This window comes from Ailuropoda melanoleuca, chromosome 5 (assembly GCF_002007445.2).
Source record: "Ailuropoda melanoleuca isolate Jingjing chromosome 5, ASM200744v2, whole genome shotgun sequence".
NCBI classification, from domain to species: Eukaryota; Metazoa; Chordata; class Mammalia; order Carnivora; family Ursidae; genus Ailuropoda; species Ailuropoda melanoleuca.
The window spans coordinates 18,783,356-18,908,132 of record NC_048222.1 but is presented as its reverse complement, the minus strand read 5'-3'; the positions used below and the strand labels follow the sequence as shown (position 1 = coordinate 18,908,132).

Sequence of the window (124,777 nt, the reverse complement as noted above, 5' to 3'; positions counted from 1 at the left end):
TAGGGAACATAAAAACATACGACCATGTGACTGTCCAACTGGTATAAAAAATAAAAACTAGTTACCTGTGGATCCAGGAAGTAAAATACTCACCCTGATCTGGGTGCTTACAAACCTTGTATTATGATCTAGTCTCCCTCTAATAAGCAGCTTTCTCTTGGCGCCCACCCAAAGCTCTCCCCCTTAGTTGGTTCCAATCTTTCATTCATTGAATTAAGAATCTGTCCACTAATATAAGGGGCACCTGGCTGGCTCAGTCGGTAGAGCAAGCGACTCTTGATCTCGGGGTTGTGAGTTTGAGCCCCATGTTGGGTGTAGAGATTACTTAAAATCTTAAAAATATCTACTAATTTATTTAGATCTTTCCAAATATTTCCCCATGCTCTCCCTCTCTCTTACCTCTGCACCTCTCTCTCTAAAGATGCTCGTTTTCCGGGAATATACCACATCCTGGTTATTCTCATTCACAGGGCTCAGGCAGATCGCCGTTGATTTTCACTTTTGTCATTTTATTCCCTTGGAATTGGTAGAAGCAGAGCCATCTCTTCCTCTGATTACTTAAGAGTTCCCCTCAGCGTCGTTGGCAAACGGGATCTTTATGCACCGGTTTTTGTTCTATTCTATTTCTCCAGATTACCACATAGCTGAGGAACTTCCTCATGCTGCTTAAGCTTTTGCTCAACTGTTAACCCAGGTAGCAGGACTTACTTTCACTACCTCATTTAAAATCACAACTCTCCAGTCTTCCCTCCCCAACACTCTAATTCCTGTCTCTCTACTCTCCTTCATTCATAGCACTTGTTACCTTCTCACACAATATATAGTTGGATTATGTGTCCTGTCTGTGAACATCTTGAGGCCGGCGATCTTTGTGCCTTTGAGTCAGTGTTCCAGAAGTGTACTCTCTGTGGTAACTCAAAGTATTTGTTGACTTTGTTGTATTGTTACAAGTGACGTCTTTTCTCCATAAATTTGCAACCTCAGTTCAATTGTAGGCTTAATAGGAAATGAAAAAAAAATCAAGCAAGAAAAAAAAAGTTGTGTTTATTGCATGCAAGCAAAGACTTAAGTGTTCTTTTCACCTAGCAAGTGCTGAAGAAAAGAATTGGGTTTTTTTATGCTATCTTTTACCTCTGAAAGAAAATCCTCATGAAAAGGGGGCACCACAGGAAAAAGAAACAGAAAATTAGGAAGACTTTCAAAGGAGTCCTGGCTCTCCAGCCCGAATTCTCACTTAGAAGGAGGGCTTATGTTCCCTCCCAGCCTCCCAGGCTCTCTTTCCATCTGGTTCTCTTTATGCACAATTCACAAACCTCCCCAGCTCAGATTTCCTTGAAAAGAACTGATGAACAAAAGCATAATCATCTGATCACTGTCCACAAAACCTGCCACTTACCTCCATCTGTTCACTGAGGTTCTGCCCTCCTTTCTGTTACAATAACAAATATTTATAGGCCCACAAAGGGCATCCACCATTTGTAGTCTGCATCCTATCTCCTGCTCAGAAACGCGTGATTCTGAGAATAGCTCTGTCTTCTCTACCTCATAAAAATTTTCTACTTCTCCAATTCATTGTTCCCATCAACGTACAAACTGTAATATTGCCCATCTTAAAAAAATAAAACTGCCTGTGGCCCCTGTTCCCCTTCAGCAACAGCCTCATTTCTCTGCTCTCTGACACAGTAAAACTTCACTATCTCAACTTTCAATTTTCTACTTACCTATTCCAACTAGGCTTTTATTTTCACTGCTAAAACATCTCCATCTTGCTAAATCCCGAAGTCCTGATCTGAGCCCTGCCCTGCCCCTTCTTTCACATTTGTCTTTCTAGGCTCGGTGACAACCTTAATCTGCTAGTTTTCTTCCCACTTCACCAGCCCCTCCTTCTCTGTCTGGCCTCTAAATGTAGGCTTGTTGGAATGGATATACTATGTAAGGCTGGAAAACTCACCAGCTCCCATTCTGTGAGAGGGCCTGGAAAACACTCCATCTACCAAAGCAAGGAGGAATGCACAGGGGAGAAGGGCTCTAGGCTCGCTGAGACCAGTGGCCAGCTATCCTCTGGAGCCCATGCTGAGGGTTAGAGATGCTGTTACAGAACGGGGCTGATTGCAACAAGGACGAGAGGATGAGAATGAACGGAGGCCAGGTGGCACCCCTTAACCATCAGAAATAAGGTGGGCTCAGTTATCACTATGAGCTGCAAAGTCTGAACAGGGGAGTGGAGTGGAAAACGGGCAGGAGGAGTAACCTGGAGAGAGGCAATGGTTACTAAGATTAATAATACTACCCAACTTAATGTTAATTTATACCATTCAAGAAATTAAGAAAGATTAGGAGGAGGCTGAGGGCAGTTGCCCAGTGAGGTCACGATCCCCTCTTCAGCAGGGCCTGAGAGGTTTCTCAATTCCAGAACCCAGTAACTGAAGAGAAGCCAGGGTGCTATGATGAGGAGCCCCGAACCATCATTATTCAGTAGTGATTCCGCATCCTTCTTCAAGGGGACCTGTGGACATTTGCTCACAGTAATCATGTGTTGAGGAAAGGGGAACACCCAGACCTTTGGAGGATTGTTGGACACAAGGTCTGAACTGATGTCATATCCAGGACCTAACCTGCCAGCATGGCCCCCTTTTAGGGTAGGAGTATAAGGGAGCCAGAAAATAAATGGAGTCCCACCCTGGGTCCAGCCAACAGTGGGTCCTTTAGGTTATCAGACCCACCCGTATTTGGTGCCTAAAAGTACAGATGGAATGGACATACTTGGTGGTTGAAAGAACCCTTACATTGGTTCCTAGGGGAGCCATCAAGAGTATTATGGTAGGCACTTGGGTGGCTCAGTCAGTTAAGCATCTGACTCTTGGTTTCAGATCAAATCATGATCTCAGGGTCGTGAGATCAAGCCCAAAGTCAGGCTCTGTGCTCAGCGTGAAGTCTGCTTAAGATTCTCTCTCCCTTTACCTCTCCCTCTGCCCCTCCCCCATTCATGCATGCTGTCTCTCTCTTAAATAAATAAAATCTTAGAAAAAAGAGTATTATGAGTAGGAAAGGCTGAATGGAAGCTTTTCTAACTGCCACTACCACTCCCCTTCCCAACAGAGAGAGTAAATTGAAAGCACACTCACATCCCAGGGAAAGGGGAAGGTGTGTGCCACTCTCATAGGGGTGGTGGTCTCTGTCAAATTCCAATTTAATTTGCCAGCGGGCCCCTCCAAAAACTAGATGGATCATGGCAGATAACAGTGAAGTACCAAAAAGTAACCGAGTAGCAGCCTCAATGCCCCACGCTCCAGCACAGCAGCTGATCAGTTTGTCCTACTAACCCTTCTCTTGTATATTCCCCAAGAACAAGACTGACCAGACTCCTGGGGGGGGGGGGGGGAAAGGTGATTGCCTACANTTGACTACAAACAGGTTGGAGGAGATTTGGGGTGTGTGATGGAAATTTCTAAAACTAGATTGTGGTGATTACTGCATGACTTTAAATTTACTTTATAAATCACTGCGTTCTACACTTCACAGAGGACTTTTAAAAAAAAGGTTTTATTTATTTGAGAGAGAGAGTGAGTGAGTTGGGGAAAGGACAGAGGGAGAGGGAGAAATAAGCTCCCCACTGAGCAGGGAGCCTGAGGTGGGGCTTGATCCCAGCACCCTGGGATCATGACCTGAGCCGAAGGCAGACGCTTAACCAACTGAGCCACCCAGGTGCCCAACAACAGAGGATGTAAATCAACCTTCAATAAAAGGAAGAATATATTTAAAGATTTTATTTATTTATTTGTCGGAGAGAGAGAACACAAGTAGGGGGAGCAACAGGCAGAGGGAGAGGCAGGCTCCCCAATAAGCAAGGAGCCCGATGTGGGACTCGATCCCAGGACTCTGGGATCATGACCTGAGCCAAAGGCAGACACTTAACCAACTGAGCCACCCAGGTGCCCCAGGAAGAGTATATTTAAAAAATATATATGTATTAGTTGTAGTAATTCCTTGTGTATTTATGCACTGTAGTTTTTATACCTTTTTGTGACATAATAGAAAATATATATACTGGTCTCTGCCCTGGTTCCTAGCATAGAGCGCCTGAACCTTTTGTATATTCCTAAGCACCAAAAGCACTAGGAGCATCTTTTGTTCTAATGAGGCAACTCTGGGTCAGCTCCTGGATGGCTCCTGGATGGGGACTGGTCACTAGAAAGGCCAAACCATGATTAGAAGGTTGGAATTTGCAGCCCTACTCTCTATTCTCCAGAGGGGAAAGGGGTTGGAAATGGAAATGATTAGTCATGGCTACATGAGGACACCTCCATAAAAATCCCAGAAGGATAGGATTCAGTGAGTACCAGGAGGGTAGCACGCCCCAACTCCGTGGGGATATAATCTCCTGCACTCAGGACCCTCCCAGACCCTATCCTGTGCAACTATTCATCTGGTTGTTCATCTGTATCCTTGAATAAAGTGTTAAAGGTACATGTTTCCCTGGGTTCTGTGAGGTGCTCTAGCAAATTAATCAAACCAGAGGAGGGGTTTGTGGCAACCTCTGATTTGTAGATCAAGCACAGGGAACAACTTGGACTTGCGCTGGGCATCTGAAGTGGGTGGGGGCAGTCTGGAGGGACTAAGCCCTTAACCTGTGGAAGCTGATGCTACCTCTAGGTAGGTAGTGTGAACGGAGTTAAATCATAGGACCCCAAGCTGATGTCACAGAGAATTGCTTGGTGTGTGGAAAAACACCAGGCACCTGGTGTCGGACTGTTTTGAGTGTGGTAGTAGCACGAGAGTAAAGAAGAAACATGGGAGGGAAGGAACTGTGCTCTTCCTAGACACGATTCTCCCAGCACCAAAGGTCTCTGATAGGGAGATTCAAATCCTCTAGTCCACATGGAAGTGGAATGTATCAGTGCAGTGGCTGTGCTATGAAATCATGGAAATTCTCTTCTTGGAACATCTTCATTGACCTTGGCCCCATTTATTATAAGGATCCCCAAGAGTACACCAGTGTCATTGAATTTTTCACCATATCGTGCTCACTGGAATTTCTTTAAAAATATATTCTAATTAAGGGGCACCTAGGTGGGTTAGTCAGTTAAGCATCTGACTCTTGATTTCAGCTCAGGTCATGATCTCAGGGTTGTGAGATCGAGCCCTGCATTGGGCTCTGTGCTCAGAGCAGGCTCTGCTTGGGATTATCTCTCTCCCTCTCCCTCTGCCACTCCAATAAATAAATAAATAAATAAATAAATAAATAAATAAATAAATCTTTAAATATATATATATATATTCTAATTGTTCTTCATGTAAGCTTGGCCTTGCTAAATACAAGAGGATCTGTGTTAAGTTCCACAACTTACCCCTGAGGTACAATCATGAATTCATACTGACTCCCAGAGTCCTTTGTAAATATTTCTGGGTGGACCTGCCAGGTTTGAATTACATATGTCACTTGCTCATAACCCAGAGTTGTGTTTCTATAGGCAAATGTCACTATCTTTTAAAGATAAATATAATGTACAAAATATTTACATTTTTACAATAATAACACAGTCCTATAATTATTTTTTTTAAAAGATTTTATTTATTTATTTGACAGAGATACAGGCAGCCAGTGAGAGAAGGAACACAAGCAGAGGGAGTGGGAGAGGAAGAAGCAGGCTCCCAGTGGAGCAGGGAGCCTGATGTGGGGCTTGATCCCGGGGCTCAAACTCACAACCCCAAGATCAAGAGTCACAGGCTCCACCGACCAAGCCACCCAGGCACCCCAGTCCTATAATTGTTCTTAACATAATGTGACTATAAACTCTGTTCTCACAACAGCTATATGGAGGAGCTGGGTCTTGAATCTAAATCTTAATGATTCCATGGTGAGTGTTCTTTTTCCTGTAGCCTGCTGTGTTCCATGTGCTGTGGTTTAGAGAAGAGCGTGCTGAATACCATTAGAAAGTCTCAGGTAGGGGCACCTGGGTGGCTTAGTCGGTTAGGAGTCTGCCTTCGGCTCAGGTCATAATCCTGGGGTCCTGGGGTCCTGGGATCGAGCCCTGTGTTGGGCTCCCTGCTCAGCTGGAAGCCTGCTTCTCCCTGTCCCTCTGCCTCTGCTGCTCCCCCTGCTTGTGCTCTCTTGTGCTCTATCAAATAAATAAATAAATAAAAATCTTAAAAAAAAAAAAGTCTCAGATAAAATAGAGGAGGGTTGCCTGGCTGGCTCAGTTGGTGGAGCCTGTGACTCTTGATCTCTGGGTTGTGAGTTTGAGCCCCACGTTGGGTGTAGAGATTAAAAATAAAATCTTTAAATAAACAACCAAACAAGTAAATAAATACACTTTATTGCTTTCAGATAGGATGAGGGTGACATTTAAATTAGGCCTTGAAGGATATAAATGTGTTAAATATGAGGAACTGGTTGGTGGAGGTGGAGAAGGGAGGAAGTTTAATTAGGGCAGGGAAGGGCATTCCCGGGAAAGGTAACAAGATGGGCAAAGGCATACAAGTAGTGTGGGGCCAGAGCATGTAAAGCAATAGATGTGGGACTACAAAGTAAGAATTTAAACTGTGTCCTTAAAATATAATTCAGGGGGCGCCTGGGTGGCACAGCGGTTAAGCGTCTGCCTTCGGCTCAGGGCGTGATCCCGGCGTTATGGGTTCGAGCCCCACATCAGGCTCCTCTGCTATGAGCCTGCTTCTTTCCTCTCCCACTCCCCCTGCTTGTGTACCCTCTCTCGCTGGCTGTCTCTATCTCTGTCGAATAAATAAATAAAATCTTTAAAAAATAAAATAAAATAAAATTCAATAAATTATGACACACACACACATACATATATATATAAACTCCATGAAATATTATACAGCCTTTAAAAATGAGTGGCATATTGAGACTGGCAGTATGGAAAAATATTCATCAGAAACACTAAGAGTCGAGATGCCTGGTTGGTTAAGATCATACGTGAAACTGCTTTGTAAACTGTCAGTCCTTTCTCAGAAGGTATAATGGGGCGTGAAAAGAGCAAACACGATAGCGTTAGAGGAGAAGAGGACTGCAGGCAGGATTTTTTTGGGTGAGAGCAAGAATTCCGTGACAAGTTATAAACTAAAGGTGGGAGAGAATCAAAACAATTGATGGGGTAAGTCCTCAAGAAGATGCAATGGGTCAGAATCATGGGAACGAGGAACTAGAAGGAAGGAGAACAAAGTGGAGATAAAAACAGAAATCGTGAGGCAGAGAGGAAATTGTGCCTCCTTGTCATATCCTGTGGTGAGAGCCAAAGCTCTGCTCTGTGAAGGCAGAGGCTGTGCCTGTTTCAAACCTTCGCCTCTCCCCTTGAGCCTCGCACTGCAGGAAGAGAGTGAAGCTTTCAGCCATGAGCTTGCACTTACCACCGCACAGCCCCTGGCTGCCCTAAGCATGCCTGTCCTGATTTCCTTTCTTCCAAGCACAGCGGAAGACGTGCCCCTGTTCCTTTGAGGTGCTGGGGAATCGAGTCTCTCTTTCTTCCCCTGAGACCTTGATTCACCAATTAACCCTGCTCTCCCCCTGGCCACTGGATCCTTCTCAGCGTATATATAATATCTCCTGGATGTTTCACGGCACCTCACACTCATGCTGTCTTTCCCTGCACACCAGCTGTCCCTCTTGTGTTCTCTACTTCAGTAGGGACAACACACCCAGAACCCTGGTAGGCTTCCCAGCCTCCTCTGTCTTCACCCCCGCAGCTAACCAATTACCAAATCCTTTTCACTTTACCTCTGACATCACGGGGCATCCCTATCTTCCTCTTTATTCTCACTGCCCCGATTTGAGTTTCTGGTGTCAGTTTTCCTTGCCTGGAGCACTGTGGCCAGATCTCAACAGGTGCTCATGATTCTGACATTACCCATCATCAGCCCCTACCCTTAACACTACTTTTAGGGTGAGCTTTCAGAATGCATCGCTGACCACGTCATGCCTCTACTTTAAATCTTTCAGAGCTTCTCATGAGGATAAGGTTCACATTTTTTGGCAAGGCATACAATGCTATTCACGATCATCTTCATCTCCTGCCATATGAAGAACGTGGGTTTTAGACACGACTTGTAGTTCAGGGCATGTAACCCAGTGCCCGTCAGGCCTCCACGTGTTGAGTGTGCTGTTGCTTTCCCCTTCCATCTGTCCAGGGAATATCCATTCAGCAATAGATCTGGCTCAAGCGTCAGTCACCCTCCCTGGCTGAAATCTTCCCTGAGCTTCCCACACATAATCCTGGGCCATTCATCCATGCTTCCAGAGCACCGTGGACAGGTATGCTGGCATCCCACTCTAGACCAGAGTCTATCCCCTTCATGATCTTTGCCTGATTTTACAGTGTGTCCTTGGCATCTAACACTGAGGCTGTCACATAGTTTACTGAAAGTCACTAAATGTTTATTGAAAGAAGCCCAGGCTTAGACTCTGTGTCCTTGAGTCAAGTACCTAAGGAGGCACATTCATTTTGAGACAACCTGCGGGTAAAAGATCATAAATGTCTAATAATATACATGCCGAATGTAGCGCTTATGCACACACTCCTGTTTGCAGACGACCTGTCTTAATCCTTCCTTTCCAGCTGCTTCATCACCTTCGTGTGCGGATTCCGGAACTGCACTAGCCATCTTTACCTTAATATTTGCCCTTCTCCTGCGATATTTTAATTATCCTTAGAGGATCCCCTAAAACTATTAATAATAATGTGTCTTTTTAAAATTTGAATCACTTCCAAAACTTTCAATTAATTTTCTGAAACACAGCACTGTCACAGCTGCGACGGGCTGTGCATTTCTCATTTGTCTTAAATGGTATTGCAACTTGCTGAATTTGCGAAGTTAAATTTTCTGTCTCAAAATTCACGTAAGATTTGTCTTACAGAATTCCTCGGCAAAAATAACAGTAATAATAATAGTTTTTATTTATTCAGCACTTCCTTCGAGGCCAGATATATATATTCTCTGCATATTTTCCTCTTGTACCTACCTGAGTAATTTAAGTGCAAAACTAATTTCAGTGAGCTAAAATCATTTCTTCCCTCCCAGTAGTTGATTCAAAAGCTACCTCTCTATCCTGGCCCTGGGATTTATCAAAAAGAGTATATGCATGTATGTACATTTGTTTTTCTGATACATCTCACAAAATCAGTTGTCGCTGGTTCCTTTGTTTAAATTCAGAACTAATTCCTCAAAACTGTGTTAAAGTAGAAATTATGAGGGTTACATCTCAGCCCAGTCGTCTCCGTTCATCTGGGTTTTAATTCCAAAGGATTTCAGAATTAGTGTCTTAAAATTTGGTTGGTAGTAGGAAGAGCCTGTCTGTTTAGAGAGAAAAAGGATTTCCTGCAGGGGGAAACAAAAAGTTGAAATGGGATACATTACTATTTTTATGTGTCATTAAAGCCTTGATAATATGGAAGTGGTATTCTCTGTGAATGAAAACAGACATTTGGAAAAGAAGCCACTGTATTCCTCTGTTTATGCTAAATTAGAATATGTTTCATTGTTCATGGGAATAAATTAGAAGAAAAAGAATCACATTTTTGGAATGTAAGTTTCATCATTTATATAGATTTTAATGTATCATTTGTATGAATGACCTGGGTACGATACTTAGTAATGACTCTGCTCCTGGATTGGTTGACAAAAATGAAGAATGTTTAATCTTGAGTCCTGTTTAATCTAAATAATTTCTATTTCCTTCTAAAACATCAGGCATCTAAAAATGAAAGGAAAAAAATGTATCTTTAATTTTTAGGAAACATAGGCATTCAGTGACAGAGCAATTGATTCTTGATTCCCTATGGAATTCTTGATTACATATACAATTCTTATCCCATAAACAGCTAATTCTTAAATACACATGGAAAAGGGGTACAACCTATAGATAGAGGAACTTCACAGATAATACCAATACTATAGTTTAATAAATATTTTGTTTGTTTCAACCTTTTTTCCCATTAAGGAACATAACAAGGAAAAAGGGTGTTTGAGTTTCATCTTTCTTGGTTTGGTTGCCGTCTGGCAGAATGAAGAAAAAGGAACAGAAGCAAGAATCTAAGTAATTCATGAAGTGACTTATCATCACAGCATAGTATTAAGGTATTCTCATAACTCAACTATAAGAACAGCTGGGGTTCAGGGGGGCATATAGAGACATGCCTCTTCCACTAAGCTATGCCACATATAAGCCATGGGTTTTCATGAATACATACCCTTGGCCCAGACTGGGATAAGGGCAATAGTGGCTGTATGTTCTATTGAGAATTATTCCAGCACGGGTAGCATTGGTCCTGGGTCCCAAGTCTGCCTAACACTGCCTCCTATTTCATACCTATTATGGGATAGGTGCTTGGGAATACCAAAATGAATATGAGACAGTCCCTGTGTTAAAAGGGTTCTAGTCAAGCTGGGACTTGAGCTGGTAGGTATATTTGTGAGGTGGGAACTAAAGTAAGGGAACACAAGGAATCGAGAGAGAGCATTCCTGGCAGGGGAAGCTGTATGGACAATAACAGGAAGGCATAAAAATAACATAGCATGTTTGGAAAGTGGCAAGTGGTTAGATATGGTTGGGTGTATGATGGCAAGAAGGAAGCAGTGAATGAGAAGACTGGGTAGGAAGGTGAGAGCCAGGTCACAGAGGAGCTTACATGTTGTGTTAGGGAGCTCCATCTGATCCAGAACGCAGCGGGGAACCACTGAAGGGTTTTATGTAGAGAAGGGGCATCATCCTATTTGCTTCTGAAAGATCATGGTGTACTCGGTGGAGAATGGAAGCAAGGGGCACCAAGCTAGAGGCAGAAACACCAAGTAGAAGACCAGCACAGGCCAGGTAAGAAATGACGAAGACCTGACATGAAGCAGTGGCTGTAGAGATGAAGTGAAGATACCGATAAAAGGAAAATTTCAGAGGGAGGGCTTCCCAGTTACAGGATGTATGATGATCAGAGGCCGAGGAAGCCTCATCTGAGGACAGAAAGGAAAGCTAAGCTGAACATTCCTGAAATTTAATCTTGTGCTACTGTTGAAATACATGAAGATATAACATTCTTTGTAACGATCATCAATATGACCTACCGTGGTCAAGGACTTTGGATGATTTTCTAATCTGGGCCTGCAGGAGAGAGAAAGAGAATGAAGTAAAAAACCAGGGTGGTGGCAGTGGTGGCGAGGAGGGCTAAAACAGTGAACCTAGTGAACAAGGACACCATTATTTAATAAATTCTTGCCCTCGCTTTCAAGGGGAAATTGTCGCTTAGGATAGAACCATCAGACCCTAAAAGTTTAAGCTTTTCAGCGTGTGTAATATATGGATCAGTCTCACTGCAACTGAATAAACATATTGAGCCACTGTCTTGCTATGTTTTAACATTCTCATGGATTTCTTTAGGATAAGATTCTGGCTCCTTGAAAGTGATAAAGAACTAGAGGCAAAAAAAAAAAAAAATCTGAAACTACTAATGTGCTGTGCTCGCTTTTGTCTCCTTATTTCCCGGTCTTCCACTCCTGAAGACAACCGGCACCAGGAGCACTGTAATTCTGAGACGGTGCAGAGGTAGTCTAAAGCACGTTCCCATTGCTGAATTTACTAAGGCCCATGGGAAGCTTCAAGGTTGGTGAAGGATCCTGTAAGTCATGGGTTTTCTAAGAAACAGCCTTGATGAGTTGGAAAGGGTCTTGTGAGCTCTTCTGCTCCAGCTTACCCCCTGGCTTCAAGGCCAGTCTTAATCTATACAAATGGGCCTCAAATCCACTGTGTAATTGGCTCAGTATAAGTACACAACTATCTGAACTAGTGAAATGTGTGAATTTATATGGTAATTTTCTTATTTTAAAATGATTCTGGGAAAAAAATATTCCACAGTTTCTCTCAGTAACTCAGAGAAGATTCATACTCAGTTTAAACCAGCAGTTACTGAACATCTATAATATGCCAGGCATCAGATCATATTCTTTCATATTAGGAGAAAACTCCTCATAGTTAACCTATTGTTTTGCAAATACTAGTATAAATCTGCTAAGGGGTTTTAATTTTTAAAACATAGTTGTATTGCAAATGGTATGCTGAACATTCATGACTCACGACATAGTCAAAATGCAACTTTAATGTCTGCTGCCCATTTCTGCTCCAGGGAGCTTTTCCTCTGCCATTGGCTGAATATGCAGCAGGCCCAGTGAGGGTTTTTGCTTACTCTAAAATAAGGTCAGTCCTCACCGTGAGGCATGCACATAAACTCAATTCGGTAAGCAGAATGTCCAGTCTTAAATATTAATCCTTTACTTGTCATTCAAAAGTAGGATTTGTCATCCCCCTCTCTAAGCTAAGCCTTGTAGTTGGTAGATAGCACCTGCCACTGGAAGTCAATTTCTGCTCTCTCTTCATTCTCCACCTTCTCCATTTGCAGAAGGAGGGAGAAGAAGGACGGTGATAGGACATTTTTATTTGGCTTGGTGGCTTCGGAGTCTCTGGGTGTGGAATGTAGCTAAGCTGATTCTTTCTCTGCAGAGCTTGCCACAGCGAGGGACCTCTGTCCTACAGTTGCCCTTGACCGAGGCTGATGCATCTCTCTTCGGGTACTCACTTGATGCTCCTTCATCAGCCCCTAAGAATCTGGCATTCCCTTCCAGCCTCTTGCTGCTGGTGTCCATCCAGGCACCTTTGGGCAGAGCCCAAGATAACTCAACCTCCTCCTGGTTGGTTCTTAACAAACTATCACACACATCTTTTGTCCTGGTGACAAGCTCAGAGAGAACAGGCCACCCCAACGCAGCCCGTCTGTGGGGCTGCCACAGCTTGCTTTAGTGTTCTCAGGGATGGTGCATCACTGATCCTCTGTTTCCCAACTTTTAGGCAATGCAGATCAAAGGTCTCCAGGCAATCTTCTGGAAACCCCCTCACCAGGCTTTAGATAAAAGAGGTGAATTATTTGGGGGCGATGGGAGTCCACAACATGATGGATTCAAAGAAATTTCTTCTTCAGTCTTCCCTACTCTCCACACTTTTTATATATTGGATCTGGCCAAGAGATACGAGTCATCAAACAGGTTCTTTGACATTTCCTTCAGAAACTCTGCATGGGAGGAAATCTCGCTCTCACTTTAAGAACTGGCGACGGTTTTATTAACACCTCAGGGACCAGGCCTGGAAGAATCCCATTTTAACATCCTACTATGGTCTTAATCAACCCCATAGAGTTTGTGCATATAACTTGTAGCATCAAATCTACAGAAATAACGGATTATGCGTTTAACATTGGTGTCAGAAAATCTGGTCATAAAGTACATATGTAAGCTGTTTTGCTATAGACACAGTCGTAGGTCATAATCTTTATAGTATCTTCCTTAGGGGTGATGGTAAGTTCCACGAGGGCAGGTATTCTGGTTTTCCAACTCAACTTCTACAAAAAACATTTATCAAGCAACTATTTATGCTAGGCAAAATACCGAACACTTACATATAGTTTATCTTAAATTAAGAGAAGGAAAAAAGGGTTTTTTGATGTATTATTTATATACTTATGTTTTAAAGCTAAAGGCATTATTATTTGGAAAAAAAAAAAGAGAAAAACTCACCTTGGTTTTCTCACTCTCTCTCTGGGCCTCCTAATTAAATCTTCCAAATGTTTATTTCTCTCTTCTAAACTGAAGGGAGAAACAATTGAGTTTTATGATTAAAATTGACTTTTCTAAACTATACTTTGTTGGACTCACTGGAGGATTTGAAAAGATGAATATAAATGGCAAATCTAGCTTTTTGGCAAAGTCTCTCATCCATCTACCTCACTGTACGACAATCTGGGATTCTTTCCTTGCAACTCCAATAATTTAATCAGTTTCTCCCTTTAGGGGTTCCAGTAGTGAGGAGGGAAAGTAGGCAGTAGTAAAACTATAAAGTGACAGTTCGATGTTCTATTCATTGACACAGATAGTACGTAGAGAACTGATCCCTGGTTCCCTGATTCCCCACGAGGCAACCCAATATAATCCTAGGGGCTAACATGTTAAAAACACAGCCCCTGAACCGTGAACTGCTTTAACATGGGGAAATGTGTAACGGTGTCATAAGAAGGATCACAGCACTCAGGTGCCTGTTAGAGATTTACTTATGTTTTCTTCTATGGCTCCTCACGAAAGAGATACCGGCAGGTTCCCTTCTTGCCTCTAGGAGGGCAAATTCAATTAAAATGGTCTCTTCCCAAACTCGCTTTCCCATCCAGGGACAGTTTATTACTTTCCTGAGGCTGCTGTAACAAATTACTACCACCTTGGTGACTTGGAACAACACACATTTATTTGGGAGGTTAGAAGTCTGAAATCAGATGCACTGGGCTAAAATCGAGGTGTCAGCAAAGATGTACTCCTTCCAGAGGCTCAGAAGAAGTATTCTTTGCCTTGCCTTTCCCATTCTGTCTGGCTGCAGTCCTAATTCCTTGCTTCCTGGCTCGTCAGCACATTGCCTTTTCTGCCTGCTTCTTGTTTGATCACATTGCCTTCTTCTGTCATCAAATTTCTCTCTGCCTCCCTCTTATAACAACAATTGTGACTGCATTTAGGGCTCCCCTGAATAAACCAGGCTAATCTTGCCATCTCAAGATCCTTAATTTAATCACATCTGCAAAGTCTCTTTTGCCAGATAAGGGCACATTCACAAGTCCCAGAGAATCAGATTCGGCTATCTTTAGGAAACCATTACTCAGCCTACCATGGAGATAGGAAATTCTCTTGCAGGAGTCATAACCTCAAATGCAAATCTCTATGGAAGAGTCAGGCAAGTATGTGAAATGAGTGAAGCCAGCTAAGGAGGGATTGGGGGCAAACCAGAGAGCATATACCCCTGTTGTAGAGGCCTCCTTTAGACAACAGGCTTGAGCAATGGAAACTTGATCAAGGCAAAAGGGCCGAGGCAACCCCGACCCCCGAACGGAAGAGAGGCCCATCAGGCAACCCACCTCGAAATATCCATAAGCCCTAGTTGACCAATGGGTTACTTACAACCAGGCAAATTTACCCAAAAAGGGAAAATTCCAAATGTCCCACACCTCACCTTTCCCCTTTAAGTACAGCCCCCACCCACTGCCTCATGGCAGACAGGCTCTGCTTTGCTGTCCTGCCCACTGCTCCTCTGCAGTGTATTCAGTTGAATGTATTGAATAAATGTCTGTCTCCTTTGTTCTGCCTCCAGTGAATTCTTTCCCTGCCTGAGAGCCCCAGCTTCCGCCAGATCGGGTCACCCCATGTTTGGGGGCTCCCGTCTGATGGGGAGAGACGCCACACCTATTCCCTGCCTAAAGGACAAAGTTGCTACCTGGCTCTTGCCTAATGTTGCCATGTGGGAATATTGCAGCTATGATGTCAGATCTTACTTTTAAAGAGGAGACGGAAATCTAAATTTTTACAGGAAATCTTCCTTTTTAAATATTGGCAGTATTTCAAAAATAAGCATCACATGGATGAAACAAAACACATCTGCCTCAGGATAAGACTTGTTGGGTGTCATTTTGAAACCTCTGCATTATTGATCAGAGATATCAGGCTTTTGTTTTCAAAGGTTAAAGAGGAGACGTTGTCCAATCCAGGAGGAGATAACAATATTAAATAGGCCCTCTGTTTCCAAACAGCTTGAATCAATCATTTTGTCCTTCTCAGTTCTTTTGACCATTCTGCAGTCCTTTGAATTTCCATATGAATTTCAGAATCAGCCTGTCAATTTCTATTTTGAAAGCCTGCTGAAATTTTCAGAGATTACATTGAATCTGTAGATCAGCTTGAGGAAAAATGACATCTTAACAATATCGAGTCTGAAAAGCCATCTCTCCGTTTATCTCAGTCTTCTTTATTCTCTCTCTACAGTGTTTTATACTTTTCAGTGTACAGTCTTTCACGTTTTTGGTCAAATTTATCCCAATGTAACTCATATTTTCAGTGCTTTTAGAAATGTTTTTCTAAATCAGAAATACAATTGATTTTTATATATTGATCTTGTGTCCTACAACTTTGTTTATCTCTTATTAGTCCTACTAACTTTTTGTAGATTTCGATCAGATTTTGTACACAGATGATCACGTCATTTAAAAAAGAAATTCATTTTTGCTTGTTCATCTTCAACATTAATCTTTTATTTTTTCTGATTGCACTGGGCAGAACTTCTAGCACAATGTGAATAGAAGTCAGATTTCTGATCTTGAAAATGTATTCAGTCTCTCATTATTAAGTATGAGTTTAACAGTATTTTTTCTATGGATGCTCTTCATCATGTTGAATGAGTTCCCTTCTAGTTTGTTTGGAGTTTGTATCAGGAATGGCTTTTGTGAAACGTATTTTTCTGTCTGATGATTACATGCTTTTTCCTTTTTAATTTTTAATATGTTGTCTTATGTTAATAGGATTACTTTACATAAAGCTGAGTCTCCCCTTTTTCTGCCCATATAAGGGAGCATTCACAGGTTTCAGGGATTAGGAAGTGGATATTTTGTAGGGAGACATTTTTTCTATCTGCCATAATTATTGTTCTGCCATTTACTTTTACCTCTTTTTTTCTCACGCCAACCTTTTTTCATTAAAAAAGAAAAAAAAGAAGGGGCGTCTGGGTGGCACAGCGGTTAAGCGTCTGCCTTTGGCTCAGGGCGTGATCCCGGCGTTATGGGATCGAGCCCCACGTCAGTCCTCTGCTATGAGCCTGCTTCTTCCTCTCCCACTCCCCCTGCTTGTTGTTCCCTCTCTCGCTGGCTGTCTCTATCTCTGTCGAATAAATAAATAAAATCTTTAAAAAAAAAAAGAAAAGAAAAAAGAAAAAAAAGAAGCCAAAGAAATACAATGGAATTGTTACTATAAATAGAGCAGTATCAATGCTTTTTAAATACGTTATATATTTAAATGTGGCTATTTTGTTAGGGTTACAAGTTTTAAAGGTAGACAATTGTTCACTTTTTTCTCTGTGATCAAGGTATTATAAACCATGGATTTTTAAAAAAGATTTTATTTATTTATTTATTGGGGCAGAGGGGCGTTAGGGGAGGGAGAGAGAAAATCTCAAGCAGATGCTATGCTGAGCGCTGAGCCTTATGCAGGGCTTGATATCATGACCCTGAGATCATGACCTGAGCTGAAACCAAGAGTTGGACATTTAACTGACTGAGCTACCCAGGTGCCCCAAGCCATGGATTTTTTTTTTAAGATTTTATTTATTTGAGAGAGAGAGAGAGAGAGAATGAGTGAGAGAGAGAACACACAAGTAGGGGCAGAGGGAGAGGGAGAAGCAGACTTCCCGCTGAGCAGGGAGCCGGATGTGGGGCTCCATCCCAGGACCCTGGGATCATGACCTGAGCCGAAGGCAGATGCTTAACCTACTGAACCACCCAGGTGCCCCCAAGCCATGGATTTTTAATAGCATGTTCAAGCCACCCTGTACTCAGACTATAATGGAATTAGGAAGAAAGGTTATGGATTTACACTCTGGAATTTTCTGTGACTTCTGATTTGGTTTTACGTGGAAAGACATTTATACGGACTTCACGTGGGTAGAAACCACAGTTGCTGTGAAAGGGCAGGAACTGTTATCTATGAATGCAGTGTTGTCTGTAGGAGACATGGCCTTGGGGGTATTCTTCCAGGACTCAGTGGGTACCCTGTGGATGGTAATAGTGAATATATTAAGGTAAAGGACACTGAGAAATGTCCTCAAAGCCTTCAGACTACAGTCCATGATGGATAGGCAATGAAATGGAAGATCACCCAGAACAACAAGGTAGCATGGCTGGAGCATATGGGAGGCCAGGGTAGGAAATGAACTGAGACTTTTTTTTTTTATTACAACTTTCTACCCATTACTCCATGAATATTTTATCGTCCCCCGCTTACTTATTTTTTAATCTTCCAGTAAGGACAAACATATCTTCCCAAAGTTCATGCACATTTTTCGTTGGGAACTTTTGTTTGCTATTATATAGAGAGTTTTAAAAATTGTACTTATTTATAGTGCATTGCTCATGTACAGAAATTCAATTGACTTTGGAAGTTTTTCTTGCAATTGTCAATGTTACTAAAGTCATTTAAAATATCAATAATTTATCTGTAGATTGTTTTGGGTTTTCTGTGTAGGCAATTATATTATTGGAAAATAATGACAATTTTGTTACTTTCAGACCAATCTTTACATATTTTCTTTCTTTTTTAAAAAAGATTCATGTATTTATTTGAGAAAGAGAGAGAGAGAGCATGTGCAGGAGCGGCCAGAGGGAGAGAGAATCTCGGTCACACTCAGTGCTGAGCACGGAGCCCAATGCAGGGTTCAGTTTCACGACCCTGAGATCGTGACTGGAGCTGAAACCAAGAGTCAGATGCTTAACCGACTGAGCCACCCAGGCACCCCTACAATTTTCATTTCTTTTCTCTTTTTATGGCACTGGTGAGGACTGCTAGGATATTGCTAAATGGAATTGGCAACAACCATGGGTTTATATATCTTGTTACTGATTTTTAGATGACATACTTGGAGTGTTTCAGTTGATTACTCTGTTGGCTTTGATTTTTTTTGGCAGAGGAAGGTGATGGGAACATAACCCTTAATCAAAAAGTGGAATATTCCCTTACTTGTATTTTTGTCATGAGCTCTACAAAATAAACTTTTAATGTACACTGTGGTAGAATTCCTGAACCTACTGAAATGATATTTTCTCCTTTAATCAGTTGATGTGGTGGACTTTCTAACGTTGAACCTTTCGTTGCTGTGATAAATTTAATTTCTGCAGGATGCACTATTGTTTTTTTCATTGCTGGGTTCAGTTTGTTTATAACTTTTGTTTATAATTTTTGTGTCTATATTTATGATGTAATTAACTTATCATTTACTTTTCAGGCTGTCCTTGTCTGACTTTAATGTTAAGGTTATATTATTTTTCTATCTTTTGAAAGAATTTGCTTAAGATTGGGTTTATCTGTTTATTAAATGCTCAGGAATACGCATCCATAAAATCACTGGGCTTACTATTTGTGGGGAAAAATTTCATACAACTGCTTTAATATGTTTAATAATTCAGATTTTCTTTCTTCCCTGAATCAACTTGAAAATATTTTTAAATTTTTTTAAAAATTTAAAAAAGGTGACTCAGTTCAGGTCAGGGTCATGAGATGGAGCCCAGCATCAGGCTCTGCATTCAGCTGGGGAGTCTGCTTAGGATTTTCTCTCCCTCTGCCCCTCCCCCTGCTCGCTCTCTCTAAATAAATAAATAAACAAACAAATAAAATCTTAAAAAAAAAAACCTTTAGGGGTGCCTGGGTGGCTCAGCTGGTTAAGCAACTGCCTTCGGCTTGGATCATGATCCCAGGGTCCTGGGATGGAGCCCCGCATCGGAACTCTGCAGGGAGCCTGCTTCTCCCTCTCCCTCTGCCTGCAGCTCCCCCTGCTTGTGTGCTCTCTCTCTCTAAAAAATAAATAAAATCTTTAAAAAAATGTTTAATTAATTAATTTAAAGATCTTTAATAAAAAATATTTTTTCTACAAACTTTCCCTTTCACCTAATTTTTTTATATCTCAATCTCTGCTGCACCTGTTTGTCATTTCTCCATTTTCATTTCATTTTGAAGTTTCCAAAAGTAAAGTCTTATTGTCAGTAAATGATCTATGTTTTTGTCTGAAATTTCTGTAACTCATCTGCATTTCTTCAAGAATTCAAGTGGATCAAACATTCTCGGTTGGCACTAATTCTTACCAGCACTTTGCAGACAATATTCCATTCTCTTCTGGCTTTTATTGTTGCCATCAACAGGAGAGCAGTCAGTCAAACTGGCTTTCATTTGCAGAGACCGTCATTTCTCTAAGTCTGGTTTTAAGATCCCCTCTTACCTAGTTTTCTTTAATTTCACAACAACCCTGTTAGGTCTTGGTTTCCTTCAGTTTATCCTGTTCAGATTTGTAGGGCTTCCTAAACCTGAGTATTGAGTTGTGTTTATTCTGAAAAATCCTTCATAGTTTATTCTCCACTATTCTATTCTCTTTTTCTAAAATTCCAGATATTTTGGATCTTTCTACTCTGAGCAAACAGTGTTACTGTTTCACTTGACCTTTATTTCCTGAGTCTGTGTGATACAGGGTATGGATTTTTTTTTTCTCTAACTCCCTAATTCTTTCTTATTCTATGACCAGTCTGCTGTCTATCCTATTCATTGAATATGTATTACATACATAGGTATGTATTTCTGTGACACCGAGGAATCAAAGAAGGGTCACGTTAAATAGTGTGGTCATGGAAGGGCTTCTCTGAGAAGGCGACATTTGAACAGAGACTAAAGGTTGAGAAGGACAAAATGCCAGCTCAGGGGAAAACATTCCAGGCAGAAGAAAGAGCAAGAGTGAATGCCCCGAGACAGGGAAGTCTTGCCAAGTTCTAGGAACTAAAAGGAATAATGAGGTTAAGGAGAGCCCAAGCTGAAGTGGGAAGAACAGTACAAGGTAAGATTATGAAGGGTTTTAGAAGCTGTAGTGAAGAGTGTGCATTTATATTAAGTGTGGAGGGGAGGCTATTCAAGGGTTTAAAGCATTTTAAAATAGTGCAATCTAATTTGTAGTTTTTAAAATTATTTTTAGAGAGGTATAATTGATATAACATTTCATATTAGTTTCAGATGTACAACATAATGTTTCAATATTTGTATATTTTGTGAAATGATCACCACAATAAGTCTAGTTACCATCTGTTACCATATAGTTATAAAATTTTTTTTCTTGTGATGAGAAATTTTAATATTTACTCTCTTAGCAACTTTCAAATATACAACACAGTATTATTAACTATAGTCACTATGATTACATTACATCCCCATGACTTATTTTATAACTGGAAGTGTGTACCTTGTGATCCCTTTTACCCATTTCACTGACCCCCCCCACCAGCTCCCCCACCAACCACTAATCTGTTCTCTGCATCTACGAACTTGTTTTGTTTTGTTTTTTAGATTCCACATATAAGTAAGATCAGATGGTATCTGTCTTTCTCTCTCTGACTCATTTCTTTTAGCATGATACACTCAAGGTCCATTGATGGTGTCACAAATGGCAGCATTCCTTTGTTTTATGGCTGAATAATATTCCATTGCATCATATACCATGTTTTCTTTATTCGTCCACTGATGGATACGTAAGTTGGTTCCATATCTTGACTATTGTAAATAATGCAGCAGTGAACATGGGGGTGCATATATCTTTTCAAGATAGTTTTCATTTTCTTCAAATAAATACCCAGAAGTAGAACTGCTGAATCATATGGTTGTTGTATCTTTACTTTTTTGAGGAACTTCCATACTGTTTTCCACAGTGGCTACACCAATTTACATTCCCCCAACAGTGTACATCTCCACATCTTAGCCAACACTTGTTACTTCTAGTCTTGTTAATAATAGCCATTCTAACAGGTGTGGGGTGATTTCTCATTGTGGTTTTGATTTGCATTTCCATGATGATTAGGGTCATGAGCACCTTTTCATGTACCTGTTGGCTATCTGTACGTTGAACTGGGATATTCTTGTGAGAGGATCTACCTCTCACTATGATGTTGTCATAGATGTCATGGGAACAAGTCTAAAATTTCACGGAAAAGTGTTCCTGAACCAGGAGTGTATGGAGCAGGGACTTTGACATCTGAAACTGATCTAGCTATAGGTGTTACAGAGGAAGCAGTGTTTGAGAGAGAGATGCATGAGTACTTGAATCTCTGCAGCATTGTGGAAAAGCTGCCTTACTCAGACTGGGAAGAAAGTGAATGTACCTCTAAGGAAAGGGCGTTTGAGTGGGGATTTGAAGGACAGTAGGAAATAACTGGGGTGAGGGTAGCCTGAGCATTCCAGGTGGAACAGCCTATGCTAACGCCATGAGGCAAAAGGGAATGTGATGCATTTGAGAAGATATAATATCTCCACTGTAGCTAAAAGCAAGGCAGGGGGAATGGCAAGATGTTATTGGAAAGGCAGGCAGAAACCATATCTTGAAGAAACTTCCAGGCCATGCTAAGAATTTTTGCCTTTATCTAAAAGTGATGGTTTGTCTCCCCTCCTTCCCCCCCTCCCATTGGTTCACCTGTTTTGTTTCTTCACTTCTGCATATGAGTGAAATCATATGGAAACAAACTATAAGAGACTTAACAATAGAGAACAAACAGGGTTGATGGAGGGAGGTGGGTGAGTGATGGGGTAACTGGGTGATAGGCATTAAAGAGGGCCCTTGTTGTGATGAGCCCTGGGTGTTATATGTAAGTGATGAACCACGAAATTCTACTCCTGAAACTGCTATTGCACTGTATGTTAATTAACTAGAATTTATTTTTTATTTTTTTTAATTACAGTACATCATTAGCTTTTGATGTAGCGTTCCATGATTCATTGTTTGCGTATAACACCCAGTGTCCCAAGCAATACATGCCCTCCTTAATACCCATCACCGGGCTAGCCTATCCCCCCACCCCCCTCCCCTGTAAAACCCTCAGTTTGTTTCCTGGAATCTATAGTCTCTCAGGGTTCGTCTCCCCTCTGTTTTCCCCCCTTCATTTTTCCCTTCCTTCTCCTAATGATCTTGCTGCTATTCCTTATGTTCCACAGATAAGTGAAACCATATGATAATTGTCTTTCTCTGCTTGACTTATTTCACTTAGCATAATCTCCTCCAGTTCCATCCATGTTGATGCAAATGTTAGGTAATCATCCTTTCTTACGGCTGAGTAATATTCCATTGTATATATGGATCACATATTCTTTATCCATTCTAACTAACTAGAATTTAAATAAAAATTTGAATGAAAAAAAAGTGATGGAAGAAATCACTGGAAGTGTTTTAAGGGGCATGATCAGATTTATATTTCAGAAAGATCACTCTGGCTGCATGCACAAAATGGACCCCACCAAGTTCCTTCTTTTATTTAGTCTTTTAGAAGAGTCAAATATCATTAATGGTTTTTATAAGTAAGCAGCTGTTTCTAAAATCCAAGACACGTAAATTGAAAACTTACAGACTATCCAGTGAAAATATTTGAAGAAAGATACTTCAAACACCACTAAATTTTAACAGAATAGACTAGCACCAATTAAAAAAACATTGCTCTAATGATGTATTCAATAATTTTTGAAGCAGCATACACCTTTTAATAAGATAAAAGCTAATTCACTATGATTTTTTTTAAAAACTGTCTTTGTGAGTATAATAGACTATATTTGATCAAAAAGATGACAATTCTGATCACTAAATCAACTCACAGGATATCTGGCAATGGCTCTTGAACTGTCCAGACATTATAATCTCCTGGATAGGTCTTGAAATACACTGATGCCCATAACCCACGTGGTATTTTAGCTTATTGGATTGGGGAGTAGGGTCTGGGCATTGGATATTTTTTATTTTTAATTTTTTTTTAAGATTTTATTTATTTATTTGACAGAGATAGAGACAGCCAGCGAGAGAGGGAACACAAGCAGGGGGAGTGGGAGAGGAAGAAGCAGGCTCATAGCAGAGGAGCCCGATGTGGGGCTCGATCCCATAACGCCGGGATCATGCCCTGAGCCGAAGGCAGACGCTCAACCGCTGTGCCACCCAGGCGCCCCTGGATGTTTTTTAAAAAACATTCAAGGGAATTCTAATAAGCAGCCACCGTTGACAACCATTTTAGTACAATTTATAGAACTTAGATGTCAAATCTCTTCTTGAACACAAACTGGATATATTTTCTGAAATATAAGTTTAATTTAAAATTTTAAAAATAACTGGGGCAAAGCAATGTGGCCTGAGTGATGGTTTGATATTGTTTTGGAAATATTAGGTTATTCATTATTTTTATATTTTATGAGCCCATGATGACTGAGCATTGGCTGAGTTTTCTTGGTTATAAGTTAAAGAGGGTCTTCTTTTACTTCTCTTGAGTGTCTAACAACATTCCCTTCCTCCTTCAAATTTAAATCTTGTCAGTGTCAGTCTGAAAAATCAGAAAATTCTTTTAACATTCTTTCTGCTTAGAAACAACATTGAAAAGCAAAAACAAACTTCGCAAGGCTTTCAATTACCTTGTGGTGATTTAGCCCTATAGAAAGTTCTTATTTGGGGTATCTTTCTATGTAAGATTAGACCTTTTGCTTAAGCTCTAGTGATAGCCAGCACAGTATAAATGAAATTGTGGGAAGGATGAGGAAACAGTATATGAGAAATGAGGATAATAAATGAGTGAAAAAAATTTTGCAGAATTTAAAAACACTAACTTTGGAGCGTTTTCAAGCTGAATCTCATTCTAATGAGAGTTTAGTTGGTTCTTGATAAACATACATGTATGTTTCATTTGGTGTGCATTCAAAAACTTTCTTGTGAATAAAGTCTAAGCATTGCAAGGTTATTTTACTACCATGGAATATCTTGTGAAATTTTTGGATCTCTCACTAATTCCATCACCTCTCCCCTCCCTGAAATCAAAGGGAGCACTGAGAAAGGAAGATGAAAATCCAGTTATTCTGACTCTTCAAGTAGTCAGACATTAAGCAGACTATTTTATTGAAGAAATGGTCTTAATGTATAAAAACTGCACATTTTTCCTCTTTCTAGGAGTCTAAGAACAGGAACTTGGCAAGCCAGAGAACAAAATAAAATATTAGAGTTAATGTTTACAAAATTAAAAACTAAGCTTTTTCAACTTACTGTGCAATCTGGGAGTGGGATATCGCGAGCCTTTGGTCAGCACATTCTATGATTTCTTCATATGATGTAACCTTGAAAAAAGAAGCTAAAAATTATTCTCTGATAAATTGTAGAATTTATTTTTTGCTTTAAAAAAAAATCTCTACACACTGACATTCAATTATGTGACTCCCACCAGTAGTTTTACAGTAGGCAAAACATCTTCCTTACAGTTTGAAATCAGGAATATGAACAGAAATAGAATTATAAAGTGCCTAGTCATCATGAAGGAGTGAAGTGTCAGAAAGTGGACAGCTGTCGTGGGTCAACTGTAATCCACTGTCTTCCACACATGGGGTTGGGTGTAGCCACTAAGGGTTACTGCCTGTTTGGTTAAAGTGAATGCAGCTTTTAGGAGGTAAACTAGAATGTCAAGTTGGCAAGATTTATAATTACCCTCAAAATGAAGTCACAATACTAAGACCTGAAACTGCTGATGGCAGAGGTAAAGATACACAGAATGTTCTTTGCTAAGTGTCAGCTAAAAAAGCTAATGGGAGCATTTTATAATGTCATTAAGAAGTAAAAGGAATCAATATAACTATGTTCCATCATTCCTCAGATCCTTTGCAGCACCAAAATTCTATTAAAGTATTTGGCATAGTTTTTATTTTATTATTTTTTAAAGATTTCATTCATTCATGAGAGACAGAGAGAGAGAGAGGCAGAGGCAGAGGGAGAAGCAGGCTCCCTACAGAGCCCCGATGTGGGACTCGATCCCAGGACCCTGGGATCCTGACCTGAGCTGAAGGCAGGGGCTTAACCGACTGAGCCACCCAGGAGCTCTGGCATAGTTTTTAAAGACAAAGATTTCTATAAGAAAATGTGTACCTTATTTATTAAGTTGCCTAAGTGTCGTTGATATTTGTCATTTTCTTCAATGAGTCTGTTGCAGTGGTCTTCTTTTGACTCTAGAAGACTTCCCAATTTTGCAATCTATGGAGAAACATGGTAAAAATACTAACCTGGAAACTGTCGTGAAAACCATATACTGAGAACAAATGAGAACAGTGACCTAATCTTTATTCCAAGATTCTCATAAACCAAGTTGTACCATAAGTGAATAGTTGCTAATTCTAGTTAGATTGCACTTAGAACAGATAAGCAGAAATTATTTTATTTGTTATAATTCTCTTGAATTTAATATTATGAAACAGGTTTGCAAATCATTTAACACTTGGTAGTGAATATAAATATCAGCCCAAATCTTCACTATCCTCTTTCTTTTTTTAATTTTTTACCCTCTTTCCATTTGTAACCAATGCATAAACATATTTGATTCTATCTGAAGTAAAGCACCAATATACTTGATGAAGCATTTTCAGGTTTGATAAATATTCTCAACTTGAATTGATGATGGTAAGTTTTAAAAAAAGGCTCAGCTCATATGTCATGTTCTGACCTAAGATCCAGTGTTTATTTGCACTAAATAAATAAACAAATAATAAAAATTTTATTTCTAAAAGTGTCATCTTGGATTAATTATCAGGAAAGGGTATTCACAAGTTCCCTTAGAAGTTACCTTAATTTTTAAATCAGTTATAGAAGAAAAATGACAGAAACGTCCCCATTAAACACCAATGTTAAGGGGTGCCTGGGTGGCTCAGTTGGTTAAGTGTCTGCCTTTGGCTCAGATCATGATCCTGGGGTCCTGGGATCGAGGCCCACATTGGGCTCTCCGCTTAGTACGGAGCCTGCTTCTCCATCTGCCTCTCCCCCGACTCGTGCTCTCTCTCTCATAAATAAATAAAATCCTTAAAAAAATAAAAAAATACCAATGTTAAGGATGGCCATCAATCTTGTAATGTTTTAGATATACTTATGTGTCTCGAGTGAAATCCCCTAGGAGAAGCAATGGCAAAACAAATTTGCTGTAGTGATAGCAACTTTCTTATTCTTACTTCTTTTTTTAAGATTTTCTTTCTTTCTTTCTTTCTTTCTTTCTTTCTTTCTTTCTTTCTTTCTTTCTTTCTTTCTTTATTTGACAGAGAGAGCGCGAGAGAGTGCTTGAGCATGGGGAGAAGCAGAGGAAGAGGGACGAGCAGACTCTGTGCTGAAGAGAAGAGCCCGATGGGAGGCTTGATCTCACGACCCTGAGATCAGGATCTGAGCTGAAATCAAGAGTCGGATGCTCAATTGACTGAGCCACCAGGCTCCCTTTATTCCTACTCTCTTGTTAAATTAATGGGGACGGTACCAAGTTAGTGGTGCTACTCCTCTGACTACATACATTATTTAAGGTGGGAGCACAGATATTATGACCTCAGTTTAACAGAGGAAATCAAGGTGAAGGCAATCTAAAAGTTTTGGAAAGGGTATGTCTAGAAGTGCAAAGACTAAGACCCATATTTATTACCCATTAATACAGGGCTTTTCTCATTCTAGTCCTTTGCTTCTCCTCACCTGGACTCCTCACCTGCAGCCTCACCTATCTCATGGCCTCTTACTGAAGCAATATGAAATTGCTTCTCACTTCTGTTTCTCATTATTGACTTCATGGCAGGTTTTGGATTTCTTTAATGGCTTTCAAGATCAAAGTAAGAACCCTTTTAATAAAGTCCTTGGGTTGAGTTTTTTAATTTCCTAATCTCAAATTAAAGGAATTAAGGGATATTTGTTTTAGAGAAAAAGGACTAGCTCTTGTAAAGCAGTTTTTTGAATTATAGTGAAAAAGAATCAACATTTTAAGTTCTGCTGAAGCATGTAAAGTTTAACTGCTTCAAGAGTGTAAGTGACATATGATAAATTGCACGTATTTAAAGAGGATGGTGTGGTAAATTTTCACATATGTATACAACTATGAAACCATCACCACAGTCAAGATAAACATATCCATCACTGCCCCTCCTCTTGCCTCTTGGTAGCTCCTCCCTCCTGCCTGCCTGTCTTCCCTGACTCCCACACTCTATGCCAGCCCTAGGCAAATACCAACCTGCTTTCTGTCACTAGTGATTAATCTGTATTTCCTAGAGTTTGAGAATAGAAGCAAACAGTATTTACTCTTGTCTGGCTCTCATTCCACACAGTTTTGAAATTCCTCTATGCTGCATGTGTATCAGTAGTTCTCCCCTTTTTCATTGCCGAGTACTAGTCCATCACAGGGACGTGCCACAGTTAGTTTATGCATTCCTCTGTTAATCAGCATTCGAGTTGCTTTCAGGTTTTGGTTATTATAGATAAAACTGCTAGGAACCTTCATGTGTAAGTCTTTGTATGAACATATGCTTTCTTCTTAAAAAATATTTTATTTATTTGAGAGAGAGAGAGAGCGCATATACGGTGGGGAGGGGCAGAGGGAGAAGCAGACTCCATGCTGAGCCTGGAGCCTGACAGGGAGCTCGATCTCACAACCTGACGTCATTACCAGAGCCAAAATCAAGAGTCGGACGTTTGACCCACTGAGCCACCCAGGTGCCCCTTTTGCCTACTTTTTAAATTGGGTTATTTTCTTATTACAAAGTTTTGAGGGTGCTTGGCATATTCTTAGATACAAGTTCTCTATAAAATCTGTGATTTTCAAATGTTTTCTCCCAGTTTCTGGCTTGTCTTTTCATCAAGAGCTCAAATTTTAAAGTTTAAAAAAAAAAATCCAAAATAGAAAAGTTTTAGAAGACAGTGTATTAGAGTCAAATCACTGAAAAAGTCTAAAACATTTTCATGAAAGCGTACCAAAAAGTACTTTTTAATATGTAAAGTAATATTTAAGTAATAATTTGAAGGATGGGGTGGTGGCAGCATTTCTCTTTGTTAAAAGAAGATATTACAAGATAACCTTGAATGTGGCTATTTGATTAATATTAATGAAAGCTGTCCTTTAATGTGGTGTCTTTTCCTTGATGTCTCAGAGATCCTGTATGTTTCAGAGCTAAATGCCAGGAAATCTGAACCCCCTCCAAGTCTCCACCAAAAGAAAGCAGATTTGAATGAAGGAAGAGAAACTGAACATTAGTAAAGTGACTTTCTATGCACTTGGCTTAAAATGGCAGGAGAAAGGGGCACCTGGGTGGCTCCATCGGTTAAGTGTCTGCCTTAGGCTCAGGTCATGAGCCCCACGTCAGGCTCCCTGCTCAGCAGGGAGTCTGCTTGTCTCCCTCTCCCTCTGCTGCTCCCCCTGCTTGTGCACGCCCTCTCTCTCTGTCAAATAAATAAATAAAAGCTTTAAAGAAAAATGGCAGGAGATATAGACTGTTGTGAGTCAAAGAGATGACAGAACTCCCATTCACCAGAGGGTTCACAGAGAAGAGCCTTCACTGAGCTCTATTCTACCTGGCCCTAGATTTCTGGATCCATAGATACTATGCCTGGGGCCACGACCCCCCCCCCCCCCCCCCCCCGCCTTCGGGCAGTGATTCTCGTGGCTTCCCTTCTAGGCCTTTCACATGACATTCTGCATGGGTTTTGGCCCTGTTTAGTTTCAGTCCTTGATTTTGTTATTATCTGTTGCCCCCAGTGAGGCTCTCCACTCTCACTGGGAAACTCCTCCCCTGCTCCCACTCCTCCAGCCTCCTCAGTCAGTCACCATAACTAAGTGAAGGTAGGAGAGAAGTCAGATTTGGGGACAAGCTAAATTGAAGAAAAATCAAAACATCTTTAGGTGGGTATCAGGCCCAGGAATATGTACTGTAACAGATTTAAAACACTTTGGCTTGGAAAGCAGTTTGGAATCTGCACATAGTGGCTATTATTTATTCTATCACAATTCTTATTCCTTGAAAACATAATGCATGTGTTAAAACCTGTGTTAAATGACAACTGTTAGGGGCGCCTGGGTGGCTCGGTGGTTAAGCGTCTGCCTTCAGCTCAGGGCGTGATCCTGGCGTTCTGGGATCAAGCCCTGCATCAGGCTCCTCCACTGGGAGCCTGCTTCTTCCTCTCCCACTCCCCCCGCTTGTGTTCCCTCTCTCGCTGACTGTCTCTATCTCTGTCAAATAAATAAATAAAATCTTTTTTAAAAAATGACAATTGTTAAACTCCACATACATTAAAATCTACAGGTGAGACTGTCCCACAAATGTAACAGTAAAAGCAATATACTGAAAAATGTTCCATCTTACTATAAGTATAAAGTGAAAGGCCAATTGTTTGGAAAAATTTCAAGTGATAATATTTAATACTGGAAGGTTTTGGTGAAATAGTACCACAAACACACTGATGTCTGCAAGGTAAAGTTTAAGTCTTTTGAAAATTCATTTGATAGTGTACATAAATACCCACATGCTTATTTATAGCTTTAAAAGCAGAAATCCCACTTCGATAATTTATTCTAAGGAAATAACTCACAAAGGAAAAACCTCTACAGATAAAAGTAAAAAGAACCCAAATATCCAACAAGAGGAATGGCTAAAAAATCATTGTCATTTCACTCTATGGAATATAATGCAGTCATTGAAAATTATATACAATCTATAAGGATAGCATAGTAACGTAAAAAATATGTGATATATTTATTGAAACAAAATTCAAGTTTACATACAGTGAACTCTGTAAAAGTGTGTGGACAAAGCCTGGATGTATCTGAAATGTTCTAGTGTTAGCTAGGGTTTAGTCATATGTTAAAAAACTACACAGGAGTGAAAAAGGGTAAGTTACAGCAACACCTATCACAAAAAGAATCTTGCAGTTATAAGATTGAGAGGGGAAAACTTAGAAAATGGTATATAAGATACAATAAAAAAAACAGGCAAAACAATACTGTCTGTTGTTTAAAGATAAATATGTAAGCAGGAAACACAGACACGCTTGGTGAAGTTAAACACTAAATTCAGGATAACGTTACCACGGGCTGGAGGGGAGGAAAATGCAACTGGAGAGGGCCACAGGGGCTTCAACTATATTCATGTTTCATTTCTTTACCTGGGCGGTAGATACATGGCTGTTTATTATATTAGTTTTTAAATAGTTTGGTGTGAAATATTTAAAATAAATACTTTTTAAGATAGCATCAAAGCCCTTACATAAGGTCCAACAAGACCTCCTCACCCCAGGGTGCTTGAGGGCTGACAACAGGTGCAGTGGCAGGCTCTCCCACCTCCGTAGCACCTCCTTTCCTGTGGCATCTGCGCACGTGTGCTGGAGTGCATAGCACAAATGCAGACCCACAGCTGGGGTGATGGGCCTTGACAATCATCTTGAAGCAGGCTCCAAAGGTAGGGCTGAGTAAGGCAGAGGAAGAGTATCCATGTCTGGCCCTGTCCATAGCAACATACACTTAGCCAGAGTGGAGGAGGAAGTCTTCTTGGAAAGCTGCTTTCCACACTGTGTGGACATAGCACTGAGGGGTGGATGGAGAGGTGGAGAAGCCGGCTGGCTGCTGGGGCTGGATGAGGGACCCTCCGTCCAGGTGTCACTGCTCGGTCATGAAGTCCGCCAGTAGAAGATTTCCTAGGTTGGGTCCCCGCTATGGCCCCCGTGTTCTAGATTTGTGGACATAGTTCCAAGTTAATAATGTAGTAATTGGGGTGCCTGGGTGGTACAGCGGTTAAGCATCTGCCTTTGGCTCAGAGCATGATCCCGGCGTTATGGGATCGAGCCCTACATCAGGCTCCTCTGCTATGAGCCTGCTTCTTCCTCTCCCACTCCCCCTGCTTGTTCCCTCTCTCGCTGGCTGTCTCTATCTCTGTCAAATAAATAAATAAAATCTTTAAAAAAAAATAATGTAGTAATTGCCCTAAGATATTATGAGTCACTAAAATCCAGATCGCTAAAAAAAAATAAGGTCAACACATCTTGTATTAATTTTTTTAATTGCTGCTATAAGATATAACCACAAACTTAGTGGCTTACAACAATAAAAATTTTTTATCTTACAGTTCTATAAGTTAGAAGTGTGACAGGGGTCTCCTCATTGGCTAAAGTTAAGCATCAGCAGGGCTGTGTTCCTTTCTGAAGGATTAGTTCCCACCTTCTGAAGGCTGCCCACATTCCTTGGCTTGTGGTCCCCTGCCCTCATCCTCAAAGCCAGCAATGTTACATCTCTAACATTCTTCAAAGTCGTATCTCTCTCTGACATGGCTGGATGCATGAGATTAGATTGGGCCCATCCTGATAATTCAGGATAATCATCTCCACATCCCAAGGTCCTTGATTTAATCACACCTGCAAAGTCCCTTTTGCCATAAGTGCCTAGATTTCTTATTTTATCAAGGGATGCAAAGTCCCCGTTGCCATGTCCCAGGACTAGGGTGTGGAGATCTTTGGGCGGCCATTACTCTGCCTACCACCAGGATCACTGAGGCCTTCTATCATGAGGGTACAAGTGTCCTTGTAATACTGTCAAGCTATTGAGCTCTACCTAGTTCATAATTCCAGGTTTCCTAAGGAAAAAAAATTTCTTTTTGCTTCCATTAATACTTTTTCCTCATATGGGGTTGTCTTATACTCTGCTACTGTCAACTTACAGAAGAAGTGTGTCAAGGTAGACATAACATTTCACCAGGACAGTAGATGTATCCTTCATCGTTATGAACAGCCTAGGAGATTGGGACATCTGAAGGCTGGCTGATTGATTGATTGATTGATTGACTTCCCAATTCTTTCCACACAGGTTTTGAGATTGAATACATAGAGTAAGATATACATTAAGTACAATTCAAGGAGAATGTACAGAACAAGTGAAGGACAATATGCATCTACGAAGACAGTAAACACCTGACTATACTCTGCCATGTGTTTGGTACCAAACTTCCCTGCAGCTAAAGCAAAACTGAAATCTGGCCAGTTACATGATTTTCATTATTCGTGTGATGAAAACACACCTGTTTCTAAAGACAGGTTTTTCCTAGTAGATCTAAGGTCTCAAAGGAAGTTCTCATCCCTGTGGCATAAAGTGAAACAACAATCTCTCTGTAACAAATGGAGAAAGAGGTTGCCTAGGATTGCTGTGGGCATAACACCAAGCACTTCGTAAAAGCAATTCTGTGAAGGCCAAGCCAGCATGTCCCACGCAGCAACTTTCTGAGAATCATCGGGACCCAGGTTGTGACTATTAAGCAGTGAAATGGATTTATGACCAACACAAAAACATGGAATAGAACAGAAGAATAAAAAACCAGTGTTTCTTCTGTGTGTGGGGACATGTGTATCTGACCATGAAGCGAACTGTGTTTTCCACCGTGCTTACTCTGAGAGCCATGAGACAGCTGCACAGATCATCCTTCAGGGATGAAGAGTCCTTAGCAAGCTCCGAGTTGGTCAGTGAATAGGCTGATGTTAGATCCCGCAGCAAGGCTCCGTCGTGCAAGCGTTGCTTCTTACACCCAGTTCAGAATACGGTTTAGGAAAATCGAAGCCAGGAAGGTGAGGAATAGAGTCACAGTATCCCCCGAGGGCCCAGAGTGCTTGAGAGAGCAAGGAAACTGATGGTAAGGTTGACGTCTTCCTGTGGAAACTGAGGAGCAAGCATTGTGTCTGATGGGACAGCCATCGCATCTGTGACCCGAGTTCTAGTGAGCCCTCAATGTTCCTCAGGAGGCTGTTCAGTGGCAGAAAGGCCCACTAACTATAAAGTTTGCTCAAGGGAATACTGTGTCCAAATCCAGGAACTGGTGGGTATGTTTAATAGTTCAGAGGAACCATGAGACGCTGGGTCGTGATTGTTTTCTTTTGGCTCACTTAGAACATTTCTCCTAGAGTAGTAGTTTTCTGCCTTGCATCATATGTTTCCTTATTTTACGATTAAAGGGGATGAATATGAAAATAATCTGCTACCTTCTGAGTATTTCCTTGACTAGAAATAAACATCCTACTTTAAAGACTACCAAAATAATAAATTAAATAAATGTTTCATGTAATACAGAGAGTACTGTAGCAAAGTGTGTGTGTGCATACACACTATATACACAGTAAAGTATGCACATATATAGTAAAGTTTAGTGACATATGTGGTATGTTTTAGGATAGTATTTCAGTTTTTAATCTTCAACTATTATAATAACAGTTAAAGGGTATCTTCTGTATTACTGGTTTAAAAACATTTTATTTGTTTTTTAAGGATTTTATTTATTTCTTTGAGAGAGCAAGAGTATAAGCAGGGGGAGGGGCGCCTGGGTGGCACAGTGGTTAAGCGTCTGCCTTCGGCTCAGGGCGTGATCCCGGCATTGTGGGATCGAGCCCCACATCAGGCTCCTCTGCTATGAGCCTGCTTCTTCCTCTCCCACTCCCCCTGCTTGTGTTCCCTCTCTCGCTGTCTCTATCTCTGTCAAATAAATAAATAAAATCTTTAAAAAAAAAAAAAAGAGTATAAGCAGGGGGAGCTACAGAGGGAGAGGGAGAAGCAGGCTCCCTGCTCAGCAGGGGAGCCCGACGTAGGGCTTAATCCCAGGACCCTGAGATCATGGCCTGAGCTGAAGGCAGATGCCTTCAACCGGTGCCCCTAAAAATATTTTATTTTTATAAAAATATTCCTATTTTACTGAAGATGGGCTCTAAGAGGACCTTGAGAAATCATTACTATTAGCCTAGCCTGAACCCTAAACCCCAGCACTGCTAACTAGATTCTTGTCTGTTCCTTCTGACCAAATCCCTGACTTCGGTGTACCTTATCAAACGCTTCTAGGATCAGGAGACATTGTGCACTTGACAGTTAAATACCCACAGCACTAGAGCCTGGCAGTAGGCAAAGCTGGGGTGAAGACCCTGTCTCAAGCTAGAGGAGGTCAGGAAGTGAAAGAAGCAACAGGAAGTTCAGAATTGTGAAGAAGAACCAAAAGCAAGGGGTCAGAAGGGCTCCAAGAGAAGCACATGACAAAGCAGGAGAGGACGTATGAGCCATCAGACTTAGCTCTAGCAGACCACGTCTTGCTGGCCTAGAGTCCCTTAGAGAATGAGAAGTGAGCCTTCTGGAGCATGCTTCTGCGTTTCAAAAACAAAGAACACAACCAAAACTCTTCATTTCAGGAAATTCCAAACACATAAAAAGGAAAGCGAGGAGTATAATGAGCCTGTGTGCCCATCACTTAACTTCAACAATTATCAATATTTTTCCATCAGTTTTTCATCTATCTCCAACCTCCTGCTGCCCCAGCCCTGCCATCTTTTCATTTCCCTGGAGTATTTAAAAGCAAACCTACCCACTCTATGGGAGAAGATATTTGCAAATGTCTTATCAGATAAAGGGCTGGTATCCAAAATCTATAAGGAACTAATCAAACTCAACACCTAAAGAACAAATAACCCAATCAAGAAATGGGCAGAAGACATGAACAGACATTTCTCCAAAGAAGACATCCCAGTGGCCAACAGACACATGAAAAAATGCTCCACATCACAGGCATAGGGAAATACAAATCAAAACCACAATGAGATACCACCTCACATCAGTCAGAATGACTAAAATTAACAAGCCAGGAAATGACAGACGTAGGTGAGGATGCAGAGAAAGGGGAACCTTCCTACACTGTTGGTAGGAATGTAAGCTGGTGTAGCCACTCTGGAAAACAGTATGGAGGTTCCTCAAAAAGTTGAAAATAGAGCTACCCTACGACCCAGCAATTGGCACTACTGGGTATTTACCCCAAAGACATGAATGTAGTGATTCGAAGGGGCTCCTGCACCCCAATGTTTATAGCAGCAATGTCCACAATAGCCAAACTATGGGAAGAGCCCGGATGTCCACTGACAGATGAATAGATAAAGAAGATGTGGTATATACATACAATGGAATACTCAGCCACCATCAGAAAAATGAAATCTTGCCATTTGCAACAATGTGGATGGAACTAGGGGGTATTATGCTAAGCAAAATAAGTCAATCAGAGAAAGACAATTATCATATGGCTTCACTTATATGTGGAATGTAAGAAACAGTGCAGAGGATCATAGGGGAAGAGAGGGAAAAATAAAACAAGACGAAATCAGAGAGGGAGACAAACCATATGAGACTTTTAATCATGGGTGATGGATTTTAAGGAGGGCATGTGATGTAATGAGCACTGGGTATTATATGAGAATGATGAATCACTGAACGCTACCTCTGAAACTAATAATATATTATATGTTAATTAATTGAATTTAAATTTAGAGGAAAAAAATGAAGCAAACCTACCCATTCTATTAATTCACTCATAAATACTTTTCAATATGTAACAGATAAGGGCTTTTAAAAACACAATGATATTCGGGCACCTGGCTGGCTCAGTCAGAGGAGTATACAGCTCTTGATCTCAGGGGCTGTGAGTTTGAGCCCCACATTGGGTGTAGAGATTACTTAAATAAAACTTTAAAAAATAAAAAATAAATAAAAACATAATGATATCAAAGATATTAAAATTAACAATAACTTAAAATTATCTAATACCCAGACTGTGTTCCTTTCTCTGCTACTATATCACAAATACCTTTTTAGAGTAGGTTTGTTCAAATCAGGACCTACAGGTGTCACAAACTGCATTTGGTTGATTTGTTCCTTGTCTCCACCGTCCTTTAGTCTATACCAGCTATCCCTTTCCTCTCCCTCCCTTTTCTCGTGCCAAGTGTTTACTGATGAGAATCTTCCACACTCTGGATTTGTTATCATGGTGTCATCTAATACGTCTCTTTATCTACAGTCAAGGTAGTCTAGAAGCCTCCTTGCGGATCCAATTGTTTCGGTGAGAAGACTTCACAGATCTGCTGTGTCTTGTCCTCCTGCATCACAGGGGGCACAGGTGTGCGTGTCTCACCTTTAGCGGCTTGAGATTGATTAGCAGGCTCAGGTGTTTGCCAGTTTGACCCATTCATTAAAAGGTCCCCCTCAGGGGCGCCTGGGTGGCTCAGTGGGTTAAGCATCCGATTCTTGATTTCAGCCCAGGTCATGATCTCAGGGTGGTGAGACTGAGCTCCATGTGCTGGGTGTGGAGCCTGCTTGGAATTCTCTCTCTCCCTCTCCTTTTGTTCCCCCTCCCCACACCAATTCTCTCTCTCAAAAAAAACCAAAAAACAAAAACAAAAACAAAAAAACAAACCTCCCCAGTCTTGAATGAAAGGTTTTAGCAGCCATTATAATTGCCCCCAAAAGATCCCTTTTCTCTTCTGTTCTTAGTAGCTCAACTTTTCAGTGAAAGGCTCCTTCCCTCATGGATTATTTGGTTTCTCTGAGATACAGTTTGTACAAATAGACTGTAGTGCATTTTAGAAATGACATAGTGTGTCTGACATGCTTCTAGTTGTGTCCTCTTTCTCATGACAGCTTCCCACTGCTGGGAAGATGAAGGTCCACTCGAATTATCTTTTATGCCCGAAGCACAGAAACGACTAATGAATGACAGAATTGACTGAGGGCTCTCCTCTCATCTCCCTATGCTCAGATTTTACTAGTTTTCAAAGTTCAGCTGCCATTCCATTCACGAGGTGTCCCAGGACTCCCCTGTTTGGACAGTATCTGTTCCTCCTCTGAGCTTATCATTTGACAAACATCACCTCTGTTAGACCACTGGCCACTGTATCACTTTTTAAGGAACTTCCCCTTTACCCTTTGTGAACAGTTATTTACATATTTTATCTTCTTTTCTAGGTTTCTTAGAAGCAGAGATCATGTTTGATTTGGCTTTCTGCCTCCATAATGACTAGCATTTTTAGCCTTTTGTGAGACGTCAATAATTACTTATTAAAATTTTAAAAAATAATGAATTATGAGAAACTTTTGAGCCCTCACCACATTGGACTTTTTCTTCTCTCTCAAAGATGGTTATGCTATGGATTTTTGGAGAATGCCAATTTTTAATAATTCAGAAATATGATAGACTTCTCTAATTAACTGCTATTAAAAATAAATTACATTAATTAATCACCTTTTTGTTTTAGTGGGATCAACTCTGTAACTACCTAGATACCAAGATCACATTTTCACTTTCTTATCACGTATTTTTCCTGTTTTATCTGCCTTTATTTTTTTTCCAGCTTTATTGAGCTATAACTGACATATACACTGTGTAAGTTTAAGGTGTCCAGCATGCTGATTTGATACACTTCTATACTGCAAAATGATCACCACCACGGCATTAGCTAACATCTCTATTAAGTCACATAATTACCATCTCTTTTTGTGGTGATGCCTTCATCTTTAGATGGCATCTAAAGTGAGCAATTTCCCAAAGTATTCCTTAATCATAGTTGTAAACAGCTACTGATACATTGATATTTAGAACGGTGAAAGCAGGGGGCCTGGCTGGCTCAGTCGGAAGAGCATGCAATTCTTGATCTCAGGACTGTGAGTTCTTGCCCCACATTGGATGTAGAGATTACTAAAAAAATAAATAAAACTTAAAAAAAAAAGAATGGTGGTAGTATATGCAAAAATATAAATGTGTTTCAGTCACTGTGAAAAATAGCATCCATTTTTTGATTTCTGCATTTTGAAAGAAATAAATCTGATTAGTCTAAACAATAATCAGGTAGGACAATATGTAAAATTTCAAAACCTGAAAATGCAAACTTCAATTGTATACTTTTATGGTCGAATAACGCTGCTACAGTGCCAGTGTGTGACCATTTTAATGAACAAATTTTTTGAAGGTTGATAGTTTTTTTTTTTAAAGATTTTATTTATTCATTTGACAGAGAGACAGCCAGCGAGAGAGGGAACACAAGCAGGGGGAGTGGGAGAGGAAGAAGCAGGCTCCCAGTGGAGGAGCCTGACGTGGGGCTTGATCCCAGAAGGCCAGGATCACGCCCTGAGCCGAAGGCAGGCACTTAACGACTGAGCCACCCAGTCGCCCCTGAAGGTTGATAGTTTCTTAAACTTGTTAATAAAATAATGCTATGGATAAGAATGCTAGCAAAGCAACAAAAAGTCTTCCTTACCAAGAAATCAAGCTCTTCATTCAGATTGTGGTACTTATTCAGTTTGGTTCCCAATAAGATAGGCACATCTCTAACATTCTTGGCTTCATATGAATCAAAACCTGTAACCTGAGATTTAATACATTTTGCTCACTTCCAATACTTTCACATTCCTTGGGAAATTTGACAATAAATACTTTATAAGTTTAACAATCAAAGAGCTCTTCAGTGGCTAGAATAATAGAAGTGTAGAACTTGGAGCTCGAAGGATTTCAGCAAATATACCAAAAGAACATAAACATTTGAAATTGTATTTTAGCATGCTAAAGACAGTGCATGGTAAAAGTTAAACTCACCTCAGTAACCTGATCGTGAAATGCTTTTTCTTTTGCAAGTAATTCTCTAAAAGCTGTAATTTTATCTTTATGTTCCAGTAGCTAAGGAAAAAATGTTTCATATTTCAGAAAAGAAGAAATAAAACTGCATTCGATAACATTTATAATAAAATCATAAAGCCATGCACTGTCTAGTCCCTGGTTTCCAAAGAGCTCCTGTTTTTACAGCTCTTGTATAGAAGAGAGTTCACACAGCAGATCTGAGACTGTTCCCCTCAGGAAGGCCTGCTCTTCATGCCGCTGCCTGACTGGCATCTGGGAATGTGGATTACAGGAGAAGTTCCATCATTCTGTAATCTGAATGGCTCGTTGTGCCTAACCCATATGTACAGAGAGTGTCGTTTATACTGAATGCCTTTTTCCTTCTGGAGGGTCCAGAGTTTTACAATGTGCTAGGGTGACATGCCTATCTGAGCAGCCCCCAATAAAAACCCTGGGTGCTGGGTCTCTAATGAGACCCTGTTAAAATTTCACACATATTGTCACAGCTCATTGCTGGAAAAATGAAGTGCACCTTGTGTGACTCCACTGTGAGGGGGCTCTTGGCAGCTTGAATCTGGTTTCCTCTGGACTCTGCCCCAAGCCCCTTTTCCCTGTGCTGACTTTGCTCTGTAGCCTCTCACAGGGAAACATAGCTGTGACTATGACCATATGCACAGTCCCACGGGTCCTAGCAGATCACGAACCTGAGGGTGGGCTTGGGATCTCTGGGAGCTTATCCCAATATTCAGTTGATTTTTTTTTTGGTTTTTTTTTGTTTTTTTATTTGACAGAGAGAGACAGCCAGCAAGAGAGGGAACACAAGCAGGGGGACTGGGAGAAGAAGAAGCAGGCTCCCAGCGGAGGAGCCCGATGCTGGGCTTGATCCCAGAACGGGATCACACCCTGAGCCGAAGGCAGACGCTTAACAACTGAGCCACCCAGGCACTCCACAATATTCAGTTGTTTTTATAGTTAGGCTATCAGAATTCTTCTTTAAAGGAAAAAAAAACTACCAACTTTTCCTAGATGTAATTTATTACATTTCTTATTTGTTCATTTGCTCCTTCATGAAAATAACAATACATTTAAATATTCAATATTCAAATTTCTCCAAAAATCAGTGAGGTAAAGTGTGAGGCACAGAATTATTTTTATTATGAACTATTTTCAATATTTATTTTTTAATTTTTTAAAAGATTTATTTATTTATTTGAGAGAGAGACAGAGGGAGAAGCAAACTCCCTGCTGAGTGTGGAGCCCTACACAGGGCTTGGGATTCAATCTCACCCCTGAGATCATGACTGAACTGAAATCAAGAGTTGGACGTTTAACCGACTGAGCCAACCAGGCACCCTAAGAATTTCCAATATTTAAAAAAATAGAGAAAAAAACTGAATGAACCTCGATGTAATTATCACCCAGCTTCAACTATTGATGGCTAGTGGCCAATTTTGTATCATTTATACCCCCAACCATGTCTTCTTCCCTCCAATCCCCCCTCACAGAGTCAAATTACAGAAACCACATCATTTCAGTAAATTTACTAAAACAACACAAATATCTGAAATTGTATTTCTGTAACATCCTGCTCCAACCCTCAGTGGGGCTTATTTTTGAAGGCTGGTTTAAGAAATAGAGAACAGGAGTTTCTCTGTGTATCTGTTATTCCTTGATCATGTTAGCCGGGAGACAAAGAGACTCCCCAGAATACCTGCAACAAATTTTCTATCCATCTCAGTTCAAAGAAGTAATTTCCCTATAACACAGGACTAAATTTGTTTCTATGATCCAAGATCCCATATTTGAGTACGTTTTTATTCCATTAGCTGTAAACTTGGCACTTCTGTTTTCCTCTCACATTAGAACTAGCGTAAGTTAACCTTCTGGTATCACCTTTTATTTTAGAGAGAGAGAAAATGAGTGGGAGGGGCAGAGGGAGAGGGAAAGAGAATCTCAAGCAGACTCTGAGCTGAGTGAGAAGCCTGATGCGGGTCTCAATCTCATGACCCTGAGATCATGACCTGAGTGGAAACCAAGAATCAGATGCTTAACCAACTGCACCACCTAAGTGCCCTGCCAAAAACAAGTCTTTTAAAAAAGTCCAAATTTGGAGAATTTCTTTATAATTTTATGTTATCTTTTTGACTATTTTTCCACCAAAAATGATACGATTTTTAGAATAAAGAATAAATACAGTACCTCTTTATCTAAATTTTTCTTTTTAAGATGGAAGTGCTTCAATTTTTGTAGCATTGTATCATTAACTTTCTTGCTGTCTTTGAAATGTTCAATATCGGGAGTGGTGATATCCTAAGAGTAACAGTTTGAGAAGCTATATTAAAAAGGTTTCAGTAAAGCTAAAGGGAGGACAGAAAACACACACACAAAATTTCCAGAATAAGTGACCAAACCAAAAGAGATAAAATATTGAACTCAATTCTTCAATTACTCATAAGATATCCAATAAAGAGTTAGTATGGAAAGCATTCTTATAGATTCACATTTGCATATAAGTAATTGTTATTGGGACAGATTAGTATAATCGCTGGGAAGTTAATCCTCATCTATAATAACAATACATGCTTACACATTCACACATACATCACACCTTAGCCTAGCCTGGTCAGTTTACAAATCCAAACTTTAGCCAAATTGCTATATCTGACACCAGAGTAATCAGACATCCTCAACAACACTGAAACTCTAGATATTTCAAGGGTGCCCAGAAAAAGGTATTTGTATGTATGACCTCAGGGTCAAAAATATATGCATGAGTTGGACTGCCCAAGTTTGTATCTGAGTTCTGCCCTTCCATCCTATGTGAGAATTTGGACAAGAAACCCAACTGTTCGAAGCCTCCGTTTGTTTTTCCACGTTTTTATTTTGTTGTTTTATTTAGTTTATTTTTTATTTTTATTCTTTTTCCATTTAAAAAAAAGCCTGATAATACAATGAATGGCATAAGGACTGGATGAGATAACTCATGAAAAGCAGGGAGAGTAAACTCAGAAGACTTCAAGGACAGGTTGGGAAGTCAAGAAACATTTGTTGAGTGCCGATTAAGGGCTTAACCTGTATTAGGTACAGGGCATACAATGTACCAAGTCTCTGATGTCGAAGGCTTCCGTTCTAGTGGGGGTGGGAGACACAGAACAAGCAAACATAATATTTGTTTGGTGTGGGATGACATCTACCGACAAGAGGGCTAGGACACATTCCTCCTTGGGAGGTGTGGTAGAGAAGCGGCAGCCTGCAATTAAGGCAGAAAGAATAGCAGCTTCTGGTGACATAGATGGGGTGTGGGGAGGCAAGCCTTATGGTGAGTAAGGAAATGTTTGAAGGAACAAAGTGGGATGGGAAAGTTTGTAGCTAAGAAAAGTCTGTGCCATATGCAGACTCACGTGTAAAAACAAAACTTCAGGTGGATATAGTCTGTGGGACACCGTTTTGTGATTTCTGCATAAAATGCTCAGCTCAGTTTCTAGCACTAAATAAACGCTAGTGTTCAACAAACTTTAGCTGAAGCGCAACGGAAATAAGCGTTGTGTTGGATCAGGAATATCACGGACCATGGCCCTCAATTTTGGCTCAGATGACCACACTTAGGATCAAAGAAATGGGGTGCCTGGGTGGCTCAGTTGGTTAAACATCTGCCTTGGGCTCAGGTCATGATCTTAGGGTCCTGGGATCGAGTCCCATATCGGGCTCCCTGCTTATCAGGGCATCTGCTTCTCCCTCTCCCTATGCCCCTCCCCCTTGCTCATGCTCTCTCTCTTGCTCACTCTCTCTCAAATAAATTTTTAAAAAAAGATCAGAGAAATGGACATTAATAGAAGAGGAAGAAAGACAACTAGCTCATTTGAGAAGCTAGCAAATGCCATGGCCTGTAACCTGGTCTCTCGTTAAATGCAGTGCTTGTCACCTCCCAGGGCAGTGGCAAGTATCATTTCCCCTACTTAGGAAGAGAACGCTAAGGCTGATAAAGGTAAAAGTCACTTGGGTAAGTCACACAGCCAGGAGGTGTTGAAGTCAGGATTTGAACTCACCTGACACCAACTTCATTCTTCAGTCCACCAATGTACACAACTCCCTACTGCCCCCCTGCTGCCTCAAAGCTAAATTTTAGATGGGGTGAACAGCTCACTGATGGGAACACTTACCAATCACTAGGAGCAACTGAGCCAGACAACAAGACTACTGCTCTAATAGAGCTTCCAGGACATGTAAAAAGTACTAAACGAAGGGTCTTCCATTTCTTTCTCCCATAACTTAACTCTGTGGCTTTAGATTGCCCCTGTGGTTTAGTCCGACCTCGATATTTCTCCCTCCCCCAATAAAAAAATTTTTTTTAATTACCTGGGATGTGAGAAGTCCTACCATCAGAGCCAGAACACCGTAAATTTTGGAGACCACATGAGAAGTTCTTTTCACATCTGGGGGACTCAGGCTCTCCTCTTCACCAGGTGAGCAATTCAGGAACAAATGAGAATGCACAATCTTTGCATCCTATGTGTATACAATTCACATGTGTCAGGATAAAGACAAAGAGTCTGGATTGCTCTTTATTTTTTTAAAATTTTTTATTATGTTATGTTAGTCATCATACAGTACATCCTTAGTTTTTGATGTCACGTTCCATGATTCATTGTTTGTGTATAACACCCAGTGCTCCATGCAATACGTGCCCTCCTTACTACCCATCACCAGCCTATCCCAATCCCCCACCCCCCTCCCCTCTGAAGCCCTCAGTTTGTTTCCCAGAGTCCATAGTCTCTCGTGGTTCATTCCCCCTTCTGTTTATCCCCCCTTCATTCTTCCCTTCCTTCTTTAATCAAAGTGCTGAATTAAACACCACTCTCAAAAACTCTGAGCAAGGGTGCTAAATGAGAAAAATATGCAGCCAAAAATACTTTATCCAGCTAGGATGTCGTTCAAAATAGAAGGAGAGATAAGAAGTTTCCAGGACAAACAGAAACTGAAACAATTTGTGATCATCAAACCAGCCCTACACAAAATATTAAAAGGGGTCCTCCAAGCAAAGACAGAGCCCCAAAGTAACATAGACCAGAAAGGAACAGAGACAATATACACAAACAGTCACTTTACAGGGAATACAATGGCACTAAATTCATATCTTTCAAGAGTTACTCTGAATGTAGTGGGTTGAATGCCCCAATCAAAAGACACAGGGTAACAGATTGGATAAAAAAGCAAGACCCATCAATATGCTGTCTGCAAGAGACTCATTTTAGACCCAAGGACAACTCCAGATTGAAAGTGAGGGGGTGGAAAACCATTTATCATGTTAATGGACATCAAAAGAAAGCTGGGCTGGCGATCCTTATATTAGACAAATCAGATTTTAAACCAAAGACTATAGTAAGAGATGAGGAAGGACACCATATCATAATTAAAGCATCTTTCCAGCAAGAACATCTAACATCTAACAATTGTAATTTATGTAATTTATGCCCCTAACATAGGAGCAGCCAATTATATAAACCAATTAATAACAAAATCAAAGAAACAAATCGATAATAATATAATAATAGTAGGGGACTTTAACACGCCTCTCACTGCAATGGACGATCATCTAAGCAGAAGACAAACAAGGAAATAAGGGCTTTGATGACACACTGGACCAGCTGGACTTCACAGATACATTCAGAACATCCCATCCCAAAGCAAAAGAACGCACATTTTTCTTGAGTGCACATGGAACATTCTCCAGAGTAGATCACATCCTTGGTCACAAATCAGGTCTTAACTGGTACCAAAAGATTGGGATCACTCCCTGCATATTTTCAGACCACAATGCTTTGAAACTGGAACTCAATCACAAGAGGAAAGTTGGAAAGACTCAAATACATGGAGGCTAAAGAGCATCCTACTAAAGAATGAATGGGTCAACCAGGAAATTAAAGAAGAATTTAAAAAATTTATGGAAACAAATGAAAATGAAAACACAACTGTTCGAAATCTTTGGGATGCAGCAAAGGTGGTCCTAAGAGGGAAGTATATAGCACTACAAGCCTTTCTCAAGAAACAAGAAAGGTCTCAAATACACAACCTAACCTGACATCTAAAGGAGCTGGAGAAAGAAGATCAAATAAAGCCTAAACCCACCAGAAGAAGAGAAATAATAAAGATTAGAGCAGAAATCAATGAAATAGAAACTAAAAAAAACCCCAAAAAAACAAAAACCAGTAGAACAGATCAATGAAACTAGGAGCTGCTTCTGATTGATAAACCCCTGGCCAGACTTAGCAAAAAGAAAAAAGAAAGGACCCAAATAAAATCATGAATAAAAGAGGAGCGATCACAATCAACACTGAAGAAATACAATTATAAGAACATATTATGAGGAACTATATACCAACAAATTAAGCAATCTGGAAGAAATGGATGCATTCCTAGAGATGTATAAACTACAAAAACTGAACCAGGAAGAAACAGAAAACCTGAACAGACCCATAACCAGCAAGGAAATTGAAACAGTAATCAAAAATCTTCCAACAAACAAGAGCCCAGGGCCAGATGGCTTCCCAGGGGAATTCTACCAAACATTTAAAGAAGAATTAATACCTATTTTTCTGAAGCTGTTTCAAAAAATTGAAATGGAAGGAAAACTTCCAAACTCTTTTTATGAAGCCAGCACTACCTTGATCCCAAAACCAAGGACCCTACCAAAAAGGAGAATTCCAGACCAACATCCCTGATGAACATAGATGCAAAAATTCTTACCCAAATACCAGCCAATAGGATCCAATAGTACATTAAAAGGATTATTCACCACAACCAAGTGGGATTTATTCCTGGGCTGCAAAGTTGGTTCAACATCCACAAATCAATCAATGTAAAACACTACATAAATAAAGGACAAGAACCATACGATCTTCTCCATAGATGCAGAAAAAGCATTTGACAAAGTATAGCATCCTTTCTTGATTAAAACTCTTCACCATGTAAGGATAGAGGGTACATACCTCAATATCATAAAAGCCATCTATGAAAAACACACAGCGAATATCATTCTCAATGGGGAAAAACTGAGCACTTTTCCCCTAAGGTCAGGAACACAGCAGGGGTGTCCACCAAAACCACTGCTGTTCAGTGTAGTACTAGAAGTCTTAGCCTCAGCAATCAGATAACAAAAAGAAATAAAAGGCATCTGAATTGACAAAGAAGTCAAACTCTCCTCCCAAAATTGCTAGAATTCATACATGAATTCAGTAAAGTTGGAGGATATAAAATCAATGCACAGAAATCAAATGCATTTCTATACACCAACAATGAGACAGAAGAAGGAGAAATTAAGGAATCGATCCCATTTCTAATTGCACCCAAAACCATAAGATACCTAGGAATAAGCCTAACCAAAGAGGCAAAGGATCTGTACTCAGAAACTACAGAATACTCATGAAAGAAACTGAGGAAGACACAAAGAAATGTAAAAACATTCTATGCTCATGGATTGGAAGAACAAATATTGTTAAAATGTCTATGCTACCTAGAGCAATCTACACATTCAATGCAATCCCTATCAAAATACCATCAACTTTTTTCACCAAGTTGGAACAAATAATCCTAAAATTTGTATGCAACCAGAAAAGACCCCAAATAGCCAACTTCTGGAATGTTGAAAAAGAAAACCAAAGCTGGTGGCATCACAATTCCGGACTTCAAGCTCTATTACAAAGCTGTAATCATCAAGACAGTATGGTATTGGCACAAAAACAGATACATTGATCAATGGGACAGATTAGAGAACTCAGAAATGGACCCTCAACTCTATGGTCAACTAATCTTTGACAAAGCGGGAAAGAATATCCAATGGAAAAAAGGCAGTCTCTTCAACAAATGGTGTTGGGAAATTGGACAGCCACATGCAGGAGAATGCAACTGGACCATTTCCTTATATCACACACAAAAATAGACACAAAATAGGTAGAAGACCTAAATGTGACACAGGAATCCATCAAAATCCTTGAGGAGAACACAGGCAGCAACCTCTTTGACCTTGGCCACAGCAACTTCTTGCTAGATACATCTCCAAAGACCAGGGAAACAAAGGCAAAAATGAACTATTGGGATTTAATCAAGATAAAAAGCTTTTGCACAGCAAAGGAAACTGTCAAAAAAACTAAAAGGCAACCTACCAAATGGGAGAAGATATTTGCAAATGACATATCAGATAAAGGACTAGTATCCAAAATCCATAAAGAACTTATCAAACTCAATACCTAAAGAACAAATAATCCAATCTAGAAATGGGCAGAAGACACGAATACACATTTCTCCAAAGAAGATATCCAAATGGCCAACAGACACGTGAAAAAGTGCTCCACATCACTCGGCATCAGGGAAATACAAATCAAAACCACAATAAGATACCTCCTCACACCAGTCAGAATGGCTAAAATTAACAAGGCAAGAAACAACAGATGCAGAGAAAGAGGAACCCTCCTCCACTGTTGGTGGGAATGCAAGCTGGTGCAGCCACTCTGCAAACAGTATAGAGGTTCCTCAAAAAGTTGAAAATAGAGCTACCCTATGACCCAGCAATTGCACTACTGGGTATTTACCCCAAAGATATGAATGTAGTGATCCGAAGGGGCACCTGCACCCCGATGTTTATAGCAGCAATGTCGACAATAGCCAAACTATGGAAAGAGCCCTGATGTCCATCGACAGATGAATGGATAAAGAAGATGTAGTATATATATATAAAATGGAATATTACACAGGCATTAAAAAAAGAAATCTTGCCATTTGCAATGACATGGATGGAACTAGAGGGTATTATGCTAAGTGAAATAAGTCAACCAGAGAAAGACAATTATGATATGCTCTCTCTGATATGTGGAATTTAAGAAACAAGGCAGAGGGGGCGCCTGGGTGGCTCAGTTTTTAAGCGTCTGCCTTTGGCTCAGGGCGTGATCCCAGGGTCCTGGGATTGAGCCCTGCATTGAGCTCTCCACTGGGAGCCTGCTTCTTCCTCTCCCACTTCCCCTGCTTGTGTTCCCTTTCTCGCTGGCTGTCTCTCTGTCAAATAAATAAATAAAATCTTTAAAAAAACAAACAAAAAAAACCAAGGCAGAGGATCATAGGGGAAGAGAGGAAAAAATGGTAAGATGAAACCAGAGAGGGAGACAAACCATAAGAGACTCTTAATCTTGGGAAACAAACTGCGAGTTGCTGGAGGGGAGGGAGAGGAAAGGATGGGATAACTGGGTGATGGACATTGGGGAGGGTATGTGCTGTAATGAGCACTGGGTATTATATAAGACTGATGAATCACAGACCTGTACCCCTGAAACCAATAATACATTATATGTTAATTAATTGAATTTAAATTTTAAAAAAAACAAGAAAAAAAAGGGGAAAAAACGCAAAAACTTCTGAGCAGCCCTAAAAACATGGCACTCAAATTTAAATTTGAAGAGATAAATGTTAATATTTATTTTTTTTTTTTTAAAGATTTTATTTATTTATTTGACAGAGATAGAGACAGCCAGCGAGAGAGGGAACACAAGCAGGGGGAGTGGGAGAGGAAGAAGCAGGCTCACAGTGGAAGAGCCTGATGTGGGGCTCGATCCCATAACGCCAGGATCATGCCCTGAGCCGAAGGCAGACGCTTAACCGCTGTGCCACCCAGGCGCCCCAATATTTATTTTTTTTAAATTTTATTTATTTATTTGACAGAGATAGAGACAGCCAGCGAGAGAGGGAACACAAGCAGGGGAGTGGGAGAGGAAGAAGCAGGCTCATAGCGGAAGAGCCTGATGTGGGGCTCGATCCCATAACGCTGGGATCACGCCCTGAGCCGAAGGCAGACGCTTAACCGCTGTGCCACTCAGGCGCCCCAAATGTTAATATTTATTAAAAAAAAAACAACTCTGAACTGTGGTTCTGAAACTTTGGATTCTTAAGACCCCTTTATAGACTCAAAAATTATTGAGAATCCTAAAAGGCTTTTGTTTATGTGGGTTATATCAATATTTATTATATTAGAAATTATGACTGAGAACATTGAAAAATTCTCTGCTTACTAATCCATCCAAATAACAAATCCCGTGTGTCAATGTAAATAACAATTTTAATATGAAATTACCACATTTTCCAAAGGAAGAAATTAGTGAAAAGAGTGGCGCTGTTTACATTTTTGTAAATATCTGTAATGCTGAGTTCATAGAAGACAGCAGAGTTCTCACATCTGCTTCATACATTGGTCAGACATAAAAGCAACAAATGACACACAGTTTCTAGAAAACTCCACCGGAAGCCCTTATGAAAAAAATGAGAGTGGCAAGGTCACAACATATTCCTATGACTATGAAAATACTTTGACCTCATAGACACATCAGACCACACTTTTGAGAAAACATACCTAGAGTTCATGAGATGCAAAACTAAACACAGAATAAGGATGATTTGGGGATATTAAAGAAATTGATTCATCAATATAAAACAAAGAACTTCACTTTTTTTTTTGAAAGAAAGCTCAAGGAAAAAAATAATGTACTGTGATAAACTTCAATACAGTTGTACTAATTCATTCAGAGTTTACCAATACAAAAAATTTGTCATGATTTGGCTAGCAGCTATTTTGGAAGACAAAATACAGACCCTTAAGGTGAGTTAAGGTCATCTCTGCTTAGGTTAGTGGTTCTCAAAAGTGTGACCCTTGGCCCAGCAGCATTGGGGAGACTCAGGATCTTGTTAGATACTGTATGGTGACTAACATAACACGATAAAAAATTAAAAAAAGAAAAAAGAAAAAAAGAAACTTGGATCGAGCCCCGCATCAGGCTCCCTGCTCAGCGGGGAGCCTGCTTCTCTCTTTCCCTCTGCTGTTCTCCCTGCTTGTGTTCTCTCACTCTCTCTGTCAAATAAATAAAATCTTTAAAAAAAAGAAACAAATTGAGGGCTTCAGACGGGAGGGGAGTGGGGAAATGGGATAGACTGGTGATGGGTAGGTAGGAGGGCACGTATTGCATGGTGCACTGGGTGTTATACGCAACTAATGAATCATCGAACTTTACATCAGAAATCAGGGATGTACTGTATGGTGACTAACATAATATAATAAAAAAAATTAAAAAAGAAAGAAAGAAAGAAAGAAAGAAAGAAAAAAAGAGAAAAAGAAAAGAAAAGAAAAGAAAAAAGAAAAGAAAAAGCAGCATTCTCCAGCCCCATGGCACACCTACTGATTCAGAAACCCTGAGGCAGGCCCCAGCAATCTGCATTTTCACAGCTAAGGCTGATGAATGCTAACGTTTAAGCACTGGTTTAGATAATCCTAACTTCTTTCTGGAGAAAAGATTACAGAGAGAATTTTTTAAATGTAAGAGAACAATATTTTCCTGAGAATCATTAAAAAATAATAGAACTATTTACTTGCCAACAATACTTGTACTAATTATGGATTCCTGAAAGAAAGTCCTCTAAGGACATCCTCAAGGCAACATAATCAGCTCAAGTTGTTTTAAGAGTTTTAAACAAACATACATTTTTCTAGTTCAGATTAGCCTTCTTTCTAGGTAGTCAGAATTAATAAGGTTGTACTATAAATATTTTAAGACAGGCCTACAAAACTGAAATAGATGCGCTCTGGCTTGTGAAAAGGATCACTTTCGGATTCATGGAATGCCGAGTGCCAAAAAAGCCATTTGAATTGCAGAGAATACAATATTACAATGTCTCCTAACTTATAGATATGAGGCTCTCATGCTGTTTTTATTAGATGTTAACTAGACTTATTGTGGTGATAGTTTTGCAACATATACAAATATCGAATCATGCTACAGACCTGAAACTGTTATATATCAATTAATCTCAATCACAAAGTTTATAACATCACAAAATTAACATGTGATATAATATAGGTTTGTTTGGCCTTGTAAACCAAATATGTAATTGCATTACTTAGTTTCATTATTAGGCAGACGTGGCATGACAACATTGAAATGCCCACCTAGAAGATCTTTTCTCAAGGGATGCTTCAGACCATTGATCATAGGTACCCAGAAAATTCCCACGTTAATTTTCACCTCTACCAAAATAGTCACAAGAGACCAGAAATGGCTCTTCTTTAATCTGAGTACCCAGGAACTGGAGAAGCTTCTCCAAACCTGTGCTACATTTTCTGTTCCCTTTTCTTTTTGCTAGTAATTCTTTCTGCCAACAAATGCGAGTGCCATGTCTAAATGTGCGTCAGCAGACTGTTAGCAACTCATGAAATTCTGTGTTCGAGATTCCGAATTTGTGTCTATACCTTTGTGATATCTGCTTCCACCACTTCCCCGGAGTGCTCGGTTAACAAAGGCATCTCAAACCAAGGGCCATCATCTTGCTCCTGGCTCCTCGCCACCTGCTGCCGAAGCCTTGCGTTTTCCTGTTTTACTTTGTTGACCTGCTGCTGGAGTTGGGTGTTCTTTGCCTTCTTGTTTTCGGATATGAACTGCAAATGAGTAATTTGAGCAAGCAGCGTTTTGAGTGTCGATTTCAGTTTCTGTCTTTCTTCCAGGTTTTCCTTCTCATGCTTCTGAAATTCCTGATATAAAGTCAGGAACTCTTGTTCTCGGGTCTTTTTCTCCCTTTTCAGCAAGGCCAGCGCAGAGGTGGTGGCCTTTTCCAGCTTCCCCTTGAGTTGCTGCAGCCTCTCCACCTCTTCTTCTTTCTCGCTCAGGGTTCTGTCCATTTCTAGGCACTGACTGACAGTTTCATCCTTCTGTTGCATTTCAGTCATGTACCTTTCCTGGAGGTGAACGTAATTGCCCTTGATCTTCTTAAGCTCCAGCTCTAAGGTTTCCTTTTCATTCCTAGCTTCCTGAAGATGCTTTTGGGTGTGAGTTAAGACCTCGTGAAAATTCTGCAGTGTCTTGTCAGTGTCACTCTTCTCTAGCATCACTCTGTATTTGTCTTCAATTAATTCTTCCATCTTGGTCTTCAGCTTATTTATGATGTCCACAAACACTTGCTGTTCAGTAGTCTGCTTCTGTAGTTCTTCAAACTTCCTCTCTAAATACTTGTTGCTCCTCTGCAGGTCTTGGATCCGAGTTTGCTGCTGTTTGTTAGTGTGCTGTAATTTCCATAAGACTTCAATTAAAGCCATGTCCTCTTCTGGAGGTTGTGAGCTTTCCAAGCTCTGCTTCAGGTCGTGCATCTTACTGTCCTCCAGAGATGCTCCACCACACCAAGAAATGCCTGCAGGAGACCAAGGTGAGGCCATCCCTGGACTGTCCACACCCTCCACGGCGACCTCCTTATGGTGACAGACTGGCGTCTCAGGAATATCCCCAACGCTCTGTATTCCTTTCGAAGACACTGCGATCTGTAAATTAGAGTACGTAAGTGTGAAAAAGAGTATAAAGATCATGAGTTTTGAAATTATATATAGCTGGCCTCGAATCCTAGATCTCTAGTGTGGTTTCCTCAGCTATAAAAGAGCAATGATAATGTCTGCTTCCAATAATAATACCAACTTAACATACTTCAGTAATAACTGCTAAATGTATATATAGCACCCAATAGCACAGCAGAGCACAAACAACAGATATACGATAGAGGTATGTATCATATTTACTTTTTCAGAAGATAAACTCAGCTTTGATACTCTCATCAACTTTCTATGATACGAACTTTTCTGAACACATGTGAGGTACTTTCTTTGACTTCAGATGAATTAAAACAAATTTATCAATTACCCTACAGTCTGTGAGGCCACTTTTGAATGAAGACTTCTTTTATTGCTCAACAAATCATTATCTCATGGGTATGACTTCTGTGAATGTAAGAATGTCAGATGAATATGCCTCGTGATTGATTTTCTCCCACAAAATAGGTTTTGGGGGCTTTTCAAAAGGATAATAAGTTGTAGTAGGAAAACACTCAAATAAACATGATATATAACCCTGTAAAAGGGGGTGCCTAGGTGGCTCTGTCAGTTAAGCATCTGCCTTCGGCTCAGATCATGATCCCAGGATCCTGGGATCGAGCCCCACATCAGGCTCTCTGCTCAGCAGGGAGCCTGCTTCTCTCTCTCCCTCTGCTGCTTCCCTGCTTATGCTTTCTCTCTCCCTCTCACTATCAAATAAATAAATAAATAAATAAATAAATAAATAAATAAAATCTTTAAAAAAAAACCCATAAAAGATATCTGCAGGGGTGGGCTGTATAACTTTCTAGAATTTAGAGATACTTGACCCCTATATTATAACGGTTTACCATTGTTCTGGGATAAAGACAACTATTCCTACTGAGGCCTACAAGATTCCGATGTCTGATCTTGATGCCTGACCCACACTACCTGTCCATCCTCATCTACTACCTGCCACCTTCGATCCAAAAACACTGGACTCCTGCCAGGTCGTAGTGGGTGCCATGCTCCCTGAAGCCACAGGGTTCTTGCACATGTTACTTCTGTATGGAATGCTAATCACACCCACAGTTAACTTAATTAACTCCTAACTCATCCTTCAGAGCTCAGCTCAATTACCACTACTTCAGGAACAGTAAGATTCCCATCGTTTTATTCACAGCACTTATCATGCTTACAGTTTATAGTTTATATGTAATATTATATCACACACACACACTTAACACTTTATATAATTATTCATAGCACTTTCCATAGTTGACAGTTTACATTTACTTGTGTGATTATTTAATGTGAGTTTCCTCTACTAAGGTGTTATTTTATGAGGACAAAAACCACATTTTTTATTTTTATTTTTATTTATTTATTTTTTTTTAAAGATTTTTTATTTATTTATTTGACAGAGATAGAGACAGCTAGCAAGAGAGGGAACACAAGCAGGGGGAGTGGGAGAGGAAGAAGCAGGCTCATAGCAGAGGAGCCTGATGTGGGGCTCGAACCCATAACGCCGGGATCACGCCCTGAGCCGAAGGCAGACGCTTAACCGCTGTGCCACCCAGGCGCCCCAAAAACCACATTTTTTAAAACCATTACATCATATAACCAACACATTGTACAAGGCCTGGCACATAATAGATTCCTGAAAGTATTTATTAGCCGAATAAATGACTAAATGCAGTGGAAATAGGAAGGAGCAATCTTGAGAAACGCTAATTAAATAGACTTTTTAAATGCCCCAGAATCAACATAGGGAAATAAAATTCTCTTTTACATACTGCTTCCAAACAAATGAGCAAAAAAAGGGCTCACACTTGCAAATGAAACATAATAGTCATAGCTTTTCTCATCAGACTTAATAAAATGGTACTATTTTTGCTATTCCTGGATTATATCTATTTGCCCATACCACTTCTGAAAATTGCTACTTTTTAAAAAGTTTTCAGAGTAAGCAGAATTTATACTATTGGTATCTTCAGTGTTCTTAGGATACTACATGTGTGCCCAGAAGGAGTAACTCAAAAGACAAATTAAATATTTTCACTTTGGTAGAAAAATTAGTATTTTGTGCTTGTCAACAGAAATCCCTTGATAGAAAAATTTTAAGATTTTCTTGTCAAATGACCTAATGTCTCTCTCCTCCTTCTTCTTCTCAACCTTTTCCTTACTGTAAACTCCGAATTCCAGCTAATTTGATTCACCACACATGAAAGCCTCTTATATTCAAGGCACTATGTAGATGCTAAGATACATAAAATGATGAGCAAGACAGAGCCCCAATCCTCAAAGAAATTATCATTTGGTAGAGCTAATCTTCCAGTATGGACTTGATTTTATTAGGAAAAATTTTTTTCTAAATTGATTAAGATCTCAGAAGGCAGGGGCGCCTGGGTGGCACAGCGGTTAAGCGTCTGCCTTCGGCTCAGGGCGTGATCCCAGCGTTATGGGATCGAGCCCCACATCAGGCTCTTCCACTATGAGCCTGCTTCTTCCTCTCCCACTCTCCCTGCTTGTGTTCCCTCTCCTCGCTGGCTGTCTCTATCTCTGTCGAATAAATAAATAAAATCTTAAAAAAAAAAAAAAAAAAGATCTCAGAAGGCATTTTCCCCCAGAGAAGCAATGTCCCTCATACTGATTAGATTACCTAGCAGTACTTGGAAAAGTCTCAGATTATATTTTATATATATATACATAGGAAAGCACATATTTTAACACTCTACAAATTATCCTGACCATCAAAAATCTTACCTCCTCTTTTGTATAATTAGCTCTCAGATCAAGGAGGTTAAAGCTATTCCCTTGATAAAATGGTTTTTCAACATCTCTGTGTCCATTTTCCTTATATAAGAAGTTTTGAGGTTGATTAGGTTTGAGTGCAGACTCCATGGAAGTACTTTTAGGCAGTGACGTTTCCATGAATTTCGGTGTCTCTCCACTACTGTGGACTAGAGGTGGGCTTCTAGAAGGTTGTTTGACCCACTCGTGAGCAAGTTGGTCTTCATTTGTGGAGGTGCCAGTTTCCACTGGATTTTCTTCCTTAATTGAATCTTCCTTCATATAGGTGTCTTTTGCACAATTATACACACGACTTTGCATTTCTGGTTTCTCTGTGTAAGGTAAGCTTTCTGTCAGATTTTGAAATGGTATCATTTCATCATTAAATGCTTCTTTGAGATGAAATTTGCAAATGGGTTCCAACTGCCTGAAGGAGGAAATGCTGGTGTCAACTGGCTGAGTTAGTAAGTTCTGTGAGTCATTTCCAATCCCGACATCTCATTAGAAAGAGAAAGATGGAAATAAGAATTAGTTGACCATAAATTTATACTTTCACCATTATATTTACATTTATGACACTGTTGGAGTCTATTTAAAATTATATTAATTTCAACATTTTTTATTGAGTGGATTTCAGCATGACTCTGTGCTAGCAAACAGAACAGAACTACTTATACTTGGGGGCCGGAAATTCTCATATGACTGCTACAGAAAAGCTTGTTATAGTCATTCTGGTCAAATACCATTGCAACAAGTCCCAAGATATCTTCAAAATTCTTTTGTCACAGTGTAATTTTAAAATGTTTTGATTATGTTTCTAAAGAATACAAAAGCACAATAGAATAATAACAAACACGCATAAACTTGTTTCATCTCACAACAATCTCATCAGGGAGGCATTGTTATCGTCCCTGCTGTACAGATACGGAAACTGAGACACAAGAGACATTAATGTAACTTACTTGCCTAAGGTCACAGAGTGGGTAAGCAGTGCAGCTGCAATTCTAGAATACTGTTTCTTTTCTTTTTGTTTTCTTAAATTTAAATTCAAGTTAGTTAACATATAGTGTAGTATTAGTTTCAGGGGTAGGCTTAGTGGTTCATCACTTATGCACAACACCCACTACTCATCCCAACAAGTGCCCTCCTTAATACCCATCACCCATTTAGCCCATCCCCCCCAGCTCCCCTCCAGCAACCCTCCGTTTGTTCTCTTAATTATGTTCTCTTATTGCTTGCCTCCCTCTGTTTTTATCTTTTTTCTTCCCTTCTCCTATGTTCATCTATTTTGTTTCTTAAATTCCACATATGAGTGAAATCATATATTTGTCTTTCTCTGACTGACTTAATTCACTTAGCATAATACCCTCTAGTTCCATCCACGTCATTGCAAATGGCAAGATTTCATTCTTTTTGGTGGCTGAGTATTCCATTGTATATTTATACCACATCTTCTTTATCCACTCATCTGTCAAAGGACATCTGGGCTCTCCATAATTTGGCTATCGTGGACACTGCTGCTATAAATATCAGGTCGCATGTGCCCCTTCGAATCAGCACTTTTGTATCCGTTAGATAAAAATACCTAGAAGTGAAATTGCTGGGTCATAGGGTAGCTCTATTTTTAACTTTTTGAGGACCCTCCACACTGTTTTCCAGAGTGGCTGCACCAGCTTGCATTCCCACCAACAGTGTAGGAGGGTTCCCCATTCTCCATATTCTCACCAACATCTGTTGTTTCCTGTGCTGTTAATTTTAGCTATCTAGAATACTATTTCTAAATGCTATGCTATACTGTTTCTCAATATGACAAATTATCTAGACTTAATACGTTTTTAAAAATCAGAAGCAAGTGTAAAGAAATAAAGTGTTACAAAATTAATGATGTCTTCCTTCTATCTCAATTCCCTCCTTTTCCCCTCCCCAGAGATAACCACTGATGAACTGAAGCTGCTTTGTGTTCTTTCTTCCCACCCGTATTTTCCTACTTTCCCTATCCTTTTATGTACCTTAAATAATACATATCAACTTCCCAGAATTTCTCATTTTGTGACATCATCCTGTCTCCGTGATTTTTCACAGCACCAAAAGGCCAAAAGAAATACCTAACTGTACCATTGATTAAGTAGTTAGGCTCAACTTAAGTATTTGCCCTAACTTAGTAGATGTTTGAAAATAAACTGAAAGAAAAACATAGTGTTTTATATCATTCTTATACAACTGAACTGAGTACTTGGGTGCACTATTGGGTACCACACTGTCTCAAATCTTGGAATCAGATAGGATGATGTCAACCCTCACTTTCTAGTCCACATTGATTTTCATACAATACTTGCTTTTTATCATAGCAACCTCCAAAAACCCAGCTTTGCAAATAATATTTTATAGAATGGGCTGTAGTATGGTTTTACATGGAAGTTGTGAACTATCTCAAGCTAGTAGTTGGTGGGATCCAACCAATGTCCTATACCACTGTTTCCTAAATATTTCAAAAGACCCTGGGTGAACTGTGGATATACAGTATTATTTTCTGTGTTTTAAAAATGTATATAATTAGAATCAAATTATATTTGTAACCTCTATATTACATATAAAAATGTATATGTATATCCATATAAAAGTCTTTAATTCACTTAAAATTTTGCTTTTCAGATTTAGCCACGTAAATACATGTAGATCTAGTTCATTTTACTGAAGGATTACACTTTCTTTCCTTTTTGTTAGGTATTTGTTTCTAACTTTGCTATTAAAATCAACCCTTTAGTGAACATTCTTATACACGTTTCAATGTACACTAAGAATTTTTGTTCAGGTTCTGGATATACACCTCCAAGTAGAATTGCTGGATTATAGATAATATATATCTTCAACTTCACTAGACATTGCCAAACTACTCTCTAGAGTGCTTGTACCAATTTATACTTCTGCCAATAGCAGAAGAATTTCCTTGCTCTGTTACATCCTTCCAGGCACGTTAAACTGATATGTATGAAATGGAATTTTGTGGTCTTTTTAATAATCTTGCAGGTTTTCTTTTCTGTGATCTGCCTATCAGATACTGTTATGGCCTGCACTGTATCTCCTCGAAGTTCTTATGTTGAAGGCCTACCCCCCAGTACCTTAGGATGTAACTATATTTAGAGATGGAGCCTTTAAAGAGGTAATTAAGGTTAAATGAGGTCATAAAAGTGGGGCCCTAATCCAATATGACTGGTGTTCTTATAGGAAAAAAAGACACCAGGGAGGTACTGGGAAAAGGCCATATGAAAACACAAGATGGCGGCTATCTGGGAGGTCTCAGGATAAACCGACTCTTCCAACACCTTGATCTTGGACTTCTAGCCTCTAGACCTGTGACAAAATACATTTCCACTGTTGAAGTCACCTGGTCTGCAGTGTTTTGTCATGGCAGTTCTAGCAAGCTAATACATATTTTTGCCTGTTTTTCTATCGAGTTTTATGTGTCTCTTGCTTATTGGAGTTCTTTATCTTGGATACTAATCTTGTCAATGTACACACTACATATATCTTAGTCTGAGTCTTTTTTTGTTGTTGTTGTTGATTATCATTTGGTCATAAGCTACTCTCTAAGGCTCATGTTTCTCATCTGTAAAATAGAGACAAAACAACCCTTATTTAAAAAGAAAAAAAAAGCCCTCTTTCATAGGATTTTTTGTAGATTAAATGTGATCCTGCATATAAACCATGTATTAGCACCTGGCTATTACTATTATTGAAGTTATCACAGCACACACACACAAATCTTAGTTTCTCTGTTTGCGTACTGACAGCAAAGAGATACTCACCACCTAACCAATCGTCTACTGTGCCATAAATTTCTTCGCAAAGTGTGAATTTAGACTCATTTTCCCTTTCAGCATTCTTTGTTTCATTCTGTATTAATAACAAAAAAGGCATTAAAATTAATACTTCAAACGAGTATCGTAAGCCTCTTCTGAACATGTATATGCATTGCTATGTAACTTGTTAGTATTTTTTGTTGCATGGGTAGAATGTGCTTTCTGGTACCCTTCCCTATTGTATATCCGAATTCCTTTTTAGTAAGACCATGCTGATGTAGTCACAATATTAAATGGCATTAAGAAGGTATCTTGCTATTTTAATATTTTGATTTTTTGGTAGGTCAAATCATGTTACTATAAACATAGGGATGTATGATAATGTATGTATCTCTGCTCATCCTTTGAAGTTTGCTAACCCTGGTCTACATGACTATTAGGATAGCTGTTATTCAGGGCTTTTAACAGTGAAGATACAGGATTCCGGTAACGAGGTGAAATATGACTCCAATAGATAGAAATCTATACAAATTCATGTAGGGCTTATTCTCAAAGTTACCTTAATGTTATCTAGGATAAAAGGTTTTGTGAAGTAACTTAATAGTATAAGTAAGACAGTAAAGAAAGTATTTTGAATGTTTGAGGAAAGCATTGGTTTAATCACCCATAGTTATCAAGTATGTGAGACCTAGAGGATGCTCTAAAAAAAAATTGTGTCTCTTACTAAAGTCAGCTGGTTACAAACCTCTCTTCAATCATGCTTTTTATAACATTGTTGCACTTATTGATTGTTCCTCAAGTATGAGAAAAACTGAGTTATATTTTACAACAATTTGTTTTTTAGACTTCTTGCTAATTTAGACCATTCCTGCTAATGAGATTTTAAAAGTATCAAGAATAATTAACTTGAAAAATAAAATAGCATCATTCATATGTATTGATGTTGTATTTACACAAACTTCTTGAAACTCCACTATTTGTCAAATTTCAGAACTCACTTCTAACTCTAGCCTCCTATGATAATACTGTTTTTAACCAAAATATGCCTTTCGTTCCTTTAGTCTGTAAATTCTTTATAAAGAACAAAATACTCAGTGAATTCCAAGAAAAGAATTCCAAGAACCTTTTTACATAATTTAAGACATTCATTCTTTATAATTTGATAAATTTGATAAATTATATGTTAGACCCTGATTAACACTATAATACTGTAACCAAATTTTCTTTTAAAATGAAAATATGATAAAATTATCATTATAAAAAAGAATCTTTAACATTATTTTTAAAAAGAAAGTAAAAAACACTCAAAAGCTCACTACCCAGTGAGAAGTAATGTGATCGTTTTTCTACATCAAGAAATATACAGTTCGTCCTTGAACAACATGAGTTTGAACTGCCCAAGTCCACTTATAAACAGATTTTTTTTATAAATACAGTATACTACTATAAATGTATTTTATCCTAATGATTTTCTTTTTTAAAAAATTAATTTGTTTATTTGATAAAGAGAGAGAGATAGCACATGGGGGAGGGGCAGAGGGAGAGGGAGAGAAGTCTTAAGCAGACTCCATGCTGAGGGCTGAGCCTGAGGCAGGATCACAACCCTGAGATCAGGACCTGAGCTGAAACTGGGTCAGATGCTTAACCAACTGTACCACCCAGGCACCCCACCCCATGATTTTCTTAATCTCATTTCTTTCCTCTAGCTTACTTTATTCTAAGAATACAGTATATAATAAATATAACACACAAAACATGTGTTAATTGACTATTTATGTTATTGCTAAGGCTTCCAGACAATAGTAGGCTCTAAGTACTTAGGTTTGGGGGGCCTCAAAAGTTATATGAAGCCTTTCAACTATGAGGGGAATTGGTACCCCTAAGCTCTGCATTGTTCAAGGGTTAATTCTGAATCTGTATTACCATATTTAAGGTTTACATATTCACTGTACATCTGTGCAATAATTTAGGTCCTTACTGATAAAAATTTAGATTGCTTCTACTGTTTACTTATTTTTTGGGTTTTTTTTTAAAGATTTTTTTATTTATTTTATTTATTTGACAGAGATAGAGACAGCCATCGAGAGAGGGAACACAAGCAGGGGGAGTGGGAGAGGAAGAAGCAGGCCCGCAGCAGAGGAGCCTGATGTGGGGCTCGATCCCACAACGCCGGGATCACGCCCTGAGCAGAAGGCAGACGCTTAACCGCTGTGCCACCCAGGCGCCCCTATTTTTTGTTTTAAATGATACCTTTTTTAAAGTTTATTTATTTTTAGTAACCTCTACACCCAACACGGAGCTCGAACTTAATGACCCTGAGATCAAGAGTCACATGTTCTTCTGACTGAGCCAATCAGGCATCCCTAATGTTTATTTATTAAAGGTAATTCTGAACATATCTCATTTGTATACTTCTTTGAGGTAGAATTAAAAATAAAATGTGTTTTCCTAGCACTGAATAGCCGTTCAGATAGGTTATGCCAATTTATGGGCTAACCCACATGAAATTGTCATTATTTTTCCATTTTTGAACTACAAAAAGTCAATTACATGTGGCACAATCTAATTCATTCCTATTATTTACATACTTGCTAATAACTGTCAAACATTTAGAAAAACATTAATCATGATTTGGGACAGTATAATCTTTTGTGAGAAAGGGCACTTGGAATTTTCATTAAGATAGAAAATCATTTATATGCAGGGATCTGTCAATGCCACCAGTAGGAATGACATTTGAATCATTTGCCTGCTGACATGTTAGAACTTGCTTTAGACCTGATGTCCAGTCCCTTGGACTCTTTTCCTGCCCCTGTCACTGAGTTGTCATGGCCATGTCCCCTGGTTGCACACTTAGACTTCACGTGGAGGCTAGAAAGGATCAGTTTCAACACAATTTGTAAAATTCTCTCTTTCTTTGTACACTAAGGGAACTGGGAAAACCAGACCCTGTATTCCCCTCCTCTGAGTCTCCCCTGGAAATTATTTGATTGTTCCTCATATTCTTGAGAAAATTTTCATATGGAAGACAATGTGAAAGCTGAATACATTTGTATCTCCTAGAATTTATAAGCAAGGCACACCTGAGGCAAGTCTGAAGTGGTACTGCTGGTTTCCATATAGAAGGGAGAGTTTGAGTGGGTTAAGTCTTGAGAAAGACTGATGAAATTCATGGCCTCCGCTTCTGACATGCTTTCTAATTTTTCATGAGAAACATCCATTTCAAAATGCACAGGATCTGAAGATGATGACCAAACTTTTTGATAGTCCTTGTTCCTGTTGAATGATGGAAGACTTCTTTTTAAAAAACATAATTTTAATGTTTATTAGTATATGCAAACAAAGGGATCCCCTTGCCCCCCATCCCTCCTCGCATTTAGAAAGCAGCAACATTCATTATCCTAAGTTTTTAAATGTCCATTGTAAGGTTATTAGAAAAATAAAATTTTTAGTTTGAGTATATCATGGTCACTTTGTGTAGTAGTAAATACTGATTTGGACAAAAACAAGTCAATATATATGTGGCTACTATCCATTAATTTCCTAAAAGACAAGGGACCCAGACGATGAAGGGACCTCTCAGTTACTTAAAAGATATTTACAAAATATTATTAGAGGACTATCAGGTTCACAAAATAATATATTGCTATTTATCTGATACCCTCTATTAAGTCATTATCAAATCAAATCCAACATTGTAAATCAGTTTTCTCCCACTTTCCTGTCCCACACTATTCTTTCAGTCACTTGGATTTGAAAACTTGGAGACACCTGTCGTATCCTTCTACCTCATCATCTGGGCTATCCAGTTACCAAGTCCTGTCCACTCCTTTAAAAATGTTTTTCGTAACCCATGTTTTCTTTCCACCTCTTACATCATCACACTGGCCCATACTCTCGTGATTTCCTCAGGTCTGTCGGGATGGGAGTGGAAAGGATGTCCAATTACATGGAGTTCAAGTTCTTCTGCTTGACTTTCTAGGTCTCCCATAGAGAGACCCACATTACCTATTCAGTACTCCGCTGTTCTAGTCAGATCCGGCTTGCTTCCCTGTAAATAAATCATGCTCCTTACTATTTCAGTCTGACATGGCAAATGCTTCTCTCTCTCAAAATCTTCCTATCTACCCATTCATCTGTCTTTAAAATTCCTGCAATGCTGTGTCTAAATCTCTATCACAATTCAGCCCTATTCATTTTACTGTTTTAGTCTTTGCCACCCTTTCAAGGGTGTTAGTATTTACAGATTTTTTAAAAGTTTTATTTATTTAAGTTATCTCTACACCCAACACGGGGCTTGAACTCACGATCAAGAGTCTCATGCTCTTCCCACGGAGCCAGTCAGTACCCCAGGATTTACAGATTATAAATGCCTCCAGAGGAATCCATGCATGATTTTTCAGTACCCCTTACAGCAAACAGCAATGTTGCTCACAGAGTCAATGTTGATTGAATGAATCCTGCAGTCCAATGACTTATTTCTATGAAAACTTCTCAATCTACAGATTTTTTTATTGAATTATTGAATTAATGAATAATTTATTGAGTTTTTTTTTTCCTCCCAAAATCATGTCATCACTTGAAGTATAAAAAAGCCAGTGAGTCAAGCAGGCTAGCTGGGATTAGTGAAAGGCCCAACTTTATGCTCACCTTTTCCATCTTCCAAACACATAAACATTGCCCGGGTTATGATGAAGGGAATCTGAAAAATCTTTGCTTTTCAAATGCAGAAGAAGGCAAGAGCCTAATTTCTTACATTTTTTTGATGGTCTAGAGCTTCCAATTACACTTTTAGAACTTTGTTCACATGGCACAATCTGTCAGTTTACTTTTTAAGTTAAGTTTTCCATTTTCATTCTGTCCTTACCAGATTTATGCCACACTTTAAAAATATTTATTCAGATATTTGGATAGATATTCCAGGACAGTCTAACGCTGTTTTAAGATGGGTGTTAAAAAAGTCATTGGACGTTACCGCCCAAAATTCTAGTTTTGTTTTAAAATTTTTTCAGTTGTACGACAAACTTTCCAAAATCAATTATCTTACTTTCCCCACAAAACAATGCGCCAAACTTGTCTAAAAAGTGTGCTCACTTCCAGGGTCCATCCATAGTTTCTTGGATCCGCAGTAAGTATTTCAGGCTTCCTCCCTCCGCCTGGGGTCTTGCGGGAGGAGGAACAACGCTCTAAGGCCTCTTCCATGGAAGGCTTTTAAAAACTAGCGGAAGGCAAGCAGGCGGGCTGGAACGACCCTGTGTGACGTCAGCCCGCCGCGCCGGCCAATCTCGGCGGGGAACTCCGCCCCCCGGGCTCCCACGCCCTCGTCCCCGCCCCTCCCCCCTTGGACGAGGCTGTGGAGGGGCGGGACTCCTGGCAGGGCGGAGACTTCCGGTCAGGCGGGAGTTCCGGTCGGGGAGACCCTGCTTCCTCCGGTTGTAAGTGCGTTCCTCCCTTCGGCACGTGGCGCTCGCTTTTAGCCTAGGAGCTTCCGAGTGGTTTGCTAGGCGGGCATCTGCCGAAAGGCGGTTTGATGGGCGGTGGGTAGGACTGTCTCTGTGCGGTTCCTATCCCAGCGCGGGGCGGACGGCCTCCCGGGGGGTCGAGGCTTTGCGCGCTTCCGTCATGGACTACCGGCGACTGCTGATGAGTCGGGTGGTCCCGGGGCAGTTCGACGACGCGGATTGCTCCGACAGGTGGGCGCCGGTTGGACACCCTGACTCGGTTGGGATTCTGCTGTCTCCTTCGCCGGCTCCCCTTAGGCTTTTGAGGGAGACCGGTGGTGGTTTCGTTTCTTTCTCCATCCCAGCCGGGTCTTTTATCCCTGTTTGCTGCAGAGTTAATGAAAGCCACTTGTCAAAGGAGTCCCGGATTGGTTAGCATCGCTGACAGGCCGAGTTGGGGATAGCGGTTAGGAAACATAGATTTTTGCTCTTTACTGTATTCAGCGCTCAAAAAATATTTGAGCACCTACTGTGTGCCAGGTTCTGTCCTCGGCGCTGGAGATGGTGATGAACAAGACTAAGTCCCTGTTGTCATTGAATTTTACCTTCTACTTGGGAGGGACTGACAGTTGAGTACCTAGAAATATTTAAAAAACAAAAAACAGATATTAGACACTATGCAAGTAATTATAATCAGTTGATAGACTGATGACAATGTCAGGAGAGAGTTAAGTCTAGATCTGAACGACAAAAAGGAACTGATCTCAAAAAGAGCAAAAGGAACAGCAAGCAGTTCAGCAAGAGGAGACAACAGTGCAGAGGCCCAACGTTGGTACCCCTCTTTGGTGTAAAGGGAAGATTTAGAGGCCGTTGTACTTAGAGCACCGCAGAAGTAGTTGAGAAGATGGCTAGGTACTAATGTAGAAGTGAGAAGGGGCCAGATTGGGTAGAGTTTTGTAAGTGTTGAGGAGTTGGGATTTTTAGGTCTTGATAGAAAGCCATAGGAGAGATTTTAGCAGGGGAGTGACATAATGTGATTTATGATCTTAAGGAATTACTCTGTTATGGAGAGGATGGTTTTGGAGGGCATGAGTGGAAGCAGTTCAAAACTGATAAAGTAGGGGTGCCTGGGTGGCTCAGTCAAACGTCAGAGTCTTGATTTCCACGCAGGTCACAGTGTCAGGGTTGTGAGATCGAGCCCTGTATTGGGCTCCACGCCCAGCATGGATTCTCTCTCCCCCTCTCCCTCTGCACCCCCCTCTTTCTCTTAAAAAAAAGTGGATTAATTCCGTTCAGACGTGACGGGAGCCAGATACAGGGTCACAGGGTTATGTGTTGGAGGTAGAAGTGACAAGATTTGGTGGTGGGTTGGATGTGGGCTGGGAGGCAAAAGGAATTAAGGATAACTCCTACATGAAGCATGAGAGTGCCTTTGGAATTCCAAGAAAACGGTTTTTGCTTTGTGTTCACAGTAAGGATTCATAACATGTAGATTTTATTAATCAGTTGGGGATTCTTTTCAATAAATATATTTGATCATTTTCTGTGTGTCAGATCTAATGTTAGTGGGTAGGGATTCCTTGGTAAATACCACCCTGATTGACACGGCTTGCATGGTAGGAGGGGAAACATTAAATGATTAGACAATAGATGTTTGTATTAGAATTGGGTAAGTAGTACAGAGGAAAAATGGGTGAGGAATAGGGAAGACTTCCCTGAGCAAGTGATCATAGGTGATTACTGGAAGGTTACATTGGATTTAACCAGAGAAATAAGATTTTATTTCAAAATAAGATTTTTGTTTCCAGATAAGCATGTGTAAGGCTTGAGGGAAGAAGTAGAAAGATGAAACACAGCCCAGTGTGGCTCGTGAATAGTTAACAGTAATGAGTGGGCACTGTTTACCATCCATTCCTGGATATTGTGAAGATAAACCAGTGGATTTTTGTGACCCCACCACACTCCAGGGTTTCTTGGCAATCTTTAGAGATTTGTTTGTCACAACCGGGAGGTGGGGGGAGTGCATAGTGACATCTGGTTGGTAGAGGCCAGAGATGCTGCTAAACGTTCTGCGAGACACAAAACGACCTTTCTCAATAAAAATTGCCCAGCCGAGGTTGAGAAGTTCTGGTACAAATGAAGTATAACTGAAACATGCTGCTCTAGGTTACTGGCAATTGAAGGATCAAATTAAGGATTGTATTTACAAAATCATAGCAAATATAAATAGCAGGTGCGTAATGATTATTTTCTTCCCACCTGTATTTATGGAGGTTTGGAGCTCTGTAAACTGTGGCTAATTAATAATCAGGATTGATCATCTGAATTTATTAGTAAACTCTTGTCTGTTTTTAAGCTAGTAGTTCACATTATCAGCTGTTCTTTGTGGTTCCTGTCTTTGTTCTCTACATGAGAGGTCGAAACTGGTAGTACCTCTTTTGAATCTGACCTGCAGACATTGTTTGTTTGGTATGCAGTGTTTTGTTAAAATTAAATGTACCAGTTAAGTAGGAGATTTACCACAAAAATCCACACTTGTGACTTCTCTTGAATAACTAGGAAGATACGGTAGCACCGGTCTGAATTTTCACATGGCAAGAAAACACCCTTTAAGGTTGTGCTCCCTTGACTCTGGACCTGTTCTCTAGGTTTGAGAATCACCACTTCTCGTACTGAATTACACGCAGACTCCCACTCTCATTCATGGTGCCCATGTTCACCATTCCTTCCCTTCACGAACAAGGGTGTTTTGAAGTTGTGTGACCCAAATCTTGATACAGCTCCTTTTGTTGGAGTGGCATTGAGTTCAAGGTAGGCTGCTTTAGACTTACTCTTAAATTTTAAAAGCTTCCCCCCCCCCCTTAAGGCATATCTGTGGATGGTTTTCCCAGAGCTGGGTCTGGTGTACAGGTCAGAGCCCATTCGTTCAGCAGAGAAAATGAAAGTGTAAATCCTAACTTCATTAAGGCAGAAGTGGGTTTCAAACCGGATGTACTTCTTCTTTAGTAGGACCTGGAGAAGAAGGAAACAATGGGAATGGCACTCTGAAAAACAGAATCTGGTGTTTAGCTTATGGGGAGGTACGTTGGAAAGAAAACTTGTAGATTTATTGGTATACATTTAGTCTGTTGTATCACAAATAAATACATGTGTAAATCCAATTAGAGGTATGTGTAAACATGCTGAAACATTGTTATTTCTAGTGAAAGCATTGACTTGAAGGCCATCAGAGAGCAAGATGGTGTTCTGTTTGAAGACCTGCAGAAGAATGTGTCTGAGAAGATGGGGGGACATGAAATGGAGGAGGAGGAGGAAGAGGAGGAGTACGATGATGACGATGACTGGGACTGGGATGATGGAGTTGGGAAACTCACCAAGGGTTATATCTCGAATGCAAGGAGTAACCCCCAGGTAATTTATAAATGATTCTATACATCTTGATGTTATTGTTTATGTTTTTTCAAAGGACTTTTTGTCATTCTGGAATTGACCAACTGAAAGATTTCCCTTGGGTTATGTTGCCTCGTAGCCCCAGCCTTTAACCATTTTTGTTCTTCATCCTTTTTGTATTTCTGATAATTCCCTGGATGTAGATTCCTTTCATAATCAGTACATTTGAAAAGAGTTGTTTAAATTATGATAAGATGATGAGCTTTAAAATCTGCATGGGAAAGACGTGAATAAGCAGTTTACTACAAACGGTTAGGAAACATGGAGAAAAAAGTTCAACTTCCTTAATAATTAAAGAAATGCAATTAAATATGTAGAGATGCTATTTTTTTCACCTATGAAACTGACCAAGACCCAAAATATATAATTGTTGATTGAACAAATAAGCACAATTATTTGGAGGATAAACTGGTATGTGATAAAAAGCGTTTAAAACATAAAATAGGGACGCCTGGATGGCTCAGTCGGTTAATTGGCTGCCTTCGGCTCAGGTCATGATCCCAGGGTCCTCAGGATTGAGTCCCGAGTCAGGCTCCTTGCTCAGCCAGGAGCCTGCTTCTCCCTCTGCCTGCTGCTCCCCCTGCTTGTCCGCTCTCTCTCTCTGTCAAATAAATAAATAAAAATCTTAAAAAACAAAACAAAACCATAAAATAAATGCTTTGACTCAGCAGTTCTTCTAGAATTGTGCCAAGAATGTTACAAGAATGATCCTCCAGTATTGCTTATAGAGAAACATTGGAAGGAACCTTGATTAAATTTAGTGAGGGACTGATTTCACATGATGGGATATTATGCAGCCTTAAAATACGTTGCAGTGGAAAACTATATTAATGACATGAAGATGTGTTTATGATCGAACATCATCTACCACGTACAAAACACAAGTTACCAAACTACATAGAGCCGCCTTCTCAGCTGGAAGTACTCAGTGTTTTAGGAGTTTGCAGAGCCCTAGGATTAACATAGTACCATGTTTATGGGGCATAAAGGTTTCTGAAAGAGATGGAGGGGGAAAAAACCAACAATATTTCTTTGAATATCAAGACTGCTATTTTGTGGACTAGAATGTGAACAATTAAAAATAACCAGATGAATTCCACACTTGTGGTCTTGTTTTGGTAACTCCTCCATTGACTCATTGGTGAGACGTTGAGCTGTTTCGACATACAGTGTAATCCCTTTTAATAAGGCTACACATACAAGTAAGCATATTTGCTTAGATGTTAACTACTATCTTGGGTGTTGGGGATTATAAATGATTAAAATTTTACCTGTGTTTTCTACTGTGGACCTGTAGCTAGAAATGTTTAAAAAGTTATATTTAGTAGGAAAGGTTCAAGAAGTCTATGCAAACAAGAAGCAAGTCAGCCTCACACTTCCAACTTAACAGGATTAAGTCAGCAATTATTATGGGCACTTTTTCTCTGTACTATATTGTCTTGTTTGTGGGTTCTTTCTTCTCTTTTTGCTATTACTTGAGTTTGTGCATAGTGCCCGTGTAAGTTGTTAAGCCTCAGACTTAATCTTTCCCTTTCTTGAGACAGTAGGCCCAAAATGAGATTCCTAGAACCAATTTAATGTTGGTCTAAGTTCTTTGTTATACACTTGGGGTGTAAATGAACATTTTCAAATTCTAAATCTATAAAGCAGTCAAATGAGAAAAATGCATCTAATTTTAATTTGTTATGTATAATAATGAGGAATACACTATAGAGAGGTTAAAAAAACGTAGATGGTACAGACTCCTTTAACCACTATGTCTTATTTCAGACGTCTTTTTAAAAGATTTCTTGTGCAAATATGATTGATTCTTAACCTTAGGATACTCATTCAAGTACTGATGCTTTAGTAGTCAACTGTGAGCTAAGGAAAAAGGTATGTGATAAAGAACCCTAGGTCTTTAATTATAGCTAGTGCCTTTAACTCTGAAACTCGTTTCTTCTAGGCAAATCGACAGATTTCCAATTGCAATTCAGCCAAAATGTCTACTCCAGCAGACAAGGTCTTACGGAAATTTGAGAATAAAATTAATCTAGGTGAGTTCATAAAATATATTTGGGCTCTGAGGAAGTTCTTCGGAAACCATAAAGTGCTATGAAATGTTATTAGATCAAGAAATGAGCGTATTCAGTGTTACTGGCTGACTAATAACATTTGGAAAAGATAAAAAGTCAGTGATTTAAAAACTTGGCTTGAGGAAGAGACTTTAGCTTTTGCTTTTTTAGTTCTGTTTCCTCTGCTTTAGAATTATAAAGTTACAGGTACCTGTTCAAGTTTTCATCTGTTTGGTATCAGATTTTATACTAAGATTATCACATAGTAGGATGTAGAAAATACACTTGACCCTTGAACGTGGGAGTTGGGTTGTTGACTCCACACAGTCAAAAATCCATGTATAACTTTTGACTCCCCCCCCAAAACTTAACTAATAGCCCACTGTTGACAGGAAGCCTCACTGATAACATAAACAGTTGAAGACACATAGTTTGTATTTTATATGTGTTATATACTTAATTCTTACAGTAAAGGAAACTAGGGAAAAGAAAATGTTAAATCATAAGGCAGAGGAAATACATATACAATACTATGCTGTGAAAAATCTGCATGTAAGAGGGCCTGTGCAATTCAAACCCATCTTATCTAAGAGTCAACTGTACTAGAATATAGAACCTAAGTACATTTTGTTTTACTAGACACCTTTTATGTAGGCATTAATCATTTAGTGAGCTATGGAATGTTGATTTGAACCACCACCTCTTGAAAAATGCAGTGTCATCTTTGTCTTGTAAACACTGACTCATTATAAACCTAGCACGTCTCTCATTGCCTATCGTTGACCTATAATTTAAAATGAAACTTGAAGTTTTTAGAATTAAACTTGGAATTCAGGCAGTTATATTATCTGTATTAGTCATATAAAGTATTAACAAGTGTCTGAAATTCAGCATATGCAGGTGAAGTATTTTGGGGGGGGGGGATTCCTGGATCCGGATTTCTGTGGCTCAGAAATTATAGCTGTAAGGAGACACAACTTTGTGCACATCTATAAAAACATAGACATTATTTTCATTATTAAAAGATATTCTCTATACAACAAAATATTAAGAATAAGAAAGAGGGAAGAAATATTCTATTCAGAATGTTGTCTTTTTGTTTTAAATGTTGTTTATACTGTGAATTTTTTTAATTTTCAGATAAGCTAAATGTTACTGATTCTGTCATAAATAAAGTCACCGAAAAGTCTAGACAAAAGGAAGCAGATATGTAAGTAATATTTTAACTATAATACATGGCTGCTAGGGACTAATTTCAAACAAATTAAGCAGCATCTTGGTCCTAATTCTTTTGGAAAGGATATTTCTTTGTATACTTAAACCAATTTTTTCTTTTTTTTTTCTTTTTTTAGGTTATGTGAAGGTAGCCTTCCCTTTATAAGTTGAAAATTTTGAATCTTAACAAATGTATGGTCAAACTATAATTTTGTGAAATTCATAGAGGTACTTTCAGGAGGGTAACGGGTTTAAACTAAAACATAGATTCTAGTTTAAACTAAAATGTTAGAGTGTAAAAATGTTCCCTTTTAAGAATTTATTAAAATTTTTTCCCTTCTATGAAATATTTTTAAAAATTCAAGGGAAGATTTAAAACTAAATAGTGATATAACTAAGAACATTTTTTATTCTTCTCAAAACCAGTTATTTAACATCTGGCTAACCTCTGTATCCTAATAACTCTAAGATGTTAACTATGTGTTGTAGAATGTGATACTAAGATTATACAACTAGTAGTGCTGGAACCAAATTTAAAGGGCACCTGGGTCGCTAGTAGGTTGAGTGTCCAACTCTTGACTTTGGCTTAGGTCATGATCTTAAGGTCGTGAGATCGAGCCCCTCATTGGGCTCAGCGGGAGTCAGCTTGTGGAGTCTTTCTCTCCCTCTGCCCCTCCCCCTGCTTGGGTGCACATGGACGTGCGCACTCTCTCCCTGTAAAATAAATAAATCTTAAAAAAACAACTGAACTTAAGAACCGATTTTCTTCTGGTTTATTGCTATACCCGAGAGATACAAGCTTTTTTTTTCTTTTTGTAAAAATTTATTTATTTTTAGAGAGTGCGTGCGCACCTGCCAGAGCCGATGGAGGGGGAGAGGGAGAGAGAGAATCTCAGGTGGACTCCCCACTGAGTGCAGACTGTGTGGGAGGGTGGGGGGAGCTCGATCTTGCAACCCTGAGATCATGACCTGAGCTGAAACCGGGAGTCCGTTGCTCAATTGACTGAGCCACCCAAGTGCCCCAAGATACAAGCTTTTTGAGAACTGCCATAGTCATTTGTTATTTCATGGAAGTGTTTATTTGAATCTTTCGGTTTGAATCTTTATTAGTTTAGATGAGTGTGCTAATAGTCACTTAGTGCGTGAGCTGAAGCCAATCGGAGTTTGCATTTTAATGTAGAACCCACTAAAATCTTAAGATGATAAAAACTTGTGTCTTTGTAGAAAGGGACTCTAAAGAGAAGGCAGTATAAATGACTTTAATTCTGTATTAATAGAATCATTAAAGATTTAAGGACAGTATAACAGACTCAGTGTTTTGTCTTCTGCAGCATAGTTGACTTTACCCCAGCTGCTCTTTTTATCTAATCCTTCTGAAACGTGGAGAGAATTATTTTTTCTTATTGCAGTTGTGCTCCTTTTGCTCTAGGGAGCTGAATTGATGATTAAGGGGACAGGAAGAAATCATCACTGAGCAGTGAAACCACAATGAGATTATGAAATCTGTTATTATTCCTACTTAGGAATTTCACGGAATGATATACATTTGAAAACTTTTGTTTTAGCTTCTGAATTTTGAATGTCACATATACTTTTTTGGTTTTGGTTAGGTATCGCATCAAAGATAAGGCGGACAGAGCAACTGTGGAACAGGTACAATTTAAATGTGCTGCAAGCTCTCGTTTTAAGATTTTATTTATTAGAGAGAGCGAGAGAGCTCACACAAGCAGGGGGAGGGGCAGAGGCAGAGGGAGAAACAGATTCCCCTGCTGATCAGGGAGCCCAACGCGGGGCTCGATCCCAGGACCCTGAGATCACGACCTGAGCTGAAGGCAGATGCTTCACCGACTGAACCACTCAAGCGCCCTGCAAGCTCTCATTTTAAATAAGAATTTCTTTTCTTTTGGGTTTATAGTTTGCATTCATTCTTCTTTCTTAATGCTAATGTTACCTAAAATTACTCCTTGTAGTTTTAAGTTTAGACATCTACATTTTGCTTCATTTAGAATAGAACTGTTAATAAAAAATTAGAGTCATGCCCCCCTCTGCCACCATGCAGTGCTTTCCTCTTCTGTGGGGAGCAGAATTTACTATAAGACCAGGAATCTTTTGTCTTGTCTTAAACAAGGTCAGCAGGAGTTTTGTGAGCTTTCTCCAAACATAGGTATCTGCCACAAAGCAGTTGGAGTATGTGTGTATGTGTGTGTGTGTGTCTGTCTGTGTGTGTGTGTGTCTGTGTGTGTGATTTCACTTAGAAATTCCTTACTTGGTTTAGAAATTATGCTTGTTTTATTCTTTCTGTTCAAGAGTGGGGAAAAATTTTCCTAATTTTCCTATATGTCGAGAGCTGTGGTTGGATGTTAGTATTGGCCCAGATTTTTGATGTGAAGAAGGTGATAGCAAGGGTCAGAACAATGCTACTGCCACCTGCCACCCTTCTCCCCACCCCTGCACAAAGGCACAAACTCACTTTGCAGTAGTAGCCTCTTCTACCGCCGCTGCTGCTGTCCACCTCAGCCCCCAAGGGAGTCACACCCAACCCCAGTTCCAGAACCATTTGTGCAAAATTCCCACCTATCGTTGGGCTGGGATCCGTGTCTTCACTGTCCTCTCGTGTGTTTATTTTGTGTGATTCGTGTGTGTGTGTGTGTGTGTGTGTGTGTGTGTGCATGTGATTGAAAACAAAGGGTAGTCCAGCTGAGGGAAGTGAGGCAGCTGTAATTGTCACAGACCCTAAAATAATTAAGGTAGGAAGTCCTTTTTTCCCCTTTCGAAATTAATGTGGAATAAGAGTGTGTATCTTGATCTTAAGTACGTATTTATAAGTCTGAAGGACAGACCCTAAAGTATAGTTCGATTTGGCCACTTCACACCGCCTCTCTCTGTGGAGCTGGAGGGGCTGCCGTGAGTGTCCTTTGAAAGTGTGTGTAACTGTGTGACTGCTTCTGTTCAGGCACGGACAGGACCAGGCTTTAAGTTCATGGCCTTCTTTTTGTTAAAGAGGACTTTGGGGGCCTTTTTCCTCAGGATTGAGTTCTCTGATTCAGAAGGAGACCCTTTCCCTGATGTAGTCATCTATAGCAGACGTGTGCAACTCTTTCTTTAAAGGATTAAATATACACTTTGAGCATTGTAGCGCACAATTCTTTTTTTTTTTTTTTAAACAACTATTTTAAAATATAAAGACCATTCCTAGCTTGCAGGCTGTAGAAAAAACAGGCTGTGTTCTGGATTTGACTCATGAGCTGTAAGGTGCTGACCCCTGAGTTAAAGTTGCGTATCCAGTAGAGCAGCCCCTGAGCACTTGAAATGTAGCTAGTCTGAATTGAGATGTGCTATCGGCATCAACGTACTGGATTGTGAAGACTTGGTGTAAAAAATGCAGTGTTAAATCTCTCAGTGATAACTTCTTATATCAATTGCATGTTGAAATTGATGGTGTTTTAGATATACTGGATTAAATAAAATACATTAAAACAAATTTTACCTGCTATTTTTTATTCCTTTTAATGTGACTAGAAAATGTAAAACTAGTTGTGTGACTTGCATTATATTCTGTTAGCTAATGTCAGTCTACAGTCAGTTTCTGCTTCCCTTTGACTTGGCCGACTTTAATTTCTGTTACTGAACTTGGTGGTTCGTCTCTTGTCCCTTTGGCCTTCGTGTCGCATTTTATTTACGAAAAATTGGAGTGAGTGAAAACACCACAGTCGATAGTCTCATTGAGTCAGCCAGGGTAGCCTAGTACTTAAGCTCTTCAGGTTAGTAATGGTCAGATGTTGCAGTGAGAAATATTTGGTACGGTCTCTCTGAACTTTCTATTTTTTGCATTTTTTTAGGTGTTGGATCCTAGAACACGAATGATTTTATTCAAGATGTTGACTAGAGGAATCATATCAGAGATAAATGGCTGCATAAGCACAGGAAAAGAAGTGAGCTTTTCTTTGGATGCCTGAATGTTTTCATGTTAGTTTTCTTACTTCAGATACCAAATGAAACTAAGGCACTTAGTAAATAAATGGTGCCTTTAAAAAGAAAAGGAGAAAAAAATACACGAGTCAGAGTAGCTTAGTATTTCTAAAAACAGCTTTATTAATATTTACAGGTAGATAGGAAGTTGTGCACACAACTGTGGCTTTTCACCTCCGTTTACTGTACTAGCTCACTGGGTCCTTGTGGTGCCCAGGGTCAGTATAGATGGTCAGGTTACTGCAGGCCTGAGTCCTTATCGCATAGTCACTAACGGGGGCAGGGGCTTAGTCTAGTCTCTGAGTCAACAAATCTCTTTCCCGTTTTTTCTTTGTATGTGGATATGGAGAAAGGCAGACATGGCATTTTTAAATTAGCAACTCATTCTATGGGAAGCACTTCTGAGTAAAACTCAGTTTATAAATCATGAGATGTAAGAATGTCTTAAAATATTTTTCACATACTTGAGATACAAAAATGTTTGAAACCGTTTCTTATATATAATTTGGATCTTACTATGTATGTAAGTTAGCGCTCTACTTACTGTACTTTTGGTAATGACGTTTTCTGTTTTAATTGACATAATCAGAAGATGATGGTGTTTCTTACACATGTTACTTCAGTTCGCTTGACTTTTTTTTAACTTTTGAGGATAGAATCAAATACAGTGAAAAATTGAAATACTGTATGTAGTTATTTAACACAAACTTAATTTGTTTTTGATGCAAAATAGGCTAATGTGTACCATGCTAGCACAGCAGATGGAGAGAGCAGAGCAATCAAAATTTACAAAACTTCTATTTTGGTGTTCAAAGATCGGGATAAGTATGTAAGTGGGGAATTCAGGTGAGTTCAGATTCTTTTTCCAGTTGGCCTAATTTCTGTATCCTAAAATAAAAACTGGAATAATGGAATGATTGGAATAACAGATATTTTTCTCGTTCAAGATTTCGTCATGGCTATTGTAAAGGAAACCCCAGAAAAATGGTGAAAACTTGGGCAGAGAAAGAAATGAGGAACTTAATCAGGTGACTGTCTGGGGCGTGTGTCTGTGCTGTGTCTGCCATACTGGCCCCAGCTCCTTCCTGCTGGCAAATCCCAGGGTGGTTCTGTCCAAAGGTGGGGACTCGTAGTGCTGTTCGTTTCTGTTAGATCTGCTGAGGTGTGCAGAAGCAGCACGTACCTGGACAAGTAAGAACTATCTCGTCTTCTCTGTCTTGAGAACCCATTACGGAAAAATTCACATTTATTCAGCAAGGCTGGGTCATTCCAAGCACCTTGGAAGCCATGTGAAAGCATTTTTTAAATGCTGTGAAAAGCCATGTGAAAGCATTTTAAATGCTTTATACCGAAGATGATGGGCTGTTGCAAGATTTTTTTTTTTTTAAGATTTTATTTATTTGACATGGACACAGCGAGAGAGGGAACACAAACAGGGAGAGTGGGAGAGGAAGAGGCAGGCTCTCAGCAGAGCCCGGAGCCCGATGCTGGGCTGGATCCTAGGACCCTGGGATCATGAAGGCAGACGCTTAACGACTGAGCCACCTAGGTGTCCCCTGTTGCAAGATTTTAAAACAGGGAAATGACACATTCAGGTTTGAGACTGATGTGTCTTTTTTTATAGGCATTGGAGTTTTAGACAATTTTGTTAGGACCTAAACTCTGTCATAGTTTCCTTTTCTGATTTCAGTCCAATCTTGGACATATTTATACATCTTTGTGCTGACACTTTTGTATCAGGTGAGGGCAACTTATCTAGCTGAGATCAAGTTTTCTCAAAAATTTAAGGGTTTTTTTTTCCTCTTTCGAATACCTTTTAATGTTTTATCTGCTGTGCATTGGTGACATACGTTGGATATTTTAGTATTAAATACTTGTTTTGAAAGTCCTTTTGAAATCTTCCTGTGTTCAGTTAGCTATTACGTACGAGTCCAACTGGGTTTTTTTTGGTAAGTAAACTACACCCAAGGTGGGTGGGGCTCTAACTCATGACCTCAGAGTCAAGAGTCTCGTGCTCTACCATCTGAGCCAACCAGGTGCCCTGAGTCCAGCTCTTCTATCAATCATTGTTGAGGCTAATCAACTCAGAAGACATATCTGCTATAGTTTATCAGTTCTGAGATGCACGTTGCACAGTTTAACATCTCTGGAATGGGACTGAGTGTTAGAGGCTATGAGATGTAGATGAATTGCCCGTGTTTGTCATTCTTGGTTGTGCCTTATGGTGTCACTAAAAATCTCTGGGGTCTTCGAGTTTATGAAATACAGTAATACAGTTGAGATGTGTTGGTGCTGTTTGCTAATAGCCATATTAATCTTGTGTTCTGTAATTTGTTTTAGGTGCTGTGTCACCTTTTCATTTGTCCTTTTGTCTTTTTTGAGTACCACAGACTAAACACAGCACAGATCCCATGCCCAGAACCTATCCTGCTGAGAAGTCATGTTCTTGTCATGGGCTTCATTGGTAAAGATGACATGTGAGTACATGGAAGGCCTAATAATTACATGCTCGGAAGTGTATTTTTAAGTGCTTTGAATTATCCGATATATGACTGTTTCCCATTTAAATAGCTCCGTTCATCTTGGAATGTTTTCTGTGAATCTTTTCCACTGTACTCGTGCATAGAGTTACTCGTTTATTCTACCTTTTTAAGTCTCAAAGTGCTTCAGAGTAACAGAGTTCACCCTGTTTTGAGGAATGTCTTATATAGTAAGTGGGGGGAAAACACCTGTTTCTTGACAGTTTTTTGGATTGATACATCTGTAGTGATCCAGTTGTTCAGTGATAAGTTGTTGAGAAGGAGTCTAGGTGGCAATGTGTAGTATAAAGCAAGAAAACTTGTTGTGGGGACATTTTATCTTAGTTTGTTTTCTTTGTATTCAAGGCCAGCGCCACTGTTGAAAAACGTCCAGTTATCAGAATCCAAGGCTCGGGAGTTGTATCTGCAGGTCATCCAGTACATGAGAAGAATGTATCAAGATGCCAGACTTGTCCACGCAGATCTCAGTGAATTTAACATGCTGTGAGTGTGTTTTGTCCCTTGGGAACCTCCTGGACAGCGTTTCATGCCCTTTAAAAAAAACAGAATCCCAACCCAAGAAGTCATTTTTATTTATTTATTTTTTTGTTTTTTATTTTTTAATTTATTTATTTGAGAGAGAGAGAAACAGACAGTGAGAGCATGAGTGGGGAGGAGAGGGAGAAGCAGACTCCCCACTGCACGGGGAGCCTGACGTGGGCCTTGATCCCAGGACCCTGGGATCATGACCTGAGCTGAAGGCAGACGCTTAACTGACGGAGCCACCCAGGCACCCCCAAGAAGGCATTTTTAAATTCTAAAGTTTTAAAGTTGGCTTCCACTGGTCATAATATAGGATGTGTCCTATGCCTGCAGTAGCCTGCGGTAGTCACAGAGTTGTCCATCTGATCATTAACAGAGTTATAGGACTTTGGAAATTTTTCAGTTTTTATCTCTTGCTTGTCAACGTGGCCTCTTATCCTTACCCACCTTGTTCGTTCTATTGCTTATTTCCCTTGCTCTTAAAATAGAATTTTTTTAAACAACAAAATATGCAGGACAGGAAAGTAAATCCCAAGCCCCTGTGAATCTGGTCCACAGGTACCATAGCGGAGGTGTGTATGTCATTGACGTTTCTCAGTCCGTAGAGCATGACCACCCACATGCCTTGGAGTTCTTGAGAAAGGACTGTGCCAATGTCAACGGTGAGTGGAAATTGGATTTCCTGTGAGCTTGTTTGTGTCTATTGGGTCTGCACTTTGCTAAGCTGTTGATATCAAATCGTGGCACTAAATCATTTGATGTCGTGATACCTCTGCCATTTGCTGGGAGATGGTATATTTTTATTCACATCTTTGTTTCTCCATAAAGTAGTTGGAGTAACAACCTTTTTCCTCCTAAAGGTGTACTGCGTTTTCCTTCCAACAGATTTCTTTTTGAAGCACGGTGTTGCTGTGATGACTGTGCGGGAACTCTTTGAATTTGTCACAGATCCGTCCATTACACATGAGAACTTGGACGCTTACCTCTCAAAGGTGAGATGAGGCGAGGAAAAGAACAGAAAATAGTGGTAATTCGCACTTTCATGGCACTTCTCAGGGACTCCAGTTGCTCAGTGTATGTTCATTTCGACAGCTTCCTGAGACCTTTTCCTTCTGATTTCACACATCGGGAATCAAAAGTACAGTAAAAAGCCAACGGGAAAGCCAGGTTTCTTGACTTGAAGCATTGGGCAAGATTACATAGACCGCCAAAATTCGTGAATGTTTAGTGAGAGGCTTGTTCGGCTTCTGGTCTCCCTTGTTTCTCAGAGACCTTTTGGAATCATAGAATTCTTGGAAGTGTGGTGAAATGCACATAGCATGAAACTTAACCATTGTAACCACGTGTAAGTGTATGGCTCGGTGGCGTTTCGTACATTCACACTGTGGTGCAACCATCACTGTCCATCTCCAGAACTTTTTCATCCTGTAAAATACAAACTCTGTAGCCATTAAACATTAACTCCCCCTTTCTCCCTCCCCCCTCAGCCCGTTCTGCTTTCTGTCTGTGATGTTGCCTACTCTCGGTACCTCACATAAGTGGGGTCATGCGGTTTTTTTCTTTTTCTGGCTACTTGTTTCCCTTAGCGTAATGTCCTCAAGATTCAGTCAGGGTGTACAAACACATCCCGTGCATCCGTTCATCTGTGAATGGACGCTTGGGGTTCTTAACCACCTTTTGGGTATTGCGAATAGTGCTGCCGTGAACATGGGTGCACAAATATCTCTTCAAGACCCTGGTTTCAGTTCCTTTGGGTGTATTCCCCACAGTGGAATTGCTGCATTATATGGTAATTGTGCTTTTAATTTTTTGAGGTACTACCGTACTGTATTCCTTAGTAGTGAAACCGTTTTACATTCCCACCCAACAACGTGCCAGGGCTGCCAGTTTCTCCACATACTTCCTCACCGTTTTCTGGTTTTGTTCCTGTGTTGGTTTTTTCTTTTTTTAGAGAAGCTATGCTGACGATGTGAGGTGGTACCTCATAGTTTTGATTTGCATTTCCCGTGTATGCATAGGTTTATTTCTGGGCTCTGATGATGGGTGATGTTGAACATCTTTTCGTGTGCTTGTTGGCCACGTTAGAGCTCCATTCAGAAAACTTTCTCAAGGAGAAATCAGGCAGAAATCATTGTTTCCACAGGTGTATTTCCCAGATCCTGTGAGCCTGTAGTGGAAGTGGTCGTTTTACCTCACTTGTCATTAAGGTCTTTTTTTTTTCTTTTTTTTTTTTTTTTGTTAAAGTAGGCTCCACACTGAATGGGGCTTGAACTCACGACCCTGAGATCAAGACCTGAGCTGAGAAGAGTCAGACGTTTAACCGACTGAGCCACCCAGGCACTCCTGTTATTAAGTGCTTTGTAATGTTGTCAGCCTCTACTAGACCATGAGCCGGCAAGGGACAGGAATACTTCATCAGTGCCTGGCACATACTAAGCAGTTTCATATATTAATGGGATAAATATGTATCGTTTTTGTTCCTAGATTCTTTGGCACTAATTTTAGTGTCTGAATGTAAAACAAAAAACCCTAGTGTCACTATTCTTTCCTTTTTTCTATGTATTCTAAGTAGAGAACAAATTTCCAGTTTTCCAGCCAAAAAACTGTTGTAGAATCTTTGTCACCTTAGTTGCAATCACTGCTCAAAGACATTTCTTTGGTGGTTTATTTTTCTGCAGTGTTGGAGACACATGCTCAAAATTAGAGGACAGTCCACTTTTCCTCTTTGATTCCCTTCCTTGACTGCTGAAGCATTAAAGGGTGGTTCTTCCCTTCTTTGGGTCTCATTTTTATTTTAGTAAATATTTTTGCTAATCATGTAAAAATTAGGAGAAGTGGAGTCTTGAGTTCAAGCTCTCCATGGGGCTCTGCACTGGGTGTGGAGCCTATTTTAAAAAAAAAAATTAGGGAAAGTAGTTTTACTCTTTTGAGGAAATGGCCAGGGATCGCCTGAGGCTAGATATTTTGATTTTGCTGTTACTTTTGAGCTGAAAGCAGCCTTTTTGGTGAGGTCTGAGAGAGAGCTAACCTGTGTCACTAGAGGCCTCGGAGTCCATCCTTTCAGAAGTGTAGAGGTGATACTGATAAAGATGAGAGCAGGTTTATACTAAAATTGAGAAATGGATGCATCTTCTGTAGGTTGAATATAAAGGAAAGTAACGTTTGATTTCTTTCCAAGGCCATGGAAATAGCATCTCAAAGGACCAAGGAAGAAAGGTCCAGCCAAGATCATGTGGACGAAGAGGTAAGACGTATTCTCTCTATCCACAGCCATAGGAAACACTTCGTTTTGAGTTTCTGTTTTTTAAGGGCATACTAGGTCACAAACTTGATTTTAAGAGGGAAGCAGTTTTCAGATGATGAGAATATTTGCTTGTACATAATTTAACTGAGCCAGATTGGGTAAATTACGTTTCATTACATCATTCCACTAACAACCTATTAGCCCATTGTCCTAGATGGAGAGCTTTACTTATTTATTTGAAGAATAGCTGATGCCCAGGATCATATTACTTTCCGATGGGCAGCACAGTGATTCCGCATTTGTGTGCATTCCTGAATGGTCCCCACGTAAGTCTAGTTACCATCTGTCACCATACGTAGTTATTATAATGTTATTGACTATATTTCCTATGCTGTATTTTATATACCTGTGATTTATTTATTTTAAAACCAAAAGTTTATACCTCTGATCTTCTCCTTAGGAAGTTTTACCTCTTAATCTTCTCCCTCCCCCATCCTCTCCCCATCTGACAACCACCAGTTTGTTCTCTATATTTATGAGTCTGTTTCTGTTTTGTTTGTTCATTTGTTTTGTTTTTTTTTAGAGTCCTCATATAAGTGAAATCATGTAGTCGGTCTTATTTCACTAAGCATAATACCCTTGAGGTCCATCCATGTTGTCACAAATGGCAAGATTTCACTCTTTTTTAAGGCTGAGTAATATTTTGTGTGTGTGTGTATATATATATATATATTTCTAAATTAATGGGCACTTATGCTTCTTCCTTATATTGGCTATTGGAAATTACACTGCAGTGAACATAGGGGTGTATGTATCTCTTCGAATTAGTATTTTTGTTTTCTTTGGATAAATACCCAGAAGTAGAATTGCTGAATTTTGTGGTAGTTCTATTTTTAATTTTTTGAGGAGCCTCCATACAGTTTTCCCTAGTGGCTGCACCAGTTTGTATTCCCACCAGCAGTTCATGGGAGTTCTCTTCTCTCTACATGTTTACCAACACTTATTTCTTTCTGATACTAGCCATTCTGACTGGTGTGAGGTGATGTGTCATTGTGGTTTAGATTTGTATCTCTACACTGAGGCTCAGCATGTTTTCGTGGGTATGTTGACCATCTGTATGTCTTTGGAAAAATCTCTCTTCGGGTCCTCTGCCCATTTTTTAAATCAGATTGTTTTTTGTTGGTGAGCTTTATGAGTTCCTTATATTTTTTGTATATTAACCCCCTGTCAGATACATCATTTGTAAATATCTTCTCCCACTCAGTAGACTCTCTTCATTTTGTTGATGGTTTCGTTTGCTGTGAAAAGGTTTTTAGTTTGATGTCCCATTTGCTTATTTTTTCTTTTGTTGCCCTTGCCTGAGGAGAAAGATCCAAAAAAATACTGCTATGACTGTATTTAAGTTTACTGCCTTTGTTTTCTTTTAGGAATTTTTTAAGTTTTAGGTCTTACATTTAGGTTTTTGCTCTGTTGTGAGTTAATTTTTGTGTATGGTAAGGTAGTCGTCCGGTTTCATTCTTTTGCACGTGGTGTCCAGTTTTCCCAGCACCATTTATTGAAGAGACTGTCCTTTCCCCATTATATATTCGTATCTCCTTTGTTGTAAATTAATTGACCGTGTATGCATAGGTTTATTTCTGGGCTCTTTATTCTGTTCCGTTGATCTATATGTCTGTTTTTGTGCTAGTGCTGTACTGTTTCGATTGTTATAGCTTTGTAGTGTAGTTTGAAATTAGGGCATACAATGCTTTAGATAAAGAACATTTTTAAGGAACCTATTGAAACATGATTCAAGAAGGAAAAGCCCATTTCAATTCACAAATATGAATTTTTAAATGATTTAAATGTTGATTTTGGTACCATCGTAGACTTTAAATATTTGTGTCATGAAAAAGAAAATTATGTTAACCTTGGAGATCAGTGTACTTTTCAAAGATTTATTTATTTGAGAGAGGGAGAGAACGAGTGGGAGGGACAGAGGGAGAGGGAGAGAATCTCAAGCAGACTCCACACTAAGCACAGAGCCCAACGTGGGGCTCGATCTCATGACCCTGAGATCATGACCTGAACTGAAACCAAGAGTCGGTCGCTCAACTGACTGCACCCAGGCACCTCCGTAGTAGACTTTTCATCAAAAATCCCAGAGCTGCTAGTGTGATGGGTGAATACAGGGCACCCCATATTTATCAGCAGTTCTAAATCCTTTTCACCATAGCACAGGGTAGATAATGTTTCCATATAAGATTATGTTCCTTTGTAAGGCATAGCCAGGGGCAGTACTTGCTAATTGGAGCTCCATTCCTTTCTTTCCCAATCTGAAAAGCTTTCGGGAATGTAAACAAGGGGAAAGAAGGGACTTCCAATCATTTCCTGTTTTATTGTTCAGTAACGAAGTCCTTTTGGGATGCCGCACAGCAACACCAGTGTGTGCAGAGAGCCTGGCTGAGAATCAGTGCTGTAGGTGATGACAGATTCCTCTGACGTGATGGGTGTGGGATGCTCAGGGAATGAGAGAAGCATGTAAATAACACTTTTGATTTTCCTCTTCTCTGTGTCTGTTAGGTGTTTAAGCGAGCATATATTCCTAGAACCTTGAATGAAGTAAAAAATTATGAAAGGGATATGGATATAATGATGAAATTGAAGGAAGAGGACATGGCCATGAATGCCCAACAAGACAATGTGAGTAGCTTGGTTTGTATATAGCAAGCAAGTTTATAGAGGAAGCTACTGTCCCACACCCACCATCTTGAATGTTGACTTCTAATCTCCTGAGATGGCTGATACCCTTTGCATTAATAGGTCCTCTGTGCATATTGGATATAAAGGGAATTCACTGGTATTTATGAAAGAAAATGGCACATTTGAGTCCAACAGACTGTAGTTGCGGAAAATGGAAGATTTGTGTAAAGTCTGGGCTGTAAATGGTTATTACACAAGGTCCACTAACATACATATTTCAAGGTCTGGAACGTTTCTTCCTGTGAAAAGGCCAGATAGTAAATGTTTTAGACTTTGCAGGCTAAGAAGCAAAATTGACCTATCATGTAAGTCATTATAAAATAAGAAGAAAAGAATTTCCCCAAGTTTTTATTGATGAAATTAAAAGTCCTTTAATAATTAAATACAGCTTTTCATGATTCCTAATCATGAGGGAAGAATGGAGTTATTTTGGGGAGGAGAATACATTCCATTTAATTGAGAATCAAAGTTAGAGTTTTCTGTTACAAAATTGGTAGCAAAGGTTCATTTGTAAAAACCATCAGGCTGTGGGTGGATGGTGGGCCAGAGTTTGCTAATATGTATGCTTGGTGGGCAAGAATAATACCCACGCTATAAACTTTCTGTATTAACCAGGGGATAAATTTTAGGCACCTTTTAATAATCACAGAAGATTATTAGCCCACTGTGTTCTTTGGTAATATGACAATATGTGTTTTTCACTGCCTAGCTTTATGTTGATTCTTCTTTTTCTTTTTGGCTATAAGATTCTGTACCAGACTGTTACAGGATTGAAGAAAGATCTATCTGGAGTTCAGAAGGTATGAGAACACGTGTTACTCTTCATTTACATGAATACTCTTTTGAAGCGTATAAAACCTACTGTATACTAGAATTAGACTAACAATCATATTACGAGTATAGATATTTTCAAAGTTTATGGGAGTCTTCAGAAATGCCCCGTTTGTGTTCACTTTTTTTAACTGTAAGACTGAAATATAAGCATTTGTGATTTATTTCTGCCTCTCAGTTGTTCTGTTGTTGCTGAGGCATTGATACTTTTTATATCCTGGTCTTCATTTATGAAGTTTTAATGATAACCATGTGTTTCTTGGTGTTTTTACAGTTAAAAAAACAACAACAACAAGGGAATCTGGCCTCATACTGGTATAAAACCTGTTTGCAGAGCAGTCTCAAGGGTTTAGCAGTCTTAGGGTTCTGGATTCCTGTAGTGTTTTTTCTTGAAACAACCTTGTTTTGTTTTGTTTTACATTTTTAGAATGGTGTGGATTCTAATGTAAGCAAAAATAAAGGCAGTTCTTGTTTATTTTATTGTTTTGTTTTGTTTTTGAAGTAGGCTTCACGCTGGACGCCTGGGTGGCTGAGTCAGTTAAGCATCTGCCTTCAGCTCAGGTCGTGATCTCAGGGTCCTGGGATCCAGCCCTGCTTTGGGCTCCCTGCTCAGCAGGGATTCTGATTTTCCCTCTCCCTCTGCCTCTTGCCTCCGCTCATGCTCTCTCTCACTCTTTCTCTCTCGCTGTCTCCCCCAAATAAATAAATAAAATCTTAAAAAAAAAAATAAAGTTGGCTCCACACCCAGCGTGGAGCCCAACTTGGGACTTGAACTGATCTGAGATCCAGATCCGGACATTTAACTGACTCAGCCACCTAGGCGTCCCTATTTGTATGTTCTTAATTAAAGGCTTAAATGTGAAGGATCATAGTTTGCTTTTTGAAAATTTACTGTGTCTTTGTTTTTGGAAGAATTGAATTAGGAAAACTCACATGTTCAGTACGTGTTCCGTATAGTAAGTGTTTTAGGGCAGTTGTGCCTTGAGTTCCAGCGCATGAAGATTTTGTGAAAACGGGCTAGAAAACCTTTTTGTACAATTGCCTTTTAAAGATTATTTTTTCTTATAAAAAGAAAACCTCTTATTTTTAAGAAATGCTCCCTGCTGCTTTAAAAACTGCTAAACTTCAGGGGGACAAAAAGGGCAAATTTCTCTTGTTTAAATGTTGTTTTCCCTCTTGATTGGATTCATAGTTAAGTGTTGCTTGAAATCTGATTCATAGGAAAACAGTTGTGAAGTTATCCAAATCAATCTTTATTTTTGACTTCTGTCTGTATTTCTCATCCTTCCAAATCCCAGCTCAGTTCTGTCGGTGATCCAGGTCACCCAGTGAAGCCCCAGTTCCTTCATTTGGGTGTGTTCTCGAGCCTCACTCGACGCGCTGCTCCCACGTTCCGTCCCTGATGTTGATTCTGTTCTCGAAGTTTCAGTACAGGATGTGGCTATTCACTGTATACCTGCAAGGCTGAAACATCTGAATTCTGGCATTGACACATTTAACAATAGATAACTAAGTGGTTTAGAATAATGTGGTTTTGTAATATTTTCAAGGTCCCTGCACTTCTAGAAGATCAGGCTAAGGAAAGGGCTTGTTCTGATTCAGAAGATGCTGGAAGCTCTGAGTGTTCTGACACAGACTCTGAAGAGCAGGAAGACCAGGCCTGCTCCCGGAAACCCACTGCTGACACTGAAGTTGATAAAAAGGTTAGCCGAGGACTCAATTTCCCTTTTTCTTCAGCATGGCAGCAAAGCCAGTCTCATTTCTCTTTGCTCAAGAATTAGATTATTAGATTACTAGATTATGGTGGCTGAAAACATTATTGATCAGTAAGTACTTCTAGTTGTAGTGCCAGTTTCTAAGTGTGAACTTTGCCTTTGGAAGTCACATCATGTAGAGATTGGGCTTCTGTTAGGAGCTCCCTGGGCACTGCCTTGAGAGAGGACACACTGAATTCATCGATTAGAAATGGTTGTCATTCACCTGAAACACAAATGATGTTGGAGTTGTTCCATGGTGAAATACTGAAGGGCCGTCTCACAGGGGATTTGCAGCTCAGCCAATGTTTCCAGAATCTAAGAGACTTATTCCACTCCTAGCTATCAGCATAAGAGACGCTACTGATTGAATGATACACGACTGCTGTGTAAATGTTACTCTTCTTTCTTCGCTTAAGCCTTTAAACCTCAAAACTTTTGGGGCCGTAAGACTTCTGAGAGACATACCCAAGCTGACGCACACATTTTCTTTCCTTGTTTACTGCAAATACTTTGTCTTTTCCCAATCTTTGTTTCTGTTAGAATATGAAACTTGTGAAGAAAAGTAGTCGCAAACATTTAATAGTCCTCCCAAATATTTCTTTTTGGCGCTCTTCAAACTTCTGTTAAGAAACCCTAAAGACAAATTTGGAACCACATTGCACTGCCACATCGTAATCATTTTCATCTTTTCCTCTTATACTCACTTTTATCCTTTCTTAGATCTTCTTACTTAGTTCTAATAGTAAGATGAATCCTCTGAGTGAAATCTGCAGGTTCCTTTATTTTTGTTTTTATTTTACAGGAAAGAAAAAAGATGGTTAAAGAAGCCCAGAGAGAGAAAAGAAAAAACAAAATTCCGAAGCATGTGAAAAAAAGAAAGGAGAAGACAGCCAAGATGAAAAAGGGCAAATAGAACCAGAACTCAAGACATAGCATAATCTTCCGTCAGTCGCTTTTCCCGCCTGCATGCGTGGTGAGCTGCGTCTGGAAGGGGTTCTCATGGCAGCGTTACGAAGGTGGAGTCACGTGTTCTCGTGTAATTACGTAACAAGCTCTAAGCTCTCCAGTCTAGATCCGCCTCTGGGTGGTGGTATTGACAGAGGATTTATTAAACTACTATTTTAATGAAGAACTTTATACAATTTTAATTTTATGTATATTTTTTCTCCTTTAATGTGTTTTTTGAAGCATCATAAATTTTAAATGTGACCAACATCCATAGTCTTTGTGTAAGTGTAAAGGCGCTTTGGACAGACTTGGGCAGATTGGTTTTGCTTTGCTCCTACATGCCAGGGACCCATCTGAAATGATTTGATCCTAGGGCCACAGTTTCTGTAGAAGAGAATTTCACAGGTGGCTGTGGATGTGATCGTGTACTATGACTCTTCCGTGTGCATTGCTGCTCATTTGGGATGCACTTACTCTTCATCCTTGTTACTCTTTTGAGTTAAGACATCCCAGTTCATAAGCTATTTCGCTGTTCATTCATTCATCGAATATTTGAGTGTTTTAGGTGCCAGGGACATAGCAGTAAACGAAACTGAAAAATTACTACCTTCAGGTAGTTTACATTTTGAAAGCCAGCCATTAAACAATAAAAAACAGTATCAGTTAGGTGGTAAATTCTATGGTGTGAAATAAGGCAGAACAGAGAGAATGCCTGGGGAGGTGGGAGTTGGCAGTTGTAAAACAGGCCACACCGAGCAGCTATATTTGAGCAAATACTTGAAGAACGTGAGTCATGTGTGTATCAGGAGAGAAGAGTATTCCAGGCAAAGCAAATGGCAAGTGTGAAGGCAGAAACCCTGGGGCAGAAGTGTGCCTGAAATGTTCCAGAAACAAGAGGCTCCCATAACCGAGAAAGAGATCAGATGGTGCTAGGCTATTAGAGGGTTTTGAGCAGAGGAATGATATAATCTGACTTGTGTTTTGGAAGGATCTCACTCACTCTGGCCTCCGTGGAGACCTGAGTAGGAAGCAAGGGTGGGAGACCAGAGGGGCGGTTACGTAGTAACCCATGTGAGAGCTGGTGATGGCTCCATCTAGCATGGTAGCAGCGGACATGGAGAGGTGGGATTCTAGGTCTAACACAAAGTGGAGCGAACTGGATATGCTAAGGGAATATGTGGGGCATATGACAAAGCGAGGGATGACTTCAGGGTTTATGCCCCAAGCAACTGAGAGAGAGTTGCAGTTGCCACTTCCCGTGTTGGGAAGGAATGTGGCTGGGGCAGGGTTGGGGTAAGCTTCCATTGCAACAAAGGTCAAAAGAAATGATCAATTTTTAATTTTTCTTCCCATGTATTTTTTATTGGAAATGCCTATTTTAGCCCTTGCATCAGAAACAGTTGCTGTAGGTGGCTCAGTCGTTAAGCGTCTGCCTTCGGCTCACGGCATGATCCCCAAGTCCTGGGATCCAGCCCCATATCGGACTCCTCCACTGGGAGCCTGCTTCTTCCTCTCCCACTCTGCCTGCTTGTGTTCCCTTTCTCGCTGGCTGTCTCTCTGTCAAATAAATAAAATCTTTAAAAAAAAAAAGAAAAGAAAAGAAAAAAGAAGCAGTTGCTATAAACTTAGTTTCCCTGAAAGTGAAGCTTGCATCTGGTCGTTTGAAGGTTGGTGAGCTACTGGGGGTGGGGGGCGGTCAGCTGAACTTTTAAAATATTAGGTCGCATTTATTATGTTCATACTGTCCTCTCCTCCTGACTTTAAAAAGGTTCAAAATCCAAAATGTAATTTCAATGAAATACAACAATAGCCCCTCTAAAATATTCTCCAGTTAGCCAAAGAGAAACAGAAACAGCCTTAGCAATCCTGTACACATGTGGGGGTTTTATCTTCAGGATCTTCCCTTTCTTGTATATGTTTGGTCTTACTCTCCTACAAGGTGTGTTTGGGGCGGGGGGCGTTACGCTCCTCAGTGCTCTCTTTTGCTGAATCTAACGCAGTTACAAAGTTCGGAATCAGTTTCTCTTGGGCAGAAGTAGTGTCAGCAAAATAACAGGGAAAATACATTCTCATTGGCGTTGCTGCCGGGAGGAAGTGGTTCCTACAATTTGGAACTGTCAGGGGATTCTAATTTGAGGAACATTCTTCTGATAACTGTCTTGCTGATAATCTGTTTCCTTGTTTGGATTCAGGGCTGCAGGCTGTACCAACTAGTAACCACTTCTAATATGTCTGGCAAACTTGTCTGAAACCATATTTCCCCGTTCCTGTCTTTCTCACCGGAAGGCTTGGAAGAAGGAGCCTATTCTTAGGCGAACTTATAGGGCTACTTGCTGACTTTGGTTGCAACTGAATTTTGAGTGCTTGACAGGTTTGAAGTACCCATGGATTCATTATTGGTTGTACAGTTACTTTCCATTTGGGGACGTAGAGTTTGGGTCTTGACTCAAAGTCGGGGACGTAACTTTCTCAGTTGTATCTGATTTCCTGTCCTATTTTGTTTATATTCAATCCTTCCGAATAACATGTTTCTGTTTACTGTGAGAAATTGGCATCATTTCTTTGAAGCACAAAATCACAGCTCTGTCCTATGCCACTCCAGTCATCCTTCCTTTGACAAAGCCGTTGGGGAACAGAACTTCCCCTGGGCCAGGCGCTCCAGCGTTAGAGCATGTCCTTGCAGCGAAGAGGCAGGGACTGTGGCAGCTGTTTGTCTCAGTCTGACCAAATAGGAACCCGGGGTTCTGGGCTGGCATCAGGTCTTCAGCTTTATCTCTGCTTGATGAAGGTGGACTCCAGAGATTAGAAAACTCTATGGTTTGGTACTAAGTTGTTTGAGAAGATCTCTTCTTTTCGTGAATATTCTAATGAATTCAGTGCAAGCAGCTTGCTGTTTCTTGGTAGCAGGCCTATCCTGTTTTGTGGCTATGACTTCATTAATCTTTTGGCTCAGAAAATCAAGAGTTGAAAAAAAAAACCTTCTTCTAGAAGCTGGTAAAAATTCAGTTTAAGGACATCTCAGATGTCATGGGCTCCATGAGGACATGAAAATCCTTTCATTTTCAAAAGCTTGACAAATTTTCTAATTTTTAGTTGTCTGTACATATAGGAAGTAGAGACCATGCCCATTCAGAGCCCTACCTTGATTTCTGGGGGTTACTTTTGATGATGAAATAGTTGCACGGATCAGCAGCTCCTCAAAGTTTAGTTTCTTGGGAAGATGCTTTGTGACCACATCAGATGGACACGGTTTTCAACCACGGGTGATCATAAAGCAAGAGCTCTTTATGATTTGTCTCTCGAATCGGATTAAGTTATCACACCTCCTACATTTTGTTTGCAGTTTTTCACTTCCATAGCCTTTGGATTTGCGTTGCCTTGGATAGAAAGGCTTTTATAAATGTCCCAGGGGAGGGATGCCTGGGTGTCTCAGTCAGTTAAGCATCTGCCTTCAGCTCAGGTCATGATCCCAGGGTCCTGGGATGGAGCCCCGCATCAGGCTCCCCACTCGATGGAAAGTCTGCTTCTCCCTCTCCCTCTGCCTGTCATTCCCCCTACTTGTGCTCTCTCTCTCTGACAAATAAATAAAATCTTTAAAAAAATAATAAAAATAAATTGTCCCAGGGGAAATTGTAGTACAGGGTATCAAATCATTTAAGCTAGTTTCCGAAAGAGAAGACACCTTTCTTGGATCTGTGTCTTCCAGAGATCTCAGTCCCAGTTGATCGTGTTGTGGAAACCTCTGGACTTGAATTTGGAGAACCAAGGCTTGACTTGGTGGAATTCTTGACTGGCTTTTGGCTTCCCTTCATTTTCTGTGTCACTCCACATCCTGCTTTGAGTGCTGGCAGGCCATGATTATGAGGAGGTGGCTGTCCTCCAGCTGGACTAACCACACAGCCATAAAATCCTTGTCTTCGGGTTTTTGTTTGGTTTTGTTTTCCAGAATAGTAAAGGGGTCATTTAATGTGTGGGCAGAGCTATCTCTAGCTCCCTTGAGAGGTTTCCATGTCTCATTAGGCTACTTTGTAGTTTTGTTTAAAGGCTGATCAACTTCATCATCTTTGGGTGAAATTTTAGCCTTTACAAATCCTCTTTGTGAATGTCCTGGGGTTCTAGATTTGTCAGTGAAAAAGTGGTAGGTCTTTGGGGCCAAAGACTTGTTGGAGTCAGGATGCTGGAGTGCAGAAGCTAGAAAGACAGAGGAGGTGAGAGAATGGGATATTTAAGGTCATACTTGTGGAGGGTTGCCCTTGGTGTCATATCTGAGCTGCAGCCGCGGGTGTGAGTGGCTGCAGGAAGGGAGCAGATGAAAGCACTGAAGGCTGGAAGGTCTAGGAACTGAGGCCAGGGCTTGGCAGGGCCGTCTGTGTTAGGACAGGCCTCGTTTTAGAGTGTCCGTAAGGGCCCTGCTTAGATCCTCAGGGAGAGAAGGGAAGTGGGCCAGGGAGGGGATGACATCGATGCCTGCCACCTGGAGGGGAAGTGAGTGGTGTCCGATGACATGAGATTAAGGGCGGCCGGGCAAGCAGTGCCCTCAGGAGAGCCAGGGTTTAAATGGGCTAAGGAAAAGGGAACCGTCAGAGGAGGCTCCGAGGGCACAAGGCTTTTTACTGGTGTCTGACCAGGAGTTCTGAAAGGCCCTGTGGGGGTGTTTCAGGACTTAGAAAGGTGGGAAGGGGTCTGTTTGAGCTCAGGTGCAGGCCCCTTGGTGGCGCTGGTGGCTTCATGTTCTTAGAACCTGATGCCATTAAGAAGGCCAATGCCGTGACTACGATGGGGATAGTAGCAGTGCTCACCTCACAGAGTTTGTGTGAAGGATGCTGAGGCTAGCCACAGGCAGCTTGGTAAGGGGCAGAGCCCACTGCTCAGTCACTGAGAGGGGACAGCCAGACATGTGGGTGCTTCTGTTGCGACGTAGGGAGAAGCACACAGAGCCACTTTGCTTCCTGCAAAAGCCACTGAACCCGACTCCACGTAGCCTCCAGATGTGAGCAGCAGTGACAGAACATACTCAGCTCACAGGGACGGGGTAATTGAGGCTGGGAGGAATCGGTCAGCCAAATCTGGGTCGGAAGGTCTGTTAGGGAAAAAGGAAGAACTATTACAAAACGTGAAAGAAATCTTAAGAGACATGCATCCCAGTGCTGGGGACTTCGTTTGGATCCTGGTCAACCAAAGCAGTTGTAAAAAGATGGACTTTTTTTTCTCTGTTAGACGAACAGAAAAAAATTAAAATGGTGTAGATATTAGATGATAGGAAGGCACTGTAATTGTATTGGATACGAGAGTGGTATTGTTCCATTTTAAAAATTGTGTTCCGTATGGACTGAAGTCTTTATGCATCTAACAAATAGGATATCTGGGATTGCTTGAACATACTCCCAGTTACAGTAGATGAAACAAGATCAAGAGAACGTTAATAATGGCTAAAGCTGGGTAATGGGTCTATAAGGATTCATTGTATTACTCTATTTCAATGTATAAAAGTTTCCATAAGAAAAAGGGTTTTTTTTTAATGAGTTTAAGTATATCAAAATACAGTTTGTCACATAGTGGTAGTGTCTCTATATTTGTCTTGTTATTATTTTTAAGTAACTTTTTTTTTTTTTTACCCGGGCATCAAGGTTTAATCACATGGGCCAAAAAGGTAGATCTAAGCAGAATGCCTACTGATTGATGCTGGTCTCACTTGGTGTCACTTGAAATGACCTTTTGGCTCTGAAATTCAGGTGCTACTAGTAGGTTGCCGTTAGAGAACCTGTATATTGAACAAAGGCTGATGGAAGTTTTAGTTCTACCAAACCCAGTCCTTGTTTTAAAATGTGATGCCATCTTCTGAGTGCCCTGTCCTAACCACTTTATTTGGAATTGCAGTTTGCCCCCTTCCCTGGGGCCCCTGCACACCTGTATTACCTTTACTGTAAATTATTTTCCTAGAGCTCTTTTAAGTAACTTATTTACATATTGAATTTACTTATGTATATATCATGTGTCTTCGCTCACCTCCCAAACTCTGACTAGAATGTAACCTCCATGAGGGCAAGGATTTTTACCTTTGTTCAGTTTTGTGTCCCAGCACCTAGCACGCTGTCTGAAGCATAGTAAGTGCTCAATAAATATGTAGTGATTAATAGGTTGTGTTTCTTAAAAAAAAAAAAAAAATGAGGGTATTACATCAATACGCACCCCTCGTGTTTGTAACAGTGAAAAGTAGGAGTTGATGTGGAGTTATTTGTACCCTCTCTAGCCCTACCCTGACCAGTGGTGTCCATTTTAAGGTGGCTGACCTGAGCTTTGTCTGTAGGCCACAGCACTGCCCCTGCGGCACTCAAGCCAATGGAACTGATGGGTTTTAAACTAGATTGTTATTTTGATTTTGACCATTATCTAAAGTGTCAGCCAAAATTGGACTAACGAATTATTCAACCCCAAATCACCACAATATATGACAATGGGAGTCTTTGAAACTAAGGCTTAGAATTCACAGTTTGCCATCTTTTCCCAAATACAGACTGAGCGTTTTTAAGATAAATTTATCTTATTAAAGATTTTTATTTATTTATTTTTGAGAGAGAGACCACGAGAGCACGAGCAGTGGGGAGGGTCAGAGGGAGCCTGATGCGGGACTCGATCCCAGGACCCCGCGATCATGACCCGAGCCAAAGGGAGATGCCTAACTGACTGAGCCACCCAGATGCCTGATAAATTTATCTTAAAAGGTGGTTCTGAGTGTAAACAAGAACTCTGCTTACCTGAGAGGCTGACAGACTACCACAGTGAGGCACCGGCCCGATCCTTCTCTTCACCAGGGCATAGAATAGTATGCGAGCTGCGGGGCATTGGCGTGATCCTTAACCACGTATTTGGTCTTACCCAGCCTGGTTTATCCTTAAATGATACCAGTACTGGCAGTAGTGTTGGGAGTTTGTCTCCTGTTGCCCCACCATGTAAGCATCATCGGGGCTTGCTTGAGGGGAACCCTCTCTTGGCTGGGGAAAGGGTGAGTCACTTTCCTTTGGGGGGAAATGTTTTCATCTGTAGATTCAGAGGGTCAGACCAGGTAGTAGTCATAAGATTTCTTCTTTATAATTCCATTATTGAAAAAAGTGTAGCAGATCAGTGATTGAGAGAAGAACTTCCAAAGGCAAGGAACCAGGCTAGAATTACATCTCTTAAAAGAGTTTGTTTATTAAAGATACAATCGATGGGTGTAAGGTGCCAGTTACGCCACAAGGCAGGTTTGCTTTTTATATGAATCACAATCTCAAGGCAACTTTTTCTTACTGTGTGCCGTTTTCTTTCATGATGGGAATTGTTCATTGTCCCTGCAATGACGTTTGCTCCTCTAGAGGGAGATGTGCCCTTGAGTTCTGATTATTAACGTGTCCTATAAGCTGCATGGCCATCACGCTGCTGATTGCCAGAACTTTCAGACTGCACAGGACTAGTCAAGTTCCTCTCTACGTTCCCCTTTAAGAAGGATTAAATGAACCTATCTTGTTGATAGCAGGTGCACGTTGGGGGGCTGAGTTTTGAATCCGTCCTCTTAAAGAACTCTAAGGAAGTAAGTCCTCAGTGACATTTTCCCAGAAGTTGTAGCTCCTTTAATCCGGAGTTGCTTTACTTTAAAACAGCACACACGCTTCAAGAAAAGAATAACAATCACACAAAAGCAGACTTCCTGAAGAGCCTTAGACTGGGAGTCTGGCATGCTGTGAACTTGCTAGGAACTCGCTTTCTCTTTCTGGGCCTCAGTTTTCCCACCTATAAAATGAAGATATTGGAGTGATGAGGACCCTGAGTTCTAGGGCTGCCGTCCACGGTCGCCATTGGCCATGTATGACGGTTGAGCCCTTGCAGTGTGGCCGGGTGGGATTGTAAGTGCCAAATACACACTGAATCTTGAAGACTAAGTAGGGGGAAAGAAAAAAAAGAATGTACAGTAACTTAGTAACTTTTTAATATTGATTACATGCTGAAATGCTAATATTTTGCATACAGTAGCCGCCCAGCCACATATCCGTGGTTCCAGTTACCTGTGGTCAACCACGGTCCAGAAGCAGATGGCACCCCCCCTGACGCATCCTCAGAAGGTCAGTAGTAGCCTAGCATTGGGTCACAGTGCCTGAGTCATTCACCTCCCTTCCTCTCCTCACGTGACAGTTTATCATCAAACATTATCCCAATAAGAAGGCTAATACAGTACAGTAAGATACTTTGTAACGTCTATTATAGCATGTTATCATTGTTCTATATTATTAGTCACTGTTAATCTTTTACTGTGTCTAAATTAAACTATCATGCATGTATGTGTAGGAAAAAAGCATACATACAGGGTTTGATACTATCCGTGGTTTCAGGCATCCACTGGGGTCTCGGAACGTCTTCCCCATGGATGCGGGGCGGGGGGACTACGGTATATTGGGTCAAAGAAAATATATCAAAATTAATTTCACCTATATTTTGTGGGGTAGAAAGTTTTAAATTGTGGATGTGAATATGTGGTGTGTAGGACAGAGCAACCCACAAAGGAAGGAATGAGCAAGGGACTCCCCCAAATCTGTCGAAATCAGTGTTCTAGGAAATATTTTGAAAATTCCATATTCAGGAATATTTAGTATTTGTGAAGAAAAAATTGCCATTCCATTTGGTTTAAATATAGATAATAATAAAATGCGTGAGGGGAAAATGGCACTTCTTATGAATACATGAGTACAAGGAGGTATTAAATACCTGTTTTTTCCTCACAGTATCTTGCTAGCTTGTTTGTTTGCTCCTCGAACTTTCCTACTGCAGGTAGTCACTGGGACAGAAGAACGTGGCCCCAAGCTGCTTTCCGCGCCACCGCCAGGCACGGCTTTTTGAAATCTCTTGTTTTAGCTTAAAAAAAAAAAAAATCCATGTGAATTTTGCATTCTACTTCATACTGAATTCCTGCTAAAAACTTTTTTGAAAGTTTTTAAATGACCCTCAAGTAATATTAATGCTCCAGGAAGTCATGCCGCATGTTTCACCTGAGGTTTCCTTGCGGACCATCATTATCGTATTTTAAAGTCTTAGGACAGTGTGGTAGGATCTTCGCTTGAAAATGGTCGGATCATCGCATCCATTATATTGCAGTAAGGGTTAAATGAGATAAAATGCAGGTGAGTCCTTTAGCACACAATAAATATTTATTAAGAAAAAATAAGTATTGGTTACATTTCTCGTTTGGTTCCTAAAAGGTGCCCATTCCATATAAAATGAAGGATTAGAGGGGCGCCTGGGTGGCACAGCGGTTAAGCGTCTGCCTTCGGCTCAGGGCGTGATCCCGGCATTCTGGGATCGAGCCCCACATCAGGCTCTTCCGCTATGAGCCTGCTTCTTCCTCTCCCACTCCCCTGCTGTGTTCCCTCTCTCGCTGGCTGTCTCTATCTCTGTCGAATAAATAAATCTTTAAAAAAAAAAAATGAAGGATTAGAGGCTAAAGGGTTTTTCTCAAAAAACGGAGGCCACGCTAGGGGAGCACACGTGAAGTTCTAACGCCACATCAGGACTCCTCACGGGTAGGATGCTGCTTCAGGCTTAGTTTTGTTCATCTTTTGCAGGTGTTGGTAGATGGCCACATGCTGTAACTGAGAAAGTCCCAGATTTGAATTAAGAAACTGAATTCTAGTCCAGGACCTAATATTCCTTTTTATTTTATTTATAATTTATACCCCGTCTATGAAGAATTTCTAAATGGTTTCGGTAAGGAGCATATGCAGTAGTAACAATAAAAAGAGGAAAGCCATTCGGAGGAAGGGAGAAGTTAATACAGCAAAAACCTATGGGCAGATAGATACTTGTTGCCCAGGCTGAATTTCCTGAGCTGTTGGGCAAAAGGATCCGCGGGCTTGGGGAAGTCATTTGACATAAGCTCTTGTCTTCCTCAGCTCCAGGATGAGGAAGACCGGGTGGGCCAGGTGGTTGCTACGGCTCTTGCATTCCTCAGCACAGCACTTGCAAAGTCAGGCAAATTCTGACGGGTTCAAAAGCCACCACCAGTGTTCATCAGCAAGATGGACAAACCGAACTTTCCGAGCTTGTTCCTTCATCTGAAATGAAGATGGTGTGAAAATCAAATGTGGTGTCAGGGAAAGTCCAACACTTGACTCCTAGGCAGTGAGCACTGCTGGTTTCCTGGAAGAACTCTAGGAAGTTCGAATGCAAGTTGACTTGCGGTGCCACAGTTTTGCTCTGGTACCCTCTTCCAAAATGAATATCTTATTTTACGAACAGGGTAATCTGAAACTTCAAAACCAAGCACTCCAGAGCCTGTGGTTATGGCACAGCCCTTGAAGGAAGGGGGATCACCGAGGAAATGGTCTTCCCCACCAACACTGCCTCTGGGAATATGCTTCTCAGAGTGGGTGAGGGATTTTATTTCAATTGGAGACCAATTCTCACCAAACTATAAAAGGCTCATTTCTGTTGGGCAGATTTTAATGAGGTGGAAGGCAGTGGAATGCCCGAAGGGGTGTGGTGGGAAGTGAGAAATGTGCGGAGCAGGGAGGGTGGAGAAGTCCAAGAGCCAAACTTACTGACTTCACAGTTTCTCTGGGGGTCGGCCCTGCCCTCCCTTAAAACAGTGGGAGGAGTCGGTCCGCTTCCTCGACCCGCTCATCCTGTTAGGAAGCCGCTCCCTGTGTGGGGCATGGGATCGCAGCGTGCCCTGCTCCTGGGCGAGGGCAGAGGGTAGAGCTGCTTCAGGGAGCGTGCGCCCACACCTTGCGCCTCGGGGAAGCTGGCCTTCCCAGCGAGGTGGAGGAGCTGTGCGCATCCCAGAGGGTGGGCTGTGGGGCTGAGGCCGTGACGTCAGCTGAGCGGTGGACGTCCCCACCTCGGGACCGCAGCGTTTCTCTGCGCACACGGCCAGGTTGTAATGAGGATTCTCCAGCAGAACTGTGGGTTGGGTTCTTTTGGGTGGTTTTCATTTCTGGTGTTTGGCTGTTCGGTTTGGGTCATGGCAGCTTTATGGCACATCTAGTTACTCAGCTTAGTGAAAGGTAGAAGGCCGCTAGCTCTCCCTTCTGTTGGAAAGCCCTCTACCGGCTAGGATTCTACCTTCCATCCTGCTTCTGCAGTTTAGGAGTGAGTACATTCCTCACCAAAAAAGCAGTGAGCAGTCCTGGTCATTGGCCGGATTCACCCTCCCAGCAGCTCTCAGAGATACTTTAGACCTTGGGGAGTGCGTCTGAATCCCCGGGATGGGCTAGGGTGGGCTTAAATGTTCCTGTCTCTGAACTCCGGGAATGGGCCACAAAGAGCAGGTTCTCTGGGGACAGCTCTCCAGAGTGAAGCAGTTTCTACAGGTGTCACAGAGATGGCAGTCGGGCCCTCTGACTAGACAGGCCTGCTGCAGACAAGGCAGTCTGGAGGAAGAGGAACAAAAAAATCCAGCAATCTTAACAATGGGAAAACATTTTTATAAAAAGAAAGAGCAAGTCCCTACAAGAAGGCAAGTGCAGAAAAGATCTCTGGTTGTATGTCGGGTTTGAGATTCCAGCTGCTTCTATCTTCAAGCCCAGGGGAGGCCCCGCCCAGCCTCCTGGGCTCTCTCTGGTCCCGCTGCCTCCACAAGAGCCCCGGGCACCTCATGGTGGGCCATGTGCCAGCCAGTATCAGCAGCCCTGCAAGTGCAAGAATCTGATTTCCAGAACCAAGTGTTTTGAGAGGGGGTAGAATAGAGTAGATGGAGCAGGGGCGCTTCGGATGCTGCAGCGGGAGGCTGGACGTGGGTGGGGCCAGCCGTGCTGCCTGGGCTCGTGCTGCGGTCACGTTGAGGCAGCACGTGCACGGCTCTGCACGATGGAACCCCACGTGTCTCCAGACAACAAGACAGTGAAGAAGGCCAGCCAGTTGTGAACGGCTGGTGCGGGATCCATCCGGACTCCGTGGCCTGTAGGAACCTGCCCAGCCAGTGCTGGTGGACGTCCACGGGAGGGGAGAGTGCAGAGGCCAGCCTCACACAAGCTTGGCAGTCTTGGCTTTGGTGGTCTGGCCCCCGGGTCCCTCTTGGTATTGGTGCTCCCCGCCATCAGGTCACCTTCTTGAAGCAGGCCAGGAAGGTCCAGAGATCCAGGCCCTGGAAGGAGCCTTGAAGCACCTCCTGGCCATGGCTATTGTCCCCAGCTCAGGGGAGGGCTGTCACAGAATCTGTGTCACGGCTGGGGAAACAGGGTCCACTTTCCAATGACCTGTTAGAAGCTTCTTGAAGGGAATTGAGATGCTCTCTGTCATTCACACTTCCAGGAAGTCCGGGGGAAAGTGGAAAGTTGTAGATGTGATTGTCAGCACTCTGCTCTAGTTCTGAGGGCAACAGCTATAGTGGCCTGACTGCCCCCCCACCCCCAACAACGGCCAGGCTGCCCCGCAGCTGGTTCCCTGACTCCTTGACAAGCCTCTTAGCCATCCTGAGTCTGTTCTGGGTTTTGTGGTGGTGGGTTTTTTGAAGTAGAAAATGTGGACAGCAGAATGTAATGCCATCCAGAGCCTTCCTTGGGCTCTGGTTTATGTACCTTTCATGTCGCATTCTTAGGCTTTGGCCACATGAAGTGTGCTCTGAGGTCACAAGGGAGGCTTGAGAGCTTGGATTCCATTTTTACCACAAACATACACTTACATACTTAAAGTTTATTTTTCCAACACCCATTCTCCCACCAAAAAACAAAATAAAAACAAATCCCCCTGCAAACAAATAGAAAGTTAATGAAAATCAACAGTAGCCTTATTATTCACTTGCTCATTTTGTGTGTGTGTGTGTGTGTTTTCTGAATTGAATATCATTCTAAGCCTACGGATGATATGCTATTGGGGGATAGACCAGGGTTATACTTCTGCTCCTGCCCTCATTATTACTGTTTCCTTATGGAATAAAACACACACACACACACACACACATATGTGTGTGTACATGTGCGCTTACACACAGAACAATTGGGAAATAAGGCAAGACGCTTTAAGTGCCCAATTGTGTGGCACAGGCAATGTGTGGTCCAGAGTAGGGAGCGAACTAGCTGGGTGGGGCTGGAGCTAGATCAAGGGATGGGTTCGCTTGGTTGGGAGGAGGGTGAAAAGCTAAGCTACGTGGCAAAGAGCCATCCTCGAAAGACTACTCTGATTGGTTGGAAAGGGTCAATTAGCGTGCTTTTGGTTGCAAGTAACAGTGAACCCTGACCCATGTGGCTTAAACAGTAAAGACAAAATTATTATTTTTTAAATGTTACACCTGTTTGAACATGCTTTTTAATGCTATAACCAACCAGAATGGCCTCTGGCAACGGTGATGGTATAGGGTTCTGGAGGCCTCTGCTATGGCCAGTGTTTATCCATTGTGGAGGAATAAGGGAAAGCCTAGCAAATTCCAGGGGAGGAATGAGGGGCTGGGGTGCTAATGAGACACTCAGGAGGCTCAGGACAGCAGCTGTTAACAAAGCAGCACAGACCTGTTTCAGTATGCTGGGACAACCAGTATGACCAGTGTGTCCGTGCTGAGAAGGAGTCCTGATCAGGGCTAGTGCATTATCTCACACGTGCATTTAGAGGCAGGCCCATCCTGGGTGCTTCGCTCAGCCATCCAAGGTCTTCGTCCAGGACCTGGTTCTTTATGGTATTCTCTTCTGCCATCAGCAGTGTATCACATGGCTCGTGACAACATCCAGAGGTAGAAAGGACTTTTCCCCCCTGTTCTTTTTATCAGCTAAGAATATGTCCACCAGAGGTCTCCTTGCAGATTTCCATGTGAATTGCATCGCACTGCAAGTCACTGGGCCAGGAGAGGGCCAGGACTCATTGTGGTTGTCCCCTTGGGATTAGGGATGAGCCACTTCCCCAAATCACATGGCCACTCCATCCCCCCAGGGGAGGCTGTGTTACTGGATGTACTTGGGGTTCTTTTGGGGTTCTTGCAAGGGGAAAGAGGAAATGGCCTGGGTTGGCAGTCAACAGTGTGTGCCTAGCAACGTTACATGAAGTAAGACGGACCCATGTTATAGAAGGCCTTCTCTGAGTGGAGAAACGTTGACTTAATCAGCAAAGCCATTTAAGTAATGTTGGCGACCAGTTAGTGAGCCCTTACTGGGTGTGCTGCTCAAAGATGTCATGTGCATTACTGCACAAAGAATGTGCAGACTGTGAAATGAAATTTTGAGCACCGATTAAGTGTGAAGCACTTCACCAGGCAGGTTATCTCGTTTAATTGCTTCAGTCTCACAAGGATCCCATGGGATAATTTTTCATTGTGGTAAAAAAAAAAAAAAGACAAAACACCTGACATGAAATTTATCATCTTAACTACCTTTAAGTGTGCCATTCAGTAGTGTTAAGTGTATTTACATTGTTGTGCAACAGATCTCTGGAATGTTTTCATCTTGCAAAACTGAAACTCTATACTCACTAAACACAAATGCCCCTTTTCCCTTTCCCCAGCCCTAGAAAACCATCTTTTAATTTTTTGTTTCTATGATCTTGAGTACTTTAGATACTTCATATGAATAGAATCATACAGCATTTATCCTTTCCTGTCTGGCTTATTTTGTTGAGCATAATGTCCTCAAGTTCTAATATGTGCCAGGTTTTCCTTTAAAATGTCTGCATGAGGGCTGCCTGCGTGGCTCAGTCTGTTAAGTGTCCGACTCTTGATTTCGCCTCAGGTCATGATCTCAGGGTCGTGAGATCAAGCCCTGCATCAGGCTCTGTGCTCAGTGGGCAGTCGGCTTGAGATTGTCTCCCTCTGCCCCGCCCCCCACTTGTGTGCATGTGTGTTTGTGCATGTGTGCACTCTGTCAAATAAAAATAAATAAATCTCTAAATAAATAAAATGCCTGTAAAATTTCCATTGTGTGTACATACTACATAGTCTTTATCCATTCTTCCATGATGGACGCTGGAGTTGCTTCTGCCTTTGTGTTATTACAAATAGTGCTGCCATCAACATGGGGTGTGAATACCTCTTTGAGATCTTGCTTTCAGTTCTTAAGGCTGTATATCCAGAAGTGGGCCTGCTGGATCATACAGCAATTACAATTTTAATTTTTGGAAGACCCTTCATATCGTCTTCCATTGTAACGGTATCATTTCACATTCCCACCCACTTACACGAGGATGCCAATTTCTCTGCACCCTTGCCAACATTTGTTAGTAGCCGTCCTGATGTGTGTGAGGTATGATCTCTTTGTGGTTTCATTTTGCACTTCTCTCATGAGTCGTTTTGAGTATCTTTTCATAGGTGTACTAGCCATTCGTGTGTCTTCTTTGGAAAATTGTTCAAATCTTTTGTCCATTTTAAAATCAGGTTATTATGAGAGACTATGGACTATGAGAAACAAACTGAAGACTTCAGAGGGGAGGGGGGTGGGGGAATGGGATAGTCTGGTGATGGGTAGTAAAGAGGGCACGTATTGCATGGTGCACTGGGTGTTATACGCAACTAATGAAGCATCGAACTTTACATCGCAATCCGGGGATGTACTGTATGGTGATTAACATAATATAATAAAAAAAATCATTAAAAAAATTAAATAAATAAAAAAATAAAATCAGGTTATTGGTATTTTTGTCGTTGAGTTGTAGAAATTCCTTATATATTATGGATATTAACCCCTTCTTAGAGATATTTTTTGCAAATGCTTTCTACCATTCTATTTGGTTTTCTTTTCACTTACTGATTGTTTCTTAGGGCTAGATTTTTTATTCTCATTACTGCAATTGAACACATTGATAATGGAATAAATACTTCATACGGCTCTCTCCTCAAATACACAGTGTGATACTTGAGAGACTTTGTATCCCTCGCAGCTCCCAAATGCCCGCCCATGAATGAGAGGAGAGACCGAGCCTCAGAAGCTACATGGCTTTCTCAAAGCTGCGTCACTACCGAGAGGCAGCATCAGAATTAGAATTCAGGCTCTTGGATCCAACATGGGTTTCCTTTCTGCTATCCTGATGATTGTCAGTTCACTTTCAGATGCTTCCTAACCCAAAAACCTGAATCCGGTCTTTGATTTCATGGGCAAATGATGTACAATTCCAAGACTGTCATTGTTCTCTATGGCGAAGTCCCCTCACTAGTAACCGGCTAAAGGAGTTAGCAAATGTCACTAAAACACGATATTCATAAACCAACATTAGCATATCACTTGAGGTTCCTGCAGACTCAACATCCATGTTTTTCCGAAGAGGTCTGACTGCCACTTGGGGCTTGGTGATTGCACCACATTTCTTCTGCATACACATGTAGATAGCCAGACCAGGAGCTTTGGAAACAGTTTGAAATTATCTAGAAGAGTCGAAGTTGCCATACCGTTGACTCACCAATCCCTCCATTAGGTACAGTCTTGGACTTGAGCTGCCCAACGTGGCTGCCTCTAGGTTGCACGTGACTACTTAACTTTAAATGAAGTAAAATTAAATAAATAAAAATTAAGTTCTTCAGTTGCATTGGCCATATTTCAAATGCCCAGTACTGGTGGCCACTGAGTTGGCCAACACAGATACAGAACATTTCCATCATTGCAGAAAGTTTGACCAGACAGTACTGCTCTAGAGGACCTTGTGCGCATGTGCCCCAGAGCCATACACAACAATGTTCCGGGCCCCGTTGCTTGTAATAACCCCAGACTGGAAGCAGCTTCATATCTACCAGCAGTAGAATGGGGAAGGAGGCTCCTTCGTATGATGAAATACAATGCAAATGAAAATGAATAAAGAGGGGTGCATACAACAAACAAAAGGACTGAGCAAAAGGAATAAGGCAAGGAAGACACACACAGATGGATCATAATACAGTACAGTTGTATGAAGTTTAAAATGATGCAAGACTCCAGTGTTTAGTACACTATGGTAAATTAATAAAGAAAAGCAAGAAGATCATTCTCCCAAATATTGGTACAATGTTAGGATAGTGGTCCCTTCCTATTTGGTCTTCATAGAGAACTCTGCCAGTGGTTTGGTGAAGGAAATGTTTCTATTCTCTTAGACTACGGAGAGGAAGAGAGTTAGGCAGTGAGTATCTCAGTGAATTAATCCTGTAAGAATCTGTTAAGAAAGTGCTGTAGACATAATGTTCGTGTCTCCCCAAAGTTGTGTGTTGAAACCTAACCCCCAAGGTGATGGTGTTCCAAGGTGGGGGCTTTAGGAGATGGTTAGGTCACAGAGCCCTCATGAATGGGGTTAGTGCTCTTACAAAAGACTGCTTCCTGGTCCCTTCCACCATGTGAGGACACAGTGAGAACACGGCGCTCTGTGACCAGGAAGCAGGTCCTCAGCAGATACTGAATCTGTTGGCACCTTGATCTTGGACTTTCCAGCCTCCAGACCGTGAGAAGTACATTTCTGTTGCGCATAAGCCACACCCTCTCTATGGTATTCTGTTATAGCAGCCCGAAAGGAGTAAGACAGGTAGCTATTAGGGTTGGGATTTATTTGACTTATTATCTTAAAGTGAGGGTAATATAATTTACCATTTCCTCCCAGATGGGATGACTTTAAAAAGTTTACAGGGATTATAACCATTTTATATTCCATTGAAAATAAAACCACATTTATTCCTACACAAAAAGTTTTGCCTCACTTCCTACTGCTAGTCATTTGGGGCACAAAGAGGAGGAAGGGTAAGAGGTTGGTGTGAGGTTCGACAGAGTTTTTGACAGAGGAGCAATACTAAAGATGACCGTCAGTGTTTCCACCGCCTGACACTATGCTGTCCACGCTGCACACATTTCTGTGGGGATGAATGCATTGCTCTGCACTCTGAAGGGGTTCCTGTCCCCAGCCGGCAGCAGCTGGAGACATGGCTCTGGACTCCAGTGCCTAGATCAGGCTTGAGGAAGTGAGCAAGCCTTGGTGCTGGGATGCTTCAAAATTTGCAGACGACCCAGTTCAGCCCAGCAGGATTCTAGGATAGACGATTTTGTTGTTCGTTAGTATTCAGTTTCTAAACAAAAATCATTTCTATGCTCTTGTCAGCTGTGCCCTGTCCGTAACTCTTACATAGACCGAAATGTTGGTCCGTGTGTGACTTGGTCATCTTGGGAAGGAAAAGCTCTGGGTTGCCTTCAGGAACACACTTAGCTCACCATTCCTAAGAAACCTACAGGCTGGTCAGTGCTGTCAAGCAGGGGATTCTTCCTCACCCCATCCCCTTTGAATTCTTGGAGATGCCTTGGTTTGACTGAGTGCACGATTCATCCACTCCAGAACACAGCAGAAGCCAGCCAGGCCCTGTGGGCTGACTCAGAGGGCACCCACCTTATCCTCATCTTCGCTTCCACTTCTGACAGCCAGGAAGAAGTCCATTTGCAAGACTCCAGGAGTTTGGACTGAGAGTAACTTCTATCTCTCCCCCTCTGCCCTCCACATGGTCTCCAGTCTCTTTTCTAAAGTGCAAACTCCCCAAGAATCAAGCAGCGTTCTTGGTAGCTTTCCCCACACTGCAGCCATCACTTCTTCAGACACTTTCTGTTGTAAAGAAATGGAGTTCTTTGGTTATTTTTTCCCCTGTATCTCTTGGGTATTCCCTAAGAATGTATCGCTTACGTAGGCATGTAGGGAACACAGATCTTATACCAAAAGATGAAACTTCCCCAAAAACACAAGAACGCTTGGCCCTTGGGCTCACACGTGGAATGCTGATCGTTAGAGACTTAAGGAACCTTCTGAATTTGTGGAAGGGGCTTTAAGTCTTAAGAAATTAGAAAGTTAGGGCACCTGGGTGTCTTATTCGGTTAAGCGTCTGCTTTCGGCTCAGGTCATGATCCTGGGGTCCTGGGATGGAGCCCCACGTTGGACTCCCTGCTCTGCTCCTCGGGGAGGCTGCTTGTCCTTCTCCCTTTGCGCCCCACCCCACTCGTGTTCTCTCTCTCCCTCTGTCTCTCTCTCAAATAAAGAAATAAAATCTTTAAAATATAAAAAAAGAAATTAGAAAGTTGTCAGGTCTGGATACGCAGAAGCACATGAACCCCAGAACTGGCACTGTGTTCCTAGAGTCCTGGAGGTAGCCTTGGAAGGAAGGAGATCAGCCTACAGAGATTCTCAGTCTTGCTCCATGAGCAACTGGTTTGAGAATTAGTCCCAGGTGCCAGGTGTGTGTTTGTGGGTTGTGGGGGTGGGGAGTCACATGGGGACGGGAAGGAGAGAGGCCATTCAGAGGAGAGAATGTGTACAGAGAGGACAGGGTGTAACAATATGGTGGGTGGGGGTAGATTTGACCATATCTCTGAACTAAAAGGAATGAACGCAGGGTGTGAGGAAGGAAGACCATCAATCCAAAACCCGGTTTCACATGTGAGTCTTGAGAATAACTTTATCCAAAGGTGAAAAAGAAAAGCTTTAGTTTCATCTACTTTGGGGCATGGCTGGTATACCATGCTTGCTCTGAGGTTCTTCAAAGAAAACTTGGTCAAGGATGTAACATCCCAAATCCTGGCTGGGAGACTCATAGTTCAAAGAGTCTGGCCCTTCTAACTCTATGAGTCTGAAAGTCAGTTTTTACCTCTGTTGGGACAAGAGATCTGGGGAGAAGTTTTCTTTCCAGGTTGAAAACTTCTAAGAACTATCTTATTTTATGTATATACTGAAATATAGAAAATTGGCTTTTACGAAGATGTTTTTTAGTTTTGTAAAAAGCATTGGTAGAAAGTATGCTTCCTTTATGCACAGCTTGTATTTTCTACAGATAGTTCATGTAATTATTAACATTCTTTCAAAAATGTGTCGTGACTTTCCTACAGAATTGAATAATTCCAGGGGCACCTGGGTGGCTCAGTCAGTTAAGGGTCTGACTCTTGACTTTGGCTCAGGTCATGATCTTGGGGTCATGAGATTGAGCCCCATGGTTAGTCTGTTGGTTGGTTGGTTGGTTGGTTGGTCTCAACATTCAGCAGACAGTCTGCTTCTCTCTGTCTCCCTGTGCCCTTCCCTCTGCTCACGTGTGCTCTCTCTCTCTCTGAAATAAATAAATAAATAAATAAATAAATAAATAAATAAATAAATCTTTTTTTAAAAAAGAATTGAATAATTCCACCTGTTTAAGGTGAGGAATTTGACTCACTTTGGTGTTAGCCAGAGGATTCTTTCTTTACTTAAAAAAAGTCTAAACTTTATATTAATCAGTTGCTTTGGTTTAAACATATTTACTTCTTGCAAATAAACCTCATATTTCTTTGTTTTACCTTTTGTCAAATGTATGTAGTATTTATTTTGGAAAGTCAGCTAAATTGTCAAGTTACACAGAAAATAGTCGTAGACCACTTTCCCCATTCTTCCCCTCTTCCCCAATTATTCCTCCCTTGGTGTCTGCTATGTTTTTTTAGTTGATTCTTAGGTATTTGCCCCTATTTCTCCAGTTAACAAGCTTATATTTCTATAGCTTTATTTTCAGATTAAGGCATTAGTTATTTTCCTTCTTGTACGAAAGGTGAGAATTCGGTCTTGCTCCTTCCTGAGCCCCAGCTCCTCCCTGGCCCACACACTTACACTTCCTTTCTTCTCCCCATCGCCAGTACAGTTATATTTCACATGAGTTCTGGTATTTGTGCTAGTGGGGCTATCTGCTGTTCAGAGCAGAACTTGAACCATTTTTCTTTCCCTCCTAGCTATTAGTTCTTCCCCAAATTAATGTGGGGGAGCAAAACTTGCCAGCCTCAAATGTGTCTCTTTGGCATGTGGATTGTTTTAGGTTCATTATTTTTAGGAAACAGAAGTCTCGGGAAGAACCCTTGTCCTTTCTCCTAACTGCGTGGAAGAATTTAGATAGAGGACCTGCTCCAGCAAGGGAATTGTCACCAAGATAACTACAGTATAATATAAACTAGGTGAAGTAGACAGGAAGGAACTTAGCCAAGGCTGTTAAAATTCCACCTTACGTCCCAATGTTTCTGAGTGGTCCAGCAAACATTTGTTTACCAAGCGTGTATTCTTTTTCATCTTCCTGTGAATTGTCTTCCTTCTCTTTGAACTCCCAGACCCCTTCCAGCTTCTCCTCAGTTCAGGATGATCTATACTCATTTTGACCGTCTTTGGAATCTCCTGTGTTTATACGGATTCTCTTTACATGTGTAATTACATTTGGCCTCACACCAGTTTAACTCTTAGACCAGCCAAAAGAATCTTAAAGGGTGCAGAAAAATTTTTCCTCCCCAATATTAACAGCTATCTTTTATTTTTTTAATTTTTTAATTTTTATTTTTTTAAACCTCTTTAAATATTAGTGTTTATTTTTTTTAAAATATTTTTTATTATATTATGTTAGTCACCATACAGTACATCCCTGGTTTTTGATGCAAAGTTCGATGATTCATTAGTTGCATATAACACCCAGTGCACCATGCAATACGTGCCCTCCTTACTACAGCTATCTTTTAAAAATTTTTTCCTTACTTTTCTGTATGGCTATGACTAATTCAATCCCAAACTCTCTACTAATTGTCTAGATCCCTTCCCAAAATGTTCCTTTACATCAAACTTCCTATCAATTTCATTTTCACAAAAGCTCTCTGGGCTGGTTGCCACTGTGCGGGTGCACACCTGTCATCCTGGGGTCTCTTCATTGTCTCACAGGGTTCCCATCACCTCTCTTCTACCTTGGATCTCCAGTTCCCTGTCTTATTTTTCATCTCTTTGTTTTTTTTGTTCTGCGAGGTTTCCAATCTTAAATTGAATTTTCATTTCTGAAAAGACTTGATTTCCAATATCTTTTAAAAAATTCTCTCAATGCAGGTTTTTAATATGATCCTATTCTTCGTTCATGAATATACTTTCTTCTGTATCTCTGCAATACAGTTTACAAAAGGATGTTGTCTTGAAAATTCTACCTTGATCCCCCCCCCACAGAACACTCCAGCATCCTGCTTGGAGGTGAGAGCCTAGCACAGGAAACTTTCATTGCTTCATTCACCACTGTGTAAACATTCACACCATCTTCCCTCCTTCAGTAGGGTCTCCCCCACCTCACTGTGCCCAGTGTTCCCAAGTCCAGAGAACCTCTCTTTACCTTCCCCTGAGACCAGAACTCCCATATTTTTCTGTCATGGGGGAGGAGCAGTCATGGAGTAGGGGAGGGGATCCATGGGTTTAACAGTTTCCTAAACAGCTTTCACCTAGTCCTCCCTAGGAAGGAAGTAATACCTCCTTCACCCCTGGTTTCAATTGCTGACATTTCCTGGGTATTTTAAGGATTCTTGGGGTGTATACCAAACTGTTCTCATTTTTCCCGTTTGTTCAGTGTTCAGCTTTTCAGGTCAGCTAAGTCACTTGCCAATGGTCCATTTCCAGCTTCCAAAGTTCTATTTTATTTCCTCTCTCGGTCTCCTTGTCCCTGGGCAGGTTTTGTTTGCTTTGTTTTTAACATTTCAGGAGGGAACAAAATTGGACGCATGCACGCACGTGTGTGTGTGCGCTTATCACATACCTTTATCCAGAACTACGTTGCAAATTCTAACAGAATTGTTTAGTTAAGGATACACAAACACTGCAGAAAATGGCAGTGTGAGCCCCTAAGAAAAGGAAATAAAAATATTGTATTTAGATGAATGCCTAATTCTTTTACCTTCATGACCTCTTAAGCATCTTTTTAAGCAGGCCAGGGAAGACAAAAGAGAGGTAGCACTGAATCATCCATCAACAGCTTTTTCTGGTCTCTCTTTTTAATTGAGAAGGCTTTAAAGATCATGCATATCTTCACTTATGTTGGTGAAAAAAAGAAGAATCACAAGAGGACAGGGTTACTTGGTGGGTCGGAGTTCCAGAAGAATAGAGGGAAGATGGAGGAGACTGGAAAACTGGCAAGAAGGAGCAGTCAGAGAGACGGGAGGAAAACGAAGGGCATAGTATCCCCCAAACTCATGCCGTTTTGAATTGCCGGCACAGGGAATTTTGTAGTAACTGCAAAAACTATCTGAGCTCTTCATTTTATTCCATCTCTATAAAATTCCATACGTGGAAAGGAAGTGTCTCCTCCTATTCATCTCCAGGTAGTCAGGCCTTTAATACACATTTATTGAGAACCACTGATGTGCTAGCCCTGTGCTGGGAGCTGAGGGATGCGAAGCTCGTTAAGACTTTCCCCAGGGAGTTAGTCTGTAGTCTAACTGGAGAGAGAGAGACATCTTTTTAAAAATGCAATATAGGGGGCGTCTGGATGGCTCAGTCGGTTAAGCGTCTGCCTTCAGCTCAGGTTATGATCTCAGGGTCCTGGGATCAAACCCCACCTCGGGGCTTAGATGGAGTCTGCTTCTCCCTCTCCCTTTGCCTGCCCCCCACCCCTGCTCATGTTCTCTCTCTCTCAAATAAAGAAAATCTTTAAAAAATTTTTTTTCAATGCAATATAGGTATAACATGACAAGTGACGCAGTAGGGGTTTTCCTTTCTTTTTTTAAAGGTTTTTATTTATTTGAGAGAGAGAGAGAACAAGTGGGGAGAGGGATGGAAGGAGAGGGAGAAGCAGACTCCCCACTGAGCAGGGAGCCCAACGTGGGACTCCATCCCAGGACCCTGGGATCATGACCTGAGCTAAAGGCAGCTGCATAACCCACTGAGCCACCCAGGCGTCCCACACAGTAGGGGTTTTCTTGACTTTGGGTCCAGAGGAGGCCCATAGGCGGATGGAATTGATCTTGTCTGGGGCATAAGGAAGCCTTCAGTTGGGGAGGGCATCTGGATAGTGGAAAAGCAGGGCAGAGAATGGGTGCACCTGCAGGGAAATGAAATCATTAAAGATGGCTGAAAAGTGGATGGATGACCATTGGAGCCAAGTCTTTTGAAGGAATTTGAAATTGGTTCTTCAGGCAAGTGATCTTCAATATCAGCTCCCTGGCAGGGTTCATTGCCTACGAATCCTTAGAAATCCTGACACAGACTTTCTTGGGTCCTCTCAATCTCTATCTTTTAAAAGCTCTTGGGTTTAGAAACAACTGTTTTAGGCAGTACAATTTCCACTGAAGGAATTTAGGTAGGGCGAGACCATAATCGGATTAGCATTTTAGAAATATCCCTTTGGCCAAAATGTGGAAGTTGGACCGAGGGAGAGCTTGGACACAGAGAAGCCAGTCTGGAGGCCAGTGAGACTGGCACCTGCCCTAAGGCTGTGGCTATCCGGATGGGAGAGCTAAGACCTGGCAGCCTGTGGGGGCTGTGTGGCTTAGAGAAAGGAGAGGAGTGTCTGGGTTTCTGGCTCCCAGGGGAGCAGGGTAGACAGTGGCCCAACCGATCAAGATGGAAATCAGGAGAGGATCAGGTTTGGGGCAAAAGAACGAGATACTTTGGGGGCCCAATGAGCTGGTGCTTTCAGGGGGCAAGGGTGCAAATGGATGCTGCCACATGAGGGGGGGTGGTATTTGACCCCAGAAACAAGTGAGTTGCACAGAGTGTGAGTGAAACCAGTAAATAAAGAATTAACAGGGCAGATAAGCGAAGCTGCAAGTCTTTCCCCGTGTCTGCCTCTTCTCAGAATGCTGTCTGCCTGTAAAGAATCTTGCTTGATGCTGGCGATACCCAAGTGTTCATTTAGTGGTTTTGCGGGAACTCAAGGTTTCATCAAGAAGCAGGCTGGAACCAGTTGGGACCACTCTCCTTCTCTTAGAGACCGAAAAAAGGAGACGAACCCTCCTTTACTTAGTAACTTCCCTTATCTGATTTTGAGTCACTAGCTCCTCTCCCCCTCATGTCGACCTCCTGCCTCTAAAAAAATCCCCAACTCTTCCCTTCTGGAGGCAGATCTGAGGTTCTTGCCCCCATTCGCTCCTTTGGTGGCCTTTCAGATGAACTCCTTCCTTGCTACATACTGGACGTTTCACTGATGGGCTTTGCTGTGCAACTGGGGATGGGGGTAGACTAGGGTTCTGTTACCCGAGGAGGGGACAAGGGAAGAGAACTTTGCTTTCAACCTTGAGGGCAGGTAGGACAGTGAGCATGGAGTGGGAGAAAGCAGGGGAGACTGGCAAATGGGCAAGGAGGAGCTGAGAGATGGAAGAAATCGAAGGCGTGGAGTCCTCCACGCAGAGAGCACAGCCTTAAAGCAGGGTGTGGCAACCGAGCGGGTGTCTCCCCAGAAGGTCTCCCTCCCACTCTGCAGAGGCACCCTGGGAGGGTGGAGCCACCCACCCTGAGGGGAAGGTGGGGAGCACAAAGCCAGAGACCTCCCTCAATTACTTGTAATCTCTTCGCAGGTTCCATCAGTGCTCAGCAGCGTTTTCTCCCAGGGACAAAAGCTGGAGGGTGCTTGGGGCCTGGGTGGAGCTCCAGCAGCCCTAATTGCTGAGTGAGAAGCTGCTCCCGAGCTTGGTGACCCAGCCTTGGGGGAGGTGGGCCACCCACTCTTCAGGAAGAGGCCAGCTCTGAGCCGTGCACTGCTGCGGAACTTTCTTCTGATTTGGGCAGCAGATGCCCAGCGCTCAGAAATCCTTCTAGAGGCTGCAAAAAAGAGGCAGGACAATAAAGAAGAAAATGAAACTTTCCCCTCTATTCTCTGCTCTCCACTCTCTTTGCTTTAATTTGAGTTGAAATGAGATGTTATGCTTCATAAAGGAGGCTCATCAAGGCCCCGGTTGTGAAGTGACATTGAATTTCTTTTATAAGCTTTTTTTTTCCTCTTTCATCCAGCAAGATTTAGTCTTTTTTCATCGGAAGATCTCAAGTCTCATCAGGGACACCGATGACTTCATCCGTGCAGTACTCCCCGTGAAGTAGGAAAGAGCAGTTTCTGTTCCGTAGAGAACCTGGGGGCGCAATGACTTGGATAGATAACCAGGTGCTATGAGAACCTTCATTCGCTTCTTCATTCAGAAGGTATTTATGGGCTGCCTACTCAGTGCAAAAGAGCGTGCAGCAAACTATGCCCTGCCCACAGGGACACAGCCCGCTGGGGAGACAAGACACGACATGCATGCGAAGCTTAGAAACACTGCAAAGAACAAGGGCCCGTGCCATCGCTTGCCAAGTGAAATGCAGAAGGGAAGAGCTCCTGTTTGCCAGGAGTGGTCCCTTAGCTCTGTCTGATCTGGGGGCGCTGGTGGTGGAGGTGGGGCTCCCAGTGACACGCCGCAGGGCGGCCAGGGGCGCACAGACCCCTGCCCCTTGCAGGCTCTCAGCCTCCTCCCCTCCACGATGGGGGTAACTAAAGCTAATCCAAAGTTATTGAAAGCACTCAATAAGTATGGCTGACGTCATTCTTCCCCTTCCATCCCACACGGCCCCCACTGGCTTGCGCTGCCCCCCCAGAACCTAGCTCCCCACCTCCATTCCACTTCTCACACTGTCAGGACTGTCCGACTCCTTCTCTGCTACCCTCCCTAGCCACGTCATGTGAAGTCTCCCCTCTTGGCACATAGTCGGGGCTTTGGAAACGTATGTGGAATCGGGGAACAAAGAGCCTTATAGGACGGAGAGTAGAAGTGTGCTCTGAGCTAAGGCTGGAATGTGCTTGGGTGATTCAGAAGACAGTGAATCAACCTGTTCCGTTGGGAGTTGAGGGTGGGTGGGGGAGAAACCGTGGAAGATAGACAGGGACCCAATTGTGGCAAGTCCTGTATGTCCCTGCAGCAGGCTGAGGCTCGGGGCTTGGTCCTGCTGGTACAGGGAGATGCTGAGCGGTTTAGAACAGGGGGCTGACTGACAGGGAAACGTAGGAGGAACCTCAACGTGTGTCACTGTGGGATGGCGGGACGGGCAAGTGTTTACGCAAGACACGGTGCTGGCTATTCTCAGAGTGGGAATATAAAGGCAAAGATACAGTAAACAAAACAAAACAAAAAACCCATATATATATATATATATATTCCACTAAAGAGCATTTTAGCCCCTGGTAGGACAATGACATTTATAATTTAAAAATCCAGACAAGTTTCATTCAAGCTATAACAGAATGACCTCAGCCTCTGAGCAAGGATTGATCTGAAACTCTGATCTTTCACTCCTAAGGATGCTAGCCTTGTGAATAAGGCCAGTTCTCCGCCCATGGATGGGATTCTCTCTAGACACTGGCTCGACTGGGACGGCAGTGAAGAGTCCGAGCTCCTTCCCATCTTTTGTGGTTACTATGACTCTTAGAAGACTCCTGGAAAAGAGGTTTTTCTGGAGGGAATGTGAGTGTGAGTGTGCGTGTATGTGTGTGTGCACACACACCCCCAACCCCCTACCACCGCCTGGCGCCTGTGGGTGTGATTTCCCTCCTCCTTCTCCAGATCTTATCTGGAGCAAAACACTGTCTGGTTGCTGCTGATCCTAAACTCTGTTAAGAGAGTCTCGGGAGCTCAGTAAACCTGGGCTTGAAAAATACCACAGATCCACACTTGTGGGAGAAGGGGTACAGGGCAGGTTTCAACAAACCTCTTGGCCCACAGGCAAAGAGCTCATGGCAAAAATGACTATTCGAAGAAAGCTTGGGTGTGCCGGCTTTTAAATTTTTTCCAGGACGAATTAATTTGGCAATGATGATTACTCATGTTGGCAAATAGAGGAGAATGGAAAATGCACGGTAAAGGAGGAGGTAGAGCGAGAAAGGTGTGTGGGGAAGGGGGCACGACTGGGAATGCATGGAAGGAAAGGACAGCTGAGTGGAGCCGCAGACAGAGGAGAGAGGACACAAGGAAGGTGGCCGAGAAGTGCATGGGGTGAGAGAGGAAGGATTTACTCTTTGTTGGGCTTGCCCGCTCTCTCCAACTCCAACTCCCTTTGGGAGTCTTATCTAGAATTGCAGGTGGTCTGCTAAGGGGCACAAAGGCATCTGGTCTTTGACTACTTCTTTCTGAAAGGTCACTTTTGCTCATTTGAAACAAAAAATAACTATACTGCCCTCCTGTACTGAGGGGTTTCTACCTGGAGGGGCATTGCACGTTTCATGCTGATTACAGGTCTCCAAGCGATGTGCCATTCTTCCCACCTCCACTTAAATCTGAAGCCCAAGCACTTCACACAGTGAATCAGTGACAGAGCTCAGAATTTGAACCCTGCCGGGCTGGCTCCAGAGCTCCCCAGCTTAACCAGCATCTCATCTGTACCGTGTGCTCATCTCCCTGTTCCCGTTCGTAGTCTATTAACAAGTCCATTGAGGATTGTGTACAATAGGCTTTTCTTAGATTTCAAAGGAAAAACACTTTTGGCTACAGCAGAATCCCTAGTACGTGCCAGGAGCTGGGCTTGACACTTATTTCCTCGAATACTTTCCATCCTCATACGTAGCCATTACCGTGTCACTTACAGATTGAGGAATTCTAGAGAGAGAAGTAATTTGCCACAGGTGACAGAGCTAATAGGTCTCAGAGCTGGGATCCAAACCCAGGTCTGTCTGACCTCAGAGCTCTTCCCAACCTTTCCTTCCCAGACTTGTCCACATGTCCTCGGAGGCTTTCTCAAACTCAGAGGCACTGATGGATGGAAGTTGCACAGGTGACTTCTGGGGCGGAGCAGGTAGGTTTCCTGTCATGTCCCTTCCCTTCCCCTCCTGCTTTCTTCTCAACATCTCAGTAGTGTATTCCAGTGTCTTCCTACTCAAATAGGGTTCCCAGGGCAGCAGAATGAGATCACCAGGGAGGGAGCTTGCTGGAAAGCAGAATTGCAAGCCCCACCCACCTACACAAGCTGAATCTGCCTTTTCCCAGGACCCCCAGGAGACTCTAGTTCTATCAACGTTTGAGAACCACTGGTCTAGTCACAACTGCAAACCCTCCCACCCAGAAACTGGCAGTGCAGCTCTTACAAATACAGTTATTGTATAATTTCTATCTTTTGGGGGGGGTGTCTCACTCAATCTAGAGTATGAATCCAATTCCCAGGGGACCCAGCTTCAGTAGAGGAAGTCAGGTGGGACAGGAGTTATTGAATCATTAACCCTATCTAGTCTACCATGGACTTCTCCCTTCCAGCTTCAGAAATAAAGATTTAATTTATTTAATGAATGAATACTAGCCTTATATCACAAATTAATGGATTTCCCATTAGCTTCTCTAGCTCAACCAGTTTAAATCTGAACTGCTCAGCTCCCCTCAGAGATATTTCTCTCCTTGAACTTCATCTTCCTGTTGGAGCTATCACTGCCCTGCCCTCAACCCGGGCATTCCTTTCAGCTCCACCTTCCTTCTGGATCTCTCCCATCATCTATTTGTTAGGGCCTGGCCATGGCCTTTCTCACTATGCTCTCTTCCACTGCCAGCTCACCTGGACAATGGTGTTAGCTCTCAAACTTTGTTGTTACCCTTCACAATGAAAGGTTTTTTTAACCTGCAAAAATGAGTTTATTTGGAAACAGAAGTAAATTGCCACTTGAGATGCGCAAGCCACTGCAAAGCCATAGACACGCGAGAACGCCCTCTTTTATAGAGGAAAGGCAGGGTGGAGTTGGGAGTTGTTATAAACGAAAAGCCCATTGGAGTAAACTGGGAGTTCCAAGTGTAGTGGCTTCTCATTGGCTGAGTGCTGACTGCCTCGCATTGGCTGGGCTGTTGCCGGGGAAGGAAGAAAACTTTCTTCCTCCTGCTGGGGTAGTTCAGTAGTATTCTTGCCAGATACTCCCTTCTTGTTGGGAGGTCTGCAACGGAGTGTGGTTGGGTGTGAGAGCGCCCCCTCTTGGCCTCCTGACCCAATTTTAGCGAGATTTCAACCTCCCCAGCCTCTGTGGTCCCTAGCCCGCTGGCATTCTCTGCCTTCTCTATGATTTTAGATCACTCCCTTTCCCACTTAAAAACCATTAGTGACTCCCCTTGGCCCAGAGAGCAAAAACAAGATCTTTTCTGATTTGATTCTCTGCTACTTTTCAAAATTTCCTTCTGGTAGATCTTTCAAACTGAACCTTTCCAATTCCAGCCCTGAAGAAGCACTTCTGTCGCGTGAACATTCCTTCGCTTTCTCACCTCGTAGCTTAGGCTCAGGCATTCATTGGCCTGGAATGCTCTTCTTCTGCCTTCACACGTCCTTGTGGCTGCATCCCTGATTTCTGTCCCTCTCCCCACCCTGCCACTAGAGGGATCTTTCCCTTCTCTACACACCTTTGTCCCTTTTCTGTACCTCAAATATGACATTTTCATGATCTTACTCAGGCCTCATATTTCTTCTGCTGGAAGGCAAGCTCTTTGAATAAAAGCCCCCTGTGTACTTTTTTTTTTTTAATAAGCTTTTTCCCACGATGACTTTTTAATTTAGTTGAACTCTTCCTGTGGTAAAATACACATAACATAAAATTACCGTTTTATCCATGTGTAAGTGTACAGCCGTCAAAGCTAAACACAGCTGGATGATTTTTATTCATGGATTCTATTCAGTACTGACTGTGGTTGGAGGAACAGCTGAGTCCCCCGCCCTGGATGTGGAAAGAGAGACCTTTGTTCTCCAAAGTCAACAAATCCACTCTGGGGTGAGGAGAGGAAGGTCTCTGTGTGTTTACAACCATTTGGAATGTAAACAACTCGTTCTGGGTTTATCACCTTTGGAAAATGAAGAGAATATGGGTCTGGGGAGAAAGAGGGCATTCTCTGTTTTTGTAGCAGGTCAATATCTGTTTCTCAGAAAGGTCTAGACAGTGCGGGAACACTGAGAAATCCAGGGAGGATTGCCTCCCAGCAATATCCATAACATATGTAACCAAAAAAGGATTCCTATACAGAATTTTTTTTTTTAAGATTTTATTTATTTATTTGACAGAGATAGAGACAGCCAGCGAGAGAGGGAACACAAGCAGGGGGAGTGGGAGAGGAAGAAGCAGGCTCATAGCGGAGGAGCCTGACGTGGGGCTCGATCCCATAACGCCGGGATCACGCCCTGAGCCGAAGGCAGACGCTTAACCACTGTGCCACCCAGGCGCCCCTCTATACAGAATTTTTAACTAACTCCTACAAATGAATAAGGAGAAGACAGACAATCCCATTTAGAAACAGATGAAAGAATATAAGATGGTAATTTCCAGAAGAAAAATTCCAATTGGCCAATAAGCATATGAAAACCTCATGAGACTTACTAATAATTAGGGAAATTCAAATTAAAATGGGCACCAACCACATATTGAAATATTTCAAAATTTAAAGGCATGAAGCAAAGTGTTATGTTGTCAGGTTGTAGGAATCCGTGAGAAGAATGCAAGTGTGATTCATCTTATACGAAATGTCCAGAATAGACAGACAAATCTAGAGGGTCAGAAAGTTTGTTCTGGGCGAGATGGGGAGGGTTAGGAATGGGAGTGATGGCTGAGAGAAGCCAAAGTTCCTTCTGGGATAATGAAAATATTCCACAATTGATTGTGGTGATGGATATGCAACTCTGAAGATAGTTCTAAAAGTCATCAAATTATACACTTTATTTTTTTTTAAAGATTTTATTTTTTTGAGAAAGAGAGAGATCACAAGCAGGGGGAGGGGCAGAAGGAGAGGGAGAGGGAGAGCAGACTCCCAATTTGGGGCTCAATCCCAGGACCCTGGGATCATGATTTGAGCCGAACGCAGACGCTTAACTGACGGAGCCACCCAGGCACCCCGAATTATACACTTTAAATGGGTGAATTGTCTGGTATATGAATTCTATTTCAATAAGGCTGTTTTTTGTTGTTGTCTTTGTTTTAAAGATTTTATGTATTTGAGAGAGACAGAGATAATGAGAGAAAGCACTAGCAGGGAGGAGAGGGAGAAGCAGACTCACCGCTGAGCCAGGAGGCCAAGGACATGGGGCTCAATCCCAGGACCCAGGGATCATGATCTGAGCCAAAGGCAGACGCTTAACTGACTGAGCCACCCAGAGGCCCCTCGATAAGGCTGCTTTTAAAAGGGGATGGGGATAGCATTTCCTTCCTACCAGATTACCAGAAAGTAAAGTCTGACTATTCTGTGCATTGACGAAGACGTGGATGGAGAGATAGGAGCTGGCCCCACTGCTTTGGGACATGTCAGCAGGGACACTTAGGAAGACCGCACTGGCTGCTTTTAGCAAAGTTAAAGGTACACCTACTCGGTGTCCCAACAATTCCACTCCTAGGTAAAGAATCCGGGACGTAGGCACAAAGAGCCTTTACAAGTATGATCGTGGCAACCTTATCTGTAAGAGTGAAAATTTTAAGTGACTTCAGTGCCCACAAACAGAACATATAAATAGGATTAAATCCATATCAGGGAGTATTATACACAAATTTAATATGAATCAACTGCATGTATCACCATGGATACCTCTCCCAAACATAACGTTGGGTGAAAAAACACGTTTTCAAGAAGATGCCTTCGGTGGGATGCCAGTGATATAAAGCCACGCCAAAACAATGACATACTTTATTATCACGCAGCACATGCCGTGAGCGTATAACGTACGCACGAAACGACAAACAGCCAAGTCATTATGATGGTCAGCTCCGGAAAGAGAAAGACAAAGAGGGCCAGGGAGGAGCACACAGTGAACAGTCACTGTACCTGTACTTCTTTCAAAATATTTATCGGCGATATTTGAGAAAGCCGGCATATGCATCTTTGCAATATTATCTGCACTTTTCAGGACATTTGAAATATCTGCCAGGATGAGAGAGAAAGATGAAGTGACGTTTTATGTTGTCAGGCTTTGGGAATTTGTGACGGGAAGGAAAATCTGTAGGGCGGGAGCTATAGCCGGAGGGGCTGCTCCATCCCCCGCCCGGCCAGCCCCTCCCCCCCCACCCCCACCTCCGGGGAAGGACACGGGGTGGGCTGTCAGCGCTCCCCCCACCATCCTCCCCACACGGGGGCAGCGGGGGAGGTGCTGGCGGGCAGTGGACGTTGCCAGACGCGCACTCTGTCCCGGTCCTTGACGTCTGGCTCGCAGGAGCAGGGGCAAGGCTCCTCCCGCCCGCCGCTGTCTTCCGCGCTGCGCTGGCTCCGATTGAAGTCCGCCGTCTGCGAAGACCCGGGACTTTGCGATACCCCTTGCCCTTTAGAAATTGTGCCCCGGAGCCTCAGCTGCCTCTCCGTCTACAGGGTGACCGGCTGGAAGACCTAAAAACAGTCTGCCCGGAGGACTCCCGCGTTCCGTAGGTGTGGAGAAGCCTCAGCAGGTTATCAGCGTTACCATGACAACGGTGGGGGCCGGGAACAACACGGCAGAGGTGAAAGGTCAAGTCAAACAATGATAAATACCCGCCCGCAAAACTTCTCTTGCGCCTGGACTATGTACCTGAGACGCCGGGGATAGTTGGTTTGAAAATAATTTTTCTTTTCACCCCCAAGTGACCTCCTATTAATGTCACTCCTTTTTTCAGTCTCTTGTGTTGTAAGGCTGCTTAGCAGACAATTCTATTTGGTACCACTCTTTCAAGGGATCTTGTCTACTGACTATGGTAAGTATGATCAGAGATGATTCCATCTCTCTAGTTTGTGTAAGCTTTAAACAACCCCACTTTTCTCACCTCCTTCCAGTGCCGAGATGTGCTAACCTTAGCATGGTTCGAAAATTAGGCTCTACAGAGTCGGAAAAATTAAGCTCAGAATAATTAAAGACTCAGAATAATTAAGTTCCCAGAAAGCTGGTGCTGGGGGGGAGGAATGGATAGGCTCCAAATGTGTTTTCAAGAAGGGCATTGTCTGCAAGTGGCTTGCCCTGTCTAGCTCCTTGTTACTCAAAGTGTGGTCCTTGGACCAAGAATCTGAGGCCCCACCCAGACTACTGGATGGGATTCTGCATTTTAATAGGTCCCCCACGTGATTCCTCTGTACACCAAGTTCGGGGAAATACTCAGTCTTACAGCCTGAGGTGACTGCCTTCCAAAAGATCGCTGGCATCGTAAGAAATAAGGTTTTCCAAAAGGACAGACACTCCCAGGGAAGTTCAGCAAGAAAAGCTTTTTTAAAAGCAACGCAAACACAGATTCTCTGAGATGTCCTAGATTACTGGGTTATTTGTGGATTATATTTTGTACAAAGTTGTTATTCCTTTTCCACTGCCCACCGATAATGTGAGTTCCCGATTCCAAAAAATAGGCAGGAGGGAGGTTGGTGGTTAAAAATAACATGGAAGTCCTGAGTTCTCGTTGGACCATCATCTTGTGCGAAACTAAGTGTGATCGTGACCCCCGTTGTGCCTTAGTTTCTCCAACTTGAAATAGCCCAGATCATTTCCCAAGGCCTGCACCAGATTCATAAGCTCATGCTTTTAAGGACTTTGAGGTCCTTGGATGAAAGGCATGGCTTGGGCGTTATTGGGGCCATGCTGCAAGGGCTGGACCGGCTCCTGATTCAGCAGCCTCCTTGCACTTGGGGTGAAGTGTGCGGACTTTTATCTCGGTCCCTGACTTCTCCGGAGGAAAGTATGGGGAGGGCAGGTAGGTGGGGCAAGGGAGAAAAAGCAGCTTCATGTAAGGATGAGTCAGAGGAAGCCTCATTTGCGGCTGGCGGATCCATTACTCACCCAACCCAGCACTCCCTACTGACAGCTGAGAGGGGCAGGAGTTTCTCACTTCACTTTTCTGATGTGGGGGGGGGGCGTATATCCATGTCCCCTTGTCTCCTGTGGTGGGGGCAATAACAGAAAGACGTTATTAAGTCGCGGTTTGCTCGTCACACAACACGTAGCAGTGAGAGTGAGTAAGCGGCCATGACTGTCAAAGTAATTTTTTAGAGACAAGTATTAAATCAAATGTTTGTATATGAATGGCTCTCACGGACTCTCCTTGGAGAAGTGACTGCAGACGGGCAGCTCGCAGAGCAAAGCGTGTCTCAGGTGTGACTGGCTTTAGGTTTATATCAAACCTGAATTTCCAAAACAGATGAGTTAGGAGGAAAAGGTGTGATTCCTCACCTTACACAGGACACTTTGGTTTTACAAAGGGACTCATTGAGGGGCCCCTGGGTGGCTCAGTCGGGTTAGTGTCGGACTCTTGATTGCAGCTCAGGTCATGATCTCAGGGTTGTGAGATCGAGCCCCTCATTGGGCTCTGCGCTCAGCGGGGAATCTGCTTGAAATTCTCTCTCTCTCCCTCTTCCTCTGCCCCCCCCCCATAATAAATAAATAAATCTTTTTAAAAAAAACCCAAAAAACAAAGGAACTCATTCATGGGCTCCTTTTTTTTTGTAATTGCGGGAAATACAGGTAGCATAAAACATACCAGTCTTCCCCACTTTTAAGTGTGCAGTTCAGTGGCATTAAGCACATTGACATTGTTGAAAAACCATCACCACCATCTGTCTCCAGAGCTTCGCCTTACAAAATGGAAACCCTGCACCCATTAAAATAACCGCCTCCCAGCAGCCACCATTTTACTTTCTGTCTCCACGAATCTGACTGCTCTAGGGACCTCATAGAGTATTTGTCCCTTTGTGATTGGCTTATTTCACGGAGTATCCCGTCCTCAAGATTCATCCATGTTGTAGTGTGTGTCGGTTTCCCTTTTTTTTTCTTTTAGAATTTCCTTTCTTTTTAAGGCTAAATAATATTATAGTCCAATGTATGAGTGCCCCACATTTTGTTTATCCATTCATCTGTGGATGGACACGTTGGTTATTTCCATCCTTTTGGGCATTGAGAATAATGCTGCTATGAACATGGGTGCACAAATATCTCTTTGAGTCCCTGCTTTCAGTTTTTTGGGGGTAAATGCCCAGCAGTGGGACCACAGTATCTTGAGGTAATTCTGTTTCATTTTTGAGAAATCAGTATACTGTTTTGGTTCCAGTTTCTCCACATCCTCATCAACATGTTCTTTTCTTTCCTTTTTTCTTTTCTTTCTTTTTTTTTTTAATGGGTCGCCTTAAGGGGTGTGAGATGTCTGGGTTCTTTTAAGCAACAATATTTTAAAATGGGATTCTGTTAATCAAAAACAATTTGTGCCCCAAATTTAAATGACTGGATAAATAAAAGAATATGGTAGAATCTCTAGGCTCTCTTGGTGATTCTTTAAAGGTGGGATGAAGCTTAGGTGCAGAAGGTGAAGTTAATATTTGCCTCAGTTCGTAGTCAGTCTCATTTTGAGTCTTGCAAGGCCCCTCTTCTATTTTTCCCCTTCCCCGTCCCTGTCCCCCTTGCAGGTCTGTCCTCTCCCACCACAGACAAGGTGGTGTGGCTGCTGAATTATTTTTGTTGTTGTTGTTTTCAGTATTTGAAAAAAAAAATTTTTTTTTAGTAGGCTCCATGCCCGTTGTGGGGCTGGAACTCATGACGTCGAGATCAAGAGTTGCATGCTCTACTGACTAGCCAACCAGATGCCTCATGACTGCTGAGTTCTTAACATAAAATTGTCATCAGGGGTCACAGTTGTCTTCGAAATTTTTGAACATAGCTTCTGTTAATGACCTCATTGTTCACCTGCTACTTTTCTCACTGTGCGAGGATCGAAAGGCTTTGCTCTTAGCTCTCCTGGATCGTGTGGAATAACATGGCGGACACCTACAGACTGAGGAATGCTGTCACTAAAGGCTGATTGAGGGCAATGAGAACTACATTAGGGTACCTCATTCTACTTGCCAGGGAACTGAGGGCTCAGACAGTTTCCTAAGAAGTGACTCCTAAGCTGGGTCCTGAGACGGAAGAGGCATGGGCGGGGCAAACAGGAAAAGGAGGAGGAGCATGTGTAAAGGCCCAGAACCGAGAGAGCCTGGTCTGTGGAAAAAGCCCAGAGTGGGCCAGAGGGACTGGACATCAGTGTTTCAACAGGAGAGGGGCTGGAGTGAGGAAGGAAATAGGAGCTAAGTCCTAAAGGGCCTTAAAACCAGGCTAAAGTCTGCACTTTATCTTGTGAGAAATGCACAGCCATTGATTTTAAAACAGGGCATGACATGATTTTCTTTTTAGAATGATCATTTGTACCCAAATGTGGAACATAAATTGGGCGGGAGAGGGAGGAGGTCTGTTAGGAAACTCTGCTTCATCCTGGCAAGAGATGAAAAGGACAGTGACAAGAGAGAACATTCATTTACATTCCTTCCTTCATTCTCTAACTTGACATTCACTCAGTGTTTTACTGAGCATCTGCTACGTGCTGGCATCATACGGTGTTGCTTGCAGGGAAGAGAAGGCTGGTGTCTGCCTCTCAGCACAATGAACATTTGCTTGGCTGCCGAGGCAGGTGTGAAGGCAACCACAGTTAGTGTGTAAGTGCTAAGATGGTACGGAGAATTTTTGGAGCATGTATATCAAGAGATATTGATATATTCTAAGAGATTTGGAGCTTCAGAAAGACTTCCTAAGAAAGTTCGCTACCAACCCTGTCTACACTAAGACTTGAAGGAAGAGCAAGGGATGGCCAGGTGAAGGAAGAGGTAGAGAGGCCTCCAGATCAATGGAAAGTAGATGCAACCACCTGTGGATGAAAGACACTGGGGCTTTCTGAATGAATTAAAAGGTTGGG

The 124,777-nt window shown here is 41.4% G+C and overlaps 2 protein-coding genes and 1 long non-coding RNA gene across 15 annotated transcripts in view; 2 read left to right on the top strand and 1 right to left on the bottom strand.

Moving 5' to 3' along the window:
• Positions 1–10,582: 10,582 nt before the first annotated feature.
• CAGE1 (cancer antigen 1) lies at positions 10,583–64,014 on the bottom strand. Of its 11 annotated transcripts, none has more exons than XM_034660359.1 (14): positions 63,821–64,014; positions 61,857–62,070; positions 58,780–58,867; positions 54,947–55,470; positions 51,098–52,156; positions 43,177–43,326; positions 41,020–41,130; positions 38,800–38,880; positions 38,465–38,572; positions 25,520–25,624; positions 24,650–24,720; positions 13,564–13,632; positions 11,068–11,104; positions 10,583–10,956 (listed from the first exon to the last, which is right to left on the bottom strand). In XM_034660359.1, the coding sequence occupies exons 1-14, from the start codon at positions 63,973–63,975 to the stop codon at positions 10,897–10,899; spliced, it is 2,832 nt and encodes a 943-aa protein (XP_034516250.1). In that variant the 5' UTR covers positions 63,976–64,014; the 3' UTR covers positions 10,583–10,896. The 11 variants fall into 11 exon arrangements, with proteins under 11 accessions (XP_034516250.1, XP_034516243.1, XP_034516251.1 ...); XM_034660352.1 differs by lacking the exon at positions 25,520–25,624 and adding exons at positions 30,895–31,101; positions 62,649–62,824 and having other exon boundaries at positions 10,583–11,104; positions 61,857–62,049; positions 63,868–63,993; XM_034660360.1 differs by lacking the exon at positions 25,520–25,624 and adding exons at positions 30,895–31,101; positions 62,782–62,824 and having other exon boundaries at positions 10,583–11,104; positions 61,857–62,049; positions 63,868–63,993.
• Positions 64,015–64,153: 139 nt separating this feature from the next.
• Positions 64,154–87,751, top strand: RIOK1 (RIO kinase 1). 3 transcript variants are annotated; one of them, XM_034660351.1, is made up of 18 exons: positions 64,169–64,208; positions 67,221–67,294; positions 67,418–67,625; positions 69,610–69,700; positions 70,859–70,928; positions 72,544–72,586; positions 74,773–74,865; positions 75,636–75,748; positions 75,850–75,930; positions 77,293–77,379; positions 77,788–77,925; positions 78,523–78,626; positions 78,850–78,956; positions 81,143–81,208; positions 83,771–83,890; positions 84,697–84,750; positions 86,332–86,484; positions 87,341–87,751. In XM_034660351.1, exons 2-18 carry the CDS (start codon positions 67,287–67,289, stop codon positions 87,449–87,451), a joined length of 1,647 nt encoding a protein of 548 aa, XP_034516242.1. In that variant the 5' UTR covers positions 64,169–64,208; positions 67,221–67,286; the 3' UTR covers positions 87,452–87,751. The 3 variants fall into 3 exon arrangements, with proteins under 3 accessions (XP_011217791.1, XP_034516242.1, XP_002915075.1); XM_011219489.3 differs by lacking the exon at positions 67,221–67,294 and having other exon boundaries at positions 64,154–64,208; XM_002915029.4 differs by lacking the exons at positions 64,169–64,208; positions 67,221–67,294 and adding an exon at positions 64,215–64,466.
• Positions 87,752–120,144: 32,393 nt separating this feature from the next.
• LOC109488972 overlaps positions 120,145–124,777 on the top strand; it is a 22,364-nt gene continuing 17,731 nt past the window's right edge. The window contains exon 1 of the long non-coding RNA XR_002141882.2: positions 120,145–120,775. This is a non-coding gene — a long non-coding RNA (uncharacterized LOC109488972). The remainder of the gene's footprint in view (positions 120,776–124,777) is intronic.

What these genes read in the sequence shown, in the direction of transcription:
- CAGE1 (XM_034660352.1), bottom strand. Translation starts at nt 62,764, where the DNA reads ATGGGAGACCTAGAAAGTCAAGCAGAAGAACTTGAACTCCATGTAATT. An exon ending in CCACTTCAGACTTGCCTCAG is followed by an intron (nt 58,868 to 61,856) that starts GTGTGCCTTGCT and finishes TTATTAATACAG; the next exon opens with AATGAAACAAAGAATGCTGA. An exon ending in GAGAGAGTGAGAAAACCAAG is followed by an intron (nt 11,105 to 13,563) that starts GTGAGTTTTTCT and finishes TCTCTCCTGCAG; the next exon opens with GCCCAGATTAGAAAATCATC.
- RIOK1 (XM_002915029.4), top strand. Translation starts at nt 64,396, where the DNA reads ATGGACTACCGGCGACTGCTGATGAGTCGGGTGGTCCCGGGGCAGTTC. An exon ending in ATGCAAGGAGTAACCCCCAG is followed by an intron (nt 67,626 to 69,609) that starts GTAATTTATAAA and finishes CGTTTCTTCTAG; the next exon opens with GCAAATCGACAGATTTCCAA. An exon ending in TATGTAAGTGGGGAATTCAG is followed by an intron (nt 75,749 to 75,849) that starts GTGAGTTCAGAT and finishes TTCTCGTTCAAG; the next exon opens with ATTTCGTCATGGCTATTGTA.